Source organism: Carcharodon carcharias, chromosome 10 (genome assembly GCF_017639515.1).
Source record: "Carcharodon carcharias isolate sCarCar2 chromosome 10, sCarCar2.pri, whole genome shotgun sequence".
NCBI lineage: Eukaryota > Metazoa > Chordata > Chondrichthyes > Lamniformes > Lamnidae > Carcharodon > Carcharodon carcharias.
In genome coordinates this window covers 96,462,834-96,607,012 of record NC_054476.1, presented here as the reverse complement: position 1 = coordinate 96,607,012, position 144,179 = coordinate 96,462,834, and the positions used below count along the sequence as shown (strand labels likewise).

Below are 144,179 nucleotides of genomic sequence, written 5' to 3'. Positions count from 1 at the left end.
CCCTTTAAGTGAAGAAATTTCTCCTCATCTCAGTCCTAAGTGATTGTTCCCTTATCCTAAAAGTGTGTCCTTGTGATTTAGATTCCCCGACCAACTAAAACAATCTTTCAGTGTCCACCGTATCAAGCCCCTTCAGAATCTTGAGATCACCTCTCATTATACTAAACTCCAGAGAATGTAAACCCAATTTTCTCAGCCTCTCATCATAGGACAACCCCCTCATCCCAGGGGCCAGTTTAGTGAACCTTCGCTGTATCACCTCCAATGCAAGAATATCCTTTCTTAAATATGGAGACTAAAACTGCACACAGTATTCCAGATGCGGTCTCACCAAGACCCTGTGAAATGTAGCAAAACGTTTTTATTCTTTACACCAATCCCCTTACGATAAAGGCCAACATGCCATTTGCCTTCCTAATTGCTTGCTAAATTTCTGCATTCCTTGTACAAGCACACCCAGTTCTCTTTGAATATCAGCTGGTTGAGGGAGTTGGGACAGGTAGAGCTGGATAGAGGGCCAGTGATAGGTGGAGGCAAAGAAGAGATTGCCAAAGATGTCATAGACAAAAGGACAAAGGGGTATTGACGGTGGTGATATTAGCAATGGAATGTACTAATGGTGACATGAAGGGTAGAAAGCAAGACGAGCAAGTGATAGATAGCCCTAGTGGGGGTGGGGTAGGGGGAAGGAATCAAAATGGGCTAAAAGGTGGAGATTGGCATCTGTTCTGATGATGTCAGTTTCCAAACCAGTTCCTCTGACATGTCTTCCTTCTTCCTTAACCGAGGTTTTCCACCCACGGTGGTTGACAGGGCCCTCAACCATGTTCGGCCCATCTCCCACGCATCCGCCCTCACACCTTCCTCTCCCTCCCAGAACCATGATAGGGTCCCCCTTGTTCTCTCTTTTCACCCCACCAGCCTCCGCATTCAAAGGATCATCCTCCGCCATTTCCGCCAACTCCAGCAGATGCCACCACCAAACACATCTTCCCTTCACCCCCCCCCACCGTCAGCATTCCGTAGGGACCGTTCCCTCCGGGACACCGTGGTTCATTCCTCCATCACCCCCTACACCTCGGCTCCCGCCCATGGCACCTTCAATGCAACCGCAGCAGGTGCAACACCTGCCCCTTTACTTCCCCCCTCCTCACAGTCCAAAGGCCCAAACACTCCTTTCAAGTGAAGCAGCATTTCACTTGCACTTCCCTCAATTTAATCTACTGCATTCACTGCTCCCAATGTGGTCTCCTCTGCATTGGAGACACCAAACACAGACTGGGTGACCGCTTTGCGAAACGTCTGCACGCATGACCGGACCTCCCTGTCGCTTGCTATTTCAACACTCCACCCTGCTCTCATGCTCACATGTCCGTCCTTAGCCTGCTGCAATGTTCCAATGATGCTCAACGCAAACTGGAGGAACAGCACCTCATCTTCCGATTAGGCACTTTGCAGCCTTCCGGACTTAACATTGAGTCCAACAACTTCAGATCATTATCCTCCTCCATCCCCACCCCCTTTCCGTTCCCCCCTTTTCCAATAATTTATATATTTTTGCGATATATATTTTTTTATATATATATTTTTCTGTTCCCACCTATTTCTATTATTTTTAAATGTATTTCCATTCATTGTTTTATCTCCACCTTTTAGCCCATTTCGACCCCTTCCCCTATCCCACCACCACTAGGGCCATCTGTTACTTACTTGTCCTGCTTTCTACCCTTAATGTCACCATTAGCACATTCTTTAGCTGATATCACCACTGTCGATACCCCTTTGTCCTTTTGTCTATGATATCTTTGGCAATCTCTTCTTTGCCTCCACCTATCATTGGCCCCCTATCCAGCTCTACCTGTCCCACCCCCCTCAACCAGCTTATATTTCATCTCATTTCTATTTTTCCTTAGTTCTGATGAAGAGTCATTCGGATTTGAAACATTAACTGTATTCCTCTCCGCAGATGCTGTCAGACCTGCTGAATTTTTCCAGCTACTTTTGTTTTTGTTTCAGATTTCCAACATCCGCAGTATTTTGCTTTTATCTCTTTAATCAACACTTTCAAGTTTCTCATCTTTAAAAAATATTCTGCTTTTTTATTCATACAACAAAAGTGAATAACTTCAAACTTCCCTACATTATACCCTATCTGTCATCGACTTCCCCACACACTTACGCTGTCTACATCTCTTTGCAGCCTCTCAATGTCCTCCACACAGCTTACATTCCCACCGAGCTTTGAATCATCAGCAAAATCCATGACACTCCAGTCAGTGTCTACCCCCGGGACGGACAGTCAGCGTCTACTCCCTGGGACAGGGCAGTCTGCGTCTAGCCCTAGGACAGGACAGTCAGTGTCTATCCCCTAGGACAGGACAGTCAATGCCTACCCCCAGGGACAGGGCAGTCTGTGTTTATCCCCTTGGACAGGACAGTCTGTGTCTACCCCCTGGGACAGGACAGCCAGTGTCTACTCCCTGGGACAGGACAATCAATGCCTACCCCCGGGACAGGACAGTCTGTGTCTACCCACTGAGGCAGGACAGTCTGTGTCTACCCCCTTGGACAGGACACTCGATGTCTACTCCCTGGGAGAGGACAGTCTATGTCTACTCCCTGGGACAGGACAGTCAGTTTCTACTTCCTGGGACATCTCATTTCCACAGGAACCACTGCCCCTTATTCCTGGGATGTATCCAAATGCATCCAGTAAGAACTGGCCTAATTAATAATGTTTCAACCTCTGAGCTCAAGTGTGAGATGGTAAATAACCTTCTTTATTTAAAACTTACTAAAAGCTTGCTGCCGGGACTGTTTAAATTGGAACAATCACTCAGAGAGCAGAAAAACACATTCTTTTTACATACAAATATACTGATCACGGGCAATCAAAAAGGACACTTAAATTTTGTCCATCTCAGTTACTTTACTCAATTGCTTTGAATGTAGACCTTTAAGTTTAGAAGACAAGTTAGCTTTTTGAAGTTATATGCCTGAATCTGATTCCATTAAGCAAGCTCTCTTTCATCTTCTGTTTGTCTCTGAGCTGGTTTGTGTTCCAGAAACAGGCCATTGGCTCCACTGGTCTCTGCTAGTATTTCTGCTGCATATGTACCTCCTGCCACTACTCTTCATATCATCATATCAACATATCCTTCTCGCTCATTGGTGCCTTTCAGGAGAACTTTTCCATCTTCTCTCATGTGCCTGTCTAACTTCCCTTTGGGTGCATTTATTCACCTCAACTACTCCTTGAGGCAATGGGTTCCACATTCCTACCAGTCTTCTGAATTCACTTTTGGATTTATTAATGACTCTCTTATATTAATGGTTCCTAGTTTCAGATTTCTCACAAATGGAAACATTAAAATGGGCACCATTTTAACTCACTTAAAATGTATTCATGTGGATAGAGTTAAAATCAGGCCCATTGTCTCTACACCTGCCCTATAGATCCCCTTCATAATTTGAAAGACCACTGCCAGGTACATGTGTATGGCATCCACAAGTGGACAAAATGCACAATGCAATTTTCAAAACACTACAGAGAGATTAGAGCCTGGATTGCGCAAGAGGACAGAATTGGAGGAACACAGGTATTTCAGAGTTGCAAGGCTTGAGGGAGTTATGGGGTGGGGGGTGGGTAGAAGGCAGGGGAGCACAAGTTTATAGAGGAATTTGATATCAAGGGTAAGAATGTACACAAACACAGTAAATGTACTGCACACAGATACCTACCGTTGGGAAGTTACTACAGTTGTGGAGGAAGAACATGCCAAGGACAAGCCACCTGAGGAAGGAAGAGAGGTTACAAATCATTGACATCTCTGTGTGTGATGATGGAAGAATATTCTGCACTTTTACTTGGTTCCCTTTAGGGGTCAGAGAACCTTAATCTAGATTTGTTTTTCTCCAAAGATTAAATAGTTGTGTAGAGTCCATGGTAGGGGCAGGGGTATATGGTCTCTGGAAGGAGATCAAATAGATGGGTAGTGATTCTTGAACAACTTTATTTACACTTCCCCAGCTTCATTGCAACGCAAACTGGAGGAACAGCACCTCATCTTCCGACTGGCACTTTGCAGCCTTCTGGACTTAATGAGTTCAACAATTTCAAATCATGAACTCTCTTCTCCATCCCCAACCCCTTTTCGATCTCCCTTTTTCCAATAATTTATAATTTAAAAAAAAAAATTTTCTTTTCCCACCTTTTAAAAATGTATTTTGATCTATTGTTTTATTTCCACCTTTTAGCCCATTCCGATCCCTTCCCCCCACTCCACCCCCCCTAGGACCATCTGCCACTAGCTTGTCCTGCTTGCTACCCTTCATGTCCCCATTAGCACATTCCTTAGATAATATCACTACTGTCAACACCCCTTTGTTCTTTTGTCTATGACATCTTTAGCAATCTCTTCTTTGGCTCCACCTATCACTGGCCCTCTATCCAGCTTTACCTGTCCTAACCCCCTCTACCAGCTTATATCTCACCTCATTTCTATATTCCCTCAGTTCTGATAAAGAGTCATACAGACTCGAAACATTAACTGTATTCCTCTCCGCAGATGCTGTCAGACCTCTGAGTTTTTCCAGGTATTTTTGTTTTTGTTCAGATTTCCAGCGTCTGCAGTGTTTTGCTTTTATCTTTTTTTTCTTCTTCCTTCCCACTTATCTATCTAATTAACCTCTCTGGCTTCTCTCTCTTTCTGTCTGGATATCTCCTTCCATTTCTATTCACTTCACTCTGCTCTCTCAAAATCTCTGACTGTGTCAACCCTGAAATTTACTGATTACCAACCCCACTTAGCGGTTGGGACTGTGACATTGGTTGATTTACTTTAACCAAAGACCCTGGTTCACTTTGCTCTACCAGCGGGTTCTGTGATTCCGGCAAACATTCAGTTTATTCATGACTTTCACTTTCCTTCTGACTTTCACTTTGGATTGGAGGAGGAATTTGGATGATAGGAGGTTTCTCATGCTCTCCCTTTGACAGATTTCATCTTTCAAGCAAGTGATCTAAATGAAACTGAAGGAGTCCCTCTCTAATCTTCACTAGATATGTGAATGTATCTGGTCTCTTTACAACAACTCCAATCACATACTTCTCCTTATCATCTGAGTGATTTTTCACCATAACCTGCTGGCCAGCACTGAACTCTCTAAGTTTTATGCCTGGTGTATCGTGACTCATCTTGTCTCACTTGTCTCTTACTTTGCTGTTGACGCCAGATTTTAACAAACTCAACCTTGTCCTTGGGGCGTGTTTAAACACTAACATGTAAGGTGAGCAAAAACAAAAACAGAATTACCTGGAAAAACTCAGCAGGTCTGGCAGCATCGGCGGAGAAGAAAAGAGTTGACGTTTCGAGTCCTCATGACCCTTCGACAGAAGTTCTGTCGAAGGGTCATGAGGACTCGAAACGTCAACTCTTTTCTTCTCCGCCGATGCTGCCAGACCTGCTGAGTTTTTCCAGGTAATTCTGTTTTTGTTTTTGTTTTGGATTTCCAGCATCCGCAGTTTTTTTGTTTTTATTTATGTAAGGTGAGCAACCTGTTGTAGACTGTAAGTTATTCTGTAAGAGAACAAAAAGAGAGCCTGTCTCGAAGAGAAACATGGAAATTACTGCCTAGCTGTCACCTGACAAATACTTCTGCAAAGATTTATTTTGCAATCTGTATACTTCTTTCTGTAACAAAACAAAAACCTGGAAAAACAAAACAAGAATTACCTGGAAAACTCAGCAGGTCTGGCAGCATCGGCGGAGAAGAAAAGAGTTGACGTTTCGAGTCCTCATGACCCTTCAACACAACTGATTTTTCTTACAAGGAGAGGGGTGAAATATAAGCAGGTTTAAGGTGGGGGGGAGAAGTGGAGGGTGGGGGGAGGTGTTTGTAAGGATAATTAGTCGTCTCAATTTCTCTGCTCCTCTTACCCATTCTAATCTCTCTCTCTTTGAACTTATTGCTCTCCGTTCTCTCAGGTCCAACCCTGACATTGTCATCAAACCCGCTGACAAGGGTGGTGCTGTGGTTGTCTGGTGCACTGACCTCTACCTCACGGAGGCTGAGCGTCAACTCGCAGACACTTCCTCCTACCTCTCCATGGACCATGACCCCATCACTGAACATCAAGCCATTGTTTCCAGCACTGTCACTAACCTCATCTCCTCTGGGGATCTTCCTCCCACAGCTTCCAACCTCGGACGGCCCGCTTCTACCTCCTACCCAAAATCCACAAACAGAACTCTCCCGGTAGACCGATCGTGTCAGCTTGCTCCTGCCCCATGGAACTCATTTCTCGTTCTCTCTCCCCTTGTCCAGTCCCTTCCCACCTACATCCGTGATTCCTCCGACACCTTACGTCACATCAACAATTTCCAGTTCCCTGGCCCCAACCGCTTCCTCTTCACCATGGACGTCCAATCCCTCTACACCTCCATCCCCCACCAGGATGGTCTGAGGGTCCTTAGCTTCTTCCTTGAACAGAGGCCCGAACAATCCCCATCCACCACTACTCTCCTCCGTCTGGCTGAACTTGTTCTCACACTGAACAATTTCTCCTTCAACTCCTCTCACTTCCTCCAAATAAAAGGTGTGGCTATGGGTACCCGCATGGGCCCCAGCTATGCCTGTCTCTTTATGGGGTATGTGGAACATTCCCTGTTCCAGTCCTACTCCGGCCCCCTTCCACAACTCTTTCTCCGGTACATCGATGATTACTTCGGTGCTGCTTCATGCTCTCGTCAGGACTTGAAAAAATTTATTAATTTTGCTTCCAATCTCCACCCCTCCATCATTTTCACGTGGTCCATCTCTGACACTTCCCTTCCCTTCCTTGATCTCTCTGTCTCAATCTCTGGTGATAGACTGTCCACCAATATCCATTACAAGCCTACCGACTCCCACAGCTACCTCGACTACAGCTCCTCACACCCTGCTTCCTGTAAGGACTCCATCCCATTCTCTCAGTTCCTTCGCCTCCGTCGCATCTGTTCTGATGATGTTACCTTCAAAAACAGTTCCTCTGACATGTCCTCCTTCTTCCTTAACCGAGGTTTTCCACCCACGGTCGTTGACAGGGCCCTCAACCGTGTCCGGTCCATCTCCCGCACATCCGCCCTCACGCCTTCTCCTCCCTCCCAGAAACATGATAGGGTCCCCCTTGTCCTCACTTATGACCCCACCAGCCTCTGCATTCAAAGGATCATCCTCCGCCATTTCCACCAAATCCAGCATGATGCCACCACCAAACACATCTTCCCTTCACCCGCCCCGGCAGCATTCCGTAGGGATCGTTCCCTCCGGGACACCCTGGTCCACTCCTCCATCACCCCCTACTCATCAGCCCCCACCTATGGCACCTCCCCATGCCCACGCAAAAGATGTACCACCTGCCCCTTCACTTCCTTTCTCCTCACCATCCAAGGGCCCAAACACTCCTTTCAAGTGAAGCAGCATTTCACTTGCATTTCCCCCAACTTAGTCTACTGCATTCGTTGCTCCCAATGCGGTCTCCTCTACATTGGAGAGACCAAACGTAAACTGGGCGACCGCTTTGCAGAACACCTGCGGTTTGTCCGCAAGAATGACCCAAACCTCCCTGTCAGTTGCCATTTTAACACTCCACCCTGCTCTCTTGCCCACATGTCTGTCCTTGGCTTGCTGCATTGTTCCAGTGAAGCCCAACGCAAACTGGAGGATCAGCACCTCATCTTCCAACTAGGCACTTTACAGCCTTCCGGACTGAATATTGAATTCAACAACTTTAGGTCTTGAGCTCCCTCCTCCATCCCCACCCCCTTTCTGTTTCTTTCCCCTTCCTTTTGTTTTTTCCAATAATTTATATAGATTTTTCTTTTCCCAACTATTTCCATTATTTTTAAATCTTTTATGGCCCCCCACCCCCACTAGAGCTATACCTTGAGTGCCCTACCATCCATTCTTAATTAGCACATTTGTTTAGATAATATCACCAACTTCAACACCTCTGTGTTCTTTTGTTCTTTTGTCTGTGACATCTTTTGATTATCTGCTCCTATCACTGCTTGCTTGTCCCTACAACGACACGCCCCCCTCCATTTCTCCCCCCGCCACCCGCACCCCCACCCCCACCTTAAACCAGCTTATATTTCACCCCTCTCCTTGTAAAGAAAAATCAGTTCTGTTGAAGGGTCATGAGGACTCGAAACGTCAACTCTTTTCTTCTCCGCCGACGCTGCCAGACCTGCTGAGTTTTTCCAGTAATTCTGTTTTCATTTGATTTGGATTTCAAGCATCCGCAGTTTTTTGTTTTTTTTTCCCTTCTTTCTGTAGCTGGGTGATATGGTGGGATTAGAGTGTTATATGTCTCCATTCTTATTCAGAAATATTTCAAACTATTCTGACATAAACTGTGGACCATTATCTGTCACCAACGCTTCTGGAAACCCATAAATTGCAAACCAACTTCCCAAAATCTCAATAGTATTGGCACTTGGTATTTGGCGTGGGCTTAACATTTATTCACTGGGTTTAGCTATCGACCAAAACAAAGCACAGTCTTTCCCTTTCACTTCAAAGAAATCGACATGTACTTGTTCCACAGTTTTCTTGTGTTTGACCATGGGATGAAAGGAATCTTGGTTGGATCATTTCTCTTTCTGAGACCCACTCCGCAACTTTTCACCAACTCTTCAATATCTCTATCTACCTTTGGATACCAGACATAGCTTCTTGCTATGCTTTCATATGGACTATCCCTGTGTGCTCCTATAAAATTCCTCTAACAGTCTCTCTCTAAACCTTGGCAGAACAATGACTCAAATTCCATTGGAGACAGCCTTGTTCATATCTACATGTGAAGTACTCCTGCAATTTCTCATCTTCACACACTATAGGGCAGCCAGTCATGACATAGTTGAGCACTTTACTAACCACCACATCACTGTGAATTTCTTCACTAATTTCTGTGGCAGACACTAGCATGTGATTTGTAAATGTAAAGTAATTCACAAGTAACGTAGTGGCTAGAAAGGAATCATCCTTCATGGGAAATCTCAAAACACCTGTATTAGCAGGATCTGCTGATTTATGATATTAAATATCATACTGATGGTTCATTTGATCATTTGATCCTCTTTGCTGAAAGACCACTTTGTGCTCTCTTAGCACTTTCTCAATGACAGACGTACACTACTGACCCACACTGTAAATAGCTCGGCCCAGATTAACCATATCTTCTTAAACCAATTCTTTCCCATTAGGGAGATCTTGTTTCTTTCTAGACTTTGAGATTTCTGGTATTCTCAAATGATAAAATTAACCATCAGTATGGTATTCAATATTGTAAATCAGCAAATCATGCTAACGCAGATGCAACTGTATCAACGCTGAAAGTTAGTTGTGAATCTCAGACTTTCATTTCCACTATGAGCTTTGGAATTTTATCTCAGCCTGACCACTCTCACATTCCTGCTGCTGTTTCTGTTGCTCTCTGACTGAGTACAACCCCTGATCTTCCTACTTGATAACATTAACTTCTGTTTTCTACCGTATGCACATTTGAGGACCTGGAGCTTTACTGTTTCATCTTCCCCTGCATGTTCTCTGGATATGACCAACTTTCCCACAGGGATAGCACTTAGACTGCAAACGGGGGTCATTTAAATGGTTGGTGGCTACCATGGCAATGGTAACATCTACATTTCTGATGACTCTGAGACTGTGATCTTGTCTACCGACATCAGGATCTCACTGAAATCCTGTGGACCTCCCCTGCTGACTCAGGAAAAGTATTCTTTTGCAATTTGCAACTACTTCTCTCTGCCATTCCCATGGCAGTGGCTTCATCGCAGACCTCCTTAGGCACCACCTCAAAATCCCCCAAGTCTAGAAACTAGTAAAAGTGGTCAACAGCTGGACCAGTAAAAGTGTGCTGAACTAGTTTTGTAACCCCCAAAATGGAACGCCAGTAGTGCTGGTTTTGGACAATTTTGAACTGGTCTGGAACCTGCAGTTTCTCACATCAATGGAGCAAAGTTGAACTGAGTAAAAGCTGATCAATATTGTCACAAAGTGACTCCAGGAGTAAGGAATACAGCCAATGCTAATTTACTGCTGTTTACTGAGCAGAAGTCTCCAAATTGCTGCTTTACTCGTCCAAGACGCCATAGCAAGGGAGAGGTAAAAACACCTTCACATGGAGCCAGGGGAACTTAATAGCTGGAAGCAAAATGATAAAATAATGCTAACACTGGAAATATGAAACATACGAGACAGGAGTGAGGCCGATTAGGGACCAAAAAGGGGATTTACATATGGGGCATGGCTGAGGTATTAAATGAATACTTAAGGAAGAAGATGCTGCACAGGTCATGGTGAAAGGGGAGTTGGTTCGGACACTAGAAGAGTTTAACTTTGATCAGGAGGAAGTATTGGATAGGTTGTCTGTACTTAAAGTTGATAAGGCACCAGGACCGGATGAGATGCATCCAAGGATACTGAGGAAAGTGAGAGTGGAAAATGCAGAGGCACTGACCATAATCTTTTAGTCTTCCTTAGACTCAGGGGTGGTCCCAGAGGACTGGAGAATTGCAAACATTACACCCCTATTCTCAAAAAGGTACAAAGGTAAACCCAGCAACTGCAGGCTGGTCAGTTTAACCTTGGTGGTGGGGAAACTTCTAGAAACAATAATTCAGGACAAAAGTAATAGTCACTTGGACAAATGTGGGTTAATTAAGGAAAGCCAGCATGGGTTCCTTAAGGGAAAATGGTGTTTAACTAACTTGCTAGAGTTTTTTTGAAGAGGTAACAGAGAGGGGTGATGAGTGTAATGCTGTTGATGTGGTTTACATAGACCTCCAAAAAGCATTTGATACAGTGCCACACAACAGACCTGTGAGCAAAGTTAAAGTTCATGGAATAAAAGTGACAGTACCAACATTGATACAGAATGGCTGAGTGACAGGAAACAGTGGTTCTCTGGATGTTTTTCAGGCTGGAGGAAGGTTTGTAGTGGAATTCCTCAGGGCTCAGTGTTGGGACCGTTGCTTTTCCTGATATATATTAATGATCTAGACCTTAGTATACAGGACACAATTTCAAAATTTGGGAATGACATGAAACTCAGAAGCATTGTGAATTATGAGGGGGATAGGGTTGAACTTCAAAAGGGCATAGACAAGATGGTGGAATGGGTGGGCAAGTGGCAGATAAATGTAGAGAAATGTGAAATGATTCATTTTTGGATGATGAACATGGAGAGACACTGAAATAAAGGGTACAACTCTAAAGGGGATGCAGGAGCAGAGGGACCCGGGTGTACATGTGCATAAATTATTGAAGGTGGCAGGACTGGTTGAGAGAGTGTTTAATAAGGCATACAGTATCTTAGGCTTTATTAATAGGGGCATAGAGTACAAGAGCAAGGAGGTTATGTTGAACTTGTATAAGACACTAGTTAGACCTTAGCTGGAGTATTGCGTCCAGTTCTGGGCACCACACTTTATGAACAATGTGAAGGCATCAGAGAGGATTCAGAATAGATTCAGGAGAATGGTTTCAGGATGAGGAAATTCAGTTTTATAGATAGATTGGAGAATTTCGGATTGTTTCCTTGGGGGAGATGAGGCCGAGAGGAGATGTAATAGAGGTATTCAAAATCATGAGGAACCTGGCTGAGTAGATAGGGAGAGACTGTTCCCATTGATGGAAGGATGGAGAGCCACAGGGTACAGATTTAAGGTAATTGGCAAAAGAAGCAAAAATGACAGGAGAAAAAACTGTTTCACAGTGAGTGGTTTGGAATGCCCACATCCCATGAAAGAACAAAGAAAAAAAATTGGCACTAAGTGAATTGCTCAATTGGAGAGCCAATACAGGCATGAAGGGCTGAATTGCTTTCTCCTGCACGGCAACAAGTCTGTGACTCACTGTGTCAATGGCTGGAAACAGTCATGTCAGGTAGCATCTGTGAAAGAGCATTGATTATTCTGTTAATGTTTCAGGTGTGAGGCCTTTCCTCAGCACTGTAAGTCTGTAGAGAGCTGAAAAGTCATTTCCTCCTCCACAGATTATGCTGACTATTTCCAGCGGTAGCTAGAATAGCCGAATCCCAAGTTTAACAGTGTATTCAATCAATGGTCTAGGTTTCCCCAACAATTCCTTGTTGGGATGATAAGTGACACTTTGCTTTTAAGATGTTGCACTGCTTGTTTATTTCACTGGATGTTCAGAGTAGTTGGGTCATTGGAACCATTTTGATTGTGAGAATTGGGGAGAGAACAAGAAAGGGTTAACTCAAAGGCAGGAAATCCTGAAAGGATGAGGCAAAAATTGGATGAAAATTTATTGGTCAAAATTTTGTATGTTGAAATATTGTTGAAGAAGAGTCTATTAGAATTTGTATTGATTTTACTCAAAACTTTGTATCTCAAGACAGGCAGGAAGCAGAGAAGGATTCTGAAGGCACATTACTTAATACCTGAAACTTTGGCTTATTGAGAAAAAGAAAACTTCAATAAATGCACCAATAAATAAATAAACAATTCAGCAAGTTCCTTCCGGTGACAACATGTTTAAGCACACTCAGCTGAGTCATGGCCTTAAACCGAAGAAGGAAGAGACCTAGACATAGAAGGAAGGAAAGGTAAGTGGCACATGAAGAGACAAGCAACTATGCCAGAGTGAGACAGAGACTGAGTGAGAAGCAAATTAGGTTCACTCGGTAAGCTCTGGTAAATCCTTTTCAGGTATTATCTATAGATTAAGAATCAAGGTCTGACATAGTACTAACCCTCAAATAAGTGAGGTTAGCTTGGAAAATAGAAAACTGCCTGGAGTAGCAGCTATTTGTCAGTCGCCTGAAAGCAATTGTTCAAGTCGTGTTAATTACTATAGCAGGAAGCTAAACTAGCTAGTGACTCATCAGAGGGTTGACAAAAGACACGGGCTTTTCAGTAAGGAGTGCACAAGTAGACAGGCAACTATGCTGGAGTGAGATGGACACGGAGTGAGGAGCTAATTTGGTTCACATGGGAATTTGGTGCATAGGGTTGTCATGAAAGTGTAATAATTCTCATAATATTATTGTGATTTATTGTAAAAGTAGGTTAACAGTGGAGTTTGGATTGTGTGTGTGTGCATGTGCGCATCTTAATTGAATGGGTGACAGCTGGTCTGGAGGCTTTGGCTCAACAAAAGAAGTTAGGTTTGAAATATGAAATATGTAAACATGGCTGAAGTTTTAGAATGTGAGGTGAGGAGAATTTGCATTTGTAGATAAACCAGAGTAGTTTGAATTTCAAAGAGATGGTATGATATTACACTTAGCCAAAGAAGCTAGGCCAAGCAGTGTGTTTATTTTTCCTGAAGGTTACTGATAGTATTAGCACCATGAATAGATTTATATTATAAGAAAGGCAAAGTTCCAAAGACACATGAGAACAATGGAATTTGCATTAAAAGGGAGAAACATGTACAAAGGAGAAGAGGCTATGTGTCAGAGAGGAAGGCATTGTGAGATCTACCAAAAGGGTGAAAGGTCTCCAGTAGTTGTGTATTAAGCTGCTGTCTATAAAAACTGAAATTGTGAAAAGCCACTTTCAATCCTACTGTCCAGGGTGCTGTGCTGACTTGCCTGGATCTGTTTAAATCTATTTTTTAACTGTTGCCTTTAAGAGGGTGTAACTGAAAGCCACATTAATTAGGGGTTTTAGGAGTTATAGTAATAATTTGTAGACCTATGTATGTGATTGAAATCTTTTCTTTTGTTAATAAATGTTTAATTTAGTTTTGTAAAATAATCTTGAGAGTCTTGGTGGACCTTTTACTACTGAATTCATGGCACGCATCTCAAAATAAAATACAAATTGCAAAATCGCTATGACCATGCGATCAAGTTTCTCTCATGGATTTGATCTGCCTGGTACATGTCATCTGCCGTGTGATAACAGGGAAAAGAGGTATGGTATACGTAGGCAACTGCGTAATTAAATTAAGTTAACTAAATAACATAAGTAAAAATGGCAGGATAGGTGATATGTTGCAGCTGTGGAACATGGATGCTTTTGGAAGCCAAGGCGATCCATGATAAACAAGTCTGCGGAAAGTGTAAAAAGCTAGAGGAATTCCAGATCAGGATTATTGATCTGGAGGCCGAACTGCAGACACTGCGCAATATAAGGGAGGGGGAAAAATACTTGGACACTTTGTTCCAGAAGACAGACATGCCTCTTAGAATAGGGTCATCTGTTTTGGACAGCAGTGAAGGACAGGATGATGTGACTGTGAGTGAGGCAAATATTGGGACCGAGTAGAGAATAGTGGAGGAGCCTCAGACTTTGCAATTATCAAACAGGTTTGAGGTGCTCACAACCTATGTGGATGAAAGCGGGGTCTGCAAGGTGGATGAACAAGCTGACAATGGCAACATGGTACAGGAAGCCATTCAAGCAATGAGAGTAAACAGGAATATTGTGGTAGTAGGGGACAGTATAGTGAGGGGGATTGAGACTGTTCTCTGTAGCAAAGAGCAAGAGTCCAGAAGCTTGTGATGCCTGCCCAGTGCCAGAATTCAGACATCTGCTCAGGGCTGGAGAGAAGTTTACAGTGGGAGGGGAAGGATCCAGTTGTCGTGGTCCATGTAGGTATTAATGACATAGGCAGGACAAAGAAGGAGGTTCTTCATTGTCAGTATGAGGAGCTAGGTACCAAATTAAGCAGAACCTCAAAGGTAATAATCTCTGGCAGGGGGTGGGGGGGGGGGGGGGGTGCGTGGTGTTGGTGGTGGGGGGGGAGGTGAGTGATCAAGCTTGGCTAGAGGGAGCAAATCCAGGGGTAGAGTTAAGGCAGGAGAGCAAAGTAGAAATATTGAAAATGAGGGTCAGAATGGCATTAAGGGAAAGAAGGGAAAAAACCTAAGAATACATCAACAGCCGAGACTAGATTTTTCAAAGTTAACAAAAAGATAGAACTAAAGGCTCTGTATCTGAATGAATGTAGCATTCATAATAAAGTAAATGAATTGATAGCGCACATTGAAGTAAATAAATATGATCTGATCGCTATTACGGAGACATGGCTGCAGGATGACAAGGATTGGTTCCTGAATATTGAGGGGTATATGACATTCAAGAAGAATAGGAAGCTAGGTAAAGGTGGAGGGGTAGCACTGTTAATTAAAGATGGCACTGGTACAATAGTTAGACGTGACCTTGGTTCAGGAGATCAGGATGTAGAATTGGTTTGGTTGGAGATGATGAATAGGAGGGAAAGAAGTCACTAGTGGGAATGGTCCACAGCCTCCGTAACAGTAACCACAATGTAGGACAAAGTATACAAGAAGAAATATTATGTGTTTGTGATAAAGGGACAGCAATCATCATGGGTGATGTTAATCTACATATAAACTGGAAAAATCAGATTGGCAGTAGTAGCCTGGATGAGGAGTTGATAGAATTCTTTCGAGACAGTTTCTTGGAACAGCATGTTTTGGGACCAACCAGAGAGCAGGTTATATTAGACCTGGTGTTGTGCAATGTGACAGGATTAATTACTGACCTCAGAGTAAAGGCACCCCTTGGTGGCAGCGACCACAATATGATTGAATTTTACATCCAGTTTGATGGAGAAAAGAGTCTAAGGGTCTAAGAGTAAAAAGGTCTAAGACTAACATTTTAAACTTAAATAAGGGCAACTATGTGGGCATGAAAGTTGAGCTAGCTGAAGTGAACTGGAATACTAGTTAAGGGGATAGATCAATAGAGAGGCAGTGGCAGACGTTTAAGGGGATATTTCAGAATACTCAGAATAAGCATATTCCTACTATAAAGAAAAATTCTAGGGAGAGGACCCACCATCCGTGGTTAACTAAAGAAGCTAGGGAAAAAGCATATAACTGCGCAAAGTTGAGTGGCAGGTCAGATGATTGGTCAGAATATAAAAACGGCAGATAATGACTAAAAGGTTAATCAGGAGAAAGAAATTAGAGTAGGAGAGGAAGCTAGCTAGAAATTTAAAAATGCAGAGCAAGAGTTTCTACAGGTATTTAAAAAGGAAAAGAGTAAGTAAATTGAGTATTGGTCCTCTAGAGAGTGACAGTGGGGAGTTAATTGTAGATAATAAGGAAAAAGTGGATGAAATGAACAAGTATTTTGCTTCTATCTTTACTATAGAGGATACAAAAACATTCCAGCAATAGCTGTAAATCAGGAGGTGGAAGGGAGAGGGGAACTTGGTGAAATTATAATCACCAGGGAAACAGTATTGAGTAACTGATGGAATTGCAGGCTGACAAGTCTCCGGGTCTTGATGGACCTCATCCTAGGGTCTTAAAAGAGGTGGCTAATGAGGTAGTAAATACATTGGTGTTAATTTTCCAAAATTTCATAGATCCCATCTGAAAGGTTCTATCAGACCAGAATTTAGCAAATATTCAAAAAGGGAGAGAGGCAGAAAACAAGAAACCATAGGCCAGTTAGCTTGATGTCTGTCATGGGGAAGATGTTAGAATCGATCATTAAGATGATTAAAGTTGGGCACTTCGAAAAACTCAAGGTAATAGGAAAGAGTCAGCATGGTTTTGTGAAAAGGAAATCATGTTTAACCAATTTATTGGAGTTTTTTGTGCGGTGGATAAAGGGGAACCTGTAGATGTACTGTACTTGGATTTCCAGGAAGCATTTGATAAGTTGCCACATCAAAGGTTATTGTGGAAAATGTAAACTCATGGTGTTGGGGGTAATATATTAGCGTGGATAGAAGATTGGCTGGCTGGCAGAAAACAGAGTATACATAAATAGGTGTTTTTCTGATTGGCAGGATGGGATGAGTGGAGTCCCACTGGAGTCTGTGCTGGCGCCTCAACTTTTTACAGTTTATATCAATGCCTTAGATGAGGGGAGTGACGGCATGGTGGCTATATTTACAGATGACACAAAGATAGGTAGGAAAGTACATTGTGAAGAGGACATGAGGAAGTTGCAGATGGGTATAGGTAGGTTGAGTGAGCAGATCCATCTGGCAGATGGATTACAATGTGGAAAAATGTGAAGTTATTCACTTTGGCAGGAAAAATAAAAAAGCAGAGTATAACTTAAATGGAGAATGATTGCAGAATTCTGAGGTGCAGAGGAATCTAGGTGTTCTAGTACATGAGTCACAAAAAGTTTGTATGCAGGTACAGCCAGTAATTAAGAAGGCTAATGGAATCCTATCCTTTATTACGAGAGGGATTGAACATAAAAGTAAGGATGTTATGCTTCAGCTATACAGGGTATTGGTGAGACCACACCTCGAATACTGTGTGCAGTTTTGGTCTCTTTAGTTAAGGAAGGATGTAAATGCATTGGAGGCAGTTCTGAGGAGGGTTAATAGTGATACCTGGAATGAATAGGTTGTGTTATAAGGAAAGGTTGGATAGACTGGGCTTGTTTCTGTGCTGTACCTGTCCTGGGAGTGTTTGATGGGGACAGTGCAGAGGGAGCTTTACTTTGTATCTAACCCCATGCTGTACCTGTCCTGGGAGTGTTTGATGGGACAGTAGCAGAGGGAGCTTTACTCTGTATCTAACTCCAGTGCTGTACCTGTCCTGGGAGTGCTGATTTCTGACACTGGGTGCCTGGGCTGAAATCTATTCCATTCTCCAACAGCAGCTCAATGAGCATGAAATTTCCCCAAAGATAAGAAGCCATCCATTGCATGGGATGACTGGAGAGACCACCCCTCCACCACCCCTCCCACCCATGCCTCACCATCAGTCTGAGTTAATGAATTAACAAGAGTTCCTGCAGTATTGGACCCTCCACCTTAATGCTGGGCTTTCACCCAGAAACCATACCATATTTCTGTCCTGGAACTGATATCAGCCCCCAGCGATACGTCATCACCTCAAACCATGTTGCCTGGAAATGAACAAACAGACATCAAAGGGTGGTTGAGAACAACATCCTTTATCATCGAAAGAAGCAGTTACATTGATATAGAGCCATGAACAATCTCAGCAGCCTCAGGATTATTGAAAGCACTTTACAGCTGTGAGTATACTTCTAATGTGCAGTCCCTGTTATAGGAAACACAGCAAGCGCTATGCACAAAGCTAACTCCCACTAACAGCAAGGAGAAAATATCCAAATTATCTCTTTGTAATCATATTGCTTGAGGGTTAGGTGGTGGTCAAGTGACGGTGGAAATTGTACAGGCCCTGGCCAAAACCTCCCAAACCACCTGTGATCCAGGGCTGGTGCCAGAGGACTAGAGAATTGCAAGTGTTACACCGTTGTTTAATAATCAACTACTGGCCAGTTAGTTTAACCTGGGTGGTGGGAAAGTTTAGAGATGATAATCTGGGGCAAAATTGACAGTTACTTGGGCAAATGAGAGTTAAGCAAAACCAGCACAGACTTAAGAGCTTATCAAGTTTAACTAACTTGCTCGAATCTTTTGATGAGGTAACAAAGTTGACATGGTGTACCTTAACTTCCAAAAGGCATGTGATCAAGTCCCACACAACAGATGTGAGCAAAGTTAGAGCTCTGGACTAAATGGGACAGTAGTAACATGGATATGAAGTTGCTGAATGAGAGGAAACAGTAGTGGTTAACAGGTGTTTTTAAGAGTGGAGGGAGGTTTATAGTGGGGATCACCAGGAGTTGGTGTCTTCCCAAAATTGTAAAGAACATATCTTTTTATTTTCTGTTGGACTGTGGACTAAAATAACAATGGCTGCAGAAAGACATATCCATTGGAATAGGGTGAGAGATATATACAATGTTGCAGTCCTGGAACAGTGTGCCATGAAAGACAGGATGGTGCTGGAAATGAGTCATGAACCAAAGGAGTTGCCTGAAAACAGCATTTTAATTGGCTCCTGGCCAAGTGGCCAGGAATTTATGTGAGGGCAGTGCATCAGAATAGCTCCTACCCTGAAAGGAAAAAGACTTAAGACCTCTTTCTCCTGTGTGTGGAAGATTCCAGTAATTCTACAATATTAGCTAGGTGACTTTTTCTCCTCCCATCTCTATAACCTGCTCTCTCTCTGAAAACCCCTGTCAAGAGGCAAAGGGGAAAATCACTGTTAGAGACATAGAAAGGCAAGTGCTCATCCAGTGAACTAAATAATGAAAGTGCTGGAGACCACCTCGAGTCATCAACAAGAACTGAAAGGAATTTAGAAGACATTGATCAAAATCAACCTATCGAATCCTGTACTCTGGAATTGGTGCTATTGAACTGTTTTATCTCACCCATAAAATCCATGATTTTGTGTATCTTATTCTTGTATTTTTGTGTGTATAGGGATTTAAGAATGGGTAGAGTTTAGGTTATAGAGTTAGAAATTAGCAGTTCATATTTCTTTCTTTTGCCACTAGTTAATGACAGTTTGTTCAATAAACGGTTATTTGCTTATTAAGTTTACAAACCTGTTGCTCGAATTCTGTTAACCTAAATTAAACAGCTAGGTAGAATTTGGGTAATCTGGTGGTTTGGTCAAACTTTCTCATTTGTCGGGGAACAGTGGGGCTTGACATTACAGTGCACTATCCCCAGTGAGTCGTGACAATATATATTGATAACCAAGACTTATGTTTACACAGGGCACAATTTCAAAATTTGTAGATGACACAAAACTTGGATATGTAAACTGTGAAGAGGATAGTGCAGAACTTTAAAAAGACATAGACAGGTTGGTGGGATGGGCAGACAAAGTGGCAGATGAAGTTTGAAGAGAAGTGTGAAGTGATTCATTTTGGTAGGAAGAATGCTGAGAGACAATATGAAATAAAGGGTGTCATTCTAAAGAGGCTGCAGGAGCAGAGGGACCAAGGTGTATATGTGTGTAAATCATTGAAGGGTGCAGGAAAAGTTGAGAGCGTGGTTAATAAAGCATATGGGATCCTTGGCTTTAGAGTATGAAAGCAAGAGAGTTATGGTTTGGCCTCAGCTGGAGTATTGTGTCCAGTTGTGGACACTGTACCTTAGGAAATATGTGAAGCCATTAGAGAAGGTACAGAAAAAATTGCAGAGAATAATTCCAGGGATGAGGAACTTCAATTCAGCAGATAGATTAGAGAAGTTGGGACTGTTTTTCTTGGTGAAGAGAAAGTTGAGAGTGACTTGACAGAGGTATTCAAATCATTAGGGGTCTGGACAGAGTAGGTAGGTAGAAACTGTTCCCATTGCTGGGAGGATCAAGGGCTATAGAACATTGATTTAACTTGATTGGTAAAGGAGCAAAGCTGACATGAGCAAAGGCTTTTTAATACAGCGCAGCTCTCCCTCAGTACTCACCCTCCGACAGCGCAGCCCACCCTCAGTACTGACCCTCCGACAGTGCAGCACTCCCTCAGTACTGGCCCTCCGGCAGCGCAGCACTCCCTCAGTACTGACCTTCTGACAGCACAGCACTCCCTCAATACTGACCCCTTGACAGTGCAGCCCTCCCTCAGTACTGCATTGGCGATTAAGCCTAGAGGCTGTGCTCCAGACCCTGGCATGTGCCCTGAACCCGTGACCGTCTCGGAGGCCAGAGTGATCCCACAGAACCAGGCCTGACACCTGTCATCCTTAAGGATTATGCGAAGCAGTACACCGGTCAGTGGACAGAGGTTGCTGAATATTTGGTTAAAAAAAATAGGATATGGGAAGTTTTGTGTTGAACACAGAGGTGACAGATTGTGAAGGTGTTCCACAGAGGAGGCTGAAGGCTCTCCTGCCAGTGCTGTGGAGGAAGATTTAATTAGAGTCCAGTATGAGCTGATGAATCGGTTCAGGGTTGTTGCAGGGGTCGGTAAACAGGGACACGGAAGGAATTCAAGATGAGCAGGAAGTTTTTAAGCTGGTTATTTTCTGGAGGGTGTCTCAAACTGATACCAGCTGAGGGGACACTGATGGCAGAGTGAGGAGCTGGAGATGGACTGCAGTCTTCCCATTGGGAGAGATGGGACCATGTGAAAAAGAGGACGGATCACTGAAGAGCATTCCATGGTCAAGAACAACATTTAGTCATTGACTCGACTGGATTATCACACACAGCTTTCCATCCTCGGTCATGTCACTCATCTCCTTTCTCCTGTCTATCCTCCATCCCCTCCTTCCTCCTGCACACTCTTTCCCCTGTCCCCCCTCCTCCGGCCACTTCCTCCTGCCTCTCCTTCCCCCTCCCTGTTATTCCTGACAATGGAGAGAGTGGTGTCCAGTGTGATGGAGTGGGCAGAAGTGGCAAAAGTTAGAGAGGAGAGTTGGTCAGCTCCTGGTCAAGAGAATCAATTATCCTAACAGTGAACAAGCAGCTCAGAGGGAGCAGCCGAATGATCAGGAAAGGAACTGGAGGAGAGAGTCGAAGGTGCAACAGTCACCCTGCAGCCCACTCCCCATCCACAGGGGGGGGGCGGGAGTCACCTTGCAGCCCACTCCCCATCCACAGGGGGGCGGGAGTCACCTTGCAGCCCACTCCCCATCCACAGGGGGGCGGGGTCACCCTGCAGCCCACTCCCCATCCACAGGGGGGTGGAGTCACCCTGCAGCCCACTCCCCATCCACAGGGGGCTGGAGTCACCCTGCAGCCCACTCCCCATCCACAGGGGGGCGGGGGTCACCCTGCAGCCCACTCCCCATCCACAGGGGGGCGGGGGTCACCCTGCAGCCCACTCCCCATCCACAGGGGGGCGGGGGTCACCCTGCAGCCCACTCCCCATCCACAGGGGGGTGGGAGTCACCCTGCAGCCCACTCCCCATCCACAGGGGGGGGCGGGGGTCACCCTGCAGCCCACTCCCCATCCACAGTGGGGCGGGGGTCACCCTGCAGCCCACTCCCCATCCACAGGGGGGTGGAGTCACCCTGCAGCCCACTCCCCATCCACAGGGGGGTGGAGTCACCCTGCAGCCCACTCCCCATCCACAGGGTGGGGGGGTGAGGTCACCCTGCAGCCCACTCCCTATCCACAGGGTGGGGGGGGAGTGAGGTCACCCTGCAGCCCACTCCCCATCCACAGGGTGGGGGGGGAGTGAGGTCACCCTGCAGCCCACTCCCCATCCACAGGGTGGGGGGGGGGTGAGGTCACCCTGCAGCCCACTCCCCATCCACAGGGGGGTGAGGTCACCCTGCAGCCCACTCCCCATCCACAGGGGGGTGGAGTCACCCTGCAGCCCACTCCCCATCCACAGGGGGGTGGAGTCACCCTGCAGCCCACTCCCCATCCACAGGGGGGCGGGAGTCACCCTGCAGCCCACTCCCCGTCCACAGGGGGGGGTGGGGGTCACCTTGCAGCCCACTCCCCATCCACGGGGGGGCGGGGGTCACCCTGCAGCCCACTCCCCATCCACAGGGGAGTGGAGTCACCCTGCAGCCCACTCCCCATCCACGGGGGGGCGGGGGTCACCCTGCAGCCCACTCCCCATCCACAGGGGAGTGGAGTCACCCTGCAGCCCACTCCCCATCCACAGGGGAGCGGGGGTCACCCTGCAGCCCACTCCCCATCCACAGGGGAGCGGGGGTCACCCTGCAGCCCATTCCCCATCCACAGGGGAGCGGGGGTCACCCTGCAGCCCATTCCCCATCCACAGGGGAGCGGGGGTCACCCTGCAGCCCACTCCCTATCCACAGGGGGGCGGGGGTCATCCTGCAGCCCACTCCCTATCCACAGCGGGGTGAGGTCACCCTGCAGCCGACTCCCTATCCACAGGTATGGGATTGGGTTTAGGAATGGGAATGGGTATGGGAATGGGATTGGGTGTTTGTATGTTACAACAGGGAGCAGCAGATTGGAGATCTTCACCTTTTGCTTTGTGTATTTGGTGCAGATGATTGAGAGTGCATTGATGGGCTGAGGTATCCAGCGTTGAGCTGCTGGGATCTGTTCCCTGTGTGTGTGTTGTAGCTGGATCCCAGGAAAGCAACATCAGGACAGAGAAATGATGTGTTAGCAAATCAGGAAGCTACCAAATTGTCACATGTCTAGCAGAAGACATAAATCAGCCATAACCCCTTCCACCATCACCTCACACTGAAATTCTACATTGACCACCCATCCCTATAAACCACGTTCCCCCTCCCGCTCCAGACCCCATCCCCCCGCCGCTTCCAGAGCCCCTCCTGCCTCACTCCCAGGCCCCCTCCACCCTGCTCCCAGAGCCCGTCCCCCGTCCCCCCCCCCCGGTGCTTCCAGAACCCATCCTGCCCCCTCCCCCCAGCTCCCAGACCCCCTCCTGCCCCAGTCCCAGACCTCTCCCCCCGCACCCTCATCTCCCAGACCCCCTTCCCCACAATTCCCAGACCCCTCCCCAAATTCCATACTTCCCCTACTGCTTCCAGTGAGCTCATTTCCTCAATGAAGCCCATCACCTTCTTCCCCCATTCCCAAGCAGCAGCCAGTAACTCCCCAATTCTCCTCTCACTCCCTCCTCACTGGCATTGATAATCCCCCCTTTGCTGCCTTCAGTATTGCCCCCTCCATCCCCAGAAATACCCGAGTTGTGTTGAACTCTGAATCCAACACCGACTGAAGTGATCCCCTTCTACCTCTGGCACCTAGGTAGGTTCTGGTAACAGCCACTGTGGTGGTAGACTGGCACATTGAACGAGGGGTGCGGAGGGCAATGCTCAGCAGATTGTTAAATCCCAGGTCTCTCACTGTTCTTAGTGTCTGTTCCCCACAGTCTATCATCCTCCAGCAGCACCTGGCCTCCCAGCCCCCACCCGTCGCATCTGTTCCAATGATGCTACATTCAAAAACAGTTCCTCTGACATGTCCTCCTTCTTCCTTAACCGAGGTTTTCCACCCACGGTCGTTGACAGGGCCCTCAACCGTGTCCGGCCCAGCTCCCGCGCATCCGCCCTCACTCCTTCTCCTCCCTCCCAGAAACATGATAGGGTCCCCCTTGTCCTCACTTATCACCCCACCAGCCTCCGCATTCAAAGGATCATCCTCCGCCATTTCCGCCAACTCCAGCATGATGCCACCACCAAACACATCTTCCCTTCACCCCCCTTATCGGCATTCCGTAGGGATCGCTCACTCCGGGACACCCTGGTCCACTCCTCCATCACCCCCTACTCCTCAACCCCCTCCTATGGCACAACCCCATGCCCACGCAAAAGATGCAACACCTGCCCCTTCACTTCCTCTCTCCTCACCGTCCAAGGACCCAAACACTCCTTTCAAGTGAAGCAGCATTTCACTTGCATTTCCCCCAACTTAGTCTCCTGCATTCGTTGCTCCCAATGTGGTCTCCTCTACATTGGAGAGACCAAACGTAAGCTGGGCGACCGCTTTGCAGAACACCTGCGGTCTGTCCGCAAGAATGACCCAAACCTCCCTGTCGCTTGCCATTTTAACACTCCACCCTGCTCTCTTGCCCACATGTCTGTCCTTGGCTTGCTGCATTGTTCCAGTGAAGCCCAACGCAAACTGGAGGAACAACACCTCATCTTCCGACTAGGGACTTTACAGCCTTCCGGACTGAATATTGAATTCAACAACTTTAGGTCGTGAGCTCCCTCCCCCATCCCCACCCCCTTTCTGTTTCCCCCCTTTTTTTTTCCAATAAATTATAAAGATTTTCCTTTTCCCACCTATTTCCATTATTAAAAAAAAAACCCACTAGAGCTATACCTTGAGTGCCCTACCATCCATTCTTAATTAGCACATTCGTTTAGATAATATCACCAACTTTAACTTTAACACCTATGTGTTCTATTGTACTAAAAACAAAAAAACTGCGGATGCTGAAAATCCAAAACAAAAACAGAATTACCTGGAAAAACTCAGCAGGTCTGGCAGCATCGGCGGAGAAGAAAAGAGTTGACGTTTCGAGTCCTCATGACCCTTCGACAGAACTTGCGTTCGAGTCCAAGAAAGAGTTGAAATATAAAACAAAAACAGAATTACCTGGAAAAACTCAGCAGGTCTGGCAGCATCGGCGGAGAAGAAAAGAGTTGACGTTTCGAGTCCTCATGACCCTTCGACAGAACTTGAGTTCGAGTCCAGGAAAGAGCTGAAATATAAGCTGGTTTAAGGTGTGTGTGTGGGGGGCGGAGAGATAGAGAGACAGAGAGGTGGAGGGGGTTGGTGTGGTTGTAGCGACAAACAAGCAGTGATAGAAGCAGAATATCAAAAGATGTCAACAACAATAGTACAATAGAACACATAGGTGTTAAAGATAAAGTTGGTGATATTATCTAAACGAATGTGCTAATTAAGAATGGATGGTAGGGCACTCAAGGTATAGCTCTAGTGGTTTTTTTTTTTTATTTTATATAATGGAAATAGGTGGGAAAAGGAAAATCTTTATAATTTATTGGGAAAAAAAAGGAGAAGGGGGAAACAGAAAGGGGGTGGGGATGGGGGAGGGGACTCACGACCTAAAGTTGTTGAATTCAATATTCAGTCCGGAAGGCTGTAAAGTCCCTAGTCGGAAGATGAGGTGTTGTTCCTCCAGTTTGCGTTGGGCTTCACTGGAACAATGCAGCAAGCCAAGGACAGACATGTGGGCAAGAGAGCAGGGTGGAGTGTTAAAATGGCAAGCGACAGGGAGGTTTGGGTCATTCTTGCGGACAGACCGCAGGTGTTCTGCAAAGCGGTCGCCCAGTTTACGTTTGGTCTCTCCAATGTAGAGGAGACCACATTGGGAGCAACGAATGCAGTAGACTAAGTTGGGGGAAATGCAAGTGAAATGCTGCTTCACTTGAAAGGAGTGTTTGGGTCCTTGGACGGTGAGGAGAGAGGAAGTGAAGGGGCAGGTGTTGCATCTTTTGCGTGGGCAAGGGGTTGTGCCATAGGAGGGGGTTGAGGAGTAGGGGGTGATGGAGGAGTGGACCAGGGTGTCCCGGAGGGAGCGATCCCTACGGAATGCCGATAAGGGGGGTGAAGGGAAGATGTGTTTGGTAGTGGCATCATGCTGGAGTTGGCGGAAATGGCGGAGGATGATCCTTTGAATGCGGAGGCTGGTGGGGTGATAAGTGAGGACAAGGGGGACCCTATCATGTTTCTGGGAGGGAGGAGAAGGAGTGAGGGCGGATGCGCGGGAGATGGGCCGGACACGGTTGAGGGCCCTGTCAACGACCGTGGGTGGAAAACCTCGGTTAAGGAAGAAGGAGGACATGTCAGAGGAACTGTTTTTGAATGTAGCATCATCGGAACAGATGCGACGGAGGCGAAGGAACTGAGAGAATGGGATGGAGTCCTTACAGGAAGTGGGGTGTGAGGAGCTGTAGTCGAGATAGCTGTGGGTGTCGGTGGGTTTGTAATGGATATTGGTGGACAGTCTATCACCAGAGATTGAGACAGAGAGGTCAAGGAAGGGAAGGGAAGTGTCAGAGATGGACCACGTGAAAATGATGGAGGGGTGGAGATTGGAAGCAAAATTAATAAATTTTTCCAAGTCCTGACGAGAGCATGAAGCAGCACCGAAATAATCATCGATGTACCGGAGAAAGAGTTGTGGAAGGGGGCCGGAGTAGGACTGCAACAAGGAATGTTCCACATACCCCATAAAGAGACAGGCATAGCTGGGGCCCATGCGGGTACCCATAGCCACACCTTTTATTTGGAGGAAGTGAGAGGAGTTGAAGGAGAAATTGTTCAGCGTGAGAACAAGTTCAGCCAGACGGAGGAGAGTAGTGGTGGATGGGGATTGTTCGGGCCTCTGTTCGAGGAAGAAGCTAAGGGCCCTCAGACCATCCTGGTGGGGGATGGAGGTGTAGAGGGATTGGACGTCCATGGTGAAGAGGAAGCGGTAGGGGCCAGGGAACTGGAAATTGTTGATGTGACGTAAGGTGTCAGAGGAATCACGGATGTAGGTGGGAAGGGACTGGACAAGGGGAGAGAGAAGGGAGTCAAGATAACGAGAAATGAGTTCTGTGGGGCAGGAGCAAGCTGAGACGATCGGTCTACCGGGGCAGTTCTGTTTGTGGATTTTGGGTAGGAGATAGAAGCGGGCCGTCCGAGGTTGGGCAACTATCAGGTTGGAAGCTGTGGGAGGGAGATCCCCAGAGGAGATGAGGTCAGTGACAGTCCTGGAAACAATGGCTTGATGTTCAGTGGTGGGGTCATGGTCCAGGGAGAGGTAGGAGGAAGTGTCTGCGAGTTGACGCTCAGCCTCCGCGTGGTAGAGGTCAGTGCGCCAGACAACAACAGCACCACCCTTGTCAGCGGGTTTGATGACAATGTCAGGGTTGGACCTGAGAGAATGGAGTGCAGTAAGTTCAGAGAGAGACAGGTTAGAATGGGTGAGAGGAGCAGAGAAATTGAGACGACTAATGTCGCGCCGACAGTTCTCAATGAAAAGATCGAGAGAAGGTAAGAATCCAGAGGGAGGGGTCCAGGTGGAGGGAGAATATTGAAGATGGGTAAAAGGATCCGTTGAACTGGGAGAGGACACCAGAACACCTGCGGTCTGTCCGCAAGAATGACCCAAACCTCCCTGTCGCTTGCCATTTTAACACATGGATTTCAGTTGAAATATAAGCTGGTTTAAGGTGTGTGTGTGGGGGGGCGGAGAGATAGAGAGACAAAGAGGTGGAGCGGGGGGGCGGGGGTGTGGTTGTAGGGAAAAACAAGCAGTGATAGAAGCAGCTCATCAAAAGATGTCAACGACAATAGTACAATAGAACACATAGGTGTTAAAATTAAAGTTGGTGATATTATCTAAACGAATGTGCTAATTAAGAATGGATGGTAGGGCACTCAAGGTATAGCTCTAGTGGGGTTTTTTTTTATTTATATAATGGAAATAGGTGGGAAAAGGAAAATCTTTATAATTTATTGGGAAAAAAAAAAGGGAAGGGGGAAACAGAAAGGGGGTGGGGATGGGGGAGGGAGCTTACGACCTAAAGTTGTTGAATTCAATATTCAGTCCGGAAGGCTGTAAAGTCCCTAGTCGGAAGATGAGGTGTTGTTCCTCCAGTTTGCGTTGGGCTTCACTGGAACAATGCAGCAAGCCAAGGACAGACATGTGGGCAAGAGAGCAGGGTGGAGTGTTGAAATGGCAAGCGACAGGGAGGTTTGGGTCATTCTTGCGGACAGACCGCAGGTGTTCTGCAAAGCGGTCGCCCAGTTTACGTTTGGTCTCTCCAATGTAGAGGAGACCACATTGGGAGCAACGAATGCAGTAGACTAAGTTGGGGGAAATGCAAGTGAAATGCTGCTTCACTTGAAAGGAGTGTTTGGGTCCTTGGACGGTGAGGAGAGAGGAAGTGAAGGGGCAGGTGTTGCATCTTTTGCGTGGGCATGGGGTGGTGCCATAGGAGGGGGTTGAGGAGTAGGGGGTGATGGAGGAGTGGACCAGGGTGTCCCGGAGGGAGCGATCCCTACGGAATGCCGATAAGGGGGGTGAAGGGAAGATGCGTTTGGTGGTGGCATCATGCTGGAGTTGGCGGAAATGGCGGAGGATGATCCTTTGAATGCGGAGGCTGGTGGGGTGATAAGTGAGGACAAGGGGGACCCTATCATGTTTCTGGGAGGGAGGAGAAGGCGTGAGGGCGGATGCGCGGGAGATGGGCCAGACATGGACCCAAACACTCCTTTCAAGTGAAGCAGCATTTCACTTGCATTTCCCCCAACTTAGTCTACTGCATTCGTTGCTCCCAATGTGGTCTCCTCTACATTGGAGAGACCAAACGTAAACTGGGCGACCGCTTTGCAGAACACCTGCGGTCTGTCCGCAAGAATGACCCAAACCTCCCTGTCGCTTGCCATTTCAACACTCCACCCTGCTCTCTTGCCCACATGTCTGTCCTTGGCTTGCTGCATTGTTCCAGTGAAGCCCAACGCAAACTGGAGGAACAACACCTCATCTTCCGACTAGGGACTTTACAGCCTTCCGGACTGAATATTGAATTCAACAACTTTAGGTCGTAAGCTCCCTCCCCCATCCCCACCCCCTTTCTGTTTCCCCCTTCCCTTTTTTTTTTCCCAATAAATTATAAAGATTTTCCTTTTCCCACCTATTTCCATTATATAAATAAAAAAAAACCCCACTAGAGCTATACCTTGAGTGCCCTACCATCCATTCTTAATTAGCACATTCGTTTAGATAATATCACCAACTTTAATTTTAACACCTATGTGTTCTATTGTACTATTGTCGTTGACATCTTTTGATGAGCTGCTTCTATCACTGCTTGTTTTTCCCTACAACCACACCCCCGCCCCCCCCGCTCCACCTCTTTGTCTCTCTATCTCTCCGCCCCCCCACACACACACCTTAAACCAGCTTATATTTCAACTCTTTCTTGGACTCGAACGCAAGTTCTGTCGAAGGGTCATGAGGACTCGAAACGTCAACTCTTTTCTTCTCCGCCGATGCTGCCAGACCTGCTGAGTTTTTCCAGGTAATTCTGTTTTTGTTTTGGATTTTCAGCATCCGCAGTTTTTTTGTTTTTATCTCTGTGTTTAATTGACTGCCACTGCTCTTCAAGAAATGCCTACCTCCTTGAAGAAGTTCTGTTCCTCTCTGCGACAAGATTTCCGTATCTCTCTGTTGTCTTGCTCACCTTCCTTGCTTTCCATTTCCCTCCTAGTGTTTGACAAGGTGTTTACTAAAACCCGCTTTCACAGCCATATCTCCCTTCTCAGTGACTGTCTCCGTCTCCGACTTACCCCACGTGGATTTCAACTGAAATTCCACCCCTCATGTTTCGAACCCACCCAGGATTACAGGTATCTCCGGGACATAAAACGTTTCTCGGACTGCTGTTCCCGTCACATTCTGAAATCCACACTCAGTACCATGCGCCGCCATATGAACACACTCGACCTCTCCCTCCAGCAGCACCGCCGTACCCTTTTTCAAAGCTGCGCGTGCCCCCAGTTTCATTTTATCCTTCGGCTCATCCGACGCCTCAACAAGAAACTTTTTCTCTTTCTCTCAAGTGCTAAGGAACGCAAGCTGCAACAACTCATTGACACCAACACCCATCTAGGACCCTCCACCCCTGCCTGTTCCTCCGTCCCCACCCTTTCTTCCAATCCCAACCCCAGCCGTGTATTCACTATACCCCCTGACCTTCCCCTCTCCGATGCTGAACGTTCAGTGCTCAGCAAAGGACTTAGTTTCATACCCTTACGCCCTCACCTCAATGAATTTCGGGCTCGGCATGATGCTGAACTCTTCTTCCGCCGTCTTCGTCTCCGGGCTCACTTCTTTGGGCAGGAGTCCTCTCCCAGTTCAACGGATCCTTTTACCCATCTCCAATATTCTCCCTCCACCTGGACCCCTCCCTCTGGATTCTTACCTTCTCTTGATCTTTTCATTGAGAACTTTCGGCGCGACATTAGTCGTCTCAATTTCTCTGCTCCTCTCACCCATTCTAACCTGTCTCTCTCTGAACTTACTGCACTCCATTCTCTCAGGTCCAACCCTGACATTGTCATCAAACCCGCTGACAAGGGTGGTGCTGTTGTTGTCTGGCGCACTGACCTCTACCTCGCGGAGGCTGAGCGTCAACTCGCAGACACTTCCTCCTACCTCTCCCTGGACCATGACCCCACCACTGAACATCAAGCCATTGTTTCCAGGACTGTCACTGACCTCATCTCCTCTGGGGATCTCCCTCCCACAGCTTCCAACCTGATAGTCTCCCAACCTCGGACGGCCCGCTTCTATCTCCTACCCAAAATCCACAAACAGAACTGCCCCGGTAGACCGATCGTCTCAGCTTGTTCCTGCCCCACAGAACTCATTTCTCGTTATCTTGACTCCCTTCTCTTTCCCCTTGTCCAGTCCCTTCCCACCTACATCCGTGATTCCTCTGACACCTTACGTCACATCAACGATTTCCAGTTCCCTGGCCCCAACCGCTTCCTCTTCACCATGGACGTCCAATCCCTCTACACCTCCATCCCCCACCAGGATGGTCTGAGGGCCCTTAGCTTCTTCCTCGAACAGAGGCCCGAACAATCCCCATCCACCACTACTCTCCTCCGTCTGGCTGAACTTGTTCTCACACTGAACAACTTCTCCTTCAACTCCTCTCACTTCCTCCAAATAAAAGGTGTGGCTATGGGTACCTGCATGGGCCCCAGCTATGCCTGTCTCTTTATGGGGTATGTGGAACATTCCTTGTTGCAGTCCTACTCCGGCCCCCTTCCACAACTCTTTCTCCGGTACATCGATGATTACTTCGGTGCCGCTTCATGCTCTCGTCAGGACTTGGAAAAATTTATTAATTTTGCTTCCAATCTCCACCCCTCCATCATTTTCACGTGGTCCATCTCTGACACTTCCCTTCCCTTCCTTGACCTCTCTGTCTCAATCTCTGGTGATAGACTGTCCACCAATATCCATTACAAACCCACCGACTCCCACAGCTATCTCGACTACAGCTCCTCACACCCCGCTTCCTGTAAGGACTCCATCCCATTCTCTCAGTTCCTTCGCCTCCGTCGCATCTGTTCCGATGATGCTACATTCAAAAACAGTTCCTCTGACATGTCCTCCTTCTTCCTTAACCGAGGTTTTCCACCCACGGTCGTTGACAGGGCCCTCAACCGTGTCCGGCCCATCTCCCGCGCATCCGCCCTCACGCCTTCTCCTCCCTCCCAGAAACATGATAGGGTCCCCCTTGTCCTCACTTATCACCCCACCAGCCTCCGCATTCAAAGGATCATCCTCCGCCATTTCCGCCAACTCCAGCATGATGCCACCACCAAACGCATCTTCCCTTCACCCCCCTTATCGGCATTCCGTAGGGATCGCTCCCTCCGGGACACCCTGGTCCACTCCTCCATCACCCCCTACTCCTCAACCCCCTCCTATGGCACCACCCCATGCCCACGCAAAAGATGCAACACCTGCCCCTTCACTTCCTCTCTCCTCACCGTCCAAGGACCTAAACACTCCTTTCAAGTGAAGCAGCATTTCACTTGCATTTCCCCCAACTTAGTCTACTGCATTCGTTGCTCCCAATGTGGTCTCCTCTACATTGGAGAGACCAAACGTAAACTGGGCGACCGCTTTGCAGAACACCTGCGGTCTGTCCGCAAGAATGACCCAAACCTCCCTGTCGCTTGCCATTTCAACACTCCACCCTGCTCTCTTGCCCACATGTCTGTCCTTGGCTTGCTGCATTGTTCCAGTGAAGCCCAACGCAAACTGGAGGAACAACACCTCATCTTCCGACTAGGGACTTTACAGCCTTCCGGACTGAATATTGAATTCAACAACTTTAGGTCGTAAGCTCCCTCCCCCATCCCCACCCCCTTTCTGTTTCCCCCTTCCCTTTTTTTTTTTCCCAATAAATTATAAAGATTTTCCTTTTCCCACCTATTTCCATTATATAAATAAAAAAAAAACCCCACTAGAGCTATACCTTGAGTGCCCTACCATCCATTCTTAATTAGCACATTCGTTTAGATAATATCACCAACTTTAATTTTAACACCTATGTGTTCTATTGTACTATTGTCGTTGACATCTTTTGATGAGCTGCTTCTATCACTGCTTGTTTTTCCCTACAACCACACCCCCGCCCCCCCGCTCCACCTCTTTGTCTCTTTATCTCTCCGCCCCCCCACACACACACCTTAAACCAGCTTATATTTCAACTCTTTCTTGGACTCGAACGCAAGTTCTGTCGAAGGGTCATGAGGACTCGAAACGTCAACTCTTTTCTTCTCCGCCGATGCTGCCAGACCTGCTGAGTTTTTCCAGGTAATTCTGTTTTTGTTTTGTTCTATTGTACTACTGTCGTTAACATCTTTTGATGATCTGCTTCTATCACTGCTTGTTTGTCCCTACAACCACACCAACCCCCTCCACCTCTCTGTCTCTCTATCTCTCCGCCCCCCACACACACACCTTAAACCAGCTTATATTTCAACTCTTTCTTGGACTCGAACTCAAGTTCTGTCGAAGGGTCATGAGGACTCAAAACGTCAACTCTTTTCTTCTCCGCCGATGCTGCCAGACCTGCTGAGTTTTTCCAGGTAATTCTGTTTTTGTTTTGGATTTCCAGCATCCGCAGTTTTTTTGTTTTTATCCCACCCAAACCTTAATCTTCATTAGTCAAGGGAACTTAAACCCAGTCAATGACATTTGGCCTGATTAGGGGTGAAGGGGAGGGGGTGGGGAGCTAGGGCCAAGAGGCCAGTGTCAGTCAGAGGTAGGGACATGACCACAGGCAGCAGGAGCCAGAGACATAACTGATGTGATATCAATGGCTGCCATCCCCTTGAGGTGCCCACCCCACTGGCCCCTATGTACTGCCTCGGGCCATCAGCTGCTGTGAAACCAGCCCCTGCCCCTGTATTTGGGGCCCCCGTACAACTTGACCTCTTCTGGTGACCAGGACTGCCCTGGGTTCTGAGACTCACATTGTAGCTCCATCATGAGCAACTATGTGCACGAGTTTGCTCACTCAGGCATTGCTATGTATGTGGGGTACTTTGCTGCCCCCTGTCCTGTTGGTATATGGGGAGACGGGGCAGAGATCAGACCCACATTGTGATTAACTTCAGAGTCCAGTGACTGTCACAGGTAGGCGTGTACTCACTGCAGATGCTCCTCGTACCTTTCCCAACTTCTGTTTCTGGCCGGGTTTGTTGGAGTTTCCTTGGATTTGGCTTCGTTCAATTCCTTTCTCACTTGGACCCTGCGCAGCAAAGAGAGAGAGAGATAGACACATACGGAGAGACAGAGAGAGAGAAGCAGAAAGAGAGAGAGATACACACATCCTGAGTAAATGGGAAAGGCCAAACAGCAGGACAGGCGGAGAGAATGAAGGTGCTTCGGGGTCCACTGAGCAGAAGCAGCGGAGATCAGACAAAGCGTTTGGCAGATTATCCATTCAAAACATCACTCGCCCCCACCCCCCACATAACCTCACTCGCACTCGCCCCCCCCACATAACCTCATTCGCACTCCCCCCACATAACCTCACTCGCACTCGTCCCCCCACATAACCTCATTTGCACTCCCCCCACATAACCTCACTCGCACTCGCCCCCCCCCCACATAACCTCATTCGCACTCCCCCCACATAACCTCACTTGCACTCCCCCCACTCACCCCCTCTCCCCCCCCTACATAACCTCCACCTCCTCCCCAACCCCCCCATCCCGCAGTCATTCTATATGTCACAGTCTCTACCGCCATGCCAGCTATTTGCACAGATTGTCGTGCCCCTGGCTTGATGCTGACTCACCGTCTGATGCCTGGTCTGAGCTGGCAGTGATGGCGCATTCAGGAGCTGATGTTGACGCAGTCTGTTTCTTTCCTTTCTTGTCCGCAGCCGTTTCTTCTTCAGTCGTGACTGAGCAGTGGAAGCAGAGTAGAGATGAAGTAGTCAATGTGGGATCCAGCTGGTTGGCGCTGGACTGGGCCTGCAGCTCCCTGCCAGTCTTGCTCTCACAATGTGCTAGGACACTGGACTTTCTGCAGAGGGGCTGATTCACCCAAACCCTACTTTGTAAGATTCTGATCATCCTCTCGAGGACAGTACAACAACAACCCTCCCCTAGGCCGGTCCAAAGTTACATTTACACAGGCACTCTCAGAAACACATGGCATCCCAAGGCACTTTCCAGCCAATTAAATACTTTAAGAGCAGTCACTGTTGTGGTGTAGAAAACACACCACCCAATTTGTGCACAGCAAGATCCCACAAAGAGCAAAGAGTTCATGGCCAGATATCTTTGTGGTGATGCTGACTGAGAGATACATATTGGCCAGGGGCACTTCCCCACTCGTCTTCCAATAGTATCCAGGAATCTTTTTATACTCAAATACATCAGCATCAAGCTGGGGAAAGCGGGTGTGTGGAAATGCTGTAGTGTGTTAACTAGCTATTAAGAACAAGAGGGGGCCATTCAGCCCCTCAGGCCTGTGCTACCATTCAATTAGATCATGGCTGATATGTCTTCACTACACTTAGCTGTCTTAGCATCATACCCATCACTACCTTAACTCAACAAACATTCAGAAACTTCTTGAAAATTGTCACTGATCCCAGCATCCATAGCCTTTTGGGGCAGAAGGTTCCAAATTTTCATGACCTTTTGTGTGAATTCCTGAATGGCCCTGCTTGAACTTTAATACTCTGTCCTCTTGTTCTGGACAGCCCCATCAGAGGAGGTAGTTTCTCTCTAACTACCCTAATAATTTTCTTGTAACATTTTAAACACTGGGATCTGATCACTCCTCAGTATTCTATTTTCACCAGACCCAGTGAAGGCACTGCCCATGAGAGAGCTACCCCTAACTCCAGGCCAAGTGCTGAACATCCTAAATTGTCCAGAATGATCCCAAAACTTGAAGAGGGAGACGTGGAAGCATTTTTCATTTCATCTGAGAACATAGTAAAGCTAATGAAAGGTCGGCAGAAAGCTGGACTCTACTGTTGCAAAATAGGTTAACAGGCAAGGCACACAAAGTTTGTACCATGCTGTCTCATGAAATTTCAGCTATATATGAAATGACTAAGAAAGCTATCCTCAATGCTTACGAATTAGTTCCAGAAGCGTACCATCAGAAATTCCTTATCCTCCAACAATAGCACCAACATAATTACACCGAGTTTGAAAGGACCAAGAAACTTGCTTTTGACTGCTGGATACAGGCACTTAAAATCAATACCACCTATAAAAGCTTCAGACAGATAATTCTCAAGGAGTTCAGAAGCTCAGTCCCTATCAGGGTGTCGAAAGGTAGACATGCAGCCCTTCTGACAGATGATGGGTTAGCCCACAGACCCCTGATTCAAAGTAAACTGGGGTCTGGTAACAGACAAGAGAGAAATAGAAGGGAAATAGACGAAGACAAGACTGGCTGGAAAGAAAAGGGGAATGATGAAGAAATGCAGAACAATTCCCAACTTATAAAAGAAAGAGCCCAGACGGGAAATGGGTAGGAAACTGCCCTGTGTGTTTTCAATATGGAAAACTAGGATACTTAAAAGAAAATTGTTGGCATGCAAAGAGACCCACGGAGTCCCACCGCTAAACTGGTATCCATGAACATGAACGTGGTCAGCTTGTGTTCAGGAACGGCCAGAGTAACTAGCGGGTGTGTGTATTTAAGGGGAAGATTACACCTAACTGGTTAAAAGAGCCAGAAACGAGATCAGCATTCTCCGACGCTGGCTGCTTGCAAATTTAAGAGATTAAAGAATTCTCACCCAATAGCAGGATAAATTCCAGTGTATTAATCAGGAGACTCACAGGAGAGGGTCTGGAGAGGTGCCACTGGGAAGAACTTACTTGCAGAGTGAGCTCATCGCAGCACTAGTAACAATAAGCATGATGTCAAGCTTGCCTGTGCAAGGGGTAGATATTTTACAGGCTGGGGGGGTAATACCTCCAAAAAGGGCAAGGGCAGTCCCGTGAGGCTGGAAAGACTGGAGGAAGCCACAGAGTTCTGCAGGGGTGCAGAAAACGGAGAAAGGTTCAGAAATGTTCACAGAACCCGTGAGGGTATAAGTGGCTAAGGAAGAGCCAATTGAGTCAGAAGAGGTCAGGACTAGGCCAGCAGTGTTTGAAAGAAACAGGAGTGAACCTGTTGAATTAAAAGGAGCCAAAATCAGGCCAACAGTGTTAGGAAGGGATAGGGTAGAACCAGAGGTAGTAACAAAGGCTGAGGCCAGGCCAGTAGAGTTTTTAAAAAGGTCAAGGAGGGACTTGTGGAGTTTAGAACAGACAAAGGGAGTAACCCAGAAATCATTTTGGCAGAGACTTTCTTTTCAGATTTAAATAGAGAATCTCAAGCAGGCAAGGAGGTAGTGAGGAAGATGCCCCATTTAGTTGAATAGTCACAGGTAAGTACAGCAGGAGATGAACAGCCACCTGGAGGCAGTAGTGTTCCAGAGGACATGGGACAGGGTAGGGGAAAACCCATTCCCCAGACAAAGGAGAAAGGGAAGGGAACATAGCCCAAAATGGACACCACTTGTGGATACCAGAAGAGGTATACCAGGGAAAACCATTGGGAGTTATCCACTGGTAAATCAAAGGAACAAGCTCAATTTTAAAACTCAACAACCCCAGCAGTGTAGAGACCAAATTCACTACAGGTGAGGTGCAGGAAGCGAGTCCAGGTGGGAGCTTAAAATCAAGTTAACAACCCACTGACTTCCTCAATTTGTCAAAGTGCCTGGAGTTTTAAAAGTGCAAACAGCCCAGCCCTACAGTCAGGAAGATTTGCAGAGGAAGAAGAGTTTTGCTCAGTCACCTGTGGGCGGAGGCAACTGGAGCTATGGTTTTTTCCTATCCCCACAGGGGGCCAAAGGCAATCTGGCTGTTATCAGAGATTTGGGGCTAAATCCAACCATTGGTTTTCATCGGGAAAACAGTTAGACAATTCCTAATCAGAATGTAAACAAGGGAACACGCACTGGGTTCTGAAACAATACTATCCTTTATAACTGACCCCGAAAGAACAAAAAGCATTCAGAACCCCAATGCAAGACTAATCTTCGCCAATAAAGATATGTTTTTAACTACCACCTGAAAGGAACAAGCAATATGAAGGGCGGCCAGTGGTGTGGTGGCTAGGTCACTGGACCAGCAATCCAGAGCTCATGCTATGGGGACACAGGTTTGGATCTGGTGGGAGACTCACCCCAGTAATGGTGACCATGAAACTATCACTGATTGTTGTAAAAAGCTATCTGGTTCTAATGCCCCTATAGGGAAGGAAATCTGCATCTGGCTGACATGTGTCTCCAAACCAACAGCAATGTGGTTGACTCTAAATGGCCTAGCAAGCCACTTATTTCAACAAACACTGAGCTTGCCATGGGAAAATTAAAACAAAAAGTTAACGGAAGTTCTGTCCTCACCAACCTTCTCTGTGAGACTCATTAAATGTGCCGGTGGCCCATCCGACTCTGAACTGTCTGATCCACTGGTGCTGGTCAAAAAAAGTGAAAGAAATGTGAATAAAGCTCACAATAAGAGGGGAACAATTTCACAGAGACCATTCTCCAGTCATCCCCATTTATCCAGTTGCTCTCACACAGACAAATGATCACAATCAGCTAAACTGCAGCATAGCACAACCCCTCACACATCCCAGCTACTGTACATAGACCCTGCCATAAGTACACCATCCACGGTACACACCCACCTGCCCTGTACACTGACACATGGGAATAACTGTGATGTTAAGTCTGATAGCCACCCTGAGGCCTCGGTAACTGTGTTCAGATTTGATTCTTCTCCAACCCCAGCCCATTTATCAGCCTGGAATATTGTGCAGTCTACTGACGGGGTTATTCTGAGGAAAAGGGAGCTCTCGAAAGATTAGGACAATTAGGGGTGAGAAATAAATGCTGAGCTTGTCAATGATGCTCACATTCAATGAATAGAAAATCATTATTGACTCCATTGATATCCACTTCCTCACACAGAGACAAGTGACAATGTTTATAACAGCAGTAGGTTCCTGTCTGATCCTCATCAACAGCAGATCATCTCCTCAGGACAGATGGTCTTTTTGGAATCTTGACTCATTTACATTGTGTGTAGTTTGTCCAGGAGTGAAACAGAGAGCTCTGTCACTACACTCTGTCGTAGCTCACATTGGGCACTCTCTCCGACTTTAACAGGTGATAGAATAATTATTTCTTCCTTAACCGAGGTTTCTCCCCCACGGTGGTTGACAGGGCCCTCAACTGTGTCCAACCCATCTCCCGCCCCTCTGCCCTTACACCTTCCTCTCCCTCCCAGAACCATGATAGGGTCCCCCTTGTTCTCTCTTTTCACCCCACCAGCCTCTGCATTCAAAGGATCATCCTCTGCCATTTCCGCCAACTCCAGCAAGATGACATTACCAAACACATCTCCCCCCCACCCCACAAAACCATCAGCATTCCTTAGGGACCGTTCCCTCTGGGACACCCTGGTCCACTCCCCTATCACCCCCAACTCCTCATCCCTCTCCCACAGCATTTTACCATGCAATCGCAGAAGGTGCAACACCTGCCCCTTTACCTCCTCCTCACTGTCCAAGGGCCCAAACACTTCTTTCAGGTGAAGCAGCGCTTCACTTGCACTTCGCTCAATTTAGTCTACTGCATTCACTGTTCCCAATGCGGTCTCCTCTACACTGGAGAGACCAAACGCAGACTGGGTGACCGCTTTGCAGAACACCTTCAGTCTGTCCACAAGCATGAACCAGACCTTCCTGTCGCTTGCCATTTCAACACACCATCCTGCCCTCATGCCTACATGTCCGTCCTTGGCCTGCTGCAATGTTCCAGTGAAGCTCAACGCAAACTGGAGGAACAGCACCTCCTCTTCCGAATAGGCACTTTGCAGCCTTCCGGACTTAATGTTGAGTTCAACAACTTCAGACCATGAACTCTCTCCTCTATCCTCACCCCCTTTTTTTATTCCCTTTTCTCAATATTCATTTTTATTTTTATTTTTCATCCACTTACTTTTATTTATATTTATTTTTATTCATTGTTTTATCTCCACCTTTTATTCTATTTTCGATCTTTTTCCCATCACCATCCCCTCCCCCACCCCACTGGGACCATCTGTCGCTTGTTCATGTTATTCTTTCCAGAGTGTTTACCCTTGTCCTACTATTATCACATTCTGCTTTCTTACCTTTATGCCACTATCAGCACTTCCTTTAGCCAGTACCACAACCATTAACACTCCTTTTGCCCTTTTGTTCATGACATCTTTGTCAATCTCTCCTTTGTCTCCACCTGTTGTTGGCTTTCTATCCAGCTTCTATCCACCCCCTTACAGTATAAATTTCATCACATTTTTACTTCTCTTTAACTCTGAAGAAGAGTCATACAGACTCAAAATGTTAACTCTGGTTCTCTCTCCACAGATGCTGTTAGACCTTCTCTGTTTTTCCAGCATCTTCTGTTTTTGTTATGGAATAATTATTGTCAGCTGCCAGGCACATTTATTAAACAGTGAACAGAAAAATGAACAGAGTTGGTCTACTACAGACTTACACCAATTACAGGCTTAATTATATTTCATTGGAAGACAAAGTAAAAAAAAAGTCTAACAACTATAAACTGGATTGGACAGGACCTTTTTTTAATGGTTGTCTAATTCTCAGGAGCCATGGATCTCTCTCTGATAGCTTCTGACAGACTACCCAAGACAAGTCGGGGAATACTTTGTTAAAAATGGCCAAGACAAATACATTTAAATTTGTACCTTTCAAACTTAAAGAGTGCTCAATCAAACATGTCTAACTGAAAATCCATTGTGGATACCTCACACAATACCCTTGGGTCTACAATGTATCAGAGGCACCCAATTTACACAAATGCAAATTGTTAGACCATCAAGTACATTGTATTTAGGTTCATGTGCTAAAGATAAATCAACCTGTTGATTTAATTAATATTAATAGAATGTACACAAAAGTTATACATCTATATATTTACGAGTAGAATAGCCCTCAGGTTTGCCTTGAATTAATCTGCCTAAGCAAGATCTTAGCACTGAAAACCAAGGAGTTACTGAAAATTAGCTTGTTTGTATGGTACAGCTAGATGGACAGTGTCAGGTGACTTGCTCTAACTCTATAAATATTGTCATGTGATTTTTTTAACTGTCATGTGCTACTACAGTATTGAATGGCAAAGTCCCACCATAAACATTTCATCCTCACTGGGTCACAAGCTTTGTGATAAGACATTTTTGCATGGTGAGAAACATTCCCCCTTAACAATAGCTGAAATGTAGGCATTTTGAGGATGGTTTGCTGGTGGCTATATTCTGAGTCAGTTTGAGTTTCAAAATGGCATCCTTGATGCATGCACACTTTGATGTGAAGTGCCATCTTGAGAAAGGAGTTAGCACTCGCACACTGAACATCCACCAGAAAGATGCAGAGCAGGGAGTTGTTGATTTGACACCAGTGTTCGTGTTTTGGAGCTCTGTCCTCTCTTAACCTCACACAGCTGTACACAATGATAAGCAGCAAGGAGGATTCCTCTCACCCTCCCTCCAATCCCATTTAAAGGAGTCATCAAAATACAGATTAGCATGGCAGGTGCTGCAGGAGTTTTTGTTGACTTCAGGACTTTTGTAGAGACCAGTTGCTCCCAGGTGTATGAGTAGACCTTCCTCTGAGAATTGAGCATGACTGGGAGAATGAACAGAGGCCAAAGAGAGTAGGGCATACTGCTGGAAGAGGGAGGAGGAGGAGGTAAATGGCTCTCAGCCATTTAAGGAGCAATTCACTTACCTGAACCTCAGGATGATCAGTGTGAGAGACATCTACACTTCCTAAGGAGGTTCTCAGTGAAATCTGCTGACTGTAGCAGCCACAGCTGCAACCTCAGGCCAGGATTAGGAATACATTTGAGGCTCTGGAAGTGAGCATGGTGATGAACTTTTTTACATCTCCCAGCTCACAGTTTGTAGCTGCATAAGGGAGATCACTGGGGCTCTCCATCCACAGAGAGACAGCTGCTTTCACTCCTGCCAGAGCAAACCCAGCAGCTCAAGCACAAGATGTTGTCAGGAGTGCTGGCTTCTCCATGATGCAAGATGCCATTGAATGCATGCATATGTTTTGCATTAGCTGCATGTCAACTCTGCCATGTACCTGAATTGCAAGGTGTGACCATACACAGAAAAACATGCAGGTCAGTCACTGTGTCCTGGTAGCAGTCATGATGTGGCAGCTCTCTGTGCCAGCTGTATTTGTACCAACATGACAAACCAAAAGGTGGCAGCCTTCCCAATACACCACACATTTCATCGTGTACACCCAGCAGCTTTCTTCTATAGGCTGGTACATCAAAGTCCTCATCTGTGTCCTCTGCACCAGTGTGTCAAAGTGTCCTCCGGAGAGTCTCACTTGCCTTGTCCTTGCCTCGGTTCATCGCATTTGTGCCCAGGGTCTCATTATATGCAGATCCCACCTCTGTGCTATACTTAAAATATGTACAGTGTCATTATCGGAGCTGTTGGCTGGCAGTCCAAAATGAGGTGATGGAATGTCATTCTCATCGCTTTCCTCTTGGTCTTCTTCAACTGCCTGACCATGTTGTCATTCTTGGCTTTGAAAGGAAAAAGAGACAGGTTGTTATGAGCGGAGTGAGGTGGGGGGAGTAAGAGGTGCATGCTTACATGATCTGCAGCTTGTATATCAGAAGCGAGTGTGGGATGAGGGGCAGTGAGATATGAGGAAGAGGATTAAGTACAAAGACACCATCATCTTCAATGGTTTCATCCCCACCGCTGAGCACCATAATGGCTGGCACACTTTTCTGCATAGTGGTTAGAAAATGTTTAAAGTGAGCCTGCACCTCTTAAAGGGGAGCTGTTCAGATCATTCTGAATATTGTGCTGTCTAACAATAAACAGCAGTTTACCATGGGGAGAGTGAGCTTCCAGATTCTCAGATGCTGCACTGAAGGTTTGGTGAAGGAGGTGGAAAGGACGAGAGTTCTCCGGTATCCACGAGGGGTAAAGGTACATTGGGACTTGCCCCTCCCAGTTAGTTGCTGCTGTCTCTGGTCATGTGCCAGCTTTTGCTGCAAGCAATCATGCCTGTCATGCATGGTGATGTTGATGAGGTCGTTGTGGGTCAATAAGTGGAAGTACGTGAACGATGTGAGATGAGGCTATGAGACTTCCAACAGTGCTCAGTGTGTCATGATCCCCATTTTGAGAATACTCTCCAATACTGACCAAGCCAGATACTTGTTAGGATCTGGCTTGATAGACCATAATCATTTCAAGAATAGAATGTGCAGAAGAACCAAGGGTAAGGAAATAAGTGGCAGGACTCCAAGATTAAATTGAAACACCAAAGAAATTATTACTGTACAAACTTGAGCAAAACAAACACAAGCAATAGCGATTAAACAGTGCACTGAGCAAATAAGATAATTATTCTCAACACTATGAGCTTCTACTTAAACTTAATCCAATAGACATAGTGCCCAGCTTAACCTTTTAACTGTGTCTTTCACCCTGATAGGCTTTTACTCATACACTGGGAGATCGTTCCTGATTCCGCTGGGTCTGGCTGCATGGGTCACAGCTCAGGTCTGTGGAATATCCACATCATACGACCTCCTGGTCCAAGTAACGGTATCACTGATGGTCACACGCTATGACCCACCAGACACACATAGACACTCCCTTGGCGTCTATTCTGCAGCTGGACTTCTCCCTTTATAGAGCAAACTGATCCTACCCAATTCTCTAGAACTCCCTCTTTTCCTCTTTAAACATACAGAACTGAGTTCTCTGGTTAAACGCAATGGACTGGATGTCTGCATCCTACAGGTCAGTTTCCTTTACACTTACATATTTTCTAAAAACAAACAAAACCCTCCAGCTTTCCTTTTAGAGCACAGCTCCACCCTAAGCAATTTTCTCCATGGCAACCTCAATGCTTTCCTGCTTCTAAAAGCCTCACAGCTGGGTCAAAGTTCAAGCATGGCTTGTAAACACACACAGACACACTAAACCAAACTGAAAGTAACCAATCCCCCATTCACCTTAAACTGAAACCAAAACTCTACATTCTTTACCCTTAAAATTACCCACAATAGAGACGGTTGTAACAAGTGTGTGAGGGTGAGATGAATCTTTTTAGAGATTGTTGGTAGATGAGTGTTGGGGTTGTGGTGAAACTCATGGTGCAGTTGGTAGAATACAGCACTTAAAGATGCATTCACTGACCTTGGACATTCTTGTCAGATCATTAAATTTCTTTCTGCACTGCATTAGGAGGAGATGGTGGTGTAGTGGTAATGTCACTGGACTAGTAACCCAGAGGCCCAAGAATATGCTCTGGCAACACAAGTCCAAATCCTGCCATGGCAGTGGGTGGAATTTAAATTCAATTAATAAATCTGGAATTTAGAAAGCGACCATGAAACTATCATCAAATTATTGTAAAATAACACTAATGTCCTTTAGGGAAGGAGAGCTGTCATTCATACCTGGTCTGGCCTGCATGGGACTCCAGATCCACAACCATATGGTTGACTCTTAACTGCCCTCTGCAATGGCCTAGCAAACCACTCAGTGCAAGGGCAATCTAGATCTACTCTCTCCCATGTTTACTGTTACACAACTTAATATTCAGAATGATCTCAGCACCTCCAACAGACATTGCACCTCCCCTTTAAGAGGGCAAGTTACCTTTAAGTAATTTGAGCTAGTAGTGATATTGGTGCCCCTGTTAATGTGTGTAGTGAACGAACAGTCTGGTTAGTGCTGATTACACACAGATATAATGAGGAGGCAGTTATTATACACTATCCTACACAGCTGCAAAAGGAGGCTGCAGTCTCCACACAGGCGGAGTGTTGCAGCTTTCCTTAGTCCCCCTCAGGTAGAGATAGCAGAGCCCACCAGTGTGTGTGTGTGTGTGTACATGTCAGAGCACAGAATCAGGCTTCCCTGTGCCAGCTCCTGCAGTCCAATACAAAAACAGAATTACCTGGAAAAACTCAGCAGGTCTGGCAGCATCTTCTCCGCCGATGCTGCCAGACCTGCTGAGTTTTTCCAGGTAATTCTGTTTTTGTTTTGGATTTCCAGCATCCACAGTTTTTTTGTTTTTTTTCCCTGCAGTCCAATACTCTGCTATCATTCACTCCTACATGGTGAATAGAGACCTGGGTGAGGTGTCCACGTACAAGGCCCATCAAACTGCCAATCGTTGTTTGAATTAACAGTGCCCAGTGCAGTGCAGCACTCCAGCCACTTGGCCATTTGGAACATGTATTGATGGGAGGCTGCCTTTCAAAAAATAAAACAAGATCATCCTGGTATTCTTGCCTGGTAAACCCCCTCATCTTGCTGCCCCACCTCAGCCCTCCCCCCACTCCTGGCCCTCACCCAATGCTGTGAAAGAACCCAGTGCTGCAAAAGGAGGCAGCAGTCCTTTCATAGCTACTGGTACCTGACAGCCCAGCCTTGACACTCCTGATACAACACCAGCCACGTTCCTGGAGCATCAGATAATTATGTTAATGAACTAACAACAGATTATTCAGAGGGGGCAATCCTTAAGTGAGCAGGTTCATGGAGTGTCTGCATAGGGTAAACACTGGTGCTGGGGAGGGGGCTGTATTATTGATCCCACGGACATATAATATCCACAGTCTGCCCAAAATTGAACTGAACAGCTCACTCTCAGATACCAAGCTAAAGTAGCTGGGTTTTCGCTAATACCAATAGGTACCAGGATAGAAAGCCAGTAACATCGCACATCACACGCAGGGTTGTTATATTGGGTATTGCTGAAAAGAGAGACACGGCATCAAAACTTTTTATCTTGCACTCCTCAGGACAGATGCAAGAACGCCAAATTTCAAAGGGAGAGGGGGCAATAATTTATACTGCATTAGAAAAGGGTGCAGATTGATTAGGAAGTTGCGTCTGATTGGTTGAGGCATTGCCATGGGAGAATGCACCAGAGAACTATTGTCTTACACTTTTGTTTAATTCAAGAAAGATGCAGTGCCTGGACATGTTCCTTTTGCCTGCAGAGGACAGGTTCCTGAATATGAATATACGTAACTTCTTGCAAGCATAAGTGAGCCACATTGCAAACTCAACTCAAAACCTTCAATTGGTTATTAGTTTATTTTTTGGGATTGTTCAGCAAGGGCTGTTCAATCGCGGAATCACACCTAACATTAGACATTATGTTCTGAGCTGTTCACACTCATGAATGGACCTAAAGCTCCCACTTTTGGACCTGAAAAGTGCCCAGTCTACCTCAAATTGCCCTGGAAGGGTTAGGTATCTCAAAAAAATGTGCAACAGATAAAGCTAGTTGTTCCATGCTGCTACTGTGGAATAGCACCACAAGTGGTGTTTACCACTAGCAGGGTGCTGCCGTCAAACCAAAAAGACATTCTACCACGCAATGAGTAATGTGGCATATGAATATCAGTGCCGGTGTGATTCCAGGTACATATGCTGTACATCCCAATGATTGGTGGATCATACCAAACAGCACATCCCTTCAGCTGTTTGCAACTGACAAAGTGCTGACTGCCCTCAACCAGCCTGTGCTTGCAAAACTCAAGTTCTGTACTACCAAGGGACTATATTGTTATATTATTCCAAAATGATTTAGAAACTATTTTATCATGCCTAGTATACATGTCCATCCAGAGTGCCAATCACTCTCCACTGAATGACAGTCAATTTACCAATGCAGCAACATATCTTTCCGTAGCTCATAGTGACATCTAGGAAAATACGCTCAATGTAATTTCCAGTATTTGTGTAAAAAGTGTGACTATTTCAAAGTTCTGAGAACCACAAAGAATAACATGGTGGCAGTAGGTATTTGTGAGTAAAATCCAAGCATTATAAATGAAATAAATGCTGTATTAGATTGAGAAAAATCAGCCTGAATTAGTGCTAGAGAAAGAAAAATACTGAGTGATGGTGCAAAAATGAATTGGCGGGACTGTAGCAATCCTTTTCTCCAGCTCATGCTGAATTGGGAAGCTGATGGTGTCATAGAGGTATTTGAAAAGTTGAAACAAAAGTGCAGATTGACCAAAATGATTTCCAAAGTTCACTAGTGAAGAGGAGTGGGTCAGCTACATCCTTTCTATGGGCAGGAGAGAAAGGGTTAAATTGGTTTAGAAGCTGGGACTGAATGAGGATGACAATAAAAACACAGACATAATTTGAGAAATTAAGCGCATATCTGCAGCCAACCTCAAATCATTGAATCCACTAATATGAATTTCAGAGCCTGAGGCAGGAATCAGATGAGTCTGTTGACAATTTCCTAATGAGACTGTGAAATATAGCCAGCAAGTGTAAATTCAAGGCAACAGATGAAGGGTTGGTGGATCAGATCATTTGGGGCCCTGAACACCCTGATGTACAAAAGGCTCTGATTGGAAAAGACAAGCTCACAATGTTGCAGGCTGTGGACACTGCAAAGCACATGAAGCCGCAAGTAGGCAGATGAAGGCACTGACTACCCAAGGGGGAGAAGGTGATGTAGCAGTAATGTCACTGGAATAGTAATCCAGACACTGAGGCTAATGGTCTGGCGACATGGGCTCAAATTCCACCACAGCAGTTGATGGAATTTAAATTCAACTAATTAATAAATCTGGAATTAAAAGCTAGTCTCAGTAAAATAGTGGATGCATTGGTGGTCATCTTCCAAGATTCTATAGACTCTGGAACAGTTCCTACAGTTTGGAGGGTAGCTAATGTAACCCCACTATTTAAAAAGGGAGGCAGAGAGAAAACTGGGAATTATAGACCAGTCAGCCTGACGTCGGTAGTGGAAAAATTTCTAGAGTCCATTATAAAAGATTTAATAGCTGAGCACTTGAAAAACAGTGGCAGAATCGGACAGAGTCAGCATGGATTTACAAAAGGGAAATCATGCTTGACAAATCTACTGGAATTTTTTGAGAATGTAACGAGTAGAGTTGATGAGGGGAAGCCAGTGGATGTAGTTTATTTGGACTTTCAGAAGGCTTTCGACAAAGTCCCACATAAAAGATTAGCGTTTAAAATTAAAACACATGGGATTGGGGGTAGTGTATTGAGTTGGATAGAAAACTGGTTGGCAGTCAGGAAACAAAGAGTAGGAATAAACAGGTCTTTTTCCGAATGGCAGGCAGTGATTGGTGGGGTACCGCAGGGATTGGTGTTGGGACCCAAGCTATTCACAATATATATTAATGATCATGATGAGGGAATTAAATGTAATATCTCCAAATTTGCAAATGACACAAAGTTGGGTGGGAGAGTGAGCTTTGAGGAAGGTGCAGAGACGTTTCAGTGTGATTTGGACAAGCTGAGTGAGTGGGCAAATGCATGGCAAATGCAATATAATGTGGATAAATGAGAGGCTAACCACTTTGGTAGCAAAAATAGGAAGGCAGATTATTATCTGAATGGGTATAAATTGAGAGAGGGGAATGTGCAACGAGACCCAGGTGTCTTCATACACCAGTTGTTGAAGATAAGCATGCAGGTGCAGCAGGCGGTAAGAAAGCAAATGGTATGTTGGCCTTCATTGCCAGAGGATTTGAGTACAGGAACAGGGATGTGTTGCTGCAATTATACAGGACCTTGGTGAGACCACACTTGGAATATTGTGTGCAGTTTTGGTCTCCTTATCTGAGGAAGGATGTTCTTGCTCTAGAGGGAGTGCAGCGAAGGTTTACCAGACTGATCCCTGGGATGGCGGGACTGACATATGAGGAGAGATTGAGTTGGTTAAGATTATATTCGCTGGAGTTCAGAAGAATGAGGGGGGTTCTCATAGAAACCTATAAAATTCTAACAGGACTAGACAGGGTAGATACAGGAAGGATGTTCCTGATGGTGGGGGAGTCCAGAACCAGGGGTCACAGTCTGATGATATGGGGTAGACCATTTAGGACTGAGATGAGGAGAAATTTCTTTGCCCAGAGAGAGGTAAGCCTGTGGAATTCGCTACCACAGAAAGTAGTTGAGGCCAAAACATCGTATGTTTTCAAGAAGGAGTTAGATATAGCTCTTGGGGCGAAAGGGATCAAAGGATATGGGGAGAAAGCGGGAGCAGGATATTGAGCTGGATGATCAGCCATGATCATAATGAGTGGTGGAGCAGGCTCGAAGGGCCGAATGGCATACTCCTGCTCCTAGTTTCTACGTATATGTGAAACTATCATCGATTGTCATAAAAATCCGTCTCATTCACTGATGCCCTTTCGGGAAGGAAACCTGCCATCCTTACCCGGTCTGGCCCACGTCACGTGACAAAAATGTGGTTGACTCTTAACTGTACCCTTAAATGGCCAAACAGGGCAATTAGGGATAAGCAAAAAATGCCGGCCTTGCCAGCGATGACCACATCTGGAAAAGCATAAACAAAAAGAAAAGTAGTAAAACAGCAATGAAAGAACACACACCACGCAGAGAGGAAGGTGTGCAGGAACTGTGGATGAGCACATGAGTTCACAGACAGAAGGAAAAGTCCTGTATATGGATCAAACTCTAGAGCTTGTGGAAAGTCCAATCACTGGGGAAAGGTGTGCAGAACAAGGAAGGAAAATGATAAAGTAGTTACCAGAGACAGAGTAACAGGGTGAATGAGAAAGAAAAGAAATCAAAACACCCAGAGCCTGGAAGTTGACGATGAGTTTGAGAACAGAATAGAGACAGGACCCATACAACTGCATGGAATGGGCTGGATGTGAGAATTCCCAGAGGACAGAAATTCACACAAACCATTCGGAACAGGAAGAGGGAGAGAGATAACCAGAAATCTGAAACTGAAGCACAGATTAACAGTGACCCGCTCAGAAGATCTTTCCTGAAAATGTGAATGAAAATGGTTACCCACAGAGAGATGCTCTGAGACCGAGCAAGGTCAGGCTGATGGCAGACAGCGGAGCTGAGATTCAACAGCTCGCAACAACCCAAATCTGAGGAAAACACAAAGGAAAAGATGTTAACTGTACATTCTACTTCACTGAAACAGTTGAGCAGTTACAAAGAGCTGAAGCTGGTCTCAGATGAGTGACACTGTGGGCTGAAGGTAGTACACCCACTGAAAAGCACCCTCCAATCAGAAGAAGGGAAGACCTGGTCCAGATGTATCCAGAGTGTTTTCTTGAGATGATTGGATGTTTTGAAGCATCACATCACCATTGGTCCAGAGAAAAAACCCGTGATTCATCCCCACATAAAATACCAACAGAGCTGAAAGAAAAGGATGAAAGAGAGGTCCAAGGAATGAAAGGAAATTAATTGCCAGAGTCACAGAGCCTACCGAATGGCTCCTTGGCTCGATCCAGTAAATTCCATTGTGGTGAGAGAGAAGGCAAATTGTCAACTACAAATTTGACTGGATCCCAAAGATCTTAATCAATCCATAAAAAGGGATCACTACCTCATTCCAACACTGAAGGAGATCACACCAGCACTGCCAGTTTTTGGTCAGCTTAATGCCAGAAATGGCTACTGGAATGTAAAACCTGATGAGAAATTTTTACTGTTGACAACATTCAACACACCTTTTGGACAGTATAAATTTTAGCATCTACCTTTTGGCCTTAAAGTGAGATGGGATATGCTCCAGCAGAAAGTAGATGAGACATACAGGGGATGCTAAGGAGCAGACAACATAGTAGATGATATCCAGGTCGATAGTGTAGGTGTAAAACATCATGACCACCATCTACATGAAGCCATGAAGAGAACAAGGAAAGCTGGGGTCAAGTTAAACACAGACAGGTGCATAGTGAAGGTGACAGAATATCAGTTCTTCAGAATAGTGTATACACCTGACAGAGTCAAGCTGAGTCAGAGCTCTCTCTGAGATTGAATCTCCAAAAGATCTGAGAAGTGTCCTTGGCTTGATCCAATACATTAGTTCTTTCATACTCACATGTCAGAACACACAGCTATGAGGCTGAGATAAGATGTTGAGTACCAATGGTCAGAGTCATGAGAGGAGTTTCAGCAAACTCAAAGAAGTAGTCTGCAAGGAGACAAGTTTATCAGATTATAACAGAGAGAAAGCTTCTCCAAAAGGACTGGGAACAGGCCTGGTAAAGGAGGGAATACCAATAACATTCACATCCAAAGCTCTAACCTTACTTGAAACCAGATATGCCAACAAAGAGAGAGAGCTCTTTGGCAGTCTTGTATGGATGTGAGAAATCTGTTACATATCTCTATGGGCGGAGGTTTTCAGTGGAGAGTGATGATCGTCTACTGGAGCAGATCTACAAAGAAAATCTGTATAAAGCACTAGCAAGACTACAGAGGCTACTCTTGAAACTTCAAACTTCACTCTGAAATATAAGCCAGGAAGAGAAATGGTGCTAGCAGATACCCTCCTCTAACGCAGTCTCTCAGGATCGAGGGTGATTTGTTTCCACTTGATTCGATGGGTTCAGAGGTGGCTGATAAGTCTAACGTGTGACCTGCAGACTCTGCCCCAATTGGTTTGGGTAGAGGTGGTGTTTGGAGGTGAGTGCACTCTCTCTGACATGTCAACTTCACCTCTGCCTGTTCCCAATGTAGTCTTTTTTTCCAAACCTTTCCAAATGAGCCTTCTCCATGTTGGTTGGTCACAAGGCAGAAACATAGGAAATAGAGCAGGAGTAGACCATTCAGCTCATCGAGCCTTTTCCACCATTCAACCTCAACACCACTCTCCCACACTATCCCCATATCCCTTGATGTCATTGGTATCTAGAAATCTATCGATTTCTGTCCTAAACATTCTCAATAATTGAACCTCCACAGCCCTCTCTGGGGTAGAGAATTCCAAAGATTTCCCATCCTCTAAGTGGAGAAATTCCTCCTCATCTCAGTCTGAAATGGCATAATCCTTATTCCAAGACTGTATTCCCTAGTTCTCAACTCATCAGCCAGGGGGAACATCCTATCCACATACGAACAAGGAGCAGGAGAAGGCCATTTGGCTCCTTGAGCCTGCTCCGCCATTTAATAAAGTCATGGTTGATCTGATAACCTGGGGCAGAATTTTCTGCCTGTTGGACAGGCGGAGTGGGAGCAGGCATGGACCAATCACCATCCGCGATTGGGTCCATGCCGCCATTTTATGTGGACGGGCCAATTAAGGCCAATCCAATGTGAATTGCAACTCCTGAGGACAGCGGGATTGGGTGGGCAGCAGTGAGTCTGCAATGAGTGCTGGGCCCAGTGGCGACCTGGCGGCCTGTTTTAAAAAGCTGCTGTAGCCTTTCTAAGCATGCGAACCATGGCCAGTGGAAGAGCTTCCCAGAGCTCTGCTGGTGAGCAGGCCAGGCTGCAGTGTAGGGTGGGGGGGGGGGGGTGCGGGGAGGGGGGCGGGGTGCACTGTACCACTCGTTTTTCTGACAATTGCCTTGCTGCCCTCCTCGAAGGAGGTGGTGAGCTCCCGCGATGTGGTGCGTCACACCTGGGTCCAGTGTCGCAAGCACTTCAATGATCTGTTGCACTCAGGAAGGGTGAGTACCATGTTGGCATTTGTCATTTAACCCAGCAGGTAGGCTTTCCCCCCGGCGCCCGCCGGTGGGAATTAGAACATCGGCTAATGTCCTGGGGCACAGCAGTGAGTGAACTTCACAGTCGCTGGAGGAGCTGGCAGAGACAGAGAGTGCCCATGGTGCCAGCAGTCGGAGGGGACCAGGCACATGCTCAGTTGGTGCCTGATGATGTGCCTCTGGAGTCGTCCATGGCGCGGCAGGGACAGGAAATGCGGCCGGGTGTGCGGGAGCATCCAGTGGAGATACATGAGGCTATGCTTGGCTTGGTGTCCGTGGTGGAGGAGTCTACACGGACAATCGCCGATGCAACGAGCCTCATGGCTGAGCGCCATGCGTCTTCCATGGAGAGAGTGGTGACTCTCGTGGAGAGGCTCCTCCAGGAGACCCATCAGGGCTTCCAGGGGATGCACTCTGACCAGCAAGCCCTCACATCAGCATTGACCTCAGCTGGTCAGTGCCAGTGTGGGAGATGGTCTGGGCACCAAGTTTCCCAGCTCAGTGCCCATTCATCCACAGTGAGCAGGGAGGTCTGAAGCGACCTGACGTCAGTGCAGCAGCTGCCTGTTGTATCTGCGAGCTCCTCTTACAGCGTTCTGGATGAGGGCAGCAGCTCCTCCACCCCTCTGCCAGTGATCGTTGCATCCAATGAGGCTGCGACGACTGGGGAGATGCCAGCTGTGGAACCATAGAACCATAGAAAAGTTATAGCACAGAAGGAGACCATTCGGCCCATCTTGTCCATGCCAGCCCGAGGACACCCAGGTGCCCTTTCTAATCCCACCTTTCTACACCCTGCAGCTTTCAATACTTAAGGTGCAGATCCAGGTACTTTTTAAAAGAGTTTAGAGTTTCTGCCTCTAAAACCAACTTGGGCAGCGAATTCCAGACACCCACTACCCTCCGCATAAAAACGTTCTTCCTCTTGTCCCCCCTTCATCTTCTGCCACTTATCTTGAATCCATGTCCCCTAGTTCTAGAATTTTCCATCAAAGGAAACAATTTTATCCTGTCCACTCTATCTATTCCCCTCATAATTTTGTACACCTCAATTAATTCACCTCTCAGCCTTCTTTGTTCTAAGGAAAATAACCCCAACCTATCCAATCTCTCCTCGTAGCTACACTTTTCTAACCTCCTTGTAAACCTCCTCTGTACTCTCTCCAGAGCTATTACATCCTTCCTGTAATGTGGTGACCAGAACTGCACACAATACTCCAGTTGTGGCCTTACCAGTGTTTTATACAATTCCAACATTATATCCTTACTTTTATATTCTATACCTCTGCCAATGAAGGAGGGCATTTCATATGCCTTCTTTACAACCTTGTCTACTTGAACTGCTGCCTGTGTACTTGTTTGTATACTTCATCTACCCTCTTAGTATATTCCCATTTAGTGTGTAATCCCTGTAACTGTTTGACCTCCCTAAATGTATGACTTCACGCTTCTTTATGTTAAAATCCATCTGCCACTTTACCGCCCACTCCACCAACCCATCTATATCGTTTTGGAGATTATGGCCATCCTCTACACTACTTGGCCAATCTTCGTGTCATCTGCAAACTTCCCAATTGTGCTCCCCACGTTCACCTTCAAATCGTTAATATATAACACAAACAGCAAGGGTCCCAACACCGAGCCCTTCGGAACACTACTTGAGACAACTTTCCATTTGCAAGGGCATCCATTGACCATTTCCCTTTGTTTCCTGTTACAAAGCCAACCTTTTATCCAGCTCGCCACATTACCCTGAATCCCATGGACTTTTACTTTCCTGACCAATCTGCCATGTGGGACCTTGTCAAATACCTTGCTAAAATCCATGTACACAACATCCACTGCACTACCTTCATCAACCCTTCTTGTCAGTTCCTCAAAGAATTCAATCAAATTTGTGAGGCAAGACCTTCCTTTAACAAATCCATGCTGACCATCCCTGACTAGTCCGTGCCTTTCCACATGACAGTTAATCCTATGTCTCAGGATTGATTTTACTAATTTGCTCACTACTGATGTAAGACTAACTGGCCTATAATTGTTTGGCATATCCTTTGATCACTTATTAAACAATGGAACCACTTTTGCATTTCTCCAGTCCTCTGGTACCTCCCCTGTATCTAGTGAAGATTGGAAAATCATCCTCAGAGCATCTGCTATCTCCTCCCTGACTTCCTTCAGCAGCCTCGGAAACAATCCATCTGGCCCCAGTGACTTATCAACTTTCAAGGATTTCAACCCTTCGAGTACTTCCTCTCTCTTTATGATTATTCCGTCCAATATCTTGCAGTGTTCCTCCTGGACTACTATATCTATATCCTCCCTTTCCTTTGTAAACACTGAGACAAATTATTCATTCAAAACCCTTCCCATAGCCTCTGCATCTACACACAAGTTTCCATCTTCATCTCTGATAGGTCCCACTTTTTCCTTAACTAACCTTTCAGCATTAATGTATTGGTAAAACATCTTTGGGTTATCTTTAACTTTACTTGCTAATCTTTTTTCATGCTCTCCCTTTGATTTCCTTATTTCCTTTTTTACTTCGTCCCTGCACTTCCTATATTCGTCTAGGCTATCTGCAGTGCTTAGTTCTTTGTGCTTATCGTATGCTTTCTTTTTCTGTTTGATCTTCCCCTGTATTCCTCTAGACAACCAGGGAGGTCTAGATTTGGCAGTACCACTCTTATTTTTATAGGGACATGTCTACTTTGCACAATTAGGATCTTGCTTTTTAGTGCTTTCCACTGGTTTTCCACTGTTTTATCCTCCAGCAGTGCTGTCCAGTCCACCTCAACCAAGTCCCTTCTCATTTTTGCAAAATTTGCCTTCCCCCAGTTCGAGACTTTTACTCCTGCCTTATCTCTGTTCTTTTCCATGTAATGCCAAATCTAGCTGAATTGTGATCACTGTCCCTAATATGGTTGCCAACTGTCACTTCACCCACTCGCCCTTCTTCATTTCCCAAGACACGGTCTAGAATTGCATCTCCTCTCATTGAGTTTGTCACTAATTGGTTGAAAAAATGTTCCTGGACACACTGCATGAATTTTTCTCCCTCAGTGCCCCTCATATTGTTTGAATCCCAGTTGATATTAGGATAGTTGAAGTCTCCTACTATTATTGCCCTCTTGCAAGCATAAAAGTGCCTACATATTTGTTCTTCTATCTCCCTTTCACTATTTGGGGGTCTGTAGTATACTCCCAGTAGTGTGACTGCCCCTTTTTTATTTCTAAGCTCAAATCCATAAAACCTCAGTTGTTGACCCATTTAGTATATCATCCCTTCTCACAACTGGAATTGATTCTTTAATCAGTAGTGCTACCCCACCCCTCCTTTTTTATCTCCTACTCTAACGTGTCTGAAGACTCTAGAACCAGGGATATTTAGCTGCCAGTTTTGTCCCTCCTTTAGCCAGGTCTCTGTTATAGCAATGACATCCTGTGTCTACCTGTGCCCTTAACTCATCTACCTTGTTTGTAATACTCCTTGCATTGAAGTATAAACAGTTTAACCCCGTCAATTTCCCTTGCTGGACACTTTGTAAACCTTGCTTCTCATGTAACTCTGTCTATCACAGCGTCCCTAGCTAATGTTCTACTTCCATTTTTCTGATCTAAATCTGATCTATCTGATCCTACTGCGGGGATCCCATCCCCCTGCCACATTAGTTTAAATACTCCCCAACAGAACGAGCAAAAGCCCCCGCAAGGACACTGGTCCCAGCTCTGCCTGGTTTGTACAGGTCCCACCTTCCCCAGAACCGGTCCCAGTGCCTCAAGAATCTAAATCCCTCCCGGCTACACCATCTCTCCAGCCACGTGTTCATTTGGTCTATCCTCTTATTCCTGCTCTCGCTAGCATTTGGAACTGGGAGTAACCCTGAGATTACTACATTTGAGGCCCTGCATTTTAATTTATCTCTTAACTTCCCGTATTGAGCTTGTAGGTCCTCATCCCTTAGTTTACCTATGTCGTTGGTACCAATGTGTCCCATGACCACTGGCTGCTTACCTTCCCTCCCCAGAATGTCCTGCAGCTGCTCCGTGACATCCTGGACCCTGGCACCAGGGAGGCAACATACCATCCTTGATTCACATTTGCGGCCACAGAAGCGTCGTTCTGTGCCCCTAACTATTGAATCCCCTATCACCATAGCCCTGCCACTTGTTTTCCTCCCACCCCCCCCGAGCAGCAGAGCCACCCACGGTGCCATGAATTTGGCTGTTGCTGTTTTCCCCTGAGAGGTCACCCCCTCCAACAGTATCCAAAGCGGTATATCTGTTAGAGAGGGGGATGACCACAGGGGACTCCTGCACTACCTTTCTGAGTCTTTTACTGTTCCTGATGGTCACCCATTCCCTTTCTGCCTGTGTAATCTTCACCTGTGGTGTGACCACCTCACTAAACATAACTTGCTCAGCATTGTGGATGCTCCACAATGAGTCTATCCGCAGCTCCAGCTCCGAAATCTGGTTAGCTAGAAGCTGCATTTGGACACACCTTCTGCACACATGATCACTAGGGACACTGGAAGTGTCCCTAATTTCCCACATTCTGCAAGAGGAGCATATCACGGGTCTGAGGTCTCCTGCTATGACTTCCCTCTTGATTAAGCTAGTTACTCCCTTAAAAAATACGTTAGCTCGGGGCCTTATTTATGTTAGCTAGGAACCTTGTTTTCTTGACTAATTATACTTGTACAGTAGTACTCTATACTTTTTTTTAGCTCTTACCTCAGTATTAAGCAATGAATAACTTTAATAGATTGAAAAAAACTCAGCAGGATTTAATCACCAATCAGCTGCTTTTTTAAAAATCCACTTTCAGAAGACCTCACAGGTCTGGTGCATTCCTGAAGATACTGCCTCTCCCTCTCTCTCTGTGGTTTTTTGGTTGAGGAGGCAGGAGGGATGGAAACACTACAGCAATGTAATGTTTGGGGCTATTTCATTCTTTGGCGGTGGGTCCTCCTCGATCCCCTTCTGAGCTGCGGTGACTGCGCTGACTTCTCTCAAAATGCTTCTCAGTCACTTCTCACTACCGCCCTCTGTTGGGTGGAACTGGCAGCTCCCTCCCAGGCATGGCCAGTACAGGCTCCACAGGCCAGACGACATCTGCCAAGGCCATTGAGGCTAACAGGACAGCAGAGTGAGCAGGCTGTCTCAGATGTCACTTCAAACGATGGGTCAGCACCAAGACAGAGCACCTGAAAATGAAAACAAAAGCACTTTAGGCACCCTGCGGGCTTATCAATGGTGCTTTTGTGTTGGCCCGCAATGCGGTCTTTATGAGTTGGTGTGATTTTTAACACTTTTTTCATTTTGTTTTCTTAAGTTCCTTTGGTTGTAATATTAAATTCAGATATGTCACCATGGCTGAAGGTGCCTCTTTTCCTCTGCATGTGGATGGTTTCCAATAATGTTCTGAGTGATTTGTGGGACATTCAGCTTTATTAACAAGGACCTTAGATAATGTTCCTATCCAGGTAGATTTTGCACTTAGCTATCGAGTATGGAGCCTACAGCCCAGGCTTGTCCTGGAGGCCCATCTGTGGTGTGCTCGCTGAAGGTTTGTTGGATTAAAGCATACCGGGTGTCCCTGCCTTCCTAGAGTATGCCCGGGTCAGCGTCTACCCACTCAGCATTTCCCTGTGCGCGCTCATCCTCGGACTCACTACTGGAGTCATCGTGTGCAGTTGCAGCCACTGCGTTTACATCTTCATCATCATCGTCCACAGCATACCCCCCTTTCCAGCGCAAGATTGTGCAGAGTGCAGCATGTAACCACTATCACTGAGACACAATCTGAGGGATACTGGAGAGCGCCCCTGAGTGGTCCAGGCTTCGGAAATGCATCTTGAGAAGACCAATGGCTCTCTCCACCACAGCCCTTGTGGTCCCATGGCTCCTATTGTAGCGCTGCTCAGCTTCTGTTCTTGGATGGCGGAGAGGCGTCATGAGCCACCTTCTGAGGGGATAACCCTTGTCACCCAGCAGCCAACCATCCGGCCAAGCCGGAGCACTGAACAGCCCTGGCACCTGGGAGTGTCTGAGGATGTAGGCATGGTGGGGGCTGCCTGGGTACCTTGCACGCACTTGTAGAATCAGCATCCTGTGATCACACACTATCTTCACGTTCATGGAGTGGAAGCCCTTCCTGTTGAAGGCACCGGGCTCACCAGCTGGCACCTTGATGGCCACATGTATGCAGTCGATTGCACCCTGGACGCGGGGGAAGCCAGCAATCACCGCGAAGCCTCTGGCTCGTTCTGTCTGGCTGGCCTGGTCCCAGTGGAAGTGGATGAAAGTCAATGCCCATCTGAACAAAGCGACTGTAACCTGCTTGACACAAGTGTGGACAGCTGATTGGGAGACGCAAAGATCACCCATTGAGCCCTGGAAGGAGCTGGAGGCATAGAAGTTGAGGGCAGCTGTGACCTTTAGAGTCACTGGCATGGGGTGTCCACCCACACAGTTAGCGGAGATCTCAGGCCCAATCATCTGACAGATATAGTTGACTGTCTCCCTTGACAGTCGGACCCTCCTTCAGCACTGCACCTCAGACATTTTAAGGTAGCTGCTTTGCCACCTGTATACCCTGGCGGCAGGATAGTGGCATCTTCTGCGGCCCCTTCCGCCTTGGACTACATCTTGGCCCAGCGCCCCTTGTGCCTGCGCCTGTCCTCCCAAAGCTGGCTCCCCTGGAGGCTGAAAGTGCACTCCTGGCCTCCTCCTCTTCTAGCCCTCCCTTCCTCCTCAGGGGAGGTGCCTTCAGTGGACAGTTCAGCTCCCATACCCAGGCTAATGGAAGGCTTCCTAAAACATGCAGGCCCAAAAAAGATTCCTCACTGCAGAGTGCTGACCTAAAGGTTGTGTGTCCAGTCCAAGCAGCTGGTATGCATATTGAAGTATTGCAGATCACACAGGCAAGGGTCAGTAACTTTAAAACATCAATATTTGACAAAGCACACTCGTGACTCCAGTGAGCCCTCTTATCCTGCCCGTGGATGAGGTTAATACAAATGTGTCCTGCCCGTTGCGCCTGTGCACCGACCCAGAGATTGCACGGGCGCCGAAAACTCGCCGTCAATTGGTGCCTCAAGGGCTTTAAGTGGCTGGTTAATTAATGACGGGCGAGCATCAGAGATCAACGCACGCCTGCCCAACAAAATATCACGATGGCGCGCGGTGATGTCGGGAAGCTCACCCAATGTCACCAGGCATCATTTTACGTGTTGGTGTGCAGGTCCTGCCTCTGCAAACCAACGGGAAAATTCTGGCCCTGAAATCTGCACCCTGCCTACCTGCAATAACCTATCACCCCCTTGCTTAGCAAGAATTTATCCACCTCTGCCTTAAACATATTCAAAGACTGTCTTCCTGAAAAGGTAGTGGAAGCAGAGTTCCAAGGACTCTCAACCCTCTCAGAGACAACATTTCACCTCATCTCCATTCTAAATGGGTGACCCTTTATTTTTAAACAGTGACCCCTAGTTCTAGATTCTCCCACAAGAGGAAACATCCTTTCCTGCCCTGTCCACCCTGTCAAGGCCCCCTCAGGACCTTATACATTTCAATCAAGTCGCCTCTTATTCTTCTAAACTCCAGCGGATACAAGCCTAACCTGTCCAACATTTCCTCATAAGGCAACCTGCCCATTCCAGGTATTAGTCTGGTAAACCTTTTCTGAGCTGCTTCCAATGCACTTATACCCTCCTTAAATAAGTGACCAGTACTGTACACAGTACTCCAGATATGGTCTCACTAGTACTCTGTATAACTGAAGCATAACCTCCCTATTTTACATTCAATTCCCCTCACAATAAATGATAACATTCTATTAGCTTTTCTAATTACTTGCTGTATCTGCATACTAGTTTTTTGCGATTCATGTACTAAGACACCCAGATCCCTCTCCATCTTAGGACTCTGCAACCTCTCATCATTTAGATGTTATGCTTCTCTTTTATTCTTCCTGCCAAAATGGACAATTTCGCATTTTCCCACATTGTACTCTGTTTGCCAGATCTTTGCCCGCTCATTTAAACTAACTTTGTTCCTTTGTAGCCTCCTTACACCTTCTTCACAACTTACTTTCTTACCTATCCTTATGTCATCAGCACATTTGGAAACCATCCCATCCATCATCCAAGTCATTTATATAAATTGTAAATAGTTGAGATCCCAGCACTGATCCCTATGGCACACTACTTGCCAACCTGAAAAAGACCCATTTATGGCTACTTTCTGCTTCCTGTTAGCCAGCTAATCTTCTATCCATGCCAATATGTTACCCACTACACCATAAGCTTTTATTTTCTGCAATAATCTTTGATGTGGCACTTTATCAAATGCCTTCTGGAAATCTAAGTACTGGTTCCCCTTTATCCACAGCACTTGTTACTACCTCAAAGAACTCCAGTAAGTTAGTTAAACATGATTTCCCTTTCACAAAACCATGTTGACTCTGCCTGATTACCTTGAACTTATCCAATGTCCTGCCATTGCTTCTTTAATAATAACTTCTAACATTTTCCCTATGACAGATGTTAAGCTAACTGGCCTGTAGTTTTCCACTTTCTATCTCCCTCCCTTTTTGAATAATGGAGTTACATTTGCTATCTTCCAATCTTATGGAACCTTCCCCGAATCTAGGGAGTTTTGGAAAATTAAGACTATCTCACTAGCCACTTCTTTTAAGACCCTTGAATGAAGTCCATCAGGACCCAGGCACTTGTCAGCCCACAGCTCCAACAAATTACTCAGTACCATTTCTCTGATGATTGTAATTTTCCTGAGTTCCTCCCTCCCTTCCATTTCCTGATTTATAGCTGCTTCTGGGATGTTCCTTGTATCCTCTATAGTGGAGACTGATGTAAAATACCTGTTTAATTCATCTGCCATTTCTTTGTTTTCCATTATCAATTCTCCAGATTCACTGTCTATAGAGCCAATGCTCACTTTGTTAACCTGTTCCTTTTTAAAATATTTATAGAAACTCTTACTATCTGTTTTTAGGTTTCTGGCTAGCTTTCTCTCGTACTCTAATTTTTCCTTCCTTATTAATCTTTTAGTAATTCTTTGCTGTTCTTTATATTCTGTCCAATCTTCTGGCCTTCCACCGATCTTTGCATAATTATATGTTTTTTTTCTTTAAGTTTGATACTATCTCTAACCTTTCTAGTTAATCACGGATGGCGTGTCTGTCCCTTGGACTTCTTCTTACTTGTTGGAATGTATCTATTCTGTGCATTCTGAAATATCCCCTTAAGTACTTGCCACTGCATCTCTATTGACCTATCCCTCAACCTAATTGGCCAGTTCACTTTAGTCAGCTCTGCTTTCATGCCCTTATTTAAGTTTAAAAACATTGTCTCAGACCCACTCCTCTCTCCCTCAAACTGAATGTAAAATTCAATCATATTATGGTCACTGCTACCTAGGGGTGCCATTAATCCCATCTCATTGCACAATACCAGGTCAATTATAGCCTACTCCCTGGTTGGCTCCAGAACATGCTGTTCTCAAAAACTATCCTGGAAACATTCTATGCACTCCTCATCAAGACTACCTTTGCCCATCTGACTTTTCCAGTCTATGTCTAGTTTAAAATCTCCCATGATTATCGCTGTGCCTTTCTGACAAACTCCCATTACTTCTTCCTTTATGCTCAACCCTACCATGTGGTCATTGTTAGGGGGCCTGTGCACAACTCCCACAAGTAACTTCTTGCCTTTGCCATTTCTCATCTCTACCTAGCCCATTTCCACATCCTGCATTCCTGAACTTAGGTCACCCCTCTCTACTGCAATAATGTCATCATTTACTAACAGAGCCACACCTCCAACTTTTCCTCACTTCCTGTCCTCCCTAAATGTTCTGTACCCTTCAATATTCAGGTTCCAATCCATGTCCTCCTGCAGCCATCTCTCTGTAATGGCTTTCAAATCATATTTATTAATTTCTATGTGCACATCCAACCTGTGAGAATTTATAAGTTTCAATGAGGTCATCTCTCGTTCTTCTAAAATCTTGAGAGCACATGCCCAGTTTCCACAATCTCTCAAAAACAATGGCGCCTAACAGGGACTCCCTAGAGTTGGCAGGGATGATTGACCTCTTTGGGGATGCTTGGATGACATCCCTACAGTGTTTCCGCTATCCTCCTGGGAATCTCCTGCTGGGACCGAGTTCTATCTCATGCGTCATCACATGAGGAACACCAACATCACCAACAAGCAGTGCACGATCAACATCATTAACAACTGACCCAACCTCAGCAACATCAAGCATAACCCCCACAATACCAGGAGCAATATGTACAATACCTGTGCAGCATGCTAACTTATCAGTGAGAGCAATTAATACTAAATTCGGGAGATAGAGGGTCAACATTTTACCACCTGTGCAATACCATGCATAATGTTTGTTGAGGAAAGAAAAGCTAAAAAAGAGCCCTAAAGTGTTCAAAATTACACACTTCATTATAAAAGATGATTGCAACTTTTCTTTAGTTTACACGTATAAAAATCAATGATTGAAATGTTATGTTGATATAAAGAGGCTTTTTTTAAAAAGAAAGATTTAGGCACTATATTGTCATGCATAGGTATACATGTCAATCCAGAGTGCCACATCACTCACTATCACCCTATAGTCAGTTTACCGAAGCAACAATGTATTGTTCCGTAGCACATGGTGAGATCTGGTAAAATACACTCAATGTCAGCTCCAATATTTGTATCTGAAAGTGCGATTATTTCAAACTTTTGGGAACTACGAGGCATAACAATTGTGCCATTTTCTTTGTCAAACTCAGCACTGTACGCTTTTTAATCTCTACTTGTACCTGGACTCCAAGTCTGACATAGACAGGTCGCTCAGTGTCACGTCTGAATCATACTCACGGCCCAGCTTTTCTAATCGTAGATGAAGCTCCTTCTGCAGAGCTGTACGTACTTCCAGCAGACACTGCTCAAACTGAACAGGTAGGTGAGTAGGAGAGAGAAGAAAACAAGGAGACAAAACCACAGTTGTGTGTATGAATAAGCATGTCACAAATGCACGCTTTGTACATGTTACATGCTCCTACATGTACATTCTGGGTGCATGTCCTATATACCTGCATACGTCCAGGGTGTTGGATGCATGTTAAATGTGTTTGCACCTGTCACACACACCTGCTTACAAAGAAAGGGTGCAGCTTACACACATTTGCACAAGGCCACATACACCTGAATGTCGCATGTGTGTTGGTACGAGTCTCATTAATCAGTGTGGGCTGTGTGACACATGTTAAATGGTCATGCCAGGAGTCATATTTCAAAGCAGGTGGGTTCAGCATTCCAGTAAAAGCATCCCGGACTGTCTGCCCTTTGTCCAAAGTGGGAGGAGTTTGACATACAAACCCTGTTGTATTTGAAGCAGCCATTCAGAGGGGTGTGGAATGAAAGCCTAAACTACTTACCTTTGAGCAGTCAGGATCACAGAAATCAAGCAGTGTGTCACAGAAATGATAACCCAGTGATTTCAGGTCTTCTGTGCTGAAGTGGGTAGCCCGGCGGTGCCCTGTTAAATGAGAACAATTCACAGCATTCAGTAAAATGGCACAGCCCAGGTTAGTTCCAGTCAGCTGCCTTCACACATGCCCGTTAATACAGCTCAGCTCAAACCTAAACAAAGAGGACTCACTCTTCTCCATGTCCAAACCAGTCTGGTGGAGTGTGTTTCCAATCCTGAAAGGAGATCCTCTGTGGCCCCTCAGACAGAGATGAACACTAGAAATTGGGCTCAGTCATCTTCATAGTAAAGGGACCTCTAGGCAACCGTGATCATAACAAAATAGAATTTCACATTCAGTTTGAGGGTGAGAAGTGTGGATCGAAGACTAGTGCCTTAAGTTTAAATTAGGTTTTACATGAGTATGAAGACAGAGTTGGCTAAAGTGAACTGGGAAAATAGGTTAAAACATAAGATGGTAGAGAAACAGTGCAAGCACTTCAGGAAACATTTGATAACTCTGAACATAATATATTATATTAAGATAGAGAGAATCTGTGAAGGATGCAGCATCCGTGGCTAACTAAGGAAGTTAAGGGTAGTATCAAATTGAAAGGAAAAGCATTCAATAGTTGAGGAGATTGGTGGTAAGTCAGAAGATTGGACAGATTTTAGAAACCTGCAAAGAATGACTAAAAAAGAAATGAGGGAGGGAGAAATGAAAGTATGGAGCAAAGCTAGCTAGAAATACAAAAACGGATAGTGCGTTTCTACAAGTATATAAACAGGAAAAAGAGTAAGTAAAGTGAATGTTGGTCCCTTAGAGGATGAGTCCAGGGAATTAACAATAGAAAACAATGAAATGACAGAAGCCTTGAACAGGTACTTTGGGTAGGATTTTCCAGCTCCGTCTGATCCCACCAAAATTCAATGGACTTTTGGCTGGGGCGCTGCATCCCCCGCAGCAAGTACCCACCACGGTAGGGCTGGAAATTTTTAAAACATTTATTCATGGGATGTGGGCTTCGCTGGCTGGGCCAGCATTTATTGCCCTTGAGAAGGTGGTGGTGAGCTGCCTTCTTGAACCGCTGTAGTCCGTGTGGTGTAGGTACACCCACGGTGCTGTTAGGAAGGGAGTTCCAGGGTTTTGACCCAGTGACAGTAAAGGAACGGTGATATATTTCCAAGTCAGGATGGTGAGTGACTTGGAGGGGAACTTCCAGGTGGTGGTGTTCCCATCTACCTGCTGCCCTCGTCCTTCTAGATGGGAGTGGTTGTGGATTTGGAAGGTGCTGTCTAAGGAGGCTTGTAGCTTGTAGATGGTGCACACTGCTGCTACTGTACGTCGGTGGTGGAGAGAGTGAATGTTTGTGGATGAGGTGCTAATCAAGTGGGCTGCTTTGTCTTGGATGGTGTCAAGCTTCTTGAGTGTTGTGGGAGCTGCACTCATCCAGACAAGTGGAGAGTATTCCATCACACTCCTGACTTGTGTCTTGTAGATGGTGGACAGGCTTTGGGGAGTCAGGAGTTGAGTTACTCACCACAGGATCCCCTGTCCCTGACCTGCTCTTGTAGCCACAGTATTTGTATGGCTAGTCCAGTTCAGTTTCTGGTCAATGGTAACCCCCAGGTTGTTGATAGTGGGCGATTCAGTGATGGTAATGCCATTGAATGTAAAGAGACAATGGTTAGATTCTCTCTTGTTGGAGATGGTCATTACCTGGCACTTGTGTGGCACATATGTTATTTGTCATTTGTCAGCCCAAGCCTGGATATTGTCCAGGTCTTTCTGCATTTGGACATGGGCTGCTTCAGTATCTGAGGAGTTGCGAATGGTGCTGAACATTGTGCAATCATCAGCAAACATCCCCACTTCTGGCCTTATACGGGAGGAAGGTCATTGATGAAGCAGCTGAAGATGGTTAGGTCGAGGACACTACCCTGAGGAACTCCTGCAGTGATGTCCTGGAGCTGGGATGACTGACCTCCAACAGCCACAACCATCTCCCTTTGTGCTAGGTATGACTCCAACTGGAGAGTTTCCCCTCTGATTCCCATTGACTCCAGTTTTGCTAGGGCTCCTTGATGCCAAACTTGGTTAAGTGCTGCCTTGATGTCAAGGGCAGTCAATCTCACCTCACATCGGGAGTTTAGCTCTTTTGTCCATGTTTGAACAAAGGCTGTAATGAGGTCAGGAGCTGAGTGGCCCTGGTGTAACCCAAACTGAGAGTCAGTGAGCAGGTTATTGCTAAGCAAGTGCTGCTTGATAGCACTGTTGATGACCCCATCCATTACTTTACTGATGATCAAGAGTAGACTGATGGGGTGGTAATTGGCCGGGTTGGATTTGTCCTGCTTTCTGTGTACAGGACATACCTGGGCAATTTTCCACATAGCCGGGTAGATGTCAGTGTTGGAGCTGTACTGGGAGAGCTTGGCTAGGGGTGTGGTAAATTCCGGATCACAGGTTTTCAGTACTATTGACAGTGTGTCTGTCTTCACTGTAGGCAACACAAAAAACAGCCCTCAGATACTCGAAAATCAAGAGGTGAATAGGAGGGAGGAACTTAAAACAATCACCATCACGAGGGAAAAGATACTGGGAAAACGATTAAACCTAAAAGCTGTCAGTCCCCAGGATCAGACGACCTGCATCCTAGAGTCTTAAAAGAAATGGCTGCAGAGATAGTAGATGCATTGGTTATAATCTTCCAAAATTCCCTCGATTCTGGAACGGGCCAAAATTGCTAATGTAATACCTTTATTCAAGAAAGAAGACAGAAAGCAGGAAACTACAGGGCAGTTAGTCTAATGCCTCAGCTAGGGAAAATGCTAGAATCCATTATGGAGGAGGTAAGAACGGGACATTTAGAAAACCGTAATGCAATCAGGCATTTCGTGAAAGTGAAATCATGTTTGACTAATTCATCACAGTCCTTGAGGAAATAACAAGCAAGGTAGATAAAGAGGAACCTGTGAATGTGCCGTACTTAGATTTCTAAAAGGCATTTGACCAGATGCCATATCAAAGGTTACTCCACAATATAAGAGCTCATGGTGTAGAGGGTAACATATTATCATGGATAGAGGCAGAGCTGTCCCTAGTGTACGGCAAATCAGGGCGACCACCACGGGCCCCATGCTTTGGGCGGCCCCCCACTCCAACATTATGGTGAGAGATGTAATACTATTCTGAATTAGTGAACATCTTTAAAGCAGGCAATTAACTCATAGCATCTGACCTGTAGGGTAAGTCAATCACATGTTGTGTTCATTCTCAGTCCCAGGCAATTTAAACCCTTTGTTTCTTATTTTATTTTTCTTCCAGTATGCATTCGCGTCTAACATTGGAAGATGGACTGTAATTCTTTTTTTAAAAGTTGAATTATTTATTGCATTGTTGTCTGTATTTTTAAGTGGAATGTGGAATGCAGTGAATGTCCTTACTCTGACATTCAGGCTGGAATTTTCCAACTTCACCTGCGGCGGGGTCAGTGAGCTTTTGAAATCTGCGTTCACTCCAACGGGACTGGAAGATCCCGCCAGTGTGAGGGGCTGGAAAATTCCAGCTTTAAAGTTTTCTCCAGTTGGGGTGTGGGGTGTGTTAGTAAAAATGTTCTAACGGAATGCCACAGAGATCACGGATTTCTCCTTAACAAAAGGAGAGCCAACAATAACATTCAGCCTTGGAAGCAAGGTGTAGTTTTATGTGCAACATGGTTACCACAGTCAATAGTGCAGTAGGTGCTGGTAACCAAGTGCTCAGGAGCTGGGACACTGCTGGTGCTCCTTTTCACACACACGCTCAGGGGCCCAGTCATCAGAGGAAACCTGTATAAAAATGTTACACAGTGTGATCTGCCCCAGGCCCTGCACCCCGCTATGGACGGCCTGGATAGAGGATTGGTTAGCGAACAGGGAGCAGGGATAAATGAGTCTTTTTCAGGTTGGTAAGCTGTAACCAGTAGAGTGCCACAGGGATCAGTGCTGGGCCCTCAACTATTTACAATTTGGATCAAGAGACCAAATGTATAGGAGCAAAATTTGCTAATGACACTAAGGCAGGTAGGAAAGTAAGTTGTCAAGCAGACATAAGGAAGGATTTAGATAGTTTAAGTGATTGGGCAAAAATTTGGCAGATGGAGTATAATTGTGAGAAAATGTGAACTTGTCCATTTTGGCTGGAAGAATAGAAAAGCAGTATACTGTTTGAATGCAGGGAGACTGCCATACTCTACGGTACAGAGGGATCTGGGTGTCCTGGTACATGAATCACAAAAAGCTGGTATCCAGGTACAGCAAGTGATTAGGAAGACAAATGGAATATTGTCATATATTGCAAGGGGAATCAAGTTTAAAGTAGGGATGCAGTTGCACAGGGTCGTAGTTAGACAGCATCTGGAGTACTGTGTACATTTTGGTCTCCTTACTTAAGAAAGGATATAACTGCATTAGAAGCAGTTTAGAGAAGGTTCACTCAACTGATTGCTGGGATGAGGGGGTTGCCTTAAGATGAAAGATTGGGCAGGCTGGACCTGTATCCATTGGAGTTTAGAAGAATGAGAGGATAAGGTTCTAAGGGGAGATGATAGGGTTGATGCTGAGAGGATGCTGGGGCTGACTAGAACTAGGGGACACAATTTAAAAAATAAGGGGTTTCCCATTGAAGATGGAGATGAGGAGGAATTTCTTCTCTCAGAAAGTCAACAGTCTTTAGAATTCTCTTCCTCAGACAGCAGTGGAGGCTGGGTCATTGGATATATTCAAGGCTGAGTTAGACAGATTTTTGGTCTACTAGGGAGTTGAGGGTTATGGGAGACAGACAGGAAAGTGGAGTTAAGGTCACAGTCAAATCAGCCATGATCTTATTGAATGGCAGAGCAGGCTTGAGGGGCCGAATGGCCTAATTCTGCTCCTAATTCATATGTTCTTGTCTGCTGCAAACAACTCCATTCCCCTGGTCAGTGACCATATACCTCTCCCTGGCAACTGTCTGACACTAAACCCGTCATGTTTGAGCCCATGGTGAGCTTCTGACTACATGTTCACACCTTCACTGAGATTGCCTCCTCGCACCTCCGTAGTATCGCCTGACTTCGCCCCTGCCTCACCTCATCTCCTGCTAAATCCCTGCTCCATGCCTTTGTTACCCTTAGACTTGACTGGCTTGTACCCACCATAAGCTGGAGATCCTCCAAATTCTGCTGATCATGTTCTAACTCATGCCAAGCCCTGTTCACCTGTCATTCCTGTGCTCACAGACTTAAATTGGCCCCTGGATCAACAATGCTTCAATTTTAAAATTTCCATTCTTATTTTCAAACTCCTCCCTGGTCTCGGCCCTCCCCATCCCTGTAATCTTCTCTAGCCCACTGGGCAGAGCAGCCAATCACAGATAGGGAGAGCGAAGCATTTAAAAGGAGGGTAGGAAGCAGTGCAGAAAAGCTGAGGCTAATACACAGGCTTGAGCCATACTCAAAGGGATAAAATATTATGTTTATATCTGGTAAGTTTAAATAGTCTAATAAATAGAGGCATTCAAAACTTTTAAAAGCGTTTCCGTACTTTGTGTAAGTTAGTGTGCAGAAAATAGAATTAAAAATATATTTAAATGATCTAGATGAAGAGATATGAGAGCAGGTTGTGTGTCTGGGCTGTATTATGTGGGGGTTTACGGAGAGTGAGATTGTCCTGAGTGAACACATCTGTAGATGTCTCCATCTTGGATCCCTCTGGCTCAGAGTCACTGAGCTCGAGTGTGAGTTGGAAACACTCCGACACATAAGGGAGGGGTAGAAATATCTGGACAGTTTGCTCCAGACTTCGTTCACACCTCGTATAGAGGTAAAGGTTCAGAACGGGGTTGGTGTGACTGACGAGATAGAGGATGAGGATCCACAGAAACTGATCCTATCCAGCAGGTACTGTTGAAGAGAAGGATACAGACTGTTGGAAGGACATCCAGAATGTTGGAGCAAGAGGCTGTGCAGAGAGGGAGGAAGAGGGCAAGTGTAACATGTAAATTGTAGGGGATTCAATATTTAGGGGATGGATAGTGTCCTTTGTAAGCAAAATCGAGAGTCCCACATAGTTTGTTATCTGCCTGGTGCCAGGATGAGAGACATGTGGAACCAGCTTAAAAGGATATTGGAGTGGGAGGGGGAGGATCCAGTTATTGTGATTCATATTGGGACCAACAGCATAGGGAAGAATAGACAAGAGGTTCTGTTTCAAGAGTACCAGGAACAAGGAGCTAAACTATAGGACAGGACTTCAAGGGTTGTAGTCCCTAGATTGCTACCTGAACCACATGTAAATTAGCCTAGGGATAAACAGATCAGGGAGGTAAACACATGGCTGAAGGGGTGATGTGAGAAGGAGGGCATCCATTCCATGGGACACTGGCACCTATATTGGGACAGGGAGGAACTGTAACATTGGGACCAGGCTATTAGTGGATTGGATAAATAGGGCAGTCACAAGGGCTTTCAAGCAGTAAAGAGAGTAAGGGGGTGCTCAGGTGGAAAAGTTAGTCTAGGTAATGGGTCACAAATAAACAGGAAGGACCATAGAGAAACAGTCAGAAATTGTGTTTTAGACAAACCAGGGTAAAGAGAAAACTAGATGATATAAAGTAACTAAACCAGGAGAGAGAAATAGGAAACCTGTGTGTAAAAGAACAGCGCGCACAGACAGGGTAGGGTATGTGACCTAAATTAACGTTCTTTACACAAACACATGGGTTACATGGAACCAATTGAATGAATTTCAGGCACGAATTCAACTTGGAGCATATGACATGGTAGTCATTACATTTTTTTTATTCATTCATGGGATGTGGTCTTCGCTGGCTGGGCCAGCATTTATTGCCCATCCCTATTTGCCCTTGCAAAGGTGGTGGTGAGCTGCCTTCTTGAACCGCTGCAGTCCGTGTAGGGTAGGCACACCCACAGTGCTGTTAGGAAGGGAGTTCCAGAATTTTGTCCCAGTGACAGTGAAGGAACGGCGATATATTTCCAAGTCAGGATGGTGTGTGACTTGGAGGGAAATTTCCAGGTGGTGGTGTTCCCATGTGTCTGCTGCCCTTGTCCTTCTAGATGTTAGCAGTTGTTGGTTTGGAATGTGCTGTCAAAGGAGACTTGGTGAGTTCCTGCAGTGCACCTTGTAGATGGTACATACTGCTGCTACTATGCGTCGGTGGTGGAGAGAGTGAAAGTGGTGCCAATCTACAGGCTGCTTTGTCCTGGATGGTGTCAAGCTTCTTGAGTGTGTGGGAGCCGCGCTCATCCAGGCAAGTGGAGAGTATTCCATCACACTCCTGACTTGTGCCTTGTAGATGGTGGGAAGGCTTTGGGGAGTCAGGAGATGAGTTACTCGCCGCAGGATTCCTAGCCTCTGACCTGCTTTTGTAGCCACAGTGTTTATGTGGCTAATCCAGTTCAGTTTCTGGTCAATGGTAACCCCCAGGATGTTGATAGTGGTGGATTCAGTGATGGTAATGCCATTGAATATCAAGGGGCGATGGTTGGATTCTCTCCTGTTGGAGATGATCATTGCCTGACACTTGTGTGGCATGAGTGTTACTTGCCACTTGTCAGCCCAAGCCTGGATATTGTCCAGGTCTTTCTGCATTTGGACATGGAATGCTTCAGTATCTGAGGAGTCGCAAATGGTGCTGAACATTGTGCAATCATCAGCGAACATCCCCACTTCTCACCTTATAATGGAAGGAAGGTCATTGATGAAGCAGCTGAAGATGGTTGGGCCTAGGACACTACTCTGAGGAACCCTTGCAGTGATGTCCTGGAGCTGAGATGACTGACCTCCAACAACTAGAACCATCTTCCTGTGTGGTAGGTATGACTCCAACCAGCGAAGAGTTTTCCCCTGATTCCCCCACTGACTCCAGTTTTGCTAGGGCTCCTTCTTGCCACAATGAAGCATGACTGCAAGATGATCAGGATGAGGAATTAAATCGACCAGGTTATGCTGGTGGATTCACCCATCATTTTGATGGATAAATGTTCAGTAAGGAGACCAATTGTTCACTGTCCAGGTCAGAGTTGTTTCATGATATGATGTTTGTTTATGTTTCACCTGGTGTCCAGCCAGGTGTAGTGACCTGGCAGGTGCAGAGGGCAGGCTGTGTTTAGGGTTGCTTCTCTTCCTCTTCCCAAAATTGGGGAGAGCAGTGCTGTACCTGAAAATGTCTGCTCTGTCGCTTTTGGAGGATACCAACTCCACATCTGTCCCACCTCTGGAGAGTGACCATCGCACTGAGGCCGCCTGTGTGCATGGGTTATAACTGAAATTATAAGGCCTATTAAAATGATGGGGAAATTGTAGAGGGGAGGTTTCAACTTAGTCTTTAAGGATGAAATCGCTTCAATGGTAGGAGAGGAGATAGTGAGAGGTAAGCAAGCAGTGGAGACTTTATGGGTAAAATTAAGGAATAGAAAAGGGTTTAAGACTGTCATGGGAGTTGCGTATAGGCTACTGTTTGAAACAGTGAAGTAGTAAATTCTGTAAATGCAGAGATTAGAAAAACATGTAGTAAAGGCAGTATGTTTTAATGGGGGATTTTAACTCTCATGTAGATTAAGATGAGTAGACATCTCAGAAAAGTAGTGAATATCTTGAATGTGTTTCGGATAGATTTCTGTGTTAATATGTCCTGGAACCAACAAGTGGACATGATATAGCAGATTTAGTAATGAGTAATGAATCAGGTTTAATTGTGAGCCTAACAATGGGTGGACATTTCTGGAACAATGATCAAAACATGATCGAGTCCAATGTAATATTTGAAAGAAAAAATGCAAAACAGCTAAGATTCAAGATTTAGGTAAAACTGATTAATGGAGTGAGGCAGAGGCTGTCCAGAGTAAACGGCACAAATCTCTTCATGGGTGAAATGACGGATGATCAGTGGGAGATGTTCAAAAAATAGTTTAATATAAAGCGAAACTAGATTATACTCCTAAAGGGCAACAGCAACGGATGACAAAACAGACAGTGAAAGCAACACAGAGAGGGAACACAAAAAGAAACCTGCAAGATGAACACAAACAACAGGAAATCTTTTATAATTACATTGGGAAAAACAGAAGCAATGTGTGCCCATGAATATTGCTCCACCAATGGTGGCTGTTCCTTCAGTTATCAAGACCCAATTTCTAGAATTCTCCTTTGAAACTGCTGTCTCTCACCTCCATTAAGATGCTTATTAAAACTGACTTATTTGACCAAGCATTTAGTCATCTCCTTACATATTTCAGTGTCAGTTTTTTCAGTTTTTTTGTTTGATAATACTCTTGTGCAGCACCTTGCGAGGTTCCTTACATGAAAGGCACTATAAATACAGGTTGTGGTTGTTCTAATTCTGTATGCAGGGCACACAACAAGTGGTACCAGCCTTCCCTGCTGAACAAGATGCGAATGAATGAGGATTGCCCACTTACCCAGAGTGGATCCTGCAAAGGTCGTTTCCATGGTATAACTGTGAGTAATTCCCAGCTTCCACATCACAATCCGACCTGTGCCCTCCTTTCCCCTTTGAACCTTGAACTTGCAGCTCTGGTAAGAGAACTATCATGAACAGGAGTTAGTGATCAGATCATTCACTTCACAACTCCTCCTGCTGCTGCTGCATTTCAGATATTTACATAAAAGTTTGGAGGTGGATCAGAGGAGGTTTACTAGATTGATACCTGGAATGAGCAGGTTGGTCTTATAAGGAAAGGTTGGACAGACTGGGCTTGTTTTCACTGGAGTTTAGAAGAGTGACGGGTGACTTGATTCAAGTTTTTAAAAATTCATTTACAGGATGTGGCCTTCGCTGGCTGGGCCAGCATTTATTGCCCATCCCTAGTTGCCCTTGAGAAGGTAGTGGTGAGCTGCCTTCTTGAACCGCTGCAGTCCATGTGGTGTAGGTACACCCACAGTGCTGTTAGGGAGGGAGTTCCACCATTTTAACCCAGTGACAGTGAAGGAACGGTGACATATTTCCAAGTCAGGATGGTGAGTGACTTGGAGGGTAACTTCCAGGTGATGGTGTTCCCATGTGTCTGCTGCCCTTGTCCTTCTAGATGAAAGTGGTCATGGATTTGGAAGATGCTGTCTAAGGGGACTTGGTGAATTCCTGTAGTGCATCTTGTAGATGGTACACACTGCTGCTACTGTGAGTCGGTGATCAAGAGAGTCAATGTTTGTGGAAGGGGTGCCAATCAAATGATTTGCTTTGTCCTGGATGGTGTCAAGCTTCTTGAGTGTTGTTGGAGCTGCACTCATCCAGGCAAGTGGAGATATTCCATCACACTCTTGACGTGTGCCTTGTAGATGGTGGATGGACTTTGGGGAGTCAGGAGGTGGGTTACTCACTGCAGGATTCCTGGCCTTTGACCTGCTCTTGTAGCCACAGTGTTTATATGGCTCGTCCAGTTCAGTTTCTGGTCAATGGTAACCCCCAAGATGTTGATAGTGGGCGATTCAGTGATGGTAATGCCATTGAATATCAAGAGACGATGGTTAGATTCTGTCGTGTTGGAGGTGGTCATTGTCTGGCGCTTGTGTAGTATGAATGTTACTTGCTTTTTGTCAGCCCAACCCTGGATATTGTCCAGGTCTTTCTGCATTTGGACATGGACTTCTTCAGTATCTGAGGAGTTACGAAAGGTGCTGAACATTGTGCAATCATCAGTGAACATCCCCACTTCTGACCTTATGGTGGAAGGAAGGTCATTGATGAAGCAGCTGAAGATGGTTGGGTCAAGGACACTGCCCTGAGGAGCTCCTGCAATGATGTCCTGGAGCTGAGAAGATTGACCTCCAACAACCATAACCATCTTCCTGTGTGCTAGGTATGACTCCAACCAGTGGAGAGTTTTCCCCCGATCCCTATTGAGTCCACTTTTGCGAGGGCTCCTTGATGCCACACTCAGTCAAATGAGGCTTTGATGTCAAGGGCAGTCAATCTCACCTCACCTGAGAGTTCAGCTCTTTTGTCCATGTTTGAACTAAGGCTGTAATGAGGTCAGGAGCTGAGTGGCTCCTGGCGGAAACCAAACTGGGCACCAGTGAGCAGGTTATTGCTAAGCAAGTGCTGCTTGAAAGCACAGTTTCTGACCCCTTCCATCACTTTACTGATGATCGTGAGCAGACTAATCGGGCGGTAATTGTTCGGGTTGGATTTGTCCTGCTTTCTGTGTACAGGATGTACCTGGGCAATTTTCCACATAGCCAGGTAGTTGCCACTATTGTAGCTATATTGGAACAGCTTGGCTGCGGTTGGGGGGTGGGGGGGGGGTGCGGTGGGGGGGTGGCGGCAAGGTCTGGGCCACAAGACTTCAGTACTACTGTCAGAATATTGTCAGGGCCCTTAGCCTTTGCAGTATCCAGTGCCTTCAGCTGTTTCTTGATATCACACGGAGTGAATCGAATTGGCTGAAGACTGGCATCTGTGATGCTGGGGACCTCCAGAGGAGGCTGAGATGGATCATCCACTTGGCACTTCTGGCTGAAGATTGTAGCAAATGCTTCAGCCTTATCTTTTGCACTGATGTGCTGGGCTCCTCCATCATTGAGGATGGGAATATTTGTGGAGCCTCCTCCTCCAGTGAGTTGTTTAATTGCCCACCACCATTCATGACTGGCTGTGGCAGGACTGCAGAGCTTAGATCTGATCCGTTGGTTGTGGAATCGCTTCGCTCTGTCTATCGCTTGCTGCTTATGTTATTTGGCACACAAGTAGCCCTGTGTTATAGCTTCATCAGGTTAACACCTCACTTTTAGGTATGCCTGGTGCTGCTCCTGGCATGCCCTCCTGTGCTCTTCAGTGAACCAGGGGTGATCCCCTGGCTTGATGGTAATGGTAGACTGGGGGATATGCTGGGCCATGAGATTACAGATTGTGTTTGAGTACAACTCTGCTGCTGATGGCCAACAGTGCCTCATGGTTGCCCAGGCTTGAGTTGCTTGATCTGTTCGAAATCTATCCCATTTGGTACAGTGGTAGTGCCACACAACACAATGGAGGATATCCTCATTGTGAAGGTGGGACTTCGTCTCCACAATGGCTTTGCAGTGATCACCTCTACCGATACTGTCATGGACAGATGCATCTGTGACACTATGTAAGATCCTGAATGGCCTTGACAAGATGTACATCGAAAGGATGTTTCCTCTTGTGGGTGAGTCCAGAACAAGGGGGCATCGTTTTAAAATTAGGGGACACCCTTTTAGGACAGAGAGAAGGAGAAAGTTTTTCTCTCAGAGGGTTGTGTGACTTTGGAACTCTGCCTCAGAAGGCGGTGGAGATGGGTCATTGAATATTTTTAAGACAGAGGTAGATAAATTCTTTTTAGGCAAGGGTATCAAAGGTTAACGGGGGTAGAAGGCAAATGTGGAATTTGAAACACAAACAGATTAGCCATGATCTTATTGAATGGTTGAGCTGGCTCGAGGGACCGAATGGCCTACTTCTGCTCCTATTTCGTGCATTCATTCTTATTCTCCCTCCTCCCCAGAAAAAAGTCAATAACAAAGTCATACAAAGTAAAACCAGTGTGCTATCACCAGTCAGTAGGAGGAATGGCCACAAGCGTCAGACTATCAGAGTAATGATGGGCCTGTATTGAGTGAGCAGTCAGCTGGGGCGTTCAGGAGTTTGATGGGAGAAGGGGTATATTTTCATTTTCCCGAGGCCAGTGCTCATTCTCAGTGTCACCATGCTCAGAGTGAAAACTCATAGCTACAACCAACCTCTATCCATCCATCACTCTCAATGAGAGTATCCTCCTCAATTAGCACACACACAGTAATAACTGGACACTCAGCCCAGCAGCACCCGTTCACCACACAACCCAATACACCCCACCCAGCGCCCGCTCACCGCACAACCCAATACACCCCACCCAGCGCCCGCTCACCGCACAACCCAATACATCCCACCCAGCGCCCGCTCACCGCACAACCCAATACACCCCACCCAGCGCCCGCTCACCGCACAACCCAATACATCCCACCCAGCGCCCGCTCACCGCACAACCCAATACACCCCACCCAGCGCCCGCTCACCGCACAACCCAATACATCCCACCCAGCGCCCGCTCACCACACAACCCAATACATCCCACCCAGCGCCCGCTCACCGCACAACCCAATACACCCCACCCAGCGCCCGCTCACCGCACAACCCAATACACCCCACCCAGCGCCCGCTCACCGCACAACCCAATACACCCCAACCAGCGCCCGCTCACCGCACAACCCAATACACCCCACCCAGCACCAGCTTGCTCCCACCACCCAATACACCCCACCCAGCATCCACGCACCCCCATTACCCAATTCACCGCACCCAGCACCCGCTCACCCCATCACACAATTCTCCCAACCCAGCACCTGCTCACCCTCTCACCCAATACACCCTACCTAGCACCTACTCACCCCCTCACTCAATAAATCCACCCAGCACCTGTTCACATCACCCAATACATCCCACCCAGCACCCGCTCACCGCACCACCCAATACACCTCACCAGCACCCACTCACACCATCACTCGCTCACCCCATCACCCAATACACCCCATCCAGCACCTGCTCAACCCCTCACCCAATACGCTGCCACCCAGCATCTGCTCACCCCACCAACCAATGCACCCTACCCAGCAACTGCTCACCCTGTCACCCAATGTGCCCCACCCAGCACCCACTCACCCCATCACCCAATACACCCCACCCAGCACCCACTCACACCCCCACCCAATATGCTGGCACCCAGCACCCGCTCACCCCACCACCCAAACACCCTTACCCACCAACCACTCACAAAATAGCCCCCACCTACCACTCCCTCGCCCCGTACACCCCCACCCACCACCCACTCACCCCGTACACCCCCACCTACCAACCACCATCCACCCCATAAAACCTCACCCTCCGCCCTCTCACCGCACATATCCTGACCCACCCAGCCCACCACCCACTCACTCTAAACCCTCCTCACTCCGTACCCCTTACTCATCCTGTATCCCATCCATACCTCGTTCTGCACCCTCCCCTCATCCAGCATCCCACCCATGCTGAACTCACCTCACTGATCCTGTGCAGCCCCACTCGCCCTGCACCCCCATCCCAACACAACCTCCAGCACAGACCACCCTCCCACCCCCAGCCCCAGTACACCCCAAACCCACAGTACAGACCACCCACACCCAGGACCCCACCTACACCACCACTTGCCCACCCATGCTCCCCCCCCACCCCCGCTCACATAGCCCCTAGCTGCTCCCCCTAACCCCACCCACACTCCCATTCACACCCATTGCCCTCCACCCCGATCACTCCTCACCCACTAGTACCTTGTCAGCTGCGTTCTTACTCATCATGAGTGGGAAGACCCTCTCACAGAATCTCTGTGATGACATCTCTTTATTGTGACAGCCGTACATGAACACATTGTTCTTCCTGCTGTGTCCATGGAAGTCACAGTAAATCAGCACCTCTCGCTCCTCCATTAACCTGCAGGGTCAACAAATGACACTCAGCTCAGCAGTTACCTACCACCCCGACCCCATTCACCTCCTTCCAACCCCATTGACTGCCTTCGACACAACCCCATTCACCTACTCCGGGCCCCATTCACCCCCACCCGACCCCATTCACCCCCACTCGACCCCACTCACCTCCCATCCGACCCCATTCACCCCCTACTTGACTCCATTCAACTCCTCCCATCCACATTCACCCCCCACCCGGCCCCATTCACCTCCTCCCATCCACATTCACCCCCACCCGGCCCCATTCACCTCCTCCCATCTACATTCACCCCCACCTGGCCCCATTCGCCTCCTCCTGACTCCATTCGTCCTCATCGTGACCCCATTTGCCCTCACCCTGACCCCATTCGCCCTCACCCAAGCTAATTCACCTCCTCCCGACCCCACTCACCTCCTCCAGATCCCATTCACCTCCTCCCGACCCCATTCACCTCGTTCCGACCCCATTCACCTCGTGCCGACCCCATTCACCTCCTCCCGACCCCATTCACCTCGTTCCGACCCCATTCACCTCCTCCCAGCTCCACACATCCACCAATCCCATTCACCCCTCCCGACCTCATTCACCCTCTCCCGACCCCATTCACCCCTGACCATTCACCCCAACCACATTTCATCTGCCCTCTCCCCAGTCACTCGCCCTCTCCCTGGTCACTCCTCCCCCCCCTCCAAACACTCTTCCCTCCCTTGATTCAGTCCTCACTCTCTCCATTCAACCTCTTTCCCTCTACTTGCACTCTTCATTCACTTCTCCTTCCGTCCATTCAGACCTCCCTCCATTCAATCACTCCTCCAACTCTCTTCCCTCTCTCCATGCTCTCCTCCCTCTCTTCATGCTCTCCTCCCTCTCTCCATTTACTCCACCCTCTCCCCGTGTGCCCCCCCTCGACTCCCCGGTTTTCCGCCCTCCCTTTGCTCGCTCCTCAATCTCTCCATTCGCTCCTCCCTCCCTTCAATCATTCCGTCAACTCTCCTCCCTCTCTCTATTCACTCCACCCTCTCTATTCTCACCCTCTGTTCACTTCTCTTGCCCTCTGTTCACTCCTCCCAACCTCCGTTCACTCCGCCCTCTCCCTGCGCACTCGGCCCTCTCCCCGTGTACCTCTTCCCCTCTCCACCCTCATTCCTGCACCTCTCTCTGCTCACCCATCCCGCTCTCTCCCTTCACCCCATCTCCCCCTCCCCCTCTCTCTGCCCTCACTCCTCCACCTCTCTGTTCACTGCACCAACTGTCCTCCTCCTCCCCATCCCCTCCCTCCTCATCCCGTCCTCCTCCCCCTCCCCTCCTCCTTCTCCCCAAATTCCCCTCTCCCTCTCTCCATTATGTCCTCTTCCTCTCTCCATTCAGTCCTCTTTCTATCCATTCTCTCCTCCCTCTCCTCATTCATTCCTCCTGTTGGGAAGATATAATAATTTTGACATGTTATTCAAAGTTATTAAAAAGTAGAGTATTAGTGGGGTTTGTGTCTATGGGTCTATCTATGGGTCTATGTCGGTGTGTGTGTACGATTTAATTGAATTAAAGGCAGCTTGTTTGGAGGCTTTGATGTAACAGCAGATAAGCTAGGTTTGAAATGTTAAGTAGGTAAACATAGATGTACAGGGAATATTTGCATTTTTAAATAAACCAGGCTAGATTGATTTCAAAGAGCAGGGTGAAATATTACACGTAGCCAGGAGGAGTTAAGAAATAGTGTGTTTATTTTCCCCGAAGATTACTGGTAAAATTGGTGCTATGAGAGATTATCAGAAAGGTAAAGTCCAAAGACACAGTGAAACAATGGGAGTTTGCATTCAAATGGGGAAATATGTGTAAAGGAGTGAAGGCTGTGTGTAAGGGTAGGCATTTTAAGATCTAAAACAAGTGTGAAAAGCCTCTAGCATCTAAGCTTCAAGCTGCTGTCTACAAAGAACTGAAGCTAAGAAAACTCACTTTGAATTTGACTGTTCAGTGTCTCGTGTTGCTTTGCCTGGGTCTTTTAAAATATATATGTCTTACTGTTGCCTTAACAAAAGTATAGCTGGGATTTAGAAGTTATCATTGTAGTATTTTTGTAGATCTATGTGTGTACTTAAATCATTTTTTCTATTAATAAAGACTTAATTTAGTTTTGTAAGAAACCTAGAAGGCTCAGTGGTCTTATTATTATTCAAGGCATGCATCTTGAAATTTGTATCAATTGCAAAACAGTTGTGGCAGTTATTTCAAGCTTCCCTTTGGGATTTGGGCAGGTCAGCAATTACCATCGGCTGTGCCATAATACCTCCCTCTCTCCATTGTCTCCTCCATTTCTCCATTCTCTCCTCCGTCTCTCCATTCCCCATTCGCTCCCCCTCTCCCCCTCTCTCCATTCTCTCCATCCCCCATTCGCTCCCCCTCTCTCCACTCTCTCCATTCCCCATTCGCTCCCCCCTCTCCCCATTCGCTCCCCCCTCTCCCCATTCGCTCCCCCCTCTCCCCATTCGCTCCCCCCTCTCCCCATTCGCTCCCCCCTCTCCCCATTCACTCCTCCCTCTCCCCATTCACTCCCCCTCTCTCCACTCTCTCCATTCCCCATTCTCTCCTCCCTCCCCCCATTCTCTCCTCCCTCTCCCCATTCACTCCTCCCTCTCCCCATTCACTCCCCCCTCTCTCCATTGAATCCACCCTCCCCCATTCACTCTGCCCCCTCCACATTGAATCTATCCTCCCCCATTTACTCCGATCACCATTAACTACTCCCTCCATTCACTTCTCCCACTCTTCCCTGTACTATCCCCATCAACAGTTCTGATGGTTTGAACTTCCAGGTTCTACAACTTGTAGTATCCATCAGTGAGCAATAGAGGGAGGGTTTGCCTTGGTTCAGATTGCCCAGTCTCTTCTCTCTTCATTCAGTCTCTTACCATTCAAATTGGGAAATTACTCACCTCTGCACCATGTTCCTGGTGTGGGAGTTATTCTGCGAACTAACACTCACCTCTCCACCATGTTCCTGGTGTGGGAGTTATTCTGGGAACTAACACTCACCTCTCCACCATGTTCCTGGTGTGAGAGTTACTCTGAGAGCTGACACTTGCTCTGCACCATGTTCCTGGTGTGGGAGTTACTCTGAGAACTGACAGTTGCTCTCCACCATGTTCCTGGTGTGGGAGTTACTCTGAGAGCTAACACTCACCTCTGCACCATGTTCCTGGTATGGGAGTTATTCTGGGAACTAACACTCACCTCTGCACCAAGTTCCTGGTGTGGGAGTTACTCTGGGAGCTGACACTCGCTCTGCACCAAGTTCCTGGTGTGGGAGTTACTCTGGGAGCTGGCACTTGCTCTCCACCATGTTCCTGGTGTGGCAGTTATTCTGTGAGCTGACACTCACCTCTGCACCATGTTCCTGGTGTGGGAGTTATTCAGGGAACTAACGCTCACCTCTGCACCATGTTCCTGGTGTGGGAGTTACTCTGGGAGCTGACACTCGCTCTGCACCATGTTCCTGGTGTGGGAGCTACTCTGGGAGCTGACAATCGCTCTGCACCGTGTTCCTGGTGTGGGAGTTACTCTGGGAGCTGACACTCGCTCTGCACCATGATCCTGGTGTAGGAGTTATTCTGGGAGCTGACAATTGCTCTGCACCATATTCCTGGTGTGGGAGTTACTCTGAGAGCTAACACGCACCTCTCCACCATGTTCCTGTTGTGGGAGTTACTCTGAGACCTAACACTCAACTCTGCACCATGTTCCTGGTGTGGGAGTTACTCTGGGACCTAACACTCAACTCTGCACCATGTTCCTGGTGTGGGAGTTACTCTGGGAGCTGACACTCACCTCTGCACCATGTTCCTGGTGTGGGAGTTACTCTGGGACCTAACACTCAACTCTGCACCATGTTCCTGGTGTGGGAGTTACTCTGAGACCTAACACTCAACTCTGCACCATGTTCCTGGTGTGGGAGTTACTCTGGGACCTAACACTCAACTCTGCACCATGTTCCTGGTGTGGGAGCTACTCTGAGAGCTAACACTCAACTCTGCACCATGTTCCTGGTGTGGGAGTTACACTGGGAGCTGACACTTGCTCTCCACCATGTTCCTGGTGCGGGAGTTACTCTGAGAGCTGACACTCACTCTGCACCATGTACCTGGTGTGGGAGTTACTCTGGGAGCTAACACTCAACTCTGCACCAAGTTCCTGGTGTGGGAGTTACTCTGGGACCTAACACTCAACTCTGCATCATGTTCCTGGTGTGGGAGTTACTCTGGGAGTTGACACTCGCTCTCCACCATGTTCCTGGTGTGAGAGTTACTCTGTGAGCTGACACTCAGCTCTGCACCATGTTCCTGGTGTGGGAGTTACTCTGGGAGCTAACACTCAACTCTGCACCATGTTCCCGGTGTGGGAGTTACTCTGGGAGCTGACACTTGCTCTCCACCATGTTCCTGGTGTGGGAGTTCCTCTGTGAGTTGATACTCACCTCTGCACCATGTTCCTGGTGTGCCAGACACAGGGAAAGGAATCCCTCAGCACGGTCCGGTAGTTTCGGTTCAGATCCTGGCCGCTTAGCGAGCAGCGGTAATTACCCGTAATGACACCGTCTGGATTCAGCATGGGCACCACTTTAAAGATGAACATGTCGCGCAGGAGCTGGGCATCATCAGAGCTGCCCAGGATGTGGTCCAAGAACCCTGTCATTACCCATGATCCATTTGTCTCTCCTGGGTGGACTCTGGCCGTCACCACCACTGCTTTCTTGGCAGCTCCGGTCTCCTGGCTCCTGGACGGGGAGGTGATGGTCAGTACGTGAACTATATTGCCAGCCAGACTGCGACACAACACCCGTAGCTTGCAGTACTGGGATTGGATGGGATCGTTGGCGATGGCTGCTAAGTAACGCTGCAGGTCGGAATAGGTGTATGGATAAGAGTGGGAAAAGTAGCAGGTGTCATTCCTGTGAGGGAACTGGAAGGCCCAGGTGAGTGAGTACAGGCTCCTGCTCTCCTGGCTGAGATTGTTCTTGTAGTAACAAATGTCTTTGCCCATGCGGTACCAGCCCACCTGTCTTTGCTGGGCCTCCAGCTCAGAATACAGCAATGGTTTCAGACCCTGATTATACAGGCTGTTGGACTTCATCAGGTTAACTATGGTAAAGCGGTAGGTGACCCCCGGCCTGGTGTTCTGCACCCGGAAGTAATACCACTGGGTGTGTTTGTCTGTGTAGAGGTCAGTGCGTAGAGTCAGCTCATACTCATAATTGCCTCTGGAACAGAGATACAGGCCATTAGAAAAGCGACCCACTTGCTGGGCAACCGATAGCCGCATTCTGCATCCCCCCCAACTTTCGCCCGGATCGTGTATCTCTCCTATGAGGGTTAAACAGCCTGATCCCAGGGAATGCAAACAAGGGAATGCAAATGATGCTGCCACACTTTGTGATGGATTAGAATGTCAGAGAACCCACAAGCCAGGTATAAAATCCCCATTTCCGATGACCCTTGATTGAATGAGTGGAGAATGGAACGAAGAGGAAAGCAGGAGCAGGAGATGTGATTGTAGTCCGCTTGACAGGATTGGCGGGGGGAGGGGACTCTTGGGCTCAAAGCAGGTTAAGGTGAGTGGAGAGATGGAGGGGGGTTGATATGGAGCAGGGTGCCGGGGGGTGATATAGACCGGGGTGCCAGTGGGGGGGTGATATGGAGCGGGATGACAGTGGATGATATGCAGGTGCGTGTCAGGGGGGTGATATGGAGGTGGCTGCCCGGCAGGTGATATGGAGGTGGGTGCCAGGTGGGTGATATTGAGGTGGGTGCCCGGTGGGTAATATGGAGCAGGGTGCCAGGTTGGTGATATGTATCAGGATGTCAGGGGGAGTATGGAGCAAGATTGAAATGAAGATATAATAATGTTCATAATATTATTGTGATTTATTGTAAAAGTGGCTTAATAGTGGTGTGTGTGTGTGTGTGTGTGTTTGTAATTGAATTGAAGGCAGCTGGTCTGGAAGCTTTGAGTTATCAAACAGAAGCTAGGTTTGAAATTTTAAATATGTAAACATGGAGAAAATTTTAGAGCATGAGGTTTAAGGAAAATTTGCATTTTTAGGTAATTAGATCAGTTTAAATTTCAAAGAGATGTTAGAATGTTATACTTAGTCAAAAGAAGCTAATCCAAACAGTGTGTTTATTTTTCCCAAAGGTTAATGATAAAATTAGTACTATGAAAGATTTATATTATGAGAAATGTAAAGTTCCAAAGACATATTGGAACAATGGAATTTGCATTAAAAAGGGAGAAACATGTATGAAGAAGATGAGACTGTGTGACAGAGAAGAAGGCATCCTAAGATCTAACACAAGTGTGAAAAGCCTCGAGCCTCTGTGCATCAAGTTGCTGTCTACAGGAACCCAAGCTGAGAAAACTCACTTTGAATTTTCCTATCCAGGGTATTGTGTTGCTTTGCCTGGATCTATTTAAATCTATTTGTTTTTTACTGTTGCCTTAACGGAGGTGTAACTAGAAGCCAGGTTAATTAGGGGTTTTAGGAGTTATTATAGTAGTAATTTGTAGACCCATGTATGTGCTTGAAATCTTTTCTTTTGTTAATAAATGTTTAATTCAGTTTTCTAAAAAACTCAGAAGTCATGGTGGTCTTATTAATTCTGACTTCAGGGCACGCTTCTTGAAAAACATACAAATTGCAAAACAGTTGTGACCGGGTGATCAAGTTTCCCTTGTGGATTTGATCTGCCTGGCACACATCATCTGTTTTGTCATAACAGAGTGTGAGGGGTGATATGGAAGGGGCTACCAGAGTGGGTGATATGCAGCAAGAATCCAGTGGGGGTGGTATGGAGCAGGATAACAGGGGTGTGTGATATGGATCAGTACAATGGGGGAGGGATGATATGGAACAGGATATGGATCTGGAGCTGGATAACTGAGGGCATTATATGGAGCAGGATAACAGGGGTGTGTGATATAGAGCAGGTTAATAGGGGTGTGCGATGGGGAGCAGGATAATAGGGGTGTGAGATATGGAGCTGGATACCAGGGGTTTGTGATATGGAGCAGGGTGCCGGGGAGTGTATGGAGCAGGAAACCAGGGGTATGTGATATGGAGCAGGATATCAGTGGTGTGTCATAAAGAGCTAGTTAACAAGGGTTTGTGACATGGAGCAGGATAAAAGGGAGTGATATGGGGCAGGATAACGAGGGGGGGTGGTGTGGTGATATGGAACAGGATAACAGAGAGGGTGATATGCGGCAGGATTACAGGGGTGTGTGACATGGAACAGGATACCAGGGTTGTGCGATGTGGCGCAGAGGACCAGAGTGGGTGATATGGAACAAGATAAAAAGGGTACACGATATGGGGCAGAGCAACAGGGTGTGGGTGATATGGAGCTGGGTAACAGGGATGTGTGACATGGAGCAGGATATTAGGGGTATGGAATATGGGGCAGGACACCAGGGGTGTGATATGGAGCAGACACCAGTGGAGGGAGATTTAGAGCAAGACACCAGTGATTGGTGGGGTGGGGGTATAGGTATAAATGGAGCAGGATATTGTCGGGGGGGGGGGGGGGCGCATTTGGAGCAGGATACCAGAGGTGTGATATGGATCAGAATATCAGAAGGGGTGATATGGAGCAGGTTGCCAGTGGGAGTGATATGGAGCATGATAAAAGAGGGGATGATATGGAACAGGATAACAGGGGTGTATGATATTGAATAGGATACCAGAGGGGATGTGATGTGGACCAGCATAACAGGGGTGTGTGATTTGGGGCAAGATAACAGCGGGTGGTGATTTGGAACAGGATACCGGAGGGGATGATATGGAAGGGGCTACCAGAGGGGGTGATATGCAGCAGGAATCCAGTGGGGGTGGTATGGAGCAGGATAACAGGGGTGTGTGATATGGATCAGTACAATGGGGGAGGGATGATATGGAACAGGATATGGATCTGGAGGTGGATAACTGAGGGCATTATATGGAGTAGGATAACAAGGGGTGTGCGATGGGGAGCAGAATAACAGGGGTGTGAGATATGGAGCTGGATACCAGGGGTTCGTGATATGGAGCAGGATACCAGTGGGGTGGATAAGGAGCATGATACCAGGGGTGTGTGATATGGAGCAGGATAACTGGGGTGTATGATTTAGAGTAGGATACCAGAGGGGGTGATATGGAGCAGGATACCAGTGCGGTTGATATGGAGTAGGATACCGGGGGGTTGATATGGGGCAGGATAACAGCGGTATATGAAATGCAGCAGGAGACCAGTGGGGGTGATATGGAGCAGGATAACAGGGATCTGTGGTATAGAGCAGGACAACAGGGATGTGTGATGTGGAGCAGGACAATGGGGAGGGTATGGAACAGGATACCAGACAGAGTGATCTGGAGCAGGGTAACAGAGGGCATGATATGAAGCAGGATAACAGGGGTGTGCCATATGATGCAGGATAACATAGGTGTGCAATATGGAGCAAGAGAACAGGGGTGTGTGCTTTGCAGCAGAATGGCAGGGGTGTGTGATGTGGAACAGGATACGAGGGGTGAGTGATATGGAGAAGGATACCGGAGTGTGTGATATGGAGCAGCATACAAGAGTGGGTGATATGCAGCGGGAAAACAGTGGCATGTGATATGGAACCGGATATCAGGGGTGTGTGATAAGGATAAGGGTAATGGGTGTGTGTGTTGTGGAGGAGGATACCAGAGGGAATGATATGGAGCAGAATACCTCGGGGGTGATGGGGAGCAGAATAACAGGGGTGTATTATATGGTGCAGGATAATAGGGGTGTACAATATAGAGCAGGATAACAGAGGTGGGAAAAATGGAGCAGGATAATATGGGTGTGTGATATGGAGCAGGATACCAGAGTGGTGATATGGAGCAGGATAATCGGGGTGTGTTATATAACTCAGGTTAATAGGGGTGTGTTATATGGCTCTGGATAACAGGGGTATGTGATATGGAGCTGGACAATGGGAGTGTGCGATATGGAGCAGGATAATAAGGGTGTGCTATATGGAACATGACACCAGAGCGGGGTGATATGGAGCCAGATAACAGAGGTGGGGGTGGGGGGTGGTGTTGCGGGTGGTGATATGGAACAGGATACTGGAGGGTGTCATATGGAGCAGGATAACATGGGTGTATGATACGGAGCAGGATAACAGGGGTGTGTGGTATATAGCAGGATACCAGATGGGGTGATATGGAGCAGGATACCAGAGGGGGTCTGATGTGGACCAGGATACCAGAGAGGATGTGATGTGGAGCAAGGTACCAGAGGAGGTGTGATGTGGAGCAGGATACAGAGGGGATTTGATGTGGAGCAGGATACCACTGGGAGTGATATGGAGCAGGATATCAGGGACTTGTGATATGGAGCAGGGTGCCAGAGGGGTTCTGATATAGAGCAGGGGACCAGGGGTGTGTGATATGGAGGAGGATATCAGAACGGGTGTGATATGGAGCAGGATAACAGGGGTGTCTGATAATGGAGCAGGACAATGGGGCAAGTGTAATATGGAACAGGATACCAGACAGGGTGACATGGAGCAGGATAATGGAGGGCGTCATATGGAGCAGGATAACAGGGGCATGTGATATGGAGCTTGATTCCAGAGGGTGTGATATGGAGCAGTCTAACAGGGTGTATGATATAGAGCAGGATAACTAGGGCTTGTGATATGGAGCAGGATAACAGGTGTGAGATATGAAGCAGGATACCAAAGGGGTTGATATGGAGCATGATTACACAGGTATATGATATGTAGCAGGATACCAGAGTGGGTGTCATATCAAGCAGGATACCAGGAGTGTGTTGCATGGAGGAGTATTCCAGAGAGGATGATATGCAGCAGGAAGCCAGGGGGTGATATGGAGCAGGATAACAGAGGTTTGTGTGTTATCGAGCAGGATATCAGTGGGGATGATATGGAGCAGGATAGCAGAGGTATGTGGTATGGAGCAGGACAACAGGGCTGTGTGATATGGAGCAGGACAATGCGGGAAGCGTGATATGGAACAGGATACCAGACAGGGTGACATGGAGCAGGATAACAGCGGGCGTTGTATGGAGTAGGATAACAGGGGCATGTGATATGGAGCTTGATTCCAGAGTGTGTGATATGGAGCAGGATAAAAAGGGTGTGTAATATGGAGCAGTATAATAGGGTATGTGATATAGAGCAGGATAATAGGGGCATGTGATATGGTGCAAGATAACATGGGTGTGCAACATGGAGCAGGATTACAGTGCTGTGCGATATGGGGCAGGATAACAGGGGTGTGCAATATGGAGCAGGATATCAGAGCATGTGATATGGAGGATAACAGGCGTATGTAATATGGAGCAGGACAACAGTGTGTGTGATATACAGCAGGATGACCAGGGTGTGTGATATGGAGCAGGATAACAGAGGGGGTGATATGGAGCAGGATAACAGGGATGTGAGATATGGAGGAGGATACCAGAAGGGGTGATATGGAGCAGGATAACAGAAGGGGTGATATGGTGCAGGATAACAGGGGTGTGTGATATAGAGCAGGATAACAGGGGTGTGCGAAATGGAGCAGGATAGTAGGGGTGTGCAATATGGAGCAGGATACTAGAGGGGGTTGATACGGAACCGGATAACGGGGGTAACTGGGTGATATGGAGCAGGATAACAGAGGGTGTCATATGGAGCAGGATAACAGGGGCATGTGATATGGTGCTTGATTCCAGAGGGTGCGATATGGAGCAGGATAAAAGGGATATGTGATATGGAGCAGGATAACTAGGGTGTGTGATATGGAGCAGGATAACAGGTGTGTGAGATATGAAGCAGGATACCAGAGGGGTTGATATGGAGCATGATATCATGGGTATATGATTTTTGCAGGATACCAGAGGGGGTGTCATATCAAGCAGGATACCAGAAGTGTGTTATATGGAGGAGTATACCAGAGAGGGTGATATGCAGCAGGAAACCAAGGGGTGATATGGAGCTGGATATCAGTGGGGATGATATGGAGCAGGATAGGAGAGGTATGTGGTATGGAGCAGGACAACAGGGCTGTGTGATATGGAGCAGGACAATGCGGGAAGTGTGATATGGAATAGGATACCAGACAGGGTGACATGGAGCAAGATAACAGTGGCGTTATATGGAGTAGGATAACAGAGGCATGTGACATGGAGCTTGATTCCAGAGTGTGTAATATGGAGCAGGACAAAAGGGGTATGTGATATGGAGTAGGATAACAGGGTGTATGATATGGAGCAGGATAACTAGGGTGTGTGATATGGAGCAGGATAGCATGGGTGTGCGACATGGAATAGGATTACAGTGCTGTGCGATATGGGGCAGGATAACAGGGGTGTGCAATATGGAGCAGGATATCAGAGAGTGTGATATGGAGGATAACAGGCGTATGTAATATGGAGCAGGATAACAGGGTGTGTAATATACAGCAGGATGACCGGGATGTGTGATATGGAGCAGGATATCAGAGGGGGTGATATGGAGCAGGATAATAGGGATGTGAGATCTGGAGGAGGATACCAGAAAGGGTGATATGGAGCAGGATAACAGAAGGGATGATATGGGGCAGAATAATAGGGGTGTGTGTGATATAGCCGGATACCAGAGGGTGTGATATGGAACAGGTTAATGGGAATATGTTATATGGGGCAGAATAACAGAGGGAGTGATATGGAGCAGGATAACAAAGGTATGTGATAATATGGAACAGGATAACGGAGGGGTTGATTTGGTGCAGGATAACAGAGGGGGTGCTATGCATCAGGATAACAGGCATATGTGATATCGAGCAGGATAATGGGCATGTGATATGGAGAAGAAGGACAGGGGTGTGTGATACGGAGCAGGGTACCACAGAGGGTATGATGTGGAGCAGGATACCAGTGGGGGTGATATGAGCAGGATACCAGTGGGGGCGATATGGAGCAGGATAACAGGGGTGTGTGATATGGAGTAGGATAACAGGGATATTTGATATGGAGCAGGATACCAGAGGGGGTGATATGGATTAGTATAAAAGGGGTGTATGATATGGAGCAGGATAACAGAGGGAGTGGCATGGAGCAGGATAACTGAGGTATGTGATAATATGGAATAGGATAACGGAGGGCGTGATTTGGTGCAGGATAACCAAGGGGGTGATATGCAGCAGGATAACAGGCAAATGTGATTTGGAGCAGGATACCAGGGGCATGTGATATACAGCAGGATAACTGGGGTAAGTGATGTGGAGCAGGTTAACAGGGGTGTGTTATATGGTGCAGGATAATAGGGATGTGCGATATAGAGCAGGATAACAGGGGTGGGCAAAATGGAGCAGGATAATATGGGTGTGTGATATGGAGCATGATATCAGAGCAGTAATATGGAGCAGGATAATAGGGGTGTGTTATATAGCTCAGGATAATAGGGATGTGTTATATGGCTCAGGATAACCAGGGCATGCGAGATGGAGCTGGATAACTGAAGTGTGCGATATGGAGCAAGATAAGAGGTGTGTGATATGGGGCAGGATAACAGGGGTGTATGATATGGAGCAGGATACCAGGGGTGTGTGATATGGAGCAAGTAACCAGGGGTGTGTGATATGCAGCAGGATAACTGGGGTAGGTGATATGGCGCAGGACAGCAGAGGCTGTGATTGGGGGCAGGATACCAGGCGTGTGTGATATGGAGTTGGATACCAGAGGGGGTGATATGGAGCAAGATAACAGGCGTATGTGATGCAGAGCAGCATAACAGGTGTGTGTGATATGAAGCAGGTTAACAGGGGTGTGCAACATGGAGCAAGATTACAGGGGTGTACGATGTGGAGCAGGATGATAGGGGATAATTGTGCAAAGATAGGAGTGATATGGAGCAGAATACCTGAATGAATGATATGGAGCAGGATAACAGGGGTGTATGATATGGAGCAGGATAAAAGGCATGTGCGACACGGGGGTGTTGATAATGGATTAGGAGACCAGTAGGGGTGACATGGAACAGGATAACAGGGGTGCGTGATATGGAGCAGGAGACCATCGAGGTTGATATGGAGCAGGCTAAAAGCAGTGTGTGATATGGAGCAGGATACCAGTGGGGTTGTTATGGAGCTGGATACCATGGGTATCTGATTTCGATCAGGATATTAGAGGTCGTGATATGGAGAAGGTTTCCAGAGGGGGTGATATGAAGTGGGATAACAAAGGGGGTGATATGGAGCAGGATATCAGGAATGTGTGATATGGAGCAGGATAACAGGGATGTGCGATGTGAAGCAGGATAATATGGGTGTGTGATATAGAGCAGGATAACAGGCGTGTGTGATATGGAGCAGGATAATTGGAGCTTGATAGAAAGGCATGGCGATAATCATGGTAGATTTTTATTTACCCAAAAACTGGAAGTGTCAGATGGGCAAAGATAGCCTAGTTGAGGAGCGCATTGATTGTTTCTGGGATAGTTTCTTAGAATAGCATATTCTGGAGCCAACCAGGGAGCAGGCTATACTGGACCTGGTATTGTGCAATGTGATGGGAGTATTTAATGACCTCATATTGAAGGCACCCCTAGGCAGCAGTGACGACAAAATGATTGAATTTTACATTCAGTATGAGGGAGAGAGGAGTGGGTCTGAGACTGTTTTTAAACTTATTAAGGGTAATTATGAAGGCTTGAAAGCTGAGCTGGCTAAAATTAATTGACAAATTAGGTTAAAGGATAGGTCAATGGAGATGCAGTGGCTAATACTTGAAAGCATATTTCAGAATGCAGAGAATAGATACATTCCAACGAATAAGAAGAAGTCCAAGGGACAGACACACCATCTGCGGTTAACTAGAAAGTTTAAAGCTAGTATCAAACTTGAAGAAAAATCATATCATTGTGCAAAGATAGTTGGAAGACCAGAAGATAAGGAACAGAAAAGAATGACTGAAAGATTAATAAGGAGGGAAAATTAGGTATGAGAGAAAGCTACCCAGAAATAAAAACAGATAGTAAGAGTTTTTATAAATATTTTAAAAAGGAAACGAGTTAACAAAATGAAAGTGAGTCTGGAGAATTGATAATAGAAAACAAGGAAATGGAAGATGAATCTTTGCAATAGAGGATACAAGTAACGTCCAAAAAGCAGCTATAGACCAGGGAATGGAAGTGGGGAAGGAAGTCAGGAAAATTACAATCACCAGAGAAGTGGTACTAAGTAAATTGTTGGAGCTGCGGGCTGACAAGTGCCCGGGTCCTAATGGACTTCATCCTAGGGTCTTTAAAGAAATGGCCAGTGTGATAATTGATGCATTGGTTTTAATTTTCCAAAACTGCCTAGATTCAGGGAAGATCCCATTAGATTGGAAGATTGCAAATGTAACTCCATTATTCAAAAAGGGGGGGAGACAGAAAGTGGGAAACTACAAGCCAGTTAGTTTAACATTTGTCACAGGGAAAGTGTTAGAAGCTATTATTAAAGAAGCTATAGCAGGGAATTTGGATAAGTTCAAGGTAATCAGGCAGAGTCAACATGGTTTTGTGAAAGGGAAATCATGTTTAACTTATTGGAGTTCTTTGAGGAAGTAACGTGTGCTGTGGATAAAGGGGAACCAGTGGATGTACTGTACTTAGATTTCCAGAAGGCATTTGATAAAGTGCCACATCAAAGGTTATTGCAGAAAATAAAAGCTCATGGTGTAGAGGGTAACATATTGGCATGGATAGAAGGTTGGCTGGCTAACAGAAAGTGGAGAGTAGGCATAAATGGGTCTTTATCAGGTTGGCAAGATGTATCAAGTGCTGGGACCTCAACTGTTCGCATTTTATATAAATGACTTGGATGAGAGGATGGATGTGATGGTTGCCAAATTTGCTGATGACACAAAGATAGGTAGGAAAGTAAGTTGTGAAGAGGACAAAAGGAGGCTATACAAACATATAGATAGGTTAAGTGAGTGGGCAACGATCTGGCAAGTGGAGTGCAATGTACGAAATTTTAAAATTGTCCATTTTGGCAGGAAGAATATAAGAAAAGCATATTATCTAAATGGTGAGAGATTGCAGAGCTTTGGGTGTCCTAGTGCATCAATCACAAAAGGCTAATATGCAGGTCGCTAGACATGTAATCCAGAGACCCAGGGTAATGCTCTGGGAACCCAGGTTCGAATCCCGCTATAGCAGATGGTGGAATTTGAATTCAATAAAAAGATCTGGGATTAAAAGTCCATGAAACCATTGTCGATAGTTGTAAAAACCCATGTGGTTCACTAATGTCCTTGAGGGAAAGAAGTCTCTCACCCTTACCTGGTCTGGCCTATGTGACTCTAGACCCCAAAGCAATGTGGTTGACTCTTAAATGCCCTCTGAAATGGCCCAGCAAGCCACTCAGTTGTGTCAAACTGCTACAAAGTTGCAAAAAAGGAATGAAACTGGAAGGACTACCCGGCATCGACCGAGGCTCCGGAAACGACAACAGTAATCACAGCCCTGTTGATCCTGAAACGTCCTCCTTACTAACATCTAGGGGCTAGTGCCAAAATTGGGAGAGCTGTCTCCCAGACTAGTCAAGCAACAACCTGATATAGTCATCCTCACGGAATCATACCTCAGAGATAATGTCCCAGACACCACCATCACCATCCCTGGGTATGTCCTGTCCGACTGGCAGGACAGACCCAGCAGAGGTGGCGGCACAGTGGTATACAGTCGGGAAGGAGTTGCCCTGGGAGTCCTCAAAATCAACTCCGGACCACATGATGTCTCATGGCATCAGGTCAAACATGGGCAAGGAAACCTCCTGCTGATTACTACTTACCGCCCTCCCTCAGCTGATGAATCAGTGCTCCTTCATGTCGAACACCACTTGGAGGAAGCACTGAGGATAGCAAGGGTGCAGAATGTACTCTGGGTGGACGACTTCAATGTCCATCCCAAGAGTGGCTCGGTAGCACCACTACTGACTGAGCTGGCTGAGTCCTAAAGGACATGGCTGCTAGAATGGGTCTGCGGCAGGTGGCAAGGGAACCAACAAGAGGGAAAAACATACTTGATCTCATCCTCACCAACCTGCCTGCCGCAGATGCATCTGTCCATACAGTATCGGTAGGAGCGACCACCGCACAGTAATTGTGGAGACGAAGTCCTGCCTTCACATTGAGGATACCCTCCATCATGTTGTGTGGCACTACCACCGTGCTAAACGGGATAGATTTCGAACAGATCTAGCAACTCAAGGCTGGGCCACCATGAGGTGCTGTGAGCCATCAGCAGCAGCAGAATTGAACTTGAACACAATCTATAACCTAATGGCCCGGCATATCCCCTCTCTACCATTACCATTACCAGGGGATCAACAATGATTCAATGAAGAGTGCAGGAGGGCATGCCAAGAGCAGCATCAGGCATACCTAAAAATGAGGTCAACCTGGTGAAGCTACAACACAGGACTGCGTGTCAAACAGCATAAGCAGCAAGTGATAGACAGAGCTAAGCGATTCCACAACCAACAGATCAGATCTAAGCTCTGCAGTCCTGCCACATCCAGTCATGAATGGTGATGGACAATTAAACAACTCACTGGAGGAGCAGGTACCACAAATATCCCCATCCTCAATGATGGAGGAGCCCAGCACATCAGTGCAAAAGATAAGGCTGAAACATTCGCAACAATCTTCAGCCAGAAGTGCCAAGTGGTCGATCCATCTCAGCCTCCTCCGGAGGCCCTCAGCATCACAGATGTCAGTCTCCAACCAACTAGATTCAGTCCATGTGATATCAAGAAACAACAGAAGGCACTAGATGCTGCAAAGGCTATTTGCCCTGACAATATTTCGGCAATAGTACTGAAGGCTTGTGCTCCAGAACTTGCCACGCTCCTAGCCAAGCTGTTCCAGTACAGTTACAACACTGGCATCTACCCAGCTATGTGGAAAATTGCCCAGGTGTGTCCTGTACACAAAAAGCAGGACAGATCCAACCCAGCCAATTACCACCCTGTCAGTCTACTCTCCATCATCAATAAAGTATTGGAAAGAGTCATTAGCAGTGCTATCAAGTGGCACTTGCTTAGCAATAACCTGCTCACTGACGTCCAGTTTGGATTTCTCCAGGGCCACTCAGCTCCTGACTTCATTACAGCCCTGGTTCAGACATGGACAGAAGAGCTGAACTCTCAAGGTGAGGTGAGATTGAATGCCCTTGACATCAAAGCCGCATTTGACCGAGTGTGGCATCAAGGAGCCCTAGCAAAACTGGAGTCAGTGGGAATCAGGGGAAAACTCTCCACTGATTGGAGTCATAGCTAGCACAAAGGAACATGGTTGTGGTTGTTGGAGGTCAATCATCTCAGCTCCAGGACATCACTGCAGGAGTTCCTCAGGGTAGTGTCCTACCATCTTCAGCTGCTTCATCAATGACCTTCGTTCCATCATAAGGTCAGAAGTGGGATGTTTACTGATGTTTGCACAATGTTCAGCACCATTTGTGAGTCCTCAGACACTGAAGCAGTCCATGTCCAAATGCAGAAAGACCTGGACAATATCCAGGCTTGGGCTGAAAAATGGCAAGTAACATGCACACCACACACGTCTCAGGCAATGACCTTCTCCAACAAGAGAGAATTCAACTTTCGCCCCTTGATGTTCAATGGCATTACCATCACTGAATTCCCCACTATCAACATCCTGGGGTTACCATTGACCAGAAACTGAGCTGGACTAGCCATATAAATACTGTGGCTACAAGAGCAGGTCAGAGGCTAGGAATCCTGCGACGAATAACTCACTTTCTGACTCCCCAAAGCCTGTTCACCATTTACAAGACACAAGTCAGGAGTGTGATGGAATACACTCCACTTGCCTGGATGAGTGCAGCTCCTACAACACCCAAGAACCTTGACACCATCCAGGACAAAGCAGTCCGCTTCATTGGCACCTCATCCACAAACATTCACACCCTCCACCGTCGACGCACAGTAGCAGCAGTGTGTCCCATCTACAATATGCACTGCAGGAATTCACAAAAGCTCCTTCGACAGCACCTTCGAAACCCACGACCACAACCGTCTAGAAGGACAAGGGCAGCAGATAGATGGGAACACCACCACCTGGAAGTTCCCCTCCAAGTCATTCACCATCCTGACTTGGAAATATATCGCTGTTCCTTCAGTGTCACTGGGTCAAAATCCTGGAACTCCCTCCCTAACAGCACTGTGGGTGTACCTATACCACATGGACTGCAGTGGTTCAAGAAGGCAGCTCACAATCACCTTCTCAAGGGCAACTAGGGATGGGCAATAAATGCTGGTTCAGCCAGCGAAGGCCACATCTCGCAAATGAATAAAAAAAAGCAAGTGATTAGGAAAATTAATAGTATGTTGTCATTTATTGTGAGGGTAATTTAAAAGTAGGGAGGTTATGCTTCAGTTTTACAGGGCATTGGTGATATCACATCTGCAGTACTCTGTACAGTAGTGGTCTCCTTATTTAAGGAAGGATGTAAATGCGTTGGGAGCAGTTCAGAGAAAGTTTACCAGACTAATACCAGGAAAGGTTGGACAGACTAGGCTTATATCCACTGGAGTTTAGAAGAGTACGAGGCAAATTGATTGAAACCTTTAAGATCCTGAGGGGCCTTGACAGGGTGGATATGGAGAGGATGTTTCCTCTTGTGGGAGAATCTAGAACTAGGTGTCATTGTTTAAAAATAAGCAGTCACCCATTTAAAACAGAGATGAGGTGAAATGCTTTCTCTCAGACGGTCAGAGGTTGAGAATCTTTGGAATTCTCTTCCTGAAAAGGTGGTGGAAGCAGAGTCTAAATATTTTTAAGGCAGAGATGGGTAGATTCTTGGTAAGCAAGGGGGGGATAGATTATCAGGTTGGTGGGATGGAGATTTTAGTTTACTATCAGAGCAGCCATGATCTTATTAAATTGCAGAGCAGGCTTGAGGGGCTGAATGGCCTACTCCAGCTCTTTGTTCGTATGATAAACAGGGGGTGTGTGATATGGAGCAGAGTACAGGGGGTGTGATATGGAGCAGAATACCAGGAGTGTGTGATCTGGAGCAGAATACCGGGGGGGTGTGATATGGAGCAGAATACAAGGGGTGTGTGATATGGAGCAGAATACCGGGAGTGTGTGATCTGGAGCAGAATACCGGGGGGTGTGATATGGAGCAGTATACAAACTATCCCCAAAACACAGAGTTGACACAAGGATTATACATACACTCTGATGACTTTTTGAAGGTTTCCGCTTTCAAATCTGGACTCGAAGATCAATGCGTTGCAATCTTTGCTATTCGCACCAATTGTGGCGAGATGTACAAGGCCTCGGCAACCACCAACACGGGAAGAGGTGAAGTAAGAACCTTTCCTGGCTGATAGATCACAAGGCCACCATCAGTCAATCCTGCATCATGACAATTGAAGGCATTCAGCAGTGATGGCAACAATAGGAAATGGGAGCAAAAACATGGAGTGGGGGCACTCAATCCCAAAAACACAGAATGGGGACACTCAATCCCAAAAACACAGAATGGGGGCACTCAATCCCAAAAACACAGAGTGGGAGCACTCAATCCCAAAAACACAGAGTGGGAGCACTCAGTCCCAAAAACAGCGAGTGGGGGCACTCAATCCCAAAAACACAGAGTGGGAGCACTCAGTCCCAAAAACAGCGAGTGGGGGCACTCAATCCCAAAAACACAGAGTGGGAGCACTCAATCCCAAAAACATGGAATGGTGGGGGGGTACTTAATCCCAAAAACAGGGAATGGGGGCACTCCATCCCAAAAAACAGGGAATGCGGCACTCAATCCCAAAAACAGCAAATGGGGGTTGGGTGGGGTGGTAGGGCGTACCCAATGTGAGATCAGTGATTTGAAGGATCTCATCCCGCTTTCAGGATAATCAGAGATTTTTCTCTCAGCTTCACCCAAAAAGGAAGTAGTCACCCTGAGATTAGGATATGGAGGGGTCCCTGGATCATGGGGTAAAATGCAGCAACAATAACAATAAACAAACATTGCAAGGAATTTCACAGTGGACTGATCAAACAAAAATGGACACAAAGGGAGATGTAACAGGCAGTTTGACCAAAAGCTTTGTCATAGAGGCAGGTTTAAACAGAGACAGGGAAGAGGGATTTATTGAGGGAATTCCACTCCAGAAGGCCTAAGCAGTTTACAGTAAGACCAGCTACCCAGGGGTGAAAAGAGGAGGGTCAACGAGAGGTCATGGTTAGAAGGATGGATAATTTTGGGGTGATGGGCAGTCAAGCTGCAGGTGCTTTCGAGGTAGGGAGGGGCGGGGCCATGAAGGGTTTTGTAAACAAGAATTTTAAATTGGCTATTGGTTCACCCCTTGTTACCAGTGTAAATTCGGGAACAAAATGGTAAAGAGCAAATGGGATCTGTTTCTGCTTGGGATTCAGGCATTGGAGCTTTGGATTACGGAAATGTGAATTTAAAAATTAGGAGCAGGGGTAGGCAGTGGAGGGTTGGAGAGAGGTGGTGAGGTAGAGCTGAGTGGATATGTGGAAACTGATCCCATGTTGTCAGATGGCTGCTACCTAGACGAGAAATAGGGGGTACCCGACGATTGGAAGCAGGTGAGAGCAGTCCCATCCAGCTCAACGATAGTGGAGAGGTGATGAAGGAGGATGGGAAGGCCAATCATGTCAAAGGCTGCAGAATGGTCAAGGAGGATGAGAATGTTTACACCTGTCATAGTCACCACGGGATGTCAACGGTCACTTTGATAAGAATGGTTTTTGTTCTGTGACAGTTGTAAAAACCACATTGGAGAGATTCATTCACAGAGATGGAGGAAAAGTTTAGTAGGCACCGACATACTCAAAGATTTTGGAAAAGAAAGGGAGCTTGGAGGCTGGGTAAAAACAGGTGTTTTTTAAGGGCGGGGGTGATTACACTGGGCCCACACCTTCAGATGTCAACAGCGGCAAACGTTGAGACATTTGCTGACATTGGGACCCTAGAAAGTTCTGACCCACACACACATGTGGTATTTTCCCAGGAAGTTTAAACTTGTGATGGGCAGCTTTGCACTGCTTGGGCCCCTCCGAAAATGTCCGATGCTCTTCCCAGTATAGGAGACTTGGGCCTATTCCAGTACTGTCCCAGGGTTAATTCCTGGTGTAGGTCAGTGAGTAACAGCAGACCGCTGCTCCTCTTTGCCGTTGTGGATTGCTGCTGCAGCTGGCTCTTCTGTCTGAGGTAGGGTGGGAATTATCTTCACAGTCAGTGATGATCGTCACAACATCACAGCTGACTGGAAAATCTGGGTCAATGGTTTTGAAAGCAAGGGGGACAGGACTTAATTAAGATGTATTGTTTACAATATCATCGAGTGGGGAGGGAAGGGGGTGGCATTGAACAAGGTGAGTTCAGAGGGGGGCATGAGGGGAGATAGATGAAAAGGTGCTATACTCCAAGATCAACATCAGGGAACTGGCGGGGGTGGGTCTCTCCCTGAAATTAGGGAGCTGGGTGGGGGGGCAGTGGAATCTGGCTCAAAAATTAGGGAACCAGGTGATGGGTCTCTCCCTGAGATTACTGTACAGGGGATGGGGTGGGGGGTTTCTTCTGAGATGAGGCAATCGGCTGGGGCGGGCATTGGGAGGTGGGTCTCTGCCTGGGATTAATGTATTAATTATAGTTTTGTGAAATGTTGAACTGTAGCTTTAAGAATACTCCTGTGCTGTAAGATCATATGATCTGTGTAAACAAATATGTTAGCAGCACGGGGAACCTCCACAGGAGAGCATTTCTTTAGTTATGGAGTTCGATGGATGCATGTAGTTGCTACTGTTGTCTTGTAAATAAAACCCAAATGTTTCCACGAAGAAAAGTTATCTGAAGATCAACTCTATAACAAATTGGGGACGAGGATAAATCAGATTCGGTGCTGTACCTCGCCCAGCAACTGTGAGTATCTAAGTTCGTTAAAAATAAATTTGTTAAAAATGCCACAGTTTGGCAGAATCAACCCTTTTGAACCGGCCACAGATGATTGGTCTCAATATATAGAACATCTTGCATTTTTCTTTCAAGCAAACAAAATCACGGTGGAAGAAAAGAGAGCAATCCTCCTGAGTATTTGTGGGAGCAAAACCTACAGTTTCATTTGAAGCTTGATGGCCCCCAGTGCCCCAGATTCTAAGGCTTTTAGTGAATTGGTAGACCTCATTAAGGAACATTTTCAACCTAAGCCCTCAGTCATAATGCAGAGTTCAGGTTAAATTCACGGAATAGAGCCCCGGGTAAGACAATCGCTACCTACATGAGGAAATTAAAGCATCTAATGTAAGAGAGGGATTTCAGTGATACCTTGAATGACATGCTCAGAGATTGTTTAGTATGTGACATGCAGGAAGACATTATTCAGCAAAGATTGCTGGCTGAAGTGAATCTTGATTTTAAGAAAGCAGTAGAAACAGTGCAGGCAATGGAAAGCGCTGTAAAGGATTCACATGCAATTCATGGGGCACAAAATGGCACCATGCTCCAAGTTGGGTGGAAACAGTCAACCGAAAGTGGCACAAGAAGCCAGGGCTCCGCCGCGAAGCAGGAAACAGCCCCCACTAACCGAAAAATTAGAGGAAGCAGTTTAGCAATAAAGGAGATTAAATTAAACTGGTCCAAAATCTTTCAGTGGGGACTGCCAGAGCTGCTAAAAAAAAATGACACCATCTTCAAGGATGAACAGGGAAAAATCCAAGTCCTACAGGCCAAGATTTACGTGGACTCAGAATCAACTCCTAGCTTCTTGAAAGCAAAGCCGGTGCCATACGCCCTGAGAGAGAAGGTTGACGCTGAGCTGAACCAGCTAGAGATGCTGGGTGTCATAAAAGCGGTTCAGTTCTTAGAGTGGACAGCACCCATAGACCCTATCCTTAAACCAGACCAGACTGCCTGGGTCTGTGGAGACTATAAACTAATAGTCAACAGAGCAGCCAAACTGGACAGGTACACTATTCCCAAAATTGAAGACCAATATGCCAATCTAGCAGGAGGGACAACGTGTAAAGTTTGACATGAGTCACACATATCAGCATTTGGAGCTGGACAACATCTCCTGGGAATTCGTAACCATAAACACCACAAAGGGTTATACCAATACACACACCTGCCCTTCGGCCTGTGCCATTTTTCAGGGGACGGTGGAGAGCTCACTACAAGGACTACCTCAGGTTGTGATCTACCTGGACGATGTACTGATAACTGGATTCACAGAAAAGAAACACTTGCCCAACCTAGAGGAAGTCCTGAAATGATTTTTAGAAGTAGGAGTGTACCTGAAGAAGGAAAAATGCACTTTTCAGGCAAATTAAGACACTTATTTCAGCCACTGGGTAGATGCCCAAGGGTTACACCCAGTTGAAGAGAAGGCTAAAGCAATAAGAGCAATAAGAGGTTAAAGCAACCAGCACTCAAGAACACCTCTGAATGTAAATCATTTTTAGGGATGATAAATTATTATGGGCGATTTCTACCAAATTTATCTATGGTCTGGCCCCTCTGCATGCACTGCTAAGAAAAAAACAACATTGGTTTTGGGAGGCACCCCAAAAAGAAGCCTTTATTAAATTAAAACAGCTTTACACTCTTCCAATTTGTTAGTGCATTATGACCAGACAAAGGAATTGGTACTAACCTGTGATCTGTCCCCTTATGGAGTGGGAGCATTACTCTCTCATAAAATGAACGACGGCACAGAGAGGCCGATAGGCAATGTATCCTGGATACTTACCACAGCTGAAAAAGGATATTCTGCGATCGAAAAGGAAAGTCTGATTATTATTTTTGGTGTAAATAAATTCCATCTAAACGTGCACGGGTGACATTTCAAAACAGTATCAGGCCACAAACTACTTTTGGGTCTGTTTAGCGTGGAAAAGGCTATACCTCCCATAGCCTCTCCAAGAATACAAAGATGGGCCCTAATTTTGGCAGCATATGAATACACCTTTGTACGTAGGCGAGGGATTCAAATAGCAAATGCCGATGCCCTAAGTCACTTGCCTCTGCAAGAGAACGACGACATGTCCCAGTTCCACAGGAACTTGTATTAGTGATGAATTTCCTACAATCCTCTCCAGCCTGTGCCAGACAGATAAGAAACTGGACGATTCATGATCCAGTCCTGCCTCAAGTGAGAGACCACATGTTACATGGTTGTTTCCAGGAACCAGTCTCTGATGAATTGAAGCAGTTCTTCAACTGAAGGCACGAGATGAGCAGTCAAGATGGTATTCTATTGTGGGGTGCAAGGGGTAGTAATTCCTGTACAAGGAAGGGAACCACTCTTAGTAGAGCTACACAGTGCCCATCCAGGGATCTCCCGAATAAAGACGATAGCATGAAGTTATCTTTGGTGGCTGGAGATGGATGGTGATACTGAGAACGCGGTAAAACACTGTGCAATGTCAACAGCTGCAAAAGTTGCTGGTGGCAGCCCCATTACACCCATGGGCATGGCTTGGTAGACCCTGGGTGCGATTGCACATAGATTACATTGCCCCCTTCCTTGGAACCATGTTTCAACTGATTATAGATGCTCATTCCAAGTGGTTAGACGTTTATGAGGTAAAGTTGCCAACGTCGGTGCTTTTATAGAAAATCTACGCCACAGCTTTGCCATCCACGGATTGCCAGAGGTAGTCGTCTTGGATAATGGTACTTCACTCATGAGCGCTGAATTCTAATGATTTATCAACCTCACTGATATCAACCACGTGAAGACTGCACTGTACCATCTGTCATCAAATGGACTGCTGGAAAGAGCAGTTCAAACTTTTAAGGCGAAAATGAAAAAGTTAACAGGTGACTCACTGGAGACCAAACTTGCTTGTTTGCTATTTCACTACAGAGCAACCACCACCCCTGCCACACTACAACAGGAGCAATACCTGCAGAGTTACTGATGAGTTGCCATCTTTGAACAAGACTAAACCTGATACTTCCCAATCTGGAGGGGAAGGTGGAGAAAAGTCAAGGGAACCAAAAAGTGACTCATGATTTGCATGGTCATGAGAGACAATTTACTGCTGGAGAAGCAGTATATGTAAGGAATATCGGTGGAGGACTGAAGTGGTTAGCTGGTAAAGTAAGTTCAGTGAACGGACCATTGTCATACCACGTGGAAGTGGAGGGCCAGATCACTGGTAATCATTTGGATCATTTGAGAAAAAGAGAGATACCCCAGCAAGATATTGTTCCAGCTGTAACCATTACTGAACCTGTGGTTCCTGTTGACGATGCTCAGCCAAGGACGTACAAGCCCGATGTATCGGTTGGAGTGGAAGACACTGAACTACATGCACCTAATGAGGTTCCTGATGTTAATGTGGTTCCAGAGAATGTGTTTCCTACAATGAATCTGAAGCCATGGAGCTGCGATGTTCCACACGGATCAGGAAACCACCTGAAAGACTGAACTTGTAATTTCATGACTTGTGTAAATATTGTAATGTCATGAGATAAATATTCTTGTAAATACAAAATGTACAGAAAAGTTAAAGGGGGAGGAATGTAGTAATTATAGTTTTGGGAAATGTTGGACTATGGTTTTAAGAATACGCCTGTGCTGTAAGATCACATGGTCTGTGTAAACCAATGTGTTAGCAATGCAGGAAACCTCTACAGAAGATACTTCTTTAGTTATGGAGTTTGATGCACATGTGTAGTTGCTGCTGTTGTCCTGTAAATAGAGGTAAATGTTTCCACTAAGAAAAGCTGTCTGAAGATCAACTCTATAACAATTAGGGAACAGGGGGTTGGAGAGATGGGTCTCTTCCTGAGATCAGCGAACTGGGGTGCAGGAGTGGGTCTATCACTGAGATTAGAGAACTCGGGGCTGGGTTTCTCCCTGCGATTAGTGACTGTGGGCCTCTCACTCTGGGATCCATCTTTGGGGTCTACAGCAGATTTGCTATGTCACTGGCACGTTCTCAGACACACCCACATTTTGTCAAACTTCAGAATCTCTTCCATCTAAATCGTTGGTATTCTAACTAAACACCAACTGGGAGCTGTTGAGAAATCTGCCAGGCAATGGGATTGCTGAGATTTTAAGTGAGTAAATGGAAAAAGGTCCTTCACAATCTCAAACACAAAACCCATCAGCTAGTGTGATCTGAAAGGTGGGCTGATCTGGGAACAAAAACAGAAAATGCTGGAAAAACTCAGCAGGTCTGACAGCATCTAGAACAAAGAAAAGTACAGCACAGAAACAGGCCCTTCAGCCCTCCAAGCCTGCGCCGATCATATTGCCTGTCAAACTAAAACATTTTGCACTTCCGGTGTCTGTATCCCTCTATTCCCATCCTATTCATGTATTTGTCAAGCTGCCTCTTAAACACCACTATCGTACCTGCTTCCACCACCTCCTCTGGCAGCGAATTCCAGACACTCACTATCCTCTGTGTAAAAAACTTGCCCTGCACAGCTCCTCTAAAGTTTTCTCCTCTCACCTTAAATCTATGTCCCCTAGTAATTGACTCTTCCACCCTGGGAAAAAGCTTCTGACTATCTACTCTGTCCATGCCACTCATAATTTTGTAAACTTCTATCAAGTCGCCCCTCAATCTCTGTCGCTCTAGTGAGAACAATCTGAGTTTCTCCAACCTCTCCTCATAGCTAATAACCTCCAGACCAGGCAGCATCCTGGTAAACCTCCTCTGCACCCTCTCCAACGCCTCCATATCCTTCTGGTAATATGGTGACCAGAATTGCATGCAATATTCCAAGTGTGGCCTAACCAAGGTTATATACAGCTGCAGGATGACTTCCCAGCATTTATAGTCAATACCCCTGCTGATGAAGGCAAGCATGCCATGTGTCTTCCTGACTACCTTATCCACCTGCGTTGCCACTTTCAGTGGCCTGTGGACCTGTACACCCAGATCCCTCTGCCTGCCAATGCACTTAAGGGTTCTGCCATTTACTTATAATTCCTAAACAAAAACAGAATTACCTGGAAAAACTCAGCAGATCTGGCAGCATCGGTGGAGAAGAAAAGAGTTGACGTTTCGAGTCCTCATGACCCTTCAACAGAACTAGGTGAATCCAAGGAGAGGGGTGAAATATAAGCTGGTTTAAGGTGGGGCGGGGGGGGGGGTAGGGTTGGGTGGGTGGAGAGAAGTGGGGGGGGTGTTGTTGTAGGGACAAGCAAGCAGTGATAGGAGCAGATAATCAAAAGATGTCACAGACAAAAGAACAAAAGAACACAGAGATGTTGAAGTTGGTGATATTATCTAAACGAATGTGCTAATTAAGAATGGATGGTAGGGCACTCAAGGTATAACTCTAGTGGGGGTGGGGGGGGACATAAAAGCTTTAAAAATAATGGAAATAGGTGGGAAAAGAAAAATCTATATCAATTATTGGAAAAAACAAAAGGAAGGGGGAAGAAACAGAAAGGGGGTGGGGATGGAGGAGGGAGTTCAAGACCTAAAGTTGTTGAATTCAATATTCAGTCCGGAAGGCTGTAAAGTGCCTAACCGTGTCCAGCCCATCTCCCGTGCATCCGCCCTCACGCCTTCTCCTCCCTCCCAGCAACATGATAGGGTCCCCCTTGTCCTCACTTATCACCCTACCAGCCTCCGCATTCAAAGGATCATCCTCTGCCATTTCCGCCAACTCCAACTTGATGCCACCACCAAACACATCTTCCCTTCACCCCCCCTCCCCCGGCAGCATTCCGTAGGGATCTTTCCCTCCGGGACACCCTGGTCCACTCCTCCATCACCCCCTACTCCTAAACCCCCACCTATGGCACCTCCCCATGCCCACGCAAAAGATGTAACACCTGCCCCTTCACTTCCTCTCTCCTCACCATCCAAGGGCCCAAACATCCTTTCAAGTGAAGCAGCATTTCACTTGCATTTCCCCCAACTTAGTCTACTGCATTCGTTGCTCCCAATGCGGTCTCCTCTACATTGGAGAGACCAAATGTAAACTGGGCGACCGCTTTGCAGAACACCTGCGGTCTGTCCGCAAGAATGACCCAAACCTCCCTATCGCTTGCCATTTTAACACTCCACCCTGCTCTCTTGCCCACATGTCTGTCTTCGGCTTGCTGAATTGTTCCAGTGAAGCCCAACGCAAACTGGAGGAACAGCACCTCATCTTCCGACTAGGCACTTTACAGCCTTCCGGACTGAATATTGAATTCAACAATTTTAGGTCTTGAACTCCCTCCTCCATCCCCACCCCCTTTCCGTTTCTTCCCCCTTCCTTTTGTTTTTTCCAATAATTTATATAGATTTTTCTTTTCCCACCTATTTCCATTATTTTTAAAGCTTTTATGTCCCCCCACCCCCACTAGAGCTATACCTTGAGTGCCCTACCATCCATTCTTAATTAGCACATTCGTTTAGATAATATCACCAACTTCAACACCTCTGTGTTCTTTTGTTCTTTTGTCTGTGACATCTTTTGATTATCTGCTCCTATCACTGCTTGCTTGTCCCCACAACCACACACCCCCTCCACTTCTCTCCCCCCAGCTACCCCCCACCCCACCTTAAACCAGCTTATATTTCACCCCTCTCCTTGGATTCACCTAGTTCTGTTGAAGGAGGACTCTCATGAGGACTCGAAACGTCAACTCTTTTCTTCTCCGCCGATGCTGCCAGACCTGCTGAGTTTTTCCAGGTAATTCTGTTTTTGTTTTGTATTTCCAGCATCTGCAGTTTTTTGTTTTTATTTATAATTCCTGCCTGTATTAGACCTTCCAAAATGCATTACCTCGCATTTGTCCGGATTAAACTCCATCTGCCATTTCTCCGCCCAAGTCTCCAACCGATCTATATCCCGTTGTATCCTTTGACAGTCCTCTTCACTATCTGCAACTCCTCCAACCTTAGTGTCATCTGCAAACTTACTAATTAGCCCAGTTACATTTTCCTCCAGATCATTTACGTATACTACAAACAGTAAAGGTCCCAGCACTGATCCCTGCGGAACACCACCAGTCATGTTTCAAGTCCATATGACACTTCTTCAGAGCTACTTCCGCTCTGAAGAAGAGTCATACAGACTCGAAACATTACCTCTGTCTTTGTCTCCACAGATGTTGTCAGACCCGCTGAGTTTTTCCAGCATTTTCTGTTTTTGTTTCAGATTTCCAGCATCCACAGTGTTTTGCTTTTATCTTGCCATTGATCTGGGAATGTCTGCCTCACGGATGGGAAGGAGTCAGGCAGCCACAGCAGCATCATAGTCCAAGACAGCCAGGGTGCTGATTGTGAGGAGGTGTCTTCAAACTGTCTGTCTACCTGGTTATTTATATGATTAGTACACAATGGGTTAAAACAGCTTTCAGATGAACAGGGATACTTAGTGTTGGTCTGGCCACCATGTTTATAATAACAAAGTGATTGGAAGAGCGTAAGAGGATCATATAACCATGGTAACAGAATGATCAGGAGAGTGCAGATGACCTAAGATGGCTGCCCGTTGTTATTCCTGATATTACTTTGAAGTATTTAGATTTCAAGGTAATGCTCATGAAATGCAGAAATCAAAGGTGCAATTGGTATAAAGTTTGGAGAAAACCATTGTACAATGTTCTGGGATGATATAGTATGATTGACCAGAATAGTCATGTTGGATTGTGCAATATGAGCTCATTAAAGCCCTGATTGCTGGTGGACTGTGTTGTTTAAAGGAACAAATTACACTAAGAAAGCCGTTCAACAGTGCTTACCTCCATCAATACAGAACACCATGTTCCTTCCATTCTCCCCGACACAGGTGGGCATGTACTCCTGCCGGCTGGGCTGGTATAGCTCCTCTGGCTCTGGGGGGGTCCATTCTGCAGATTAAAAGGAACAGCATTCAGGGACACCCGGGAGCAGAGCTGCAAAATAAAGCATAACTCATGGAAACACATCTGTAACATGATCCAAAAATCTGATGGGTGTGGATTACTCTGTCCATGCTTTTTCCACAGGGTTCAGACTCTGCCTCATTCTGTCCCTTCATCACGTCAGGAGCTTCTGCCAATCACTATCCAATCTGTCTCAAGCAGACCAAGCATTGGCTGAGCAAGAGCTACCAATCCTCTCGAGAAATAAAGACCCCTAGACCCCTGCTGCTTCCTGCACAGGGTGAACCTCTCTGCCTCTGCTTGGTCTTGAGCCGAAGCTCAGGCACCCCCTCCAGTCCCACATCAAAACTTTTTCCATCTCTGTATAACCAATCCCATTCTTCCTTGTTGTTGGAACTGCACACAGCCAGACAAGTGGGGAGTATTCCATCACACTGCGGACTTGTGCCTTGTGGCTAGGTGGACAGGCTTTGGGGAGTCAGGGGGTGGGTTACTCGTCACAAGACTCCTATCCTCTGACCTGCTCTTGTAGCCAAAGTATTTATATGGCGAGTCCAGTTCAATTTCTGGTCAATGGTAACTCCCAGGATGTTGATTGTGAGGGTGTCAGTGATGGTAATGCCATTGAATATCAAGGGGCGGTGGTTGGATTCTCTCTTGATGGTCATTGCCTGGCACTTGTGTGGCATGAATGTTACTTGCCACTTGTCAGCCCAAGCCTGGATATTGTCCAGGTCTTGCTGCATTTGGACATGGACTGCTTCAGTATCTGAGGAGTTGTGTATGGTGCTGAACATTGTGCAGTCATCAGTGAACATCCCCACTTCTGACCTTATGATGGAAGGAAGGTCATTGATGAAGCAGCTGAAGATGGTTAGGTCGAGGACACTACCCTGAGGAACTCCTGCAGTGATGTTCTGGAGTTAAGATGATTGACCTCCAACATCTTGTGTGCTAGGTATGACTCCAACCAGTGGAGAGTTCACCTCGCCCGACCCTGGATTCCCACTGACTCCGGTTGCCCCACAAGCACATTGGTTCCGACTCTGTTCAGGTGCAAACTGTCCGCCTGTACAGGTCTCTCTCTCTCCAAGGCTGGCCCAATGTTTCAGGAATCTAAAGCCGTCCCTCATGCACCATCTCTCTGGCCAGGCACTCACTGTGGAGACCAGGTAGGTCTATTGAGCCCTTCCCTAGAGAAACTGAGTATTTATGAACAAAGCAGTTTCCAGCTCACTCTGACCCCCAGAATTCTCTGCCATCCCTCACCATCCCTCTCTTCAGCTAAATGAAAAACTTCCTCAGAACCTAGCTCATTCCATTGGGGCCATCAGCCCTCAATTCTCCTTGCACCAGCTCAGGCTTTGGAATTCTTTGGTAGACAATTGTGGATATAAGATAAAAACAAAAATCTGCAGATGCTGGAAATCCAAAACAAAAATAAAAGTGACTAATACGGACTTGAAACGTTAACTGTATTCCTCACCGCAGATGCTGTCAGACCTGCTGAGTTTTCAAGGTATTTTTATTTCAGACCCACCCAACTCAATAACTGAATCCTAACACCTGAATCCTCTCTACATCCATCAATCAAATGGAAAAATCCTGTTGGAATTCAAGGCTCTGGTGTCACACATTTCTTTCCTCAACAGCTCAATTCTCTGAAAAGTCTATCCCAAACCAACACTGTGTTCTCGGAGCACTACCTTAGACTGCCGACAGCACACAGCCCGCACACACGCAATCACATCTACTCACAGCCCGCACACACGCAATCACATCTACACACTGCCCACACACCCAATCACATCTACACAATGCCCACACACACCCAATCACATCTACACAATGCCAACACACCCAATCACAACTACACAATGCCAACACACCCAAACACATCTACAAACTGCCCACACACCCAGCCACATCTACACACTGCCCCTAAACACACAATCACGTCGACACACTGCCCACACACAGCGAATGACATCTACACACTGCCCACACACACACGCAATCACATCTACACACTGCCAACACAACCAAACACATCTACACACTGCCCACACACCCAGTCACATCTACACATTGCCCCTACACACACAATCACATTGACACACAGCTGACACACACCCAATCACAAGTACATACTGCCCACACACCCAATCTCATCTACACACTGCCACATGTCAAATCACATGTACACTCTGCCAGTTCCCCCAATCACACCTTCACACTGCCCACACACCCAATTGCATCTACACACTGCCAACACATCCAAACATATCTACACACTGCCCACACACACCCAGTCACATCTACACATTGCCCCTACACACCCAATCACATCTACACACTGCCTGCACACCCAATCATATCTAAACACGCCCCACACACACCCAATTACATCTACACACTGCCCACACACACCCAATCATATCTACAGACTGCCCAAACACACCCAGTCAAATCTACACATTTCCCGCACACACCTAATCACATCTACACACTGCCCACACACCCAATCACATCTACACACTGCCCGCACAGACCCAGTAACATCTACACACAGCCCACACACCTACATATTGCCTGCACACCTAGTCACATCTACACACTGCCCACACACACACACAATCACATCTACACACTGCTCAAACACACTGAATTACATCTACACTCTGCCGGCTAACCCAATCACACCTACACACTGCCTGCACACCCAATCGTATCTACACACACCCCACACACGCCCAATCACATCTACATACTGCCCACACACCCAATCGCATCTACACATTGCCCATAGACACCCAATCATATCTACACACTGCTCACACACACCTAATCAAATCTACAGATGGCGCACAAAAACCCAATCACATACACACATAGCCCACACACACCCAATCACATCTACACACCGCCCACACACATGCAATCACATCTACACGCTGCCCACACACCCAATCATGTCTACAAACTGCCCACACACCCAAACACATCTACACACTGCCCACACACACCCAATGATATCTACACAATGCCCACACTCGCAATAACATCTACACACTGCACACACACCCAATCACATCTAAACACTGCCGGCATACCCAATCACATTGACACACCGTCCACATACACAATCATATCTACACGCTGCACACACACCCAATCACATGTACATGATGCTGGTACCCCCGATCACATCTCCACACTGCCCACACACCCAATTGCATCTACACACTTCCCACACACCTAGTCACATCTACACATTGCCCCTACACAAACAATCACATCGACACACAGCCGATACACACCCAATCACATCTACAAACTGCCCACACACGCAATCACATCTATACACTGCCCACACATCCAATCACATCCACACACAGTCCACACACACCCAATCACATCGAAATACTTCCCACACACTCCAAATCACACCTACACACTGCCCACTCACCCAATCACATCAAAACACTGCCTGCACACCCAATCACATCTACACACTGCCCGCACACACCCAATTACATCTACACACTGCCCAAACACACCCAAACAAATCTACACATTGCCCGCACACACCTAATCATATCTACACACTGCCCACACAGCCAATCACATCTACACACTGCCCACAACACTCAATCACATCTACACTCTGCCAGCTCAAACAATCACAGCAAAACACTGGCCGCACACCCAATCACATCTACACACTGCCTGCACACCCAATCAGATCTACACATCCCCACACACACGCAATCACATCTGCACACTGCCCATACATACCCAATCACATCGACACTCTGCTCACACACCCAATTGGACAGACACATTGCCCACACACCCAGTCAAATCTACACACTGCCCACAGACACCCAATCATATCTCCACACTGCTCACACACACTTAATCTCATCTACAGACTGCGCACACCACATCACATCTACACAGTACCCACAAACACCGAATCACATCTACACACAGCCAACACACACCCAATCACATCTACACACTGGCCACACACCCAATCACATCTACACACTGCCCACACACACCCAATCACGTCTACACACTGCCCAAACACATTTACACACTGCCCACACACACCCAATCATATCTACACACTGCACACACACCCAATCACATCTAAACACTGCCGGTACACCCAACCACATTGACACACTGTCCACACACACATAACCATATCTAAAAGCTGCAAACACACCCAATCACATCTACACACTGCCCACACACATTGACACACTGCTCACACACACCCAATCACAAGTACATACTGCCCACACACCCAATCACATCTACACACTGCCCAAACACACCGAATCACATCTACACTCTGCCGGCTCACCCAATCACACCGAAACACTGCTCGCACACCCAATCACATCTAAACACTGCCTGCACACTGAATCATATCTACACACTGCCCACAAACACCCAATCACATCTGCACACTGCCCAAACACCCAGTCATATCTATACATTGCACTTTCACACAGTCACATCGACACACTGCAGACAAACACCCAATCACATCTACACCCTGCCCTCTCACCCAATCACATCTACGCACTGCCACACAACCAATCACATCTAAACACTGCCCACACAAACCCAATCACATCTAAACACTGCCCACACACCCAATCACATCTACACACTGCCCCTATACGCACAATCACATCTACACACAGCCCACACACACACAATCACATCTAAACACTGCCCACACATACCCAAACACATCTACACACTGCCCGCACACTCAGTCACATCTTCACATTGCCCCTTCACACACAATCACATCAACACACTGCCGACAAACACCCAATCACATCTACACACTGCCCACACACACCCAATCACATCTACACACAGTCCACACGCACCCAATCACATCAAAACACAGCCTGCACACCCAATCACATCTACACATGGCCTGCACACCCAATCATTTCTCCACACTCCCCACACACACCAATCTGATCTACACAGTGCCCACAAACACCCAATCACATCTACATACAGCCCACACACACCCTATCACATGTACACACTGCGTGCACACACCCAATCACATCTACACTCCGCCCACAGTAACCGAATCACATCTACATGCTGCCCACACACCCAATCACATCTGCACACTGCCCACACACAACAAGTCACGTCCAGACACAGCTCACACACACCCGATCAGATCTAGACAGTGCCCACACAAAGCCAATCACATCTACATACAGCCACACACACCTAATCACATGTACACACAGCCTACACACACCCAATCACATCTACACACTGCACACACGCCCAATCACATCTACACACTGCCCACAAATCCAATCACATCTATACACTGCCCACACACCCAAACACATCTACCCACTGCCCACACACCCAAACACATCTACCCACTGCCCACACACAACATATCACATCTACAAAATGCCGACACACACCCAATCACATCTACCACTAGCTCACACACACCCAATCAGATCTACACAATGCCCGCAAACAACCAAGTACATCTGCATACAGCCCACACACACCCAATCACATGTACACACTGCCTGCACACACCCAATCATATCTACACACTGCCCACACATCCAATCACATCTACACATTGACGGCACAGACCCAGTCAGACCTAGTCATGGCCCGTACACAACCAGTCACTTCTAGACACTGCCAGCGCACACCCAATCACATGTACACACTGCCCACACAAAACAAATGACATCTACACACTGCCCACACATACCCAAACACATCTACACACTGCAGGCACACCCAATCACATTCAAACACTGTGCACACACACACAATCATATCTCCACGCTGCACACACACTCAATCACATCTACACATTGTCCGCACATCCAATCACATCTACACACTGCCCACAAACCCAAACACTTTGACACACTGCCCACACACACCCAATCACAAATACATACTGCCCACATACACCAAATCACATTTACACACTGCCCACACAAACCCAATCAGATCTATACAGTGCCCACACACAGCCAATCACATCTACACACTGCCTGCACACACCCAATCACTTCTCCACTTTGACCGCACACACCCAAACAGATCTACTCATGGCCCGCACACACCCAATCACTTCAACACACTGCCAATGCACACCCAATCACATCTACCACTAGCTCACACACACCCAATCAGATCTCCTCAGAGCGCACACACACCCAATCACTTCAACACACTGCCAGCGCACACCCAATCACATCTCCACACTGCCCACACACCCAATCGCATCTACACACTGCACACACACCCAATCACATCTACGCACTGCCCACACACACCAAATCACTCTACACCATGCCCAGACATACCCAATCACAACTACATTCAGCTCACACACACCCAATCAGATCTACACAGTGCCCACACATACCCAGTCACATCTACATACAGCCTGCACACACCCAATCACATGTATAAACTGCCTGCACACACCCAATCACATCTACCCACTGCCCACACACACCAAATCATATCTACACACTGCCAACAAACCCAATCACATCTACACACAGCCCACAAATCCAATCACATCTATACACTGCCCACACACCCAATCACATCTACCCACTGCCAACACACAACAAATCACATCTACAAAATGCTGACACACACCCAGTCAGATCTACACATTGCCCGCAAACACCCAATTATATCTACATACAGCACAAACACACCCAATCACTTCTGCACATTGACCGCACACACCCAAACAGATCTACTCATGGCCCGCACACACCCAATCACTTCAACACACTGCCAGCAAACACCCAATCACATCTACACACTTCCCAAACACTCAATCACATCAGCACACTGCCCACACACATGAAATCACATCTACACACTGCCCACACACACCCAAAGATATCTACAAAATGCCAACACACGAAATAACATCAACACACAGCCCACACATACCCAATCACATCTAAACACTGCAGGCACACCCTATCACGTTGAAACAATGTACACAAACACACAATCATATCTCCACGCTGCACTCACACCCAATTACATGTACACACTGCCCCCACACCCAAAAACATCTACACACTGCCCACAAACCCAATCACATCTACACACTGCCCACAAACCCAATCACATCTACACACTGCCCACAAACCCAATCACATCTACACACTGCCCACAAACCCAATCACATCTATACACTGCCCACACACAACAAATCACATCTACAAAATGCCGACACACACACAATCACATCTACCACTAGCTCACACACACCCAATCAGATCTACACATTGCTCGCAAACACCCAATTACATCTACATACAGCCCACACACACCCAATCACATGTACACACTGCCCGTACACACCCAATCAATTCAACACACTGCCAGCGCACACCCAATCACATCTTCTCGATGTTTGCTCAGACCCAATCAGACCTATTCATGGCCCGTATACAACCAATCACTTCTAGACACTGCCAGCACACACCCAATCACATGTACGCACTGCCCACACAAAACGAATGACATCTACACACTGCCCACAAACCCAAACACATTGACACACTGCCCTCACACAACCAATCACAAATACGTACTGCCCACACACACCAAATCACATCTACACACTGCCCACACATACCCAATCAGATCTATACAGTGCCCACACCCACCTAATCACATCTACACACTGCCTGCACACACCCAATCACTTCTCCACATTGACCGCACACACCCAATCAGATCTACTCATGGCCCGCACACACCCAATCACTTCAACACACTGCCATTGCACACCCAATCACATCAACCACTAGCTCACATACACCCAATCAGATCTCCTCAGAGCCCACACACACCCAATCACATGTACACACTGCCCGTACACACCCAATCAATTCTAGACACTGCCAGCACACACCCAATCACATCTTCACGTTGATCGCTCAGAACCAATCAGACCTATTCATGGCCCGTATACAAGCAATCACTTCTAGACACTGCCAGCACACACCCAATCACATGTACGCACTGCCCACACAAAACGAATGACATCTACACACTGCCCACACATACCCAAACAAACCTACACGCTGCCCATACACACCCAATCACATCTACACAATGCCAACACATGCATAACATCTACACAGTGCCAACACACACCCAATCACATCTAAACACTGCAGGCACACCCAATCACATTCAAACACTGTGCACACACACACAATCATATCTCCATGCTGCACACACACTCAATCACATCTACACATTGTCCGCACATCCAATCACATCTACCCACTGCCCACAAACCCAAACACATTGACACACTGCCCTCACACAACCAATCACAAATACATACTGCCCACACACACCAAATGACATCTACACACTGCCCACACATACCCAATCAGATCTATACAGTGCCCACACACACCCAATCACATCTACACACACCCAATCACTTCTCCACATTGACCGCACACACCCAGACAGATCTACTCATGGCCCGCACACACCCAATCACTTCAACACACTGCCAATGCACACCCAATCACATCTACCACTAGCAACACACACCCAATCAGATCTCCTCAGAGCCCACAAACACCCAATCACACCTACATACAGCCCACAATCTCCCAATCACATGTACACACTGCCTGCACACACCCAATCATATATACACACTGCCCACACACCCAATCGCATCTACACACTGCACACACACCCAATCACATCTACACACTGCCCACACACCAAATCACTTCTACACCCTGCCCAGACACACCCAATCACAACTACACACAGCTCACACACACCCAATCAGATCTACACAGTGCCCAAACACACCCAGTCACATATACATACAGCCCACACACACCCAATCACACCTACACACTCCCTGCACAAACCCAATCATAACTACACACTGCCCACGCACCCAATCACATCGACACATTGACCGCACACAACCATTCTGATCTAGTCATGGCCCGTACACACCCAATCATTTCTAGACACTGCCAGCACACACCCAATCACATCTTTACACGGCCCACACAACCAATTGCATCAACACAGTGCCCACACACACCCAATCACATCTAAACACACTGCAGGCACACCCAATCACATTGAAACACTGTGCACACACACACAATCATATCTCCACGCTGCACACACTCAATCACATCTACACCTTGTCCGCACATCCAATCACATCTACCCACTGCCCACAAACCCAAACACATTGACACACTGCCCTCACACAACCAATCACAAATACATACTGCCCACACACACCCAATCACATCTACACAATGCCAACACATGCAATAACATCTATACAGTGCCCACCCACACCCAATCACATCTACACACAGCCCACACATACCCAATCACATCTAAACACTGCAGGCACACCCAATCATGTTGAAACAATGTACACACACACACAATCATATCTCCACGCTGCACACACACCCAATCACATCTACACACTGCCCACAAACCCAAACACATTGACACACTGCCCACACACACCCAATCACAAATAAATACTGCCCACACACACCAAATCCATCTACACACTGCCCATACATACCCAATCAGATCTATACAGTGCCCACACATTCCCATTCTCATCTACACACTGCCTGCACACACCCAATCACTTCTCCACATTGACCGCACACACCCAAACAGATCTACTCATGGCCCGCACACACCGAATCACTTCAACACACTGCCAGCACACACCCAATCACATCTACACACTGCCCACACACCCAATCACATCTGCACACTGCCCACACACACCCAATCACATCTACACACTGCCCACACACACCCAATGATATCTACACACTGCCCACACATACCCAATCACATCTGCACACTTCCAGCACACACCCAATCACATCTACACAGTGCCTGCACACACTCATTCACATCTGCACACTGCTGACACACCCAATCACATCTACTCATTGCCAACACACCCCATCACATTGACACACTGCCCACACACACCCAATCACAAGTACATATTGCTCACACACCCAATCACATCTACACACTGCCCACACACCCATTCACATCTACACATTTCCCACACACCCAATCACATCTAGACACTGCCCACACACACCCAATGATATCTACACACTGCCCACACATACCCAATCACATCTGCACACTGCCAGCACACACCCAATCACATCTACACAGTGCCTGCACACACTCATTCACATCTGCACACTGCTGACACACCCAATCACATCTACTCATTGCCAACACACCCCATCACATTGACACACTGCCCACACACACCCAATCACAAGTACATATTGCTCACACACCCAATCACATCTACACCCTGCCCACACACCCAATCACATCTACACTCTGCCCACACACACCCAATCACATCTAGACACTGCCCACACACACCCAATGATATCTACACACTGCCCACACATACCCAATCACATCTGCACACTGCCAGCACACACCCAATCACATCTACACAGTGCCTGCACACACTCATTCACATCTGCACACTGCTGACACACCCAATCACATTTACTCATTGCCAACACACCCAATCACATTGACACACTGCCCACACACACCCAATCACAAGTACATATTGCTCACACACCCAATCACATCTACACACTGCCCACACACCCAATCACATCTACACATTTCCCATACACCCAATCACATCTAGACACTGCCCACACACACCCAATGATATCTACACACTGCCCACACATACCCAATCACATCTGCACACTGGCAGCACACACCCAATCACATCCACACAGTGCCTGCACACACTCATTCACATCTGCACACTGCTGACACACCCAATCACATCTACACACTGCCCACATAAACCCAATCACATTGACACACTGCCCACTCACACCCAATCACAAGTACATATTGCTCACACACCCAATCACATCTACACACTGACCACACACCCAATCACATCTACACATTGCCCACACACACAATCACATCTACACACTGCCCACACACACCCAATCACATCTGCACACTGCCCACACACCCAAGCACATGTACATACTGCTCACATACCCAATCACATCTGCACACTGCCCACACACACCCAATCACATCTACACACTGCCCACACACACCCAATGATATCTACACAGTGCCTGCACACACTCATTCACATCTGCACACTGCTGACACACCCAATCACATCTACTCACTGCCCACACACCCAATCACATCTACACACTTCCCACACACACAATCAGATCTACACACAACCCACACACCCAATCACATTGACACACTGCCCACACACACCCAATCACATCTACACACTGCCCACACACCCAATCACGTCTACACACTGTCCACACACCCAAACACATCTACACACTGCTCACACACCGAGTCACATCTACACACTACCCGCTTACCCAATCACATCTGCACCATGCCTACACACACCCAATCACATCTACACACTGCGCACACACAGCCAATCACATCTACACACTGCCCACACACAGCCAATCACATCTATACACTGCCCACACACACCCAATCACATCTACACATTGCCCATACCCACCCAGTCACATCTACACACTGCCCACATACACCCAATCACATCTACACAGTGCCTGCACACACTCATTCACATCTGCACACTGCTGACACACCCAATCACATCTACTCACTGCCCACACACCCAATCACATTGACACACCGCCCACCCACACCCAATCACAAGTACATATTGCTCACACACCCAATCACATCTACACACTGACCACACACCCAATCACATCTACACAATTCCCACACACACACAATCAGATCTACGCACTGCCCACACACCCAATCACATTGACACACTGCCCACACACACCCAATCACAAGTACATATTGTTCACACACCCAATCACATCTACACACTGCCCACACACCCAATCACATCTACACACTGCCCACACACCCAATCACATCTACACATTGCCCATACCCACCCAATCACATCTACACACTGCCCACATACACCCAATCACATCCACACAGTGTCTGCACACACTTATTCACATCTGCACACTGCTGACACACCCAATCGCATCTACACACTGCCCACACATCCAATCACATTGACACACTGCACACACACACCCAATCACAAGTACATATTGCTCACACACCCAATCACATCTACACACTGCCCACACACCCAATCACACTGACACACTGCCCACATACACACTCAATCATATGTACATACTGCTCACACACCCAAACACATCTGCACACTGCCTGCTCACCCAATCACATCAGCACACTGCCCACACACAGCCAATCACATCTACACACTGCCCACACACACCCAATCACATCTACATAATGCCCACACACACCCAATCACATCTACACACTGCCTGCGCACACCCAATCACAACTACACACTGCCGGCACACACCCAATCACATCTACACACTGCTGGCACATACCCAATCACATCTACTCACTGCCTGCACACACCCAATCGCATCGACACACTGCCCACATTAACCCAATCACATCTACACACTGCCCACACACCCAATCACATCTACACACTGCCCACACACCCAAACACATCTACACACTGCTCACACACCGAATCACATCTACACACTGCCCGCTTACCCAATCACATCTGCACCATGCCTACACACACCCAATCACATCTACACACTGCCCACACACAGCCAATCACATCTACACACTACCAGCACACACCTAATCACATCTACTCACTGCCTGCTCACACCCAATCGCATCGACACACTGCCCGCACACACACAATCACATCTGCACACTGCCCACACACCCAATCACATCTACACATTGCCCACACACCCAATCACATCTATACCCTGCCTGCACAGCCAATCACATCTACTCATTGCCAACACACACCATCATATTGACACACTGCCCACACACACCCAATCACAAGTACATATTGCTCACACACCCAATCACATCTACACACTGCCCACACACCCATTCACATCTACACATTTCCCACACACCCAATCACATCTAGACACTGCCCACACACACCCAATGATATCTACACACTGCCCACACATACCCAATCACATCTGCACACTGCCAGCACACACCCAATCACATCTACACAGTGCCTGCACACACTCATTCACATCTGCACACTGCTGACACACCCAATCACATCTACTCATTGCCAACACACCCCATCACATTGACACACTGCCCACACACACCCAATCACAAGTACATATTGCTCACACACCCAATCACATCTACACCCTGCCCACACACCCAATCACATCTACACTCTGCCCACACACACCCAATCACATCTAGACACTGCCCACACACACCCAATGATATCTACACACTGCCCACACATACCCAATCACATCTGCACACTGCCAGCACACACCCAATCACATCTACACAGTACCTGCACACACTCATTCACATCTGCACACTGCTGACACACCCAATCACATTTACTCATTGCCAACACACCCAATCACATTGACACACTGCCCACACACACCCAATCACAAGTACATATTGCTCACACACCCAATCACATCTACACACTGCCCATACACCCAATCACATCTACACATTTCCCATACACCCAATCACATCTAGACACTGCCCACACACACCCAATGATATCTACACACTGCCCACACATACCCAATCACATCTGCACACTGGCAGCACACACCCAATCACATCCACACAGTGCCTGCACACACTCATTCACATCTGCACACTGCTGACACACCCAATCACATCTACACACTGCCCACATAAACCCAATCACATTGACACACTGCCCACTCACACCCAATCACAAGTACATATTGCTCACACACCCAATCACATCTACACACTGACCACACACCCAATCACATCTACACATTGCCCACACACACAATCACATCTACACACTGCCCACACACACCCAATCACATCTGCACACTGCCCACACACCCAAGCACATGTACATACTGCTCACATACCCAATCACATCTGCACACTGCCCACACACACCCAATCACATCTACACACTGCCCACACACACCCAATGATATCTACACAGTGCCTGCACACACTCATTCACATCTGCACACTGCTGACACACCCAATCACATCTACTCACTGCCCACACACCCAATCACATCTACACACTTCCCACACACACAATCAGATCTACACACTGCCCACACACCCAATCACATTGACACACTGCCCACACACACCCAATCACATCTACACACTGCCCACACACCCAATCACGTCTACACACTGTCCACACACCCAAACACATCTACACACTGCTCACACACCGAGTCACATCTACACACTACCCGCTTACCCAATCACATCTGCACCATGCCTACACACACCCAATCACATCTACACACTGCGCACACACAGCCAATCACATCTATCCACTGCCCACACACACCCAATCACATCTACACATTGCCCATACCCACCCAGTCACATCTGCACACTGCCCACATACACCCAATCACATCTACACAGTGCCTGCACACACTCATTCACATCTGCACACTGCTGACACACCCAATCACATCTACTCACTGCCCACACACCCAATCACATTGACACACCGCCCACCCACACCCAATCACAAGTACATATTGCTCACACACCCAATCACATCTACACACTGACCACACACCCAATCACATCTACACAATTCCCACACACACACAATCAGATCTACGCACTGCCCACACACCCAATCACATTGACACACTGCCCACACACACCCAATCACAAGTACATATTGTTCACACACCCAATCACATCTACACACTGCCCACACACCCAATCACATCTACACACTGCCCACACACCCAATCACATCTACACATTGCCCATACCCACCCAATCACATCTACACACTGCCCACATACACCCAATCACATCCACACAGTGTCTGCACACACTTATTCACATCTGCACACTGCTGACACACCCAATCGCATCTACACACTGCCCACACATCCAATCACATTGACACACTGCACACACACACCCAATCACAAGTACATATTGCTCACACACCCAATCACATCTACACACTGCCCACACACCCAATCACACTGACACACTGCCCACATATACACTCAATCATATGTACATACTGCTCACACACCCAAACACATCTGCACACTGCCTGCTCACCCAATCACATCAGCACACTGCCCACACACAGCCAATCACATCTACACACTGCCCACACACACCCAATCACATCTACATACTGCCCACACACACCCAATCACATCTACACACTGCCTGCACACACCCAATCACAACTACACACTGCTGGCACACACCCAATCACATCTACACACTGCTGGCACACACCCAATCACATCTACTCACTGCCTGCACACACCCAATCGCATCGACACACTGCCCACATTAACCCAATCACATCTACACACTGCCCACACACCCAATCACATCTACACACTGCCCACACACCCAAACACATCTACACACTGCTCACACACCGAATCACATCTACACACTGCCCGCTTACCCAATCACATCTGCACCATGCCTACACACACCCAATCACATCTACACACTGCCCACACACAGCCAATCACATCTACACACTACCAGCACACACCTAATCACATCTACTCACTGCCTGCTCACACCCAATCGCATCGACACACTGCCCGCACACACACAATCACATCTGCACACTGCCCACACACCCAATCACATCTACACATTGCCCACACACCCAATCACATCTATACTCTGCCTGCACAGCCAATCACATCCACATGCTGCCCAGATACCCAATCACGCCATCCACACACACCCAATCACATCTACACATTATGCACACAAACCCAATCACATCTACACATTATCCACACACTGCCCACTCTGCACTCACATCATCTTTGTAGCATAAGGCTCTGTCGCATAAATTGTGAGGATGACTACAGTGTCCCCCACACGGTGATGTATGAGATCACATGACCAGCACCCAGGGTCAGTCCAGTGTTGGACAGAGCCATGTGTACCAGGAAGCATGGAGACAGCTCCTAGCTAGTACCCTTTACTGTATGTTTTTAAATCATTCTAAAAGACAACAATGGCTTACAGTTAACCTACATATGACCATGAAGAGTTCTTCAGCCCCACTGAACTGTAGCCAACACTCTACAATAGTCTTCACATATGCCCAAATAGCCATTCTTAAATCTATACATTACACTAACACCCAGGTTTGACAGACCACACTAGACTGGGTTGACTGGGGAATTGTGGGATCATATGTTAGGAGTTAACAGAAATGTCACCTGTGAAATCCTCTCTGCAAACCCATTATCTGAGAACTGGAGAACTCTGGGACTGGAATAAACTGGCAGAAACTTCCCAGACCAAATCTATCCCTTAAAGACAGAAACAACATCAAGCCAGCTCGGGCTTCACAATTCAGCTCCCAAACATAATACGAGCAAACTCTCCTGGCCTTACCAATATGGCGGATTTGTTCCTTGATGACTTCGCACTCTATTGGCCATCGTGGAGTTTGCTGTGGGCCACAGGTAGCAATAGCATAGAGACTGCGGGGTTCACGGAGACGGGGAATGTGCTTGCCAGCGTGATGTGCAAACACCACCTGTCTGGTCCTCAATAACTGGTGCTCATTTATGAAGGAATCTGAACAGTTCAAAGTAAAAGTCTTTTAACTGGCACAATCAAAAGGATTTTAATATTTCCAATGCTGATACATTCAGACAGAGCTAACAATGTCAAACATTAAAGTAAGTGTTCACATACTGATGGTGTGTGTATACAGACTAGTGGAGCCCTCATCTGTACATACACTGAAACACGTGATATCAGTCACAAACATAACGCTGCTCTGGCTCTGATGAATTCCCTGTACACAGTCTCCGCACTGCCACACACACTGAGACCTTCCCAACACTGACAAGCTCACTCCACCCTCATTTACATCCCCCCTCAACAACACCCCCTCCCCCCTCGCCGACACCCACGCCCCCCTTGCCGACAGCCCTCCCCCTTGCCGAAACACCCTCCCACCTCGCCGACACCCCCCTCGCAGAAATCCCTCCCAAATACCAACACCCATCCCCACTCACTGACACCCCTCCCTCCCACCGACACCCCTCCCCTCTCACCGACACCCACACCTCCCTCACCGACGCCCCTCTCCCCTCACCGATAGTCCCACCCTCACTCACAGTTAAATTTCTGGGCCTCTTCCTCTCCCTCAGTTGAGCTGCTGCTGTTGTGTTGAGAATTAGCTCGGTTCTGGTTTGACTCCAGGCCTCTCTCCTGCTGCCAGTTTTGGACATTCATCAGTTCGGAATTGGAGCCAGTGCGATCTGGGCCCAACACAAACAGTGAACCTCTTTCAGTCTGCAACCTCCAACACTGGGGCCTGTCCTTCATTTCCTGACTGATAAGACCAGGTCATACCTGCCCGTGAAGCTGTTGTTTGGGAGGGCTGAGATCAGGGGGATGTCGGGGTTCTGTATCTGGGTGGGGGTCTGTGTCTCTATATGTCTCTTTTGTGTTTGTTCGGTCAGTACTGGCACCACCAGTGACAGGATCGGTCAGTACTGGCACCGCCAGTGACAGGATCGGTCAGTACTGGCACCACCAGTGACAGGATCGGTCAGTACTGGCACTGCCAGTGATAGGATCGGTCAGTACTGGCACCGCCAGTGACAGGATCGGTCAGTACTGGCACTGCCAGTGATAGGATCGGTCAGTATTGGCACCGTCAGCGACAGGATCGGTCAGTATTGGCACTGCCAGCGACAGGATCGGTCAGTACTGGCACCGTCAGCGACAGGATCGGTCAGTACTGGCACCGCCAGCGACAGGATCGGTCAGTACTGGCACCGTCAGCAACAGGATCGGTCAGTACTGGCACCGCCAGCGACAGGATCGGTCAGTACTGGCACTGCCAGTGATAGGATCGGTCAGTACTGGCAATGCCAGTGATAGGATCGGTCAGTACTGGCACCGTCAGCGACAGGATCGGTCAGTACTGGCACTGCCAGTGATAGGATTGGTCAGTACTGGCACTGCCAGTGATAGGATCGGTCAGTACTGGCACCGTCAGCGACAGGATCGGTCAGTACTGGCACTGCCAGTGTCAGTATCAGTCAGTATTGGCACCGCCAATGACAGGATCGGTCAGTCTTGGCCTGACACCTGGCTCCATATGAATACTGTGGTGCTGACCTATGGATGGAGATGTGGTGCGGCCATTTTCCTTATCTATGACCTCAAGCTGATCTAGCTGCAGGCCAGCCCCTGTTAAACAGGTGGCTCTCGCTCATCTGCCTGCTTGGAAATTGGGCCTTGGGATTGCTCTTAATGTTGACTTCAATTTCCCTCCCCTCTCAGCCTCTGGAAAGGCTGTGCATGGGTTCAAATGTCTTCTGAGCCTCATAGAATTCTTCACCTCCCCCACTTTGACACATCCCCTTTAATCAAATCCTTCCCTTTAAATTTCTTCTCTTGAACTTGTCCAGGCCTTCACTTGGAAAAACTCAGCAGGTCTGGCAGCATCGGCGGAGAAGAAAAGAGTTGACGTTTCGAGTCCTCATGACCCTTCGACAGAACTTCAACTCTTTTCTTCTCCGCCGATGCTGCCAGACCTGCTGAGTTTTTCCAGGTAATACTGTTTTTGATTTTGTTTTTGTTTTGGATTTCCAGCATCCGCATTTTTTTTGTTTTTATCTCAGGTCTTCACTTAGTCTATGTGAAAACACTCAGCAGTCAGTCCACTCAAACCTGTACCATCTAACAGAATAGTTAGGCTCCTATTTCCATGGTACGATGCTGGGATCTATGCTGACCTGGGGAATAGCAGTAGTTTTGTAGGTGATATCGTATCGAGGTCTCTTGGGGATCTTAAAGCATCTGAAACCACAAAATTGACAATGGTCACTTACATCCGAAGGGCCTCAAATACACATTCCTCACCATCCCTTAGTGAGTGGCTGAACCCAGACAAAGCTGCTGCACAGATTCAAAGTTGAGCAGATTGTCGCAATATCTTTGAAACTGTTTGCTCCCTACCCAGCAGCTCTGGGATTGCCAGACTCACCCTGATCCAGAAGCAGCCCAGCTACTTCAAATCTCAACAATTCAATTAGATCATCAATTAAGAACCGAAAAAAGTCAAATGAAAGTTGAACAGAATGAGCTGAGTGCCCTAACCACAAGGACCAAGCCCCTGGCAGTCGCTGAATACATAACCCACCTTTAAACACAAAAATATAACAATCAGAATGAGGTAACTAGTCTCCACAGACCTGTGTCGAAAGAGAGAAAAAACAGAATTTCCATAGATCAATATGCAAAACCTTTATAAGACATCACTAAAACAACTTTTCAATGTGTCCTAACTTTTTGCTTTTATCCCAGCTTCAATGTACAGTTTGCAGAATCGGCCAGATAGCTGACTGGGAACTGGGAACTGGGTGATGAGTCACTCACATGAGCTCACTTAGTCACTGTGCTGGTTGGTGCCTCTCCAGTGAGAATTGATCCAGGTTAGACGTGATTTTCTTCTCAGTTCTTTTCTTCCTTCTTCACATTTTCCAGGGCATACACCAGACCATGCTCCACATTGCCTTCAGCGGACGGTGGGTGACTTAAAAATATTTAAAAAAAACAGACACAAGTTAATGAATGCTGGGAAATGTCATTCAAATGAGTGCAGTGCTGGCCCTAACTAGAAAACCCGCCTTCCATCTATCAGAAGGCCAGTTGTGGCGATATTTGCTGAAGATTGCTCAGATACTGAATCAATTTGTATTCACATGCAGCAAGACCTGGACAACATCTGGGCTTGGGTTGATCGTGTGTCACAGATGTTACTTGGCACTAAGTGCCAGGCCATGACCATCTCCAAGAAGAAAGAATACAACTATCACCCCATGACATTCAATGGCATTACCATCACTGAATCCCCCGCTATCAACATCCTGGGAGTTAACACTGCCCAGAACCATAAGACCAAAGGCAGCAGTGTGTACCACCTTCCCTCCGGGACACCCTGGTCCACTCCTCCATCACCCCCTACACCTCATTACCCTCCCACGGCACCTTCCCATGCAACAGCAGAAGATGCAACACCTGCCCCTTTACTTCACCCCTCCTCACCATCCAAGGGCCCAAACACTCCTTTCAAGTGAAGCAGCATTTCACTTGCACATCCCTCAATTTAGTCTTTGCATTCGCTGCTCCCAATGCAGTTTCCTCCACATTGGAGAGACCAAACGCAGACTGGGTGACCACTTTGCAGAACACCTTCGGTTTGTCCACAAGCATGACCCAGACCTCCCTGTCACTTGCCATTTCATGCACCCTGCTCTCTTGCTCACATGTCCATCCTTGGCCTGCTGCATTGTTCCAGTGAAGCCCAAAGCAAACTGGAAGAACAGCACCTCATGTTCTGACTGGGCACTTTACAGCCTTCTGGACTGAATATTAAGTCCAACAACTTCAGATCATGAACACTCTCCTCCATCCCCACCCCCTTTCCGATCCCCTTTTTCCAATAGTTTATAAATTTTTTTTACAACTATTTTTTTCTTTTCCCTCCTATTTTTAAATTTATTTCGATCTATTGTTTCATCTCCACCTTTTAGCCCATATCGATCCCTTCCCCCCACCCCACCCGCACTAGGGCCACCTGCCACTAGCTTGCTTCCCTTAATGTCCCCATTAGCACATCCTTTAGATAATATCACCACCGTCAATACCCCTTTGTCCTTTTGTCTATGACATCTTTGGCAGTCTCTTCTTGGCCTCCACCTATCACTGGCCCCCTATCAAACTCTCCTATCCCACCCTCTTCTACTAGTTTATATTTCATCTCATTTCTATATGTCTTAGTTCTGATGAAGGGTCATACGGACTTCAAACGTCAACTGTATCCCACTCCGCAGAGGCTGTCAGACCTGCTGAGATTTTCCGGGTATTTTTGTTTTTGTACCATCTACAAGATGCACTGCAGAAACGCCTTAAGGCTCCTTAGACAGCACCTTCCAAACCCATGACCACTACCATCTAGAAGGACAAGGGCAGCAAACACATGGGAACACCACCACCTGGAAGTTCCCCTCCAAGTCACTCACTACCCTGACTTGAATATATATCGCTGTTCCTTCAGTGTCGCTGGGTCAAAATCCTGGAACTCCCTCCCTAACAGCACTGTGGGTGTACCCACACCACATGGACTGCAGCGGTTCAAGAAGGCAGCTCACCACCACCTTCTCAAGGGCAATTAGGGGTGGGCAATAAATGCTGGCCCAGCCAGTGACACTCAAATCTCGTGAAGGAATAAAGAAAACTGACCCCTTGCCTGACTGTTCTGGTGACAGGTGAAAATGGAGGCCATGAAGGTTTCCCACTCCCTCTCTCCCTGATTGTTCTTTCAATCTCTTTCTCTAATATATTTCACTGTGTATTTGCCCTCTCTCCATACTCTTTGCTGTACCTGTTCCAAATATCAATTGTTCCACTGGTCAGTCAGTCTCCCAAGTTGTGTTCATTCTTGGCAACTTAGCACTCACTCTGAGACTGCTGTCTGCCCAGCTAGCTTCGTATTGAACTTGTTAATCAGCCGCTTTCAGACCCAGTCACTCTTGCCATGGGTCAGGATGTTGGTTCTTGACTCTCCATCATTTCACCCATCCCCCTCTTCTATCTTTCTCTCGATCCCTAAACCTAAGACCCACATGTACATCTGCCACTGAAACTTTCACACTCTCTGTAACTTTCTCTCCCAGTCGGTCTCTCTCTCCATCAATTTATCTCTCTCTGTTGCTCCAAAACAACACTTCACCGGTGTCCCTTTTCCACTCTCACACTCTGTCCCACACTCATTCAGTCAGCACCTCTCTCTCTCTCTCTCTGCCTCCAACTGTGTCTCCCACACTCTCGGATTTTCACATGCCCCCTGTATCCACTCTCAGTCTGACTCTCTCTTTCCCACTCTGTCTCTATTCTTCAGTCTGCCACTGTCTTGCTATCTATAATTCTTTCTCTCTCTACTACTACTCTCACACTCTTGTCTTCGACATTCTGCAGTCTGAGCTAAACACTTCCCAGCTGGTTTCCCAGCAACCACAAAAACAACAACAGAAACCAGGAGATCGACTCAGGAGCTGCCATAAAATCAGCACATAACTGGCACGTGGATGAAGGCCAGTGATATATAAACCACACCCAGAGCAGGGCCAGTGATATATAAACTGCACCCAAAGCAGGGGCAGTGAAATATAAACTACACCCAGGGCAGGGGCAGTGATATATAAAACAAACCCAGAGCAGGGGTAGTAATATATAAAACACACCCAGGCAGGGGCAGTGATGTATAAACTGCATCCAGAACAGAGGCAATGATATATAAGCCACATCCAGAGCAGAGGCAGTGATATACAAACTGTACCCACAGCAAAGGCATTGATATATAAACCGCACCCAGAGCAGGGGCAATGATAGATAAGCCAACCCAGGGCAGAGGCAGTTATGTATAAAGTTCACCCACAGCAGGTGCAGTGATACATTAGCCGCACCCAGGGCAGGGGCAGGGTTATATAAACCACACCCAGAGCAGGGTCAGTGCTATATCAACCACACTCAAAGCAGGGGCAGCAAAATATAAACCACACGCAGAGCAGGGCAGTGAAATATAATCGACACCCAGATCAGGGGCACTGAAATGTAAACCACACACTGAGGAGTCTCAGTGATGTATAAACCACACCCAGAACTGGAGCAGTGGTATATAAAGCACACCCAGGGCAAGGGCAGTGATATATAAACCGCACCAAGAGCAGGGACAATGATATATAAACCACACCCAGATCAGGCGCCGTGATATATAAACCACACCCAGAGCAGGGGCAGTGATATATAAACCACACCCAGGGCAGTGGCTGTGATATATAGACTGCACACAGAGCATGGTCAGTGAAATATAAACCACACCCAGATCAGGATCAGTGAAATATAAACCATACCCAGGGCAGGGGCACTGATATATAAACCACACACTGATGAGGGTCAGTGATGTATAAACTACACCCAGAGCTGGGGCAGTAAAATATAAGCAACACATACAGCAGGAGCAGTAGTAGTTAAACCACACCCAGAGCTGGAGCAGTGGTATATAAAGCACACCCAAGGCAAGGGCAGTGATATATAAGCCACACACACAGCAGGAGCACTGGTATATAAAGCACACCCAGGGCAGGGGCACTGATATATAAACCACACACTGAGGAGGGTCAGTGATGTATAAACTACACCCAGAGCTGGGGCAGTAAAATATAAGCAACACATACAGCAGGAGCAGTAGTAGTTAAACCATACCCAGAGCAGGGGCAGTGATATAAAAGCCGCACACACAGCAGGAGAAGTGATGTATAATCCACACTCAGAGCAGGGCAACAACATATAAACCACACCCAGTGCAGCGGCAGTGACATATAAACCTACCCAGAGCAGGGGCAGTGATATAAAAAATGCATCCAGAGCAGGGGCAATGATACATAAACCTCACCCAGAGCAGGAGCAGTGATATATAAACCATACCCTGAGCAGGAGCAGTGATATATAAATCACATCCAGAGCAAGGGCAGTGATATATAAAACGCACCTAGGGCAGTGGCTGTGACATATATACCGCACCCAGAGCAGGGGCCGTGATATATAAACTACACCCAGAGCAGGGGCAGTGATATATAAACAAAACCCAGGGCAGGGGCAGTGATATATAAACCACACCCAGAGCAGGGGCAGTGATTTAGAAACCACACCCAGGGCAGGAGCAGTGATATATAAATGAAAACAAGGGCATGGTCAGTGATAGATATACTGCACCCAAAGCAGGGTCAATGATATATAAACCACACCCAGATCAGGGGCAATGAAATATAAGCCAAACACAGATCAGGAGCAGTGGTATATAAACCACACCCAGAACAGGGGCACTGATATACAAACTGGACCGAGCAGGAGCAGTGATATATAAACCACACACAGATCAAGGAAAGTGACATATAAACTACAACCAGAGCAGGGCAATAACATATAAACCACAGCCAGAGCTTGGGCAGTGATATATTAATCGCACTCATAGCAGGGGCAGTGATATATAAAACGCATCCAGAACAAGGGCAATGACATATAAGCCACACCCAGGGTGGGGACAGGGATATATAAACCGCACCCAGGGGCAATGATATATAAACCGCACCAAGATAAGGGTCAGTGAAATATAACCCGCACCCAGAGCAGAGGCAGCGATATATAAACCACACCCAGATCAAGGGCCTTGATATATAAACCACACCGAGGGCAGGGGCAGTGATATATAAACCACACCCAGGGAAGGGGCAGTGATATATACACCAAACCCAGATCAGGGACTGTAATATATAAACCACACCCAGGGCAGGGGCAGTGATATATAAACCACACCCAGATCAAGGCCCTTGATATATAAACCACACCCAGGGAAGGGGCAATGATATATACACCAAACCCAGATCAGGGACCGTGATATATAAACCACACCCAGGGCAGGGGCAGTGATATATAAACCACAGCCAGGGCAGGGGCAGTGATATATAAACCACACCCAGGGCAGGGTCTGTGATATATAAACCGCAACCAGGGCAGGGGCAGTGATATATAATCCACAATCAGGGCAGAGGCAGTGATATATAATCCACAACCAGGGCAGGGGCAGTGATATATAAACCAGACCAAGAACAGGGGCACTGATATGTAAACCACACACTGAGGTGGGTCAGTGATGTATAAACCACACCCAGAGCTGGGGCCGTGATATAAAAGCCACACTCAGAGCAGGAGCAGTGATGTATAAACCACATCCAGAGCAGGTCAATAACATATAAACCACACCCAGAGCAGGGGCAGTGATAAAGAAACCACACCCAGAGCATGGAGAGTGATATATAAACAACACCCGTCGGAGGGACAGTGATATATAAATCGCACACAGGTCAGTGGCAATGATATATAAACCAGACCCATAGCAGGGGCAGTGATATATAAATCAGACCCTGAGCAGGGGCAGTGATATATAAACAACACCCTTCAGAGTGACAGTGATATATAAACTGCACCCAGAGCAGGGGCAGTGATGCATAAACTGCACCCAGAAGAGAAACCATGAAATATAAATCACACCCAGAGCAGGGGCACTAATGTTTAAACCACACCCTGTAGGCGGCAGTGCTATATAAGCCATGCACAGAGCAGGAGAATTATTATATACACCACAACCAAGGCAAGGGCAGTGATATATAAACCGCAAGCAGAGCTGGGGCAGTAATACAAAAGCCACACACAGAGCAGGAGCAGTGATGTATAAATCATACCCAGAGCAGGGCAATAACATATAAACCACACCCAGAGCAGGGCAATAACATATAAACCTCACCCACAGCAGGGGCAGTGATACATAAACCACACCCAGAGCAGGGAGAGTGGTATATAAACAACACCCTTCGGAGGGACAGTGATATATAAACTGACTCAGAGCAGGGGCAGTGATGTATAAACTACACCCAGAGCAGGGGCAGTGATATATAAACCGCACCCAGAGCAGGGGCAGTGATATAAAAGCCACACCTAGAGCAGAGGCAGTGATAGATAAATCACACCCAGGGCAGTGGCTGTGATATATATACCGCACCCAGAGCAGGGGCAGTGATATATAAACCACACCCAGAGAAGGCTCAGTGATACATAAACTACACCCAGAGAAGGCTCAGTGATACATAAACCAAGCCCAGTGCATAGCCAGTGATATATAAACCACAGCCAGAGCAGGAGCACTGATATATAAATCACACCCAGAGCTAGGGCCCAGATATATAAACTGCACCCAGAGCAGGGGCACTGATATGCAAACCACACACTGAGGAGAGGTCAGTAATGTATAAACCACACCCAGAGCTGGGGCAGTGATATATAAACTGCACCCATATCAGGGGCAGTGATACATAAAATGCACCCAGAAGAAAAACCATGAAATATAAACCGCACCCAGAACAGGGGCAATGATGTTTAAACCACACCCTGAGGGCGGCAGTGATATATAAGCCACACACAGAGCAGGAGAAGTGGTATATAAACCACACACAAACAGGGGTACTTATAAACCTCAGTGAACAGGGGCAGTGATATATAAACCACACCCAGATTAAGCAAAGTGACATATAAAACACATCCAGAGCAGGGCAATAACATATAAACCACACCAAGAACAGGGGCACTGAAATGTGAACCACACACTGAGGTGGGTAATTGAAGTATAAACCACACCCAGAGCTGGGGCAGTGAAATATAAGCCACACACACAGCAGAGGCAGTGCTATATAAATCACAACTAGAGCAGGAGCCATGATATAAAAGCCACACACAGAGCAGGAGCATTGATGTATAAACCACACCCAGAGCAGGGCAATAACATATAAACCGCACCCAGAGCAGGGGTAGTGATACAGAAACCACACCCAGGGCATGGAGAGTGATTTATAAACAACACCCTTCAGAGGGACAGTATTATATAAATCGCACACAGGTCAGTGGCTGTGATACATATACCGCACCCAAAACATGGGCAGTGATGTATAAACCACACCCAGAGCAGGGGCAGTGATATATAAACCGCACCCAGAGCAGGGGCAGTGATGTATAAACCACACCCAGAGCAGGGGCAGTGATATATAAACCGCACCCAGAGCAGGGGCAGTGATATATAAATCACACCCAGAGCAGGAGCAGTTTTATATAAACCACACCTAGATCAGGGGCAGTGATATAAAAGCCACACCCAGAGCAGAGGCAGTGATAGATAAATCACACCCAGGGCAGTGGCTGTGATATATATACCGCACCCAGAGCAGGGGCAGTGACATATAAACCACACCAAGAGAAAGCTCAGTGATACATAAACCAAACCCAGTGCACGGCCACTGATATATAAACCACAGCCAGAGCAGGAGCACTGACATATAAACCATACCCAGAGCTAGGGCCCTGATATATAAACTGCACCCAGAGCAGGGGCACCGATTTGCAAACCACACACTGAGGAGAGGTCAGTGATGTATAAACCACACCCAGAGCTGGGGGCAGTGATATATAAACTGCACCCAGAGCAGGGGCAGTGATATATAAAATGCACCCAGAGAAAAACCATGAAATATAAACCGCACCCAGAACAGGGGCAGTGATATATAAACCACACCCAGAGCAGAGAGAGTGATATATAAACAAAACCCTTTGGAGGGACAGCGATATATAAACTACACCCAGATCAGGGGCAGTGATATATAAATCACACGTAGTGCAGGATAGTGATATATAAACCACACCCAGGGCAGGGGCAGTGATATATAAACCATACCCAGATTAGGGGCACTGATATATAAATCACACCCAGGGCAGGGGTAGTGATAAATAAATCACACCCAGGGCAGGGGCAGTGATATATAAACCACATACAGATCAAGGAAAGTGACATATAAACCACAACCAGAGCAGGGCAATAACATATAAACCAAAGCCAGAGCTCGGGCAGTGATATATTAATCTCACTCAGAGCAGGGGCAGTGATATATAAACCGCACCCAGATCAGGGGCAGTAATATATAAGCCACTCCCAGGGCAGGGGCAGTGATATATAAACCACACCCAGGGCAAGAGCCAGTGTTATATAAACCACACAGACTGCACCCAGGATAAGGGCAGTGAAATATAAACCACACCCACAGCAGGGGCAGTGATATATAAACCACATACAGATCAAGGAAAGTGACATATAAACCACAACCAGAGCAGAGCAATAACATATAAACCAAAGCCAGAGCTCGGGCAATGATATATTAATCTCACTCAGAGCAGGGGCAGTGATATATAAAAAGCATCCAGAGCAGGGGCAGTAATATATAAGCCACTCCCAGGGCAGGGGCAGTGATATATAAACCACACCCAGATCAGGGGCAGTGATATATAGATCACACCCAGGGCAGGGGTAGTGATATATAAACCACACCCAGGCCAGGGGTAGTGATATATAAACCACACCCAGGGCAGGGGCAGTGATATATAAATCACACCCAGGGCAGGGGCAGTGATATATAAAACACACCCAGGGCAGGGTGAGTGATAAATAAACCACACCCAGGTCAGGGGCAGTGATATATAAACCACACCCAGATCAGGGGCAGTGATATATAAAACACACCCAGGGCAGGGTGAGTGATATATAAACCACACCCAGGTCAGGGGCAGTGATATATAAACCACACCCAGATTAGGGGCAGTGATATATAAACCGCACCCAGGGCAGGGGCAGTGATATATAAACCACACCCAGATCAGGGGCAGTGATATATAAACCACACCCAGGGCGGGGCAGTTATATATAAACCACACCCAGATCAGGGGCAGTGATATATAAATCACACCCAGGGCAGGGGTAATGATATATAAACCACACCCAGGGCAGGGGTAGTGATATATAAACCACACCCAGGGCGGGGCAGTTATATATAAACCACACCCAGATCAGGGGCAGTGATATATAAATCACACCCAGGGCAGGGGTAATGATATATAAACCACACCCAGGGCAGGGGTAGTGAAATATAAACCACACCCAGGGCAGGGGTAGTGATATATAAATCACACCCAGGGCAGGGGCAGGGATATATAAAGTGCACCCAGAGCAGGGGCAATGATATTAAATCCACACACAGAGCAGGAGCATTGGTATATAAACCAGACCCAAGGCAGGGACAGTGATATATAAACCGCACCCAGAGCAGGGGCAGTGATATATAAACCACACCCAGATAGAGACCGTGATATATAAACCACACCCAGGGCAGGGTCAGTGATATATAAACTGCAACCAGGGCAGGGTCAGTGACTTAAAAACCAAACCCTGATCTGGGGCAGTGAAATATAAGCCACACAAAGAGCAGGAGCAGTGGTATATAAGTCACACACAAACAGGGGCACTGAGATATAAGACTCAGTGAGCAGGGGCAGTGATACATAAACCACACCCAGATTAAGGAAAGTGACAAATAAAACACACCCAGAACACAGCAATAACATATAAAACACACCCAGAGAAGGGCAATAACATAAAAAAGGCACCCGGAGCAGGGGCAGTGGTACATAAACAACACCGAGAGCAGGGAGAGTGTTATATAAACAACACCCTTCGGATCGGCAATGAAATATAAACCGCACCAAGAGCCAGGGCAGTGATATACAGACCGCACTCTGAGGAGCGTCAGTGATGTATAAACCACACCCAGAGCTGTGACAGTGATATATAAACTGTACCAACAGCCTGGGCAGTGATATACAGATTGCACCCAGGATAAGGGCAGTGAAATATAAACCACACCTACAGCAGGGGCAGTGATATATAAACCACATACAGATCAAGGAAAGTGACATATAAACCACAACCAGAGCAGGGCAATAACATATAAACCAAAGCCAGAGCTCGGGCAATGATATATTAATCTCACTCAGAGCAGGGGCAGTGATATATAAAAAGCATCCAGAGCAAGGACAATGACATATAAGCCACTCCCAGGGCAGGGGCAGTGATATATAAACTGCACCCAGAACAGGAGCAGTGATTTATAAACCGCACCCAGGGCAGGGGCAATGATACATAAACCACACCAAGAGCAGGGTCAGTGAAATGTAACCCACACCCAGAGCAGAGACAGCGATATATAAACTGCACCCAGAGCAGGGACACTGATATCTACACCACACATTGAGGAGGGTCAGTGATGTATAAATGAGACACAGAGCTGGGGCAGTGATATATAAACTGCGCCAGAGCTGGGGCAGTGATGCATAAACTGCACACAGAAGAGAAACAATGAAATATAAGCCACAAACTGAGCAGGGGCACTTATGTTTAAACCACACCCTGTGGGCGGCTGTAATATATAAGCCACACACAGAGCAGGAGAAGTGGTATATACACCACAACCGTGGTATATACACCACAACCAAGGCAAGGGCAGTGATATATAAACCATATGAAGAGCTGGGGCAGTGAAATATAAGCCACACCCAGAACAATAGCAGTGGTATATAATCCACAGCCAGAGCATGGGCAGTAATACAAAAGCCACACACAGAGCAAAAGCAGTGATGTATAAACCATAACCAGAGCAGCGCAATACCATATAAACCGCACCCAGAGCAGGGGCATTGATACATAAACCACAGCCAGAGCAGGGAGAGTGCTATATAAACAAGACCATTTGGAGGGACAGTGATATATAAACTGCACCCAGAGCAGGGGCAGTGATATATAAACCGCACCCAGAGCAGGGGCAGTGATACATAAACCAAACCCAGTGCACGGACAGTGATATATAAACTGCAGCCAGACCAGGAGCAGTGATATATAAACCGCACACAGGGCAGGGGGCAATGATATATAAACCGCACTAAGAGCAGGGTTAGTGAAATATAACCCGCACCCAGAGGAGAGGCAGCGATAATATAAACCACACCCAGGGCAGGGGTAGTAATATATAAACCACAGCCAGGGCAGGGGCAGTGATATATAAACTGCACCCAGAGCAGGGGCAATGATATAAAAGCCACACAGAGGGCAGGAGCAGTGGTATATAAACCACACCCAAGGCAGAGGCAGTGATATATAAACCGCACCCAGAGCAGGGGCAGTGATGTATAAACCGCACCCAGATCAGGGCCGTGATACATAACCCACATCCAGGGCAGGGGCAGTGATATAGAAACCACACTCAGGGCAGCGCAGTGATACATAAACGACACCAAGTGCATGGTCAGTGATAGATATACCGCACCCAGAGCAGGGTCAGTGATATATAAGCCACACCCAGATCAGGGGCAGTGAAATATAAGCCAAACACAGATCAGAAGCAGTGGTATATAAGCCACACCCAGAACAGGGGCACTGACATATAAACCGGACCGAGCAGGGGCAGTGATATATAAACCACACACAGCTCAAGGAAAGTGACATGTAAACCACAACCAGAGCAGGGCAATAACAAATAAACCACACCCAGAGCTCGGGCAGTGATATATTAATCTCACTCAGAGCAGGGGCAGAGATATAGAAAAAGCATCCAGAGCAAGGGCAATGACATATAAGCCACACCCAGGGTGGGGGCAGTGATATATAAACCACACCCGGAGCAGAGGAAATGATATATAAACCGAACCAAGAGCAGGGTCAGTGAAATATAACCCGCACCCAGAGAAGAGGCAGCGATATATAAACCACACCCAGATCAGGGGCAGTGATATATAAATCGCACCCAGGGCAGGGGTAGTGATATGTACACCACACCCAGGGCAGGGGTAGTGATATATAAACCACACCCAAGGAATGGGCAGAGATATATAAACTGCACCCAGAGCAGGGGCAGTGATATATATACCACACCCAGATCAGGGCCGTGATACATAAACCACACCCAGGGCAGGGGTAGTGATATATAAAGGACACCAAGGGCATGGTCAGTGATAGATATACCTTACCCAGAGCAGGATCAGTGATATATACACCACACACAGATCAGGAGCAGTGGTATATAAGCCACACCCAGAACAGGGGCACTGATATATAAACCAGACCGAGCAGGGGCAGTGATATATAAACCACACACAGATCAAGGAAAGTGACATATAAACTACAACCAGAGCAGGGCAATAACATATAAACCAAACCCAGAGCTCGGCCAGTGATATATTAATCTCACTCAGAGCAGGGGAAGTGATATATAAAAAGCATCCAGAGCAAGGGCAATGACATATAAGCCACTCGCTGGGCAGGTGCAGTGATTTATAAACCGCACCCAGGGCAGGGGTAGTGATATATAAACCGCACCCAGGGCAGTGGCAATGATATATAAACCGCACCAAGAGCAGGGTCAGTGAAATATAACCCGCGTCCAGAGCAGAGGCAGCGATATATAATCCACACCCAGATCAGGGGCAGTGATATATAAATCACACCCAGGGCAAGGGTATTGATATATAAACCACACCCATGGCAGGGGCAGTAATATATAAACTGCTTCCAGAGCAGGGGCAATGATATAAAAGCCACACACAGATCAGAAGCAGTGGTATGTAAACCACATCCAAGGCAGAGTCAGTGATTTATTAACCGCAACCAGAGCAGGGGCTGTGATATATAAACCACATCCAGATCAGGGACAGTGAGAAAAAACCACACCCAGGGCAGGGTCAGTGATATATAAACCGCAACCACGGCAGGGACAGTGATATATAAGCCACACCCAGCGCAGGGGCAAAGATATATAAACTGCACCCAGAGCAGGGGCACTGATATGTACACCACACACTGAGGAGGGTCAGTGATGTATAAATGACACCCAGAGCTGGGGCAGTGATATATAAACTGCACCCAGAGCAGGGGCAGTGATAAATAAACTGCACCCAGAAGAGAAACCATGAAATATAAACCATACCCAGAGCAGGGGCACTTATGTTTAAACCACACCCTGTGGGCAGCAGTGATATATAAGCCACACACAGAGCAGGAGAAGTGGTACATACACCACAACCAAGGCAAGGGCAGTGATATATAAAACACACACAGAGCTGGGGCACTGAAATATATGCCACACCCAGAACAGGAGCAGTGGTATATAAACCACAGCCAGAGCAGGGGCAGTAATGCAAAAGCCACACACAGAGCAGGAGCAGTGATGTATAAATCATACCCAGAGCAGGGCAATAACATATAAACCACACCCAGAGCAGGGCAACAACAGATAAACCTCACCCACAGCAGGGGCAGTGATACATAAACCACACACAGAGCAGGGAGAGTGATATATAAACAAAAGCCTTCGGAGGGACAGTGATATATAAACAAAAGCCTTCGGAGGGACAGTGATATATAAACTGCAACCAGAGCAAGGGCAGTGATGTATAAACCACACCCAGAGCAGAGGCAGTGATAGATAAATCGCACCCAGGGAAGTGGCTGTGATATATATACCGCACCCAGAGCAGGAGCAGTGATATATAAACCACACCCAAAGCAAAGGCCTTGATATATAAACTGCACCGAAATCAGGGGCATTGATATGCAAACCACACACTGAGGAGAGGTCAATGATGTATAAACCACACCCAGAGCTGGAGCACTGATATATAAACTGCACCCAGAGCAGGGGCGCTGATATGCAAACCACACACTGAGGAGAGGGCAGTGATGTATAATCAACAACCAGACCTGGAGCAGTGATACATAAACTGCATCTGGAGCAGGGGTACTGACACATGAAGTGAACCAAGAAGAGAAACCATGAAATATAAACCACACCCAGAGCAGGGTCAGTGATGTATAAACCAAACCCTGATCAGTGGCTGTGAAATATAAGCCACGCAAAGAGCAGGAGCAGTGGTATATAAGCCACACACAAACAGGCGCACTGATACATAAACCCCAGCGAGCAGGGGCAGTGATATATAAACCACACCCACATTATGGAAAGTGACATATAAAACACACCCAGAGCAGGGCAATGACATATAAACTGCACCCAGAGCAGGGCAATAACATAAAAAACGCACCCAGTGCTGGGGCAGTGATACATAAACCACACCCAGAGCTGGGAAAGGGATATATAAACAACACCCTTCGGAGGGACAGTGATATGTAAACTGCACCCAGAGCCGGGGCAGTGATACATAAACCACACCCAGAACAGGGAGAGTGTTATATAAACAACACCCTTCGGAGGGATAGTGATATATAAACCGAACCAAGAGCCGGGGCAGTGATATACAGACCGCACCCCGGGCAGGGGCAGTGAAATATAAACCATACCCAGACCAGGGGCAGTTAAATATAAACCACACCCAGAGCATGGGCACCGATATGTAAACCACACTCTGAGGAGGGTCAGTGATGTCTAAACCACACCCAGAGCTGCGACCGTGATATATAAACTGCACCCAGAGCAGGGGCATTGATACATAAACTGCACCCAGAAGAGAAACCATGAAATATAAGCCGCACACAGAGCAGAGGCACAGATGGTTAAACCACAACCTGAGCTGGGGCAGTGGTATATAAACAGCACCCAGAACAGGGGCAATGATATATAAACCGCACCAAGAGCAGGGCCAGTGATTTATAAACCATACCCAAAGCAGGGGCAGTGATAGATAAACTGCACCCAGAGCAGGGGCAGTGATATATAAACCACACCCAGAGCAGGGGCAGTGATATATAAAAAGCATCCAGAGCAGGGGCAATGATATATAAGCCACACCCAATGCGGGGGCAGTGATACATAAACCGCACCAAGAGCAGTGACAGTGAAATATAACCCGCACCCAGAGTAGAGGCAGTGATATATAAACCACACCCAGAATAGGGGCCGTGATATATAAACCACACCAAGGGCAGGGGCAGTGATATATAAACCAAAGCCAAGGCAAGGGCAGTGATATGTAAACCACACCCAGAGCAGGGGCAGTGATATATATACCACACCCAGAGTATGGTCTGCCATATATAAACAGCTCCCAGAGCACGTTCAGTGATATTATAAACAACATCCAGAGCAAGGGCAGTGATACATAAACCACACCCAGAGCAGGGGCAGTAATATATAAGTTGCACTGAAAGCAGCGGCAGTGATATATAAACCGCACCCAGAGCAGGGGCAGTGATATATAAACCGCATCCAGAGCAGAGGCAGTGATATATAAACCGCACCCAGAGCAGGGGCAGTGAAATATAAATCACACCCCTTGCAGGGCCAGTGATATATAAACTGCACCCAAGCTGGGCAGGGATATATATACCAAACCCAGAGATCGTGCAGTGATATGTGAAGCACAATGTGAGGAGAGACCGTGATATATAAACCGCACACAGAGCTGGGGCAGTGACATATAATCGATACCCAGTGCAGGGCCAGTGATATATAAACCACACCCAAAGCAGGGCAGTGATAGATAAACCACACCCAGGGAAGAGGAAGTGAAATATAAACAGCACCCAGAGCAAGGGCAGTGACATATGTACTGCACCCAGAGCAGGGTCAGTGATATATAAACCACACCCAGGCATGGGCAGCAATATATAAACCAAACCCATGGAAGGGGTAGTGACATCTAAACCACATCCAGGCTGGGGCAGTGATATATAAACAACACCCAGAGCAAGGGCAGTGATATATTCGTTGCATCAAAAGCAGCGGCTGTGATATATAAACCGCAGCCAGAGCTCGGGCAGTGATATATTTACCGCACTCAGAGCAGGACAGTGATATAGAAAATGCATCCAGAGCAGGGGCACTGATATATAACCACACCCAGGGCGGGGGGCAGTGATATATAAACCGCACCCAGAGCAGGCGCAGTGATATACAAGCCACACTCAGAGCAGGGGGAGTGAAATGTAAACCACACTCTGAACAGGGGCCTAAATATATAAACCACACCCAGAGTAGGGGCATAGATACATAAACCACACCCAGAGCAGGGGCAGTGATATATAAACCACACCCAGAGTAGTGGCATAGATCTATAAACCATACCCAGAGCAGGGGCAGTGATATATAAACCACAGTCAAAGCAGGGGAAGTGATAGATAAACCACACTCAGGGAAGGGGCAGTGAAATATAAATAGCAAGCAGAGCAAGGGCAGTGATATATGCACTGCACCCAAAGCAGGGTCAGTGATATATAAACCACACCCAGGCATGGGCAGCGATATATAAACCACACCCATGGAAGGGGCAGTGACATATAAACCACATCCAGGCAGGGGCAGTGATATATAGACAACACCCAGAGCAAGGGCAGTGATATATTCGTTGCATCAAAAGCAGTGGCAGTGATATATAAACCGCAGCCAGAGCAGCAGCAGTGATATGTAAACCGCATGTAGAGCAGGGGCAGTGATATGTAAACCACACCCAGAGCTGGGGCAGTGATATGTAAAGTGCAGCCAGAGCTCGGGCAGTGATATATTTACCGCACTCAGAGAAGGACAGTGATATACAAAATGCATCCAGAGCTGCGGCAA

At 46.9% G+C, this 144,179-nt stretch overlaps 1 protein-coding gene across 1 annotated transcript; it reads right to left on the bottom strand.

Moving 5' to 3' along the window:
* Positions 1-41,927: 41,927 nt before the first annotated feature.
* agbl2 (AGBL carboxypeptidase 2) lies at positions 41,928-126,993 on the bottom strand. Its single transcript, XM_041196670.1, has 11 exons — positions 126,960-126,993; positions 125,232-125,375; positions 124,498-124,683; positions 107,692-107,799; positions 97,187-97,337; positions 82,420-83,202; positions 77,774-77,933; positions 72,874-73,000; positions 63,381-63,481; positions 62,763-62,893; positions 41,928-41,968 (listed from the first exon to the last, which is right to left on the bottom strand). The coding sequence occupies exons 1-11, from the start codon at positions 126,991-126,993 to the stop codon at positions 41,959-41,961; spliced, it is 1,935 nt and encodes a 644-aa protein (XP_041052604.1). The 3' UTR covers positions 41,928-41,958.
* Between the last annotated feature and the right edge of the window lie 17,186 nt (positions 126,994-144,179).

What these genes read in the sequence shown, in the direction of transcription:
- agbl2 (XM_041196670.1), bottom strand. Translation starts at nt 126,993, where the DNA reads ATGGTGAGGAATGTGTATTTGAGGCCCTTCGGAT. An exon ending in GGAACAAATCCGCCATATTG is followed by an intron (nt 107,800 to 124,497) that starts GTAAGGCCAGGA and finishes TTTAATCTGCAG; the next exon opens with AATGGACCCCCCCAGAGCCA. An exon ending in GTGATCCTGACTGCTCAAAG is followed by an intron (nt 62,894 to 63,380) that starts GTAAGTAGTTTA and finishes CTACCTGTTCAG; the next exon opens with TTTGAGCAGTGTCTGCTGGA.